This window comes from Saccopteryx bilineata, chromosome 2 (assembly GCF_036850765.1).
Source record: "Saccopteryx bilineata isolate mSacBil1 chromosome 2, mSacBil1_pri_phased_curated, whole genome shotgun sequence".
Classification (NCBI taxonomy): Eukaryota; Metazoa; Chordata; class Mammalia; order Chiroptera; family Emballonuridae; genus Saccopteryx; species Saccopteryx bilineata.
In genome coordinates, this window is record NC_089491.1 from 118,038,108 (window position 1) to 118,165,787 (window position 127,680).

Consider the following 127,680-nt stretch of genomic DNA (forward strand, 5'->3'; position numbering starts at 1 on the left):
TCAGGTTGTCTAACACAAAGGGGTGCTCCTGAGGGCGTGGTGGGAGATGTGGCTGGGAGGCAGCCTGAGCCTGTTGTGCAGGCTGTGAGCACCCCGCCAGAAGCGAGAGCGTGACCTGTCCTGAGCACAGTGGGACCCTCCCAGGAGGGTAAGCAGGGAAGCTGCATGGTCATTTGGCAGCAGCATACAGGTGTTTGAAGTTGAGAGAGCAGCAGGGACCCATATACCCCAAGGGGATGACCTAAGAAAAGGAAGTCTTTGTCCCTGTGCGTCCCCAAGTGCCAGGTGGCCTCAGCTGAGTTGGGGCTGTGTTTCCCCTGCTATGGTGTCAGTTGTTGTGCTCAGAAGGAGCGCCCGCATGGGAAGTGGTGGTGGCGGCAAGGCGAGGGGGAGGGGCAGGAGGCCGTGTGGATGGGCTGGCAGCACGCCCTCGTTGCTGTCAGAGTGACTCAGACCCCCTGCTGGCACCAGCCTGCTCCAGCAGTGCAAGCTGTTCCTTTGGCTCTCGGAGACTGGGCTGGCTCTTCCCTTCTCCCCTAGGACTGAGGCCAGGGCGGAGGGGTGCTGGTGTCTGTGTTCTCACCACTCCCTTTCCCAGCACAGGGGTGGGAGAGGAGGAAGTGGAGGTAGGGTGCTGGGTTCTGGGTACACTGCCTGCAAATACCTGCAGGCTCTCCCACGCTCTGCCCAGCACATCACAGCAGGCCACCAGTCATGCTGGACAGATGACCAGGTGATGTGCTGTTTGCATAGAAGATTTCCTGAAAAGTTACCCTCAGAAACTGGGTCAGGTGAACAAATTCTGATGAAACATCGGCAGTGACTACCTATGAGTAATGACATGACCTAAGGTTGTTCAGCACAGAACGTTTGGATACACTTTATAACTTGCAAAATCTTTTTCACATTCCTATCACTTCTTTTTTAAAAAATATTTTATTTATTCACTTTAGAGAGGAGAGAGAGTGAGGGAGAGAGAGAGAGGGAGAGGGGGGAGCAGGAAGCATCAACTCCCACATGTGCCTTAACCAGACAAGTGCAGGGTTTCAAACCAGCGACCTCAGTGTTCCAGGTCCATGCTTTATCCACTGCGCCACCACAGGTCAGCACATTCCTAACATCAATGTCTTCACAATCATCCTGGAAGCCAGCTGGTAGTTTCTATTTTTTTTCTTATTCTGAAGCGCAGAAAGGTTAAGTCACTTGCTGAAGGTCACATAGTTACATAGTTGTTGGAAGCAGAGCTGAGAAACTTAACCTGGGCGTTGGGTTTTAAGAGTTTTAATAAACCATCCACTTGTGCTAGTTTTCCTGGCCTCTGAGACATATTTTTGTCTACTTTTTGCCATACTTTAACCTTTTCTTGGTATATCACCTGCTCAGAAGGAGAACTTTTGGGACAGACCATTGATGCATCAGGAGCCATAACACTTTTAAAGGGATAACAAGCAAGGAAGTAAACCTTGAGAGTCCATTAGGCTGAGACTGATTAATCACTCATTGATCAAATAGTTCATGTTCATCTTGTTCATCTGCCGTTGCTATTCATACTGAGTCCGGCATATCATATTAGCTTGAACCACATGAGATTGCCATTTTTGTTGGTCAAGGATGGTTAAATATCAGCAATATTTTGAGGTTTAACCTAATATATTAAAGGTACCAAATAAACATGTGTTATTTGATTTGAAAGGATCTAGAACACTTGGGAGCTCATTTTCAAAGCAGACTGAGCTTCCTCAGTCTGTATCAGGGAGGAGTACCACCTCAAGTGCTGTTGGACTATTAATCAAACATCCTCTGCAAAAAAGCTTCTTAGTTCAGTGCCTATGAATTGTTTCTAAGTAAGCTTTACCTGAATGAGCATAAGCCTTTGCCCTCAATAGGCTTGAAGTCTGACAAAAGCAATTCAGACTTACCCATCTAGGAAGATGCCAGGCACCCTGGAATCTAGCAGTTGGGCATGTAATAGTAAGAGCAAGGCCTTGGCATCAATGTAACTTGGCTGGAATCCTGGATCCGCTGTATGCCTGCTCTGTGACCTTGGGCAAATCTCTCGTCTCTCTGCTGCTGTTTTCTTATAAGGAGAACAGGAATAACAACATACCTACTTCATAGAGCTGTGAGGATTAAAATAAAGAGTGCAGAGGATTTAGAGTTGCTCAGGGTGTATAGGAGGTGCTCGGTCTATTTTAGCTGCTCATGCTACTTTTATAGTCAGTCGTAATATTATTACCCTTTGGACCAGAGTGAGCATTCAAGTACTCTTGACACAGATGTAAGATTCTGTTCCTCACAACCTCAAGGTTAGGTTCACAGCTTCTGAGAATGCGGTTATCTGCAATCCCTGAGTTTCCCTTGACTGCGCTCCGTGACTGGGTACCCTTGTCACCCTCCATGGTATGGATCTTGGTAAGGATCTGGGAAGGGGAAAGGAGGAAGCCAGCATAATTATCTTTGGCTACCCACAGCATCTGTTGTTCAGCTTACCTGGATCGAGTGAGGTCTCTCATTTCTCATATCTCTGATTACATGAAAGGCTCTGTAACATCTGAAGGATCCTAGTCCAGATAAGACTACCCTCCCTTCTTTTTTTTTTTTTTTTTTTGTATTTTTCTGAAGCTAGAAACAGGGAGAGACAGTCAGACAGACTCCCGCATGCACCTGACCAGGATCCACCCGGCATGCCCACCAGGGGGCGACGCTCTGCCCACCAGGGGTTGATGCTCTGCCCAGCAGGGGGCAATGCTAGACCACCCTCCCTTCTGACACCAACTGTACGTTCAGGGGTCTCCTAAGACCACCTTCAGGTTTGATAACTTGCTTTAAAAATTTTACAGACTTAACTGAAAGGTGTTATACTTACTATGGTTATAGTTTACGGTAGGGAAAGGATTCAGCTTTCAGGCAGCCATGGAAAGAATTGCGTTGGCCAGAGTCCAAGGCAAGTTCCAAACGGGAAACTTCTAGCTGCCATCTCTCCGTGGAGTCAGGACCGCATTACTTCCCTGACATCAATGTGCAGCCACACACATGGAGCATTGCCAAACGGGAAACCCCTCAAGCCCTGGTGTTCAGGGACTTTACTGGAACTCCAGCACTTCGGCATGGTTGGCTTCCCACGTGGCAGATCTCAGTCTCTAGCCTCTCAGGAGGTTGAGCTGATACCAAAGCCTCCACCCTACATCACAGTGTTGCTGTGGTTCAAAACCCACACCCTAAATCAAATTATTGCTATCTGGCTGGCCCAGAGTCGCCAGGCAAACAAAGACACTCATAAACCGTGATGTTCCAAGGGCTTAGGGATCACCTCCCCAAATAAGAGCAATGACAGACCTCACTTTGGGCAAGGTAAAATTACTTACTACGCATGTTCTATGTAAGCGTGGAGATACAAAGTTATGGGGTAGAGCCCCTCTCCCAGGGAGTTGATAGTCTGCTGGGAGAAACAAGGTAGGTAACCAGTCAAGTCAGCTGGCACGTGGTTGTACAACCACCCATGACCATTGGAGGGCGCTTCAGTGCAGCTTTTCCTCCATGAGCTGGCATGGTCTGGCGTCCTGGGAATGAGGCTGGCCTGATTGCTGAGGTTTGTGTCCCAAGGTTAGACTCATGGAACATTTCTGGATTAGAAGTTATTGACTGATTTTGCATGCTGATCAGTTTCCCTGGTCCAGAGGATCTTCATATCCAATCACTTGCCAACTTCGGGGATGAGAAGGCAGGGGAAGTGTTGGAGCTCCTGGAACAAATGGGAAGCTCAGCACCTCAGTAGGGTTGAGATAGCCGCAAGGCTGAGCAGAAGTAAATGAGCGATGGGCTTGGGACAAAGGTGTGTAGACACGATTATATAAACTTCCAAAGATCTGTCCACAAACAGCCCTCCCTTAGAAACTGCTCTCTCTCCTGATTATAGCAGCAGCTGTAACTGCAGGAGGATGTGTGAGGTCCCTGAGACGGCAGGACCACTCCTTCCCCTCAGTCTTTCTCTCTCTCATGATTATAGCAGCAGCTGTAACTGCGGGAGGATGTGTGAGGTCCCTGAGACGGCAGGACCACTCCTTCCCCTCAGTCTTCTCAGTAGCTGTCTGGGCTCCAGCTGGGTCCGGGGGTAGCACCCTCTGATTCTCTTTGGCACAGTTGCCTGATAGCCAGGGTCATGGTCTCTATCACACTCATTTCTATCTCTCACCCCCCCCCCCAGGAATTTGCTTATCCTGCCACTGACCTCATTGTCAACACCCTGATGGAAACTAAGCTCACTGTACCTTTTCCCTCCATTTCATGTTCTCTTTTTTGGTCTTTACACTCAATCTCTGGGTCCCAGGGGACCAGCAGGGACCAACTACAACAGACCATTCAAAGGGATTGTCGTGTAGTCAGCCTGCAGAGAAGCGGCCTCACCACAGGACTGCCAGGTGTCGGTGCGGACCACGGAGACTGTATCTGGACATGGCCTTCTGCAGTGGGGTCTCATGATCTCATGTCCTAGGAAGTTCCACCACCTGACTGAAGTTAGGCCTCTTTCAGGGCGCTGGGCAGCACACTGCTTGCCACAGTCTGTATTTGTTCAAGAGGAGCAGCAGATTCCTGCTCTCGTCTTAAAGCACCAATGTCAGCAGCCCCCTTTGCATGACTCAGTAATTAATGATGCTTTTCTGGGGGCAGGGATTTCTGAGTAGTGTTACATTTTTATATTTTGTGATTTTATTTTCAAAACCACATGACATCTCTGCATATGACCCCAGGGCAGCAAGAAAAAGGAAAGTTGGTTTATTTGATTCACAAATATTCATTAAAAATTTACCATAGCCTGGCACTGCTGGGGTGCTGGGAATTCAAAGATGACAAAGACAGGGTCATCGTGCTTAAGGAGCACATAACCCAGTGAGAGAGATGGGTGTGTAAATAATGAACCAGGCAGCCACGTGATCGATTCTATCAAGGAAGATAAACAAACCTTCTCCAAGGAGTGATGATCAGGGATGGGTCCCCAGAGGAGCGGATGTTTCAAGCTGGCTCCCACAGATGGAGAAGAGAGAGGTTATTCTGGGAACCTCAAAGACAAAAGCAAAGAGTGTGGAAATGCATAGTGTGTTCTTTGAGGACACAGAGGAGCCAACGCCACCACCCACGGCTGCAGCAGCTGTGCACTGCACAATTCTGGGGAAGTCGGTTATCCAAACTCTGATATGAATGGTGAAGTCTAGAGTCATGCAATATGGCGGCTGGAGAGAGGGTACATGGGAGGAGGGCGAGAGGTGTAGCGAGGACTCCTGGGAGATTTCACTTTCATTTCACTTGTTGCCTTGGCTATTAATACAGAATAGTTTGGCAACATTGGTTGAGCAACTGTTGAGTACTTGGGATTTTACCATATCTTACTATTTATTCTTGTCCACTTAACATGCAGGGGCTATTGAGGAACATCTCTAATAATAGCTAGCAGTCCTGTCTAGCAGAAAGTCAGCACTCTTTGAACTTGAAGCATGTCATTAACCCACATTTCAGTGACATGTGGATGTCAGAGAATGGGACTGAGCCGCTTTGGCCTAGCATCATAAACATCTACAAGCAGCAGGGGATGGTAGTAACCAAGGTTCAACGCCCTATCATACCAGCGAGGAACTGAGGGCCAGAGGAGAAAATGACACCTTCAAAATCACACGGTTTGATCGTTTCAGAGCCTGGACTAGAAACCAGGCCTCCCACCTTGAATCTCAGTAATAGTTCCACCAAATATCTAAAGAATTATAACTGAGTGCCACTTATTTATTTTTCTTAGAACGGACAGTTTTGCCTGCCCCTGTTAGAGGAAGTAACCCAGCTACTATGAAGGTAACCCTTGAACTCTCACTGAGCTAACAACAAAAGTTGATGTCTCACCCTCGTCACAACCCGGTGTGGGCTGGGCAGCTCTCCCGACGGTACAGGGGTGGGGGAGGGTTCCAGCTTGTGGTGGAAGGAATGGAAAAGCACATCCACTCTTACCTGCCGTGGTCCGGGAGTGACACACCTCCCGTTGGTGAGAACACTCCGGCTGCATCTATGCAGGGACTGGAGAGTGCAGCTAAGCGGGGCTCCCGGGTGGATAAGGGATGAGTGAGCCCCCTTCACCATGTGCCACAGTTATCCTGTGGGAAGTCCGTGTCCTAGCTCTTGTCCCTAATGCTCCTGATGCAATGGCAGCCAACCGAGTGCTTATCTGGTCCTTACCCAAGAGCCATCACCTCCTCCTCTGTGACCCTCTCATGTTCCACTCTGCAAGGTGGAAACTGTGGCCCAGAGAATGCGGTGACCTGTACAGGGTCATACTCAACTTCAAAGGTCCAGGGCTTACAGCCAAGGGATCTAGATTGCAGGAAGCACTCCTCCTCTGTTCAGGTACACCTGACACTATCTTCCAGTGACAGACACCTTCTCTCAGGGGACCTGTTCACGGCAGCACACCTCTGCACTGGTGTGTGCTGTGGGGGAAGGTGGCAGGCATTGAGACCTTGGGGAGGAAGGGGGGAAAAGAGAGAGAGAGGAGCAGCTCTCTTCTCTGGAAGCTGTGGTCCCCCTGCCTGCCAGCCACGCTTTCCTCTTACTCTGTCACGGAACAGTTTATGGTTCCTGACAGTGAGCACACAGCTCAGAACACCCGTCTGCAGGAGTGAGCAGCAGGGGCTGGCTCCTAGGCTGAACGTGTGGGTATGTGCGTGCTGCTCACATGCTATCAGCTGTGTGGGGTCAGCGCAGCCTCCTCCGTCACAGAGCAGAAAACAGCGTTCCTCTCCCCCTCTGGACACCGCAGCTGTCAGTACCTGGGGAAGGGCATTTGGGGGGCAGGCATGGAGTTGGAAAGAGATGTGGACATTCAGTTTCTCCCCTGTGCCTCGTCTCCTGAGGCCCTTGAAATAACATCCAAAGCCCCTTCACCTCGGGTGTGTGGTCCCTCCCTGGGCACTCTGTGCACATGCCTTTGGAAGCCTGTGGATGCCACCACTGTTTCCACCACCCCAGCGGCATGCCGGACTTATCACTTAGCTACTGTTTGCATCCTTGCAGGCTGTGCCAGGGCAGGACCAGGGCGTGGTAGAGTCGACTTGAGTCCATTCTGAAATCATACGGCGATATCACCTCAACCAGTGAATCGTTTAGAACTACACAGTTATGGCTTCTGTAGAAACCACTTTTCGGTTGCTGGGGTTGCCGCCCCCAAACTTCAAGCCCTTTTTTGTTAGCAGCCTTAATTCAATACAAAAAAAAAGTTTGTAGGAAAAGGATATGAACATTTCTTGGCCTCCTTAGTGGCAGGTGTTGTGCCAATTGCTTTTATTTTCCTTATTATCTCACTTTATCCCCAAAGTAAGATGGGGCCAGTTACTGTGTGATAGGTAGTCTATTAGACACTGCAAGGGTCAAAGGTGATTTTAAAATGGCTCCATCCTTCCAGGAGCTCAGTCTAGTGGCCATGAGAGCTCAGAGCCATCGTGATCACAATCCTCAGGGCCACAGGGCAGCAGGTCCTGGTTACGGAAGAAGCTGACGTTTCATGCCAGGTGGCACACAAAGATGTTGATGTGTATCGCTTCCATTACACAACACCTCCCTTAACACCACTCCTAGGAGGCCGGTGTTATTATTATACCCCTTTACAGCCAGGTAACCCGAGTCTCAGAGATGAGGTCACCTGCACAAGACACTGAGCTAGTGTGTCATAGGGCCAGTAGTTAGCATGCCTACCTCAGAGTCAAGACAGTGACTCTCACAAGTGATACGAATAGAACCCGGAACCAGGCACCCTGAGACAGGCTGCAGCAGAGCGGCACACAGAGGGAGCGGTTAATTCATTCTCACCAGGAGCCTGGGAAGGTGACCTAGATGAGTCTGAATCTGAGCTGGTCCTTCAAACCTTGGCAGGGCTCCCAAAGGCAGCAGTTACTCATTACTCGGGAGGAAATCCCATGGGACAGAACAGCACAGAGATAGCGGCTCTGCTTGAGGCGGGGCCCAGGGGCAGGGGAAGGGCCAAGTCAGGGTTTCCCCGTTTCTCTCTCAGGAAGGATTGTCGCAGAGATATTCATACGATTATGACAATGATGACATTATTAGAAAGAGCAGGGTTATCTCCCACTTTGCAGATAGGGACCCTCAAAGTCTGCTCACATGGTTCAAGTCCAGAGAACACTCGCTGGCCTGTGTACTGGAGTGCTGAGCCAAATTTTTTTCAGGGAGCTCTGGCCTGTGGTGAGCTGGCAGACCCTGGAGCCAGCCGCCCCTGGTGCCCTCTGACCAACGGGGTGAGCGGCGACCAGGTGGGAGCGAGGCAGCAGCTTTAGGAGGGCGCCTTCTGCTGCCCGCCCACCTGCACCCCCGGGTCCTCCCTGAGCTCACCTTCCCAGCACAACGACCCCACCCTGTGTGTTGCCACCTCGGGCACAGCTGGAGCGATCCTGCCTGCAGATTTCCAGGCCTTACTACTATTTTTTTTACCTGCAAGCGGAGGCTAGAAGACCAAATGTCTGGGGCAGGCTTTGTATTGTACTCTCCCAACTCCGCTAGGCAGACTTGTCCCCTGTGTGCCCCGCACCCGACTGTGTGCCTCGGAGGACCAGGGACACACTGCTGCCCCTACAGGTAAAAGCCTCGGGTTTCTTCTCTAGAAACAAACAGAAATGAGCCAGAAAACAGGCAGCAAATCAAGTGTAGTGAAGAGGTGACACCCTAGGACAGGGCCAGCAAAATTCATCCGCAGTCCTAGCAGGAGGGGGGAGGCCGGCAGGAGAGAGGCCCCGGCGTGGGGAAGGCGCCCCTGCCAGGCAGCAGGGCCGTGGGGCTCTGCTTCGTGGGCTCCGTGAGGGGGTTATGACTCCAAAGGGCCTGGGAAAGGTTACTCTGGCCTTTCAGAGGCGTGGGCTCCTAGACGCACAAGATCAGTGGAAGGGGCTCGCGTTAAGGTAAAGATTAACCTTTTGCTAAGAAAGCTGTAGACCTGGGGTGTGACTACCCACCCTGACCTGCCCAGTTAGGAGTTTAAAACCAGACCATCCTGTGCGGTTACTTTCCATCACTGAGCCTGTCAGCTCTGCTCCACAGCCCCCTTTTCATTCATAAGCCGAGCTGATCTGCAGCCAGCACCAGGGCCACCTTCCTGGGAGTGTTCAAGGCTCACCAGCTCAGTCCTTCCCTGAGGGGCAATGGCTCCTTTGTTGTCCTTTTAACCATTCATGGCTCAGCTAGTGCTCCCTTCTGGGATGAAAAGGTAAACTTTAGCCCTGGGTGGCCTCTTTGTTGCAAATTCCAGTTCACATGGGCCCAAGCTGCAAACCATCCAGAAAATGGAACACATACATGCTGTTTATTTACATCCCATTTCTGCAGCCTCAGGACAGGGGACTGTGGGGCTTAACCCAGAGAGGTCGGGCCGAGAGGGCAGGCGGAGGGCAGCGACAACGGGCCGAGAGGGCAGGCGGTGGGCAGCGACAAACGGCGGCTTGAGTCTGCCTTCCAGGATGGGCTTCCCTTGACCAGATCACTTTGTCTGCTGCAGCCCTCTGATGCCCTCCCCCACCCCCTTACAGCCTCCGCTTATTAGCAACCCTGCATTGCACAGGTGCTCCTGAAGGTCCTAGACCAGAGCTTCTCCACTGGGTTTCATTTTGCCCTCAGGGAACATTTAACAACTTCTAGAGACATTTTTGGTCATCACAGCTAAGGGCAGGTTCTACGCATGAGTAGAGGCCAGGGATGCTACGAAACACACATCAATGCCCAGGGCAGCTCCTCAACACACACAAGAAAGAATCAGCCGGCCCACAGTGTCATCAGTGCTGAGATTGAGAAGCCCTGCCCTAGACAAGTGCGCAGGGGTCCGGGGCTGACTGGGAGAGCCCCATGCACTGGTAGCCCAGCTGGGACTTGGCCAGAACACTTGCCGTAGGATGCAGTGTTAGGGTTTGTTTTCTTTTCTTAAACTGCGGATCCCTGTAACTTGCTCTCTCACTCACCCGTTTTCGTCACCTACATTTGACATTGTTGTCAGGTCTTTGGTGTGCCCCGCACCGAAGGGGTTTTAATAGGTGGCTGTGATCTAGCAGGTGGAAAGGGAGGGAAGCTAAGGTCTTTTCTCATATTACATTCCATTATGACCATCCGTAGCATCACCCCGGGTTAGAGCTGGGCAGGGAAAGGCACAGGCTATAGACTCGGACCCTCCAAGATCTTGGCTGTTTGCCCTTCAGAATTGAGTGACTCTCTCCGTCCTCAGTTTCCCCCCTTGTAAGATGCATATTAACCATGCATCTGACCTTGCAATGGTTAGAACATGGTGGGTATTCAGTAAATTATTGCTAGCACCCGACGTTTTTATGCAATGTTTGTTTGTTTTTCCCACCTAACACTGGGTGACAGGGAAGAAACCAAGTCCCTAAAATCTAGGAGTAAACGCACTCAAGGTGGCAGTAATCATAGGCACCCAGAATCAGGACGCTGAACAAAGCAGTGACATCATGACTGCCTGCAGTGGGGACCTGGTTATCTGTCTGCCTGCTGAGAGTTGGATTGTGCTAAACCTGGCCTGAGGCAGAGTGTGGAGGTGGGGCAGTAGTGCAGATCAGTGCCTATGCCTGTGGGCCTCTGCAGACCCTCCGGTGGGCCATGTGGGTGTGCAAGGCTGTGTGATTCCTTGGCAATGTTCAGGGCTTTGGAGATTAGTCTGGTTTAGTATTTTTGTTTTTCTCAGCCTCTGCCAGAGGTCAGTGTGCTGCATTATATACTATATTTTTCGCTCCATAAGACACACTTTTTCCCCCCAAAAGTGAAGAGAAAAATTCCTGTGTGTCTTATGGAGCAAAAAATACAGTATTTTATTAAATATTTTAACACACCATTTGGTTCAGAATATATATTTTTTTTATTTTCCTCCTCAAAACCCTAGGTGTGTCTTATGTCAGGCGCGTCTTATGGAGCGAAAAATATAAATACTGTGCTGTCATTCTTTTTTCTTTTTCTACTGTGTTTTTCCCAAAAAAAGGAATCTGAGATAGTTCACAATTAAGGATATAGATGATATAGATAAGGGTATACATAAAGATTTAGTCAGTTTACCAAAGCAGGAATATGTTTGTAGATTAGGATTAAAAATTTTGCTATCGGCCTGACCTGTGGTGGTGCAGTGGGTCAAGCGTCGACCTGGAATGCTGAGGTCGCTGGTTTGAAACCCTGGGCTTGCCCGGTCAAGGCACATATGGGAGTTGATGCTTCCTGCTCCTCTCCCTTCTCTCTCTCTCTCTCTCTCTCTCTCTCTCTCTCTCTCTTCTCTAAAAATGAATAAATGAATTTAAAAATTTTTTGCTATCTCTGTAAACCAATCTGGTCATGATGATTGACAGGTTTGTCTTGGACCTCCTGTCCCAGCCAAGGTAAAAGACAAAGAGGATAAAATTATGTAATACAACATTGTTATGTGTGAACTTGAATGACAAAGTGGACATTTCTCCAAACCACAGTTTTACAACAAATGCAGAAATGGATTTCACAACAAATCTTAATGGAAGCTGAGGGAAGGGTATTAAACTGCAGGCTAGGGAGGTCAGCTCCGCACGGTTCTGAGGGGCAGTGCTCTCTCAGTGTTCGGCTGGGATGGAGTAGAACTTCGAATGCCCAGCAGAGTCCATGTGTCACAATCCTCATAATCTCTTCCAGGAATAACATTCCTCTGGCTCAGCTTTTTACCAGGACTTGTTTGCAGATAACCTGAGTCGTTACTTCCTTCTGGCACCTGGTGCTACTCTTCTATGTCATAGCAGATAGGCAACGTATCAAAGTGCCCATCCTGTTATTGGCACCAAATGGGCACTCTGTTCATCTCTTTATTCGTTTGTTTGTTTTTTTTCTAGTTATTCTTCCGTCTATCCATTTATCCATCTATCTGCCCAATCCCTACCCTTACCACCACCAATTTTGGAAAACAGAATGGGAGGGTGTAGTGGGTGACATATTACTTACTTAGATGAGCTTAGATGTCTGTGGGATAGAGGCTGCCATCCTCAGCTGGAGTGGTAAAGGCTTATGGGACAGAATCGAGATGAGCAGGCTTGGGTGTTCAGCAGGGAAGCTGTTGTTGATGGATGGACAGGCCAACCTGTGTATGGCAGAGAAATCTGAAAGGCCATTTGTAAAGTGCCTAAGTGGTTAAATGGGTTCACCAACTGAGAGCCACACTGCAAAAATGTTCCCTCTAGTGAATGAAAAACAACCTATTGCATGTTTTATTCTTAGCTAAATATTTGTAACTGAGGCCGTGCTTATTTGCCCAAACAGTTCTATGGGTACAAGTCGACTTACTTGTGTTTTTAGCTCTATGTTATTCAGTTGCCAAGAAGCACAATCAATTGCTTAGGTTATCTAATTCTCCTGTTGATCCTTTGCGAAATGACCCATTTTTTTTCTTGGTTAAGCCAATCATATGGATAGATTATGCCTAAGATTCTGTTCTTATCATCGCCATTTTCCATTTCCTGGGCTGGTGCCCCAAGTCTATGTGTACACACTCAGTCATATGTGCACACACATGTGTATGTATGCAAAGTTTCAGAATTATAGAAAACAACTTAGAGCAGGTACAGGCATCCATAAAGTCTCTGGAATCTCCCTTGTAACAATCCAAAGAGCTGTCATGTGTTTAAGACCTGAATTTAAATTCTTCAGGGGCGGCCCTGGCCGGTTGGCTCAGCGGTAGAGCGTCGGCCTAGCGTGTGGAGGACCCGGGTTCGATTCCCAGCCAGGGCACACAGGAGAAGCGCCCATTTGCTTCTCCACCCCTCCGCCGGCGCTTTCCTCTCTGTCTCTCTCTTCCCCTCCCGCAGCCAAGGCTCCATTGGAGCAAAGACGGCCCGGGCGCTGGGGATGGCTCTGTGGCCTCTGCCTCAGGCGCTAGAGTGGCTCTGGTCGCAACATGGCGACCCCCAGGATGGGCAGAGCATCGCCCCCTGGTGGGCAGAGCGTCGCCCCTGGTGGGCGTGCCGGGTGGATCCCGGTCGGGCGCATGCGGGAGTCTGTCTGACTGTCTCTCCCTGTTTCCAGCTTCAGAAAAATGAAAAAAAAAACAAAAACAAAAACAAAAAACAAAACAAAAAAAAATTCTTCAGGGGCTATGCTATTTTGTCTAATAAATTTTCCAGATTTTCTGAAAGGTAACCAGAATATCTTTTTTTTTTTTCCATCATGCTACTGGAAATATTTCTATAATGTATTAGCCCCTTTGCTCAATTTGGTGAATATCACAAATAATTGAACCCTCTTTTCAATAATTAAGGCTCATTCTAGTTGAGGACAGAGGCTCACTGAGGCATAAAGGAAATGGACTTTGGAATGAGACAGATCTGGAGCTGGATTTTGGTTTTAAATGTCAATCACAGGCCATATGATTTCATATAACCTGACAACTTTTATTAACTATGGTTTTATTTACTGGTCTGCTGAAATAGAGATGATCACATTTACCTTGTAAGGCTATTGGATGACGTCACAGTGATGGCGCTGTAGGAAGCGATACCGAAAATCTCCCCATAAATACCTTGTAAGGCTATTGTGAGAAAAATCATATAGGTAAATTGCCTGGATAGTCTGCATATGGTAGCAATTGTTGTTTTGGCTTTTATTATTCCAGAAAATACAAAAGGAACATATAGTAATAAAAGGTACAGGGAACTGAAATCGAGTCAAATGTGGACCGTTCTCAGAACAGCCTCTCACAAGCTGAATATCAATGCCCAAACTAATGTCCTCCTTAATAACAAAAGTGGGGTATAGTGGGGAAAGGTCCACATCTGACGTGTCTATTCAGTTTCTCTCTGCAGAGCTGCTATGTGTTACATGCAGGGGTGTGGGGTCTGCATGCTGACGGCCCTGCTGGACCTTGTCACACAGGGAAGCCAGGACAGGTGACCAGATTGAACTTCCTGCCCCAGATCTTGAAGCTGCTGCCTGGTTCCTAAGCCCCATTGGTTCCATTCTTCATTCAGTGTGACAGGATCACTGATGTCTGGCAGAATGCCCTGTTATTTTATTTATTTATTTATTTTTTTCAGAGACAGAGTCAGAGAGAGGGATAGATAGAGACAGACAGACAGGAATGGAGAGATGAGAAGCATCAATCATCAGTTTTTTGTTGTGACACCTTAGTTGTTCATTGATTGCTCTCTCAGATGTGCCTTGACTGTGGGGGCTAGAGCAGACCAAGTAACCTCTTGCTTGAACCAGCGACTTCGGGTCCAAGCTGGTGAGCTTTTGCTCAAACCAGGTGAGTTCGCACTCAAACTGGTGACCTCGGAGTCTTGAACCTGGGTCCTCGGCATCCCAGTCTGATGCTCTATCCACTGCGCTACCGCCTGGTCAGGCAGAATGCTCTGTTATTGAGCAGAGAGAAACTTAGAAAAACAAATAACTACTCCTGAGCATCTTGGGCCTCTAGTAGCTTTTAAGGCAAAGAACATTCTGATGAATTATCAGCAAATCATAAATAAGGATTGCAGTTCCTGGCCTCAAAGACGTCTAGGTGCAAACCTAAGGAGGAAGGGGTTGACAGCATGTGTCATTGGGAAGCTGCCTTCTCAACCCCAGGCAGCTGAACACCCATGAGGGGAAGGTCCAGATGGTGGTGGCAAGAGGGACGGCGGCTCCCAAGAATCACGCCCACAATGTTTCTAAGAACAGAATTTGTATTCAGTCAGCTCTGTGTCTGCCAAGCCACAGTGTGCAGCCAGAACCTCAAAGGGTCCACTTGATTAAAAAAAAACCAACCAACCAACAAACAAACAAAGAAAACAAGGCCACTTAAATGCCTTTCCAACGTGAAAGCAAGCACCGACATGTTGCGCTAAGGCAAATGAGGGACAAAATAGGGAAGGTAGAGAGAACTAAGAAAACCCAGCCTCCTCCCAGTCTCCAGGCCTATTGTTTTCCGAGGCTGAATTTTCAATTATTAATTAATCACAAATTAGTAAATGACAAACAAGACATGAGAGGGAAGTGTTGTGATGTCTTCCAGTGCTTCTAGAGATGCTAAACGGCAATCCGCATAATAGACTCTCAGTAAATATAATTAAATGCCCACTAGTGCCAAGTGCTCTGCTGGGGACATTGGTATCGCAGAGGAGCAGTGTCTCCAGTGCCTCCAGGGAGACGCAGAGGGCTGGGGAACGCAGGGCACATCCTGGAGAGGCCACTGGTTACACCAGGCGGTCAGCGCCCGGTGTCAGGCGCTGGGCAGGCCAGCCCGCTCCAGGAGGCCACTGGACCGCGAAGCAAGTTAGTTGGGAATCTGTTTCCCCTGTGGGTTTCGTGGCATCAGTTTCCAAGGGCGAAACCTCCTTTGGATTATATGCTGTCTCTCCAGACAGCAGCAGTGTTTAAAGCCCAAGGAAGGCGTTTTTACAGGATCAGGAGAGAGATGTGGGAAGAGGGGTTGTTTTCTCCCTGGAATCTTTGATCCTACACACCGGCATTAGTCAGGGGGAAGGACAGTGATGTGTTTGTCCCAAGACTTCGCATGTGCAGCATTAAATAGCTGCCTGACCTGGGAGTGGACACCTCACATTCACTTGTCCAGTCAGAGCTGGACCACTGCCACGCTCTACGTCCTGCAGGACCTTCTATCCTGCCCGGTGCCCTGGCCCGTGGGATCTTTGACACCCGAGTGCCTTCCTGGGCACAACTAATCCTCATTACCATTGGAGTCTTTTCCTGATCGCCTGCCAGAGACACTCAGCCTTGAGGTAGCCTCTGATTGCTCGTGACAGGCATGCTCTGCTCAGCTTCCTCTGCACCGAAGCCCTCGTTCTTACAGGGATATCCCGAGGCTGCCCTGAGGTCTCTTTCTCTTCATCCCTCTGATAGCCTCCCACCACCTTCTGCAAACCAGTATTTAGAAAAAGAAATTATCTCCCTGAACTTCTGCAAGTGTTTGAAGCACTGCTCTATAGATAAGTGTCCATTCAAAGCAGGACTTGGCCACTTGCTAACAACTATGTGGTTTGGGGGTAGATAAATTAACACAAGGTTTGGGAACCTTTCTGGCTGAGAGAGCCATGAACACCACATATTTTAAAATGTTATTCCGTGAGAGCCATGCAACGACCCGTAGACGTTACACATTATTCGATAAAAATTTGGTGTTGTCCCGGAGGACAGCTGTGATTGGCTCCAGCCACCTGCAACCATGAACATGAGCGGTAGGAAATGAATGGAATATAATACATGAGAATGTTTTATATTTTTACGTTATTATTTTTTTATTAAAGATTTGTCTGTGAGCCAGATGCAGCCATCAAAAGAGCCACATTTGACTTGCGAGCCATAGGTTCCTGACTCCTGAATTAACCTCTCTGAGCCTCAGTTTCTTCTTCTGTAAAGTAGAGTTGCTAAGAGATTGAGAGGGTGACATGGGTAAAGCACCTATTATGATGCCTGGCTCATAGTAGGTGGCCATTGCTTTTTTATTGCTTTTAATGCATTCCCCACACCCAACCTTTACTCTTTTTCATATGCATAGCTTGCACTAGCATGAAGTTACGTTAGGACGTGAGTTGCCATTTTATGAGTGTATTTTATGAGCTGGCCCTTCGCCAGACACTTTCATAGGCTGTTTTTGCGGTATAGATACGGTTTCCACCATTTTCCAGATAGGATCGCTAAGGCCAGAGATTGGGAATGTGACACTGGTTTCTCCAGTGTCCTCCATCCCTCTTTCCTCCACCTCACACCAGCTTTCTGATGGTTTGTTGTCTCATCTCATTACAAACGGTTATACATATGTTCTCAGTGCCCGCCAGGGATGGGGAGGGTGGACACGAAGGGAGCCCATGGCCCTTGCCCTCAAGGTGCTTGCAGTCTGGTTGGTAAGAAGGTGAACGATGGAGAGAGAGGTGGGGGGGGGCTGCCCATGCCGAGGGCAGCGGCTGGGCTCGCTGTCCCTACTGGAGCCTCTTCCTGCAGCACACAGCCCAGAGTCCTGTCCTGACAGGCTGCTCAACCGAGTCACCTCACAGAAAGCAGAAGGCGGAAAAGCCTTGCAGGGAAGGGGGCAGGCCACGGACAGAAGAGGGCAGAGCTGGCCTCCGGCTCTCCGGGTGGGCTGTGTAGTCTATGCTGGGGCGCTTCCAGAAGGCTTTCATGGCTAATCTACCTGTCAACAAGGTGCGTTTCTCTAGGTATAAAGCTTTAAACAAAGGTAGGACGGGGGCAGACAGACAAAAAGACACAACCTAGCCTCGGTTAGCCCAGGCCCAGGAAGAGCTCAGACATCAGAGAGAACTGTCCCCAAGCTCCCGAGAAAGAGCCCCCAGCACACGTGGGTTCAACCTGGTGGGGAAGCCTGTAGCAGACGCTGGGCCGTGAAGATGGTGTGGGCCGGGGGCTCCCAGGGGCGAGCTTTATGTGGTCTTTGAAAAGACAGGAGCAGTCGAAACTGGAGCTGAGAAGGCAGCCCAAGAATCGGGGGGAATTTCCATACTGAGAACCAAAAGAGCCTCGTAAGAATCAGGGCCACAGTGGATAGGAGGGGGAGAGAGGACGGCATGAGAGAGACGGAGACCCTGAGTGTCTCGGCAAGCTCCTGGCAGGCCTGCTAAGTGACAGAGGACCCTGGTGACAAATTGAAGTGGTGGTTTGAAGAAGCGAAAACAAGCAACAATAAAACACAGGCTCTGGGCCCGAGTTCAGTGCTAAGTGTCGGTGTTGCCACCACACATGGGCCCCAGCGTCCTCTCCTCAGTGGGGGTGACATGTGGTGAGGAAGAGGGGAGAGGCCGCAGCCCTGTCACTAGGACACCCCACGCCTCTTCCGGCCCCTCCCTTGCCGCCTGCCCTGCCTTTTGCTGCCGTCCCTGCTGTCACTTCTACCCGGGGCCTGGGGGATCTCGTCCCCTGTGTCAGGAGAGGGGTTTGAAGGAGCAAGTCCTCTGACCTCCCAAGAGGAGAATTCTGACCTCTCCCTGGTGGAAGGGTGGTCCTAACTAGCTGGGCCAAACCTGCGCCCTTGGCCGTGGGACACCAGCCCCTCGGAGTTGATTTCCGGAACTCCTTTGCCATTTCTGGAGCTGTGGGACCCAGCCCAGTGCCATTTTCCTGTCCTGCAGGAATAGAAATATTTATATTTCTCGTATAGAAGAAGGAAACAACGAACCAACTTTACATCCCTTTTCTGCGGTTTTTTTAAAAATATGAAAATGGACCATTTTTTTGAATGGTAAACTGAGGCAACAGAGAAGAGAAGCCACAGGCTTTATCCCACAGTGAGTCAGAATCAGGGAACAGGGATGCTGAGCACTGGCCCCTGACTGAGGGTTTGGAATCTTAATACGTATGCGAGTCACAGGGCCCTGTTACACACAGGCTCCTTGGATCCTCCCAAGGAGTCAGGTGTAGGCGGCCTGGGGTGGGAGCCAGGCCTGCCCTGGTCACAGGCTCCCAGGGTCTGCAGCCATGGTGGCCCAGGAGCTGCCCTGGAGAGCTCTTGCCCTAGGTCTGAGAAGGCCCTGCTTCCCCTGTTCCTTCTCCTCCAGGACAGAGCATCTTCCTCAGATGTTCTCTCTCTCTGCCTTGCTCAGGCTCCTGGCCCTGGGCGTGGTTTGGTGGCACCCTCTGGAAACCCTGCTCCCGCTTCTGTCACTGTCCAGTCAGCCCGTGGGTGGGGCCAGGCTGGCGAGCTGCCGTGAGGCCGAGCAGGGACCCCTGGGAGGGCTCCCGGACACGTGAGCCAGGCTGCCAGCGGAGCCGCTGAGCCAGGGCCCGGGGGTGCCCCTCCTCTCCCCTCCCTGCAGCGCCCGCTGCTCGGGCAAGCCTGAGCCAGTGTCCTGGGCCCTGCGGCCTCTCTGCTGGGCACGACCGACCACCCTCTGTCTCTGGGTTCCTGCTCCAGGGACCCAGCCTCTCCTCTCACTGAGTCGCTGTCTCAGCTCCCTGGGCCCTATTGCTACCTCCCAGTCTCCTGTCTGATCTCACCCCACTGGGATCCCAGCAGCCAGCCTGCCAGAGTGGGGCTGGGAGGCTGTGACTAATGTGCTCGAAGGTGAGTCATCTGCTAAATATAAAAACCCACTCACTCCCTGCATGCAAAGCTGCCGAAAGGCTCCGTGTCCTTCCCACCCGATCCGTCCTCACTCGGAGGGCATTTATTCCCCCTGAAGTGGATCCATGAACAGCAAACAGATGAACTCCAGAGAGCGGCATGGGCAGCCCTGGCCCGCGGCCCTGCGGCTCTCTCCTGTGATCTCTGACTTTCCCTGGTCTCTGTGGGCGCCCCAGCAGGAAGGGGTTGAGTTAGGAAGGTGGTAGCCCCGACCCTCCACGGAATTGTGAAGATGGCAAGACTTATCTCCAGAACTTCTCCTCTTCTCATCCCTACTTAGGAGGCCCCCCAGACTGCCCACCCTTTGCAAAGGTAAAGCCGAGCCTGTACGCACACCTGCATCTTGCAGGAATCAGGTGAGGTTTAACCCTACATGACCAAACAGCTGGTGGAGGCGCTCCCCACTGGGCCCTCCTGCTGGACTAGTGCCTCCCTGAGTGCCACTCGTTCCCTTCAAGGCCAAGCTTCCTGCTGGGCCTGATGCTGTAGGTCTCTGTGGCCCTTGGAAGGCGGGCCCTCACAGCGATATTTTATACTCTAATACAGCGATGTTATAGTATATAACATCACATGTGTACTGAATACTTGACACTCTGTGTCAGGTACCATGCCCAACGTTTTACATGGATTATTTCAGTTAATTTCTTCAACCACAAGAGATGGATTTATTGTTATTTTCAATTTAAGATGAGAAAAAACAAAGTTTAGAAGATGAAAACAATTGTTCAGAAGCACAAAACAGAATAGTTAGAACCAGGATGTATTGATAAATCAGTACTTTATACTTTACCTCTAAGCATAACTAATTTCAAACTTCCTTTGATGCCAGCCTGACCCACAGTAAGAAAAAATATTTTATGTCATGATACAGTGAACACATACACACTTATACGTGTACATGTGTGTATCCACAGACCTACACATGAAGCAACTTTTGGGGGACATAATACTCTTACTGCCTTCTAATTCTCTTCTATTCCACCGTTTCTTTTTGTTCTGATCTAATGTTATTTAGAAAGTTATGCAGCCCACCAAATTTTTTCCATGGACTTCTATAGGTCATTAACTTCAGTTTGAAAACAGAGCTAAACATACGTAAACTGTATGAATTGTTCCCCTGAGCCACGTCTGGAGAGCTGAGTGCTAGTCCTGGGACAGGAAGTAACTCGTGTGGGTTTAGACAAGTGTCCTCACTTTCTGGCCTCGTCTGCCTAAAGACTGCTGTGTCCAGAGTTTTCCTAAACGACCCGGTGGGCCCCCCAAGGCCTCTTTCTCACCGTCATGGACCCCGTGCCCACATCTCCCTCTCTGGGGAAGAAGAGTGGGCGACGCCCCCGGCCATGTGCCTCACGTGTGTGCCCCCCGTGCTCGTGTGCAACGGGAGAGACACTGATGGCCAGTGAGTCTTTGCTCTTGTTCTACTGGAGTGCTCCATCCCTGCAGCGTGAACGAGAGAGAAAAATATCTGTCTGGCATTTGTAATCTGAAAAGCCTCATTTTCTCCTGTGCGCTGTAATTTGATTCCTCCCACCTCCATCTTGTATTTTGTCTACTTCTTTACCCTTCCTTACGAGACTGATTAAAAGGAAGAGAAACGGCCACTTTGGTGGAGATCAGCTGTGAGTGGCAGTCAAGAGAAACAAAGACAGAGGGACAACTGGGATACAGCAGAATGGTGCTTCTGGCTCAACAGGACTGGGTCCTGGTCTCCCCGGGGCCATGGAGTGGCTGTGTGACCTTGAGCACGACCTGCCCTCTGCAGCATACTTGGGACACTAGGGACTTAGATAAAGTCTCATCCAGCCCAGACATTCCAGGATTAGGGGTTCACACAATGGGAGAGGGAGAAAGGGGAGATGTAGCCTTGGTGGTGTTTACCATGAGTGGCCAATCCAAGAAACCCCTGAGGATGAGAACCATTCATTTTTCATAATAAAAATAATTGGCCATTCTTCTCTTGGCCTCACTCAAAGGGTGTTTATCTAGTTTCAGAGTTTCAAACTTCCGAACTGGCTGCCTGTGGTAGGTGAACCTCTTGTGGATAGGTCACATGCCCTGGCTTCTGCCACAGAGTTATTAGAGCAGATTAGTGCACAGGCAATTCCCATTCCATAGACAAAGATTCAGAGATGTGATTTGCTGAGACCCCAGGCTAATTGGTGATCCAGTCATGGGGCGTTGGTCATTGCATCTATCCCTGAGGCAGGCCCGTCCCAGCCCTGGGCATTGGCTGCAGGCCTCTCTGCTCTCAGACTTTGGAGTGAGGATTGTGTGGCACTACTAGGCCTCCTCCACCACTGTGCATCCCAGCCAACCCCATGGCAGGTTAAACATGCTCCTCCCTGGAACCTGGCTCTACAGACACAGCCTCCAGCAGCATCCTACCTACAGCACTCCATGCTGCACCACCTGTAGGCCCAATTCCAAAGGCTTGATTCATATGCGTCCTGCCTTGCATGCTTGTGCTCACCCTTCACCTCTCTGGTAAGGACACTCAGCCCATTAGGCCTGTGCCCCTTGGCCCTCCCCACCCTTCTGGGAGACTGAACGTCCCGGCATGGTCTGGAAGCCCAGGGCACACAAGAAGCAGAATTCCTTACACAATATCTGTAGCTGGGCTCTTCCTTCCTCCCTTACTGGCAGCCTCACCAGAAGCCACGTGGAACTTGACTCTCTAAATGACTCTCACAGATTGGAAGAGACTTTGGGAGGTCATCTTGATCCCCTGCCCAGAGAGAAGGTGTAGACCCAATGACCATGGCTTCTGAGGGCAGAGGAGGACAAGCTGCCACCCTTGAGGGTCCTCACCCCCTTCCTCTGCAACCTGCTCCCATAGCATTCTCCTCCTCTCCTCCCCTTGGTGGGGGATGCTACACCTGCCTCCCTCAGAGACTGTGTCCTCCGGCTCCCCTTGAAAGGGCAAGAGGAGGGTCACAGCATCTCCATTCTTCAGAGCAACATGGCCTGCGTTTTTAGTTGTTCCTGACAATTACCTTGTCAAACCCGAGCCAGCATACCTCTAGTTCCTTCATCCAGCCAACACTTACGATCACCTACTATGTGCTAGGCCCTTCCCCCACTCTTAAAACACAGCAGCAAGTGTCTGCTTGTCATCAGCTCAGTAATGAGATGCAGGGGGGGGGGGGGGGCTGTGTGCTCCTGCCTATTGGATCACCGTGCATGGCAGACCACACCGTGCATGCCGACTCTTCTCCTTCCTCCTCTGCCCCAGTTAATCAGGGGGAATAGGGCTAGGGCTGTGCCCTGCTCAGGTGTAAGCAGAACATTTAGGGAATTTCCAGAGCCTTGGGGAAAGAAGCATCTGCCTGTAGAAGTCTCCGGCACTTGCAGAGGAGACACGATTATTTTGGCTTACACCAGGTTCAGAGCGGACTCTGCAAATAAAGCAAAGGGGGTGCTGCCTTCTCAAGGAGAGAGAAGCCTGTCACTCAGCAGGCGAGAGGATAGGGTCTGCTGCGTTCTGGCAGGCCCCAGTGTGAGCCCTTAGTAGGGAGGGTGGGGCGGGATGTGGACCTTGTGTTCTAGGCATGCGAACCTGGCTGCTAGTGCTCGAGGCAGAGACAGCAGTGAGAACTAGGTGCCCTGTCATCCTCTCCTCCAAGGAACCCACGGTTTTATGGGCATGGGGCCTTCACTTTTCAGAGCCTTGCCCTAAGGTAGAGTCATCCCAAAGATGACACGGGGGAAGAACCGTGCCCGACACAAGCCTCTCTATGATGGGCGCCTGCCTTCTGCGCATGCGCAGCTCTTCCCATCAGGTGCCGAGTTGCTCAGCGCCCTTCGGCTGCTCCCTCGCATTCACCAGCCGCTGCAGAACCTGGTTAGCTCCTGTCACCTTGAATCTAAAAGAGTGAGAGGCTGAAGAGGTAAAAAAGAAAAAAAAAAAAAAGGAAAAGGCCTAGTATTTGTCCCATAGAAACCTACGTTAGTCCTTACAGAAGCCTCTGAAAAGTAGAAGTAATTTGCGTAATATTTTTTGGTCTGCAATTGTTTTCTTTCTTTCTCTGGCCTTTCCACCTCGGCCCGCGGGAAGCAGGATAATTCACCTCCCCGCAGGCTGGGTAATGGATAATGGAGGTCACTGCCTTATGCTTTATCAATGAGGAAATGGGGTCACCAGAAATATCTGCACTGTGTGGTCCCCCAGGAATCGGGAGATGCACTGGAGATGCAGCCCCCCCCCCCCCCCCCCCCCCCCCCCCCCCGCTTCTCAGCTTCCGATAGTGATGTCCAGTTACTGCTGGCTCTGCCCAGACTGCCGACGGCCTGTGCGTGATCCGCACTGAGCAGGCGCTCACCTTGCCCAAACCTCCTCCTTGTCTCTGCAGTGGGGATTAAGCCATGCACCTTTGTAGACGTGTTGTGCATATTAAACGAGAGATGTTTGACAGGAAAGTTTTGTACTCATGTTTATCTACCCTGCCAGTCTGCTCCTCCCAAGCCCTGGTCCCCGCATAAATGGCAGTCCCATAAGGAAAATGGCAGAATCTTTAAGTCCAGGTCACCCTGTGTTTGAATCCCAGCAAGGTCACAAACCAGCTGTGTGACATTGGGCAAGCCAACTGCTCTGATCCTAACTCAGTAGTTCTCCAGTTTGGAACACTTGCCTTCTTTTCTTTATTTTGAGAGTGTGGTGCAGGATGCAGACTCTAAGCCTGTCTCCCCAAAGAGCAACATTGCCCGGGATCAGAATGTAGAGGGGCTCAGAGCCCTTAGTGTAGGAATGCCCACTGCAGAAGAAGCAGAGGAAGGGAAGCTGTCTCCATTTTCACCACTTGCACTCAGGGTGAGGCCACAGGACTTAAGTTTTATGCCTTTCTCCACTTGGTCCTTCTGAAGTGCTTTCTGAGATAGACGTGTCTTGGCAGAGCTGTTTAGCATTCTGTTTGGCAGAGAAGCCCAAGGTGCCTTTGGAGCCTGGGCTCAGAGCTGACTGTTGACTGATTTCACAGGCTGCACCTGCCCTCTAGTGGCGAAAGAGGGAGAGGCATTGGCAGCCCCAGGCTAAGCTTGCCTGCTAAGGAGTCAGCCCTGAGTTACCATGGCGATGGTGTGTGTGTGTGTGTGTGTGTGTGTGTGTGTGTGTGTGTGTGAGAGAGAGAGAGAGAGAGAGAGAGAGAGAGAGAGAGAGAGAGAGAGAGCGAGCGCCACCTGAAGATTAAGCAGCACCACGCAGCAAAAACCTAAACTAGGCCAACATGTGGAGGCCATCCCCTGGACACACTCCAAGCCCCAGATTTGAAATTTCACTCACCCATTCATTCACTCAAAAAATATCTACGGAGTGTCTATATCTGTGTAGGAGTGGGGGAGGAGATGGTTCTAGGCAGTAGGGACACAGCAATGATCAAGGCAGGCAATTCCATCCACTCTTAGAGTTTTCATTCTAGTGTTACGTCTGTTGGGAAAAGATGGGGGTCTTCTCAACCCTCTCATTGCCTCAGAGTCAAGAAATCAGTGGACACCCTCAGCTACCTGATTCATGCCCAAATCTCTCGTGCCTGTTTTTTCTTTTTTAAGTGGTCCCCACAATTAAGTGACACAGTAAAATAGAAGGAATACTGAACAGACCGAGTCTGAATTCTGGCTCCTCCACTTACTAACCCTGTGACCTTGGGCTCCTCATTTAATCCCCAGCTTACCCTCCAGCAGCAGGCCAGAGGCTCAGGAACGAGTGATGGGCAGGGGCACGTGGTCCCTGGGACTCTCCAGGGGCAACGTGGACACAGTGACAGCGACCTGCCCTGGGACCACAGATGCCGAAGTGCCTTTCACCTGGCATTGGGAAGGAGCAATCAAAGACTCTGCTTTATCATTTAAAAAAGAAACACACTCATAAAAAAGTAGTTTGAGACAATTTATTCTGCTTCACTGTGTGTCAGTGTCTCAGTGACCTGTTGCTGCATAACAAACCATCCCAGAACCTAGTGACTTAAAACCATAGTGTCATGTATTTTTTGTAATTTCTACGGGTTGACTGGGCTTGACTGGGAAGCTTTCTGTTTTACATGATTTCTGCTGGGGCTGCGTGGCATCCAAAGTGGCTTTTTCATGAACGTGTCTGGCACCTCTGCTGGAATGGCTGAACCAGCCGGGGGAGAGTGTGGGCTGGTGACCAGGCATCTTTCTACCTGGTGTCCCCGGCAGGGCACCTGGACCTCTTCTGTGGTGGCTCAGGGCTCCGAGTCCCAAGAGCTCCGCAAGAAGTTCAGCCCCTATGAGCAAGTCCTTATCAAAACTCTGATTGCATCACAGTCACCCAAGGAAGTCACATGACCAAATCCAGTGTCAGTGTGGGAGGGAGCCACATAAAGGCGTGAATTCCAAGAGGCATGGCCCTTGGGGCCACCAGTGTAACAGCTGCAGCAGCCGTGGCTGTGTCCCGGTAGATTTGGGAATCAGGATGTATCCGCTGCTGCTGTCCTACGTTGACGTGACTTTGAATTGGGAGATCTAAAGCTCTGTCATCTGGTGTGGCAGGGAATAATAAGGTGAGATCTGCAGTCTTTTTTGGTCTTGAGGAGTGACACCCCATCAACCAGCCACTACTTCATGTCTCTGGGTGAAAGCCGTTCCCAGAGAGGCTGTCTGCACACCGAAGGAGCATCATGCAATCTCTTGTTTATTTTTCCTTCCTTATTTGTCATCAGTGAGAGAATTGTGGCATTGTAGCAGCAAGACATAATGGCTTAGGGCAGGGGTCCCCAAACTACAGCCCGCGGGCCGCATGCGGCCCCCTGAGGCCATTTATCCGGCCCCCACTGCACTTCCAGAAGGGGCACCTCTTTCATTGGTGGTCAGTGAGAGGAGCACATTGACCATCTCATTAGCCAAAAGCAGGCCCATAGTTCCCATTGAAATACTGGTCCGTTTGTTGATTTAAATTTACTTGTTCTTTATTTTAAAATTGTATTTGTTCCCGTTTTGTGTTTTTACTTTAAAATAAGATATGTGCAGTGTGCATAGGGATTTGTTCATAGATTTTTTTTATAGTCCAGCCCTCCAACAGTCTGAGGGACAGTGAACTGGCCCCCTGTGTAAAAAGTTTGGGGACCTCTGGGTTTTGTGATGGTGAGCATATCAAATGTTAAGGTTACTGGGCTCTAGGCACTAGCTGTGTCCAAAAATAATCCCCAGCTGTTGAGTCATAGCTTTTCTTCTGTTTTTATCTCTGGTGTGGAGGTTTGGGTTAATCACAACCTTCAGTCATTAAACTGCCTTTGTCTTGTTTTACTTATTGGCATATTTATTTATTTATTATTTATTCCCTTTGGTTCTCATTCCCATGCCCCACCCCAGAGGCAAACATTTTAATGTGTTTAATGTAGATCCTTTTATGAGTGTGCAGACTTTCAAGCTGTGGATTACTCTTTTGGATACATACATATTTAATTTATATAAAGTGTTATGTTATAAATTTTTATTAAAAATTTTTTTTTCATTGATTTGAAAGAGGGAGAGAGAGAGAGAAGCATCAATTCATTGTTCCACTTAGTTGTTCCACTGAGTTGTATAATCATTGATTGCTTCCTGCACGCATCCTGACCAGAGATAGAACTCACGCCAGGCAAATGCTATATCCACTGAGCCACCCTGCCAGGGCTAAATTTTGCCTTTTGCTTTTCCCCTTGGTACTGTGGGGTTTTATTTTGTTTTTTGCTTGTTTGTTTGTTTTTGTTTTTGGAAAGAGAGGTAGTCAGAGAGAGAGAGAGAGAGAGAGACAGGAACATGAAGCTGCCCTGTCTTTGCCCTGACCAGTACTGTGGTTCTGAGTTCCCTCCTCGTCACTCCGTGTGTCCTAGTTTGTTGTTTCATGGTGTGCACTCACACAGAGCCTGGCCGTCCTCCCAGCGGCACACTGGCCAATCGCCTGGGCTCCCACCCACAAATGTTACTGCTAGGAGCATCTTCAGCTGACCTGTGAGCATTTCTCTGAGCTCTGTGTTCAGATCTGTCGGCACAGAGGGTGTGTTATAACAAACGTGACTAGACAGAGCGCTGACCTTTCCCGACTGGGCACCTGGGGCTGTCCTCCCAGCAGCCGTGCCACAGGCAGACCTTTTCCCACCCAGCCCCCGCATCGGTCGAAGCAAGAAGATCCTCACGAGGATCCCGCGGTGTTGTTCCTCCCTGCGTCCCTGACACAGGCCCCGGTAGGCCTGGGTTTGCTGGCTTGGCCTCTGCCAGTTTGGCCAAGCCCCAGGCAGCCCCATGCCTCGTCCATCCACCCCCTTCAGATCTGTGTCAAGACAAATGCAACAAAGCAACTGGGAACTGATTTACTCAAATAGAGGAGTTCAGTGATGAGCGATCTCACTTCTCCAGTCACCTGACCCAGCACAGGGACAGCCAGGGGCAGCCCCAGGGACCCTGCACTGGAGCTCAGTCTTCGGCAACAAGTGCTTTGTTTTACCCTTGACAGTGACTCCTGGTAGCTGACTTCTTGGTTGGTGGGTATGGAGTAAACAGTGTTACTACGATGAAGTGACACGGGTTGGAAGTCGTGAAACTGTGGAGACCTAGACCAGTTCACTTAGCCTAACCCAGAAATACAACTTCTCAAGACCATTAGGTAACTGAGAGGCAAAGATGAAGCCAGAACCCAGGGTCCCGAAATCCTGACCTCCGTCCACACCACTGCCCTACTTCCTTCACCACTGCGGGACCCCCAAATCCACAGACAACCCCCAACTTTATGTCATGAGGTCGAACTCCTTCCTTCCCCAGCTCGGTCTCCAATTCAGTACAGTGAATAATAAAATAACACAAGAATAAGTAAAACAAAGAGTGAGGAGAGGATAACAGTCATAACTATTCCTCAATAGTGAAAAGTCAGTCATGGAATAAGGGAATCGTGTCCCTTAAGAATTCTAGGTCAGCCTGACCAGGTGGTGGCGCAGTGGATAAAGCGTCGGACTGGGATGCGGAAGGACCCAGATTCGAGACCCCAAGGTCGCCAGCTTGAGTGCGGGCTCATCTGGCTTGAGCAAAGAGCTCACCAGCTTAGACCCAAGGTCGCTGGCTCCAGCAGGGGGTTACTCGGTCTGCTGAAGGCCCACGGTCAAGGCACATGTGAGAAAGCAATCAATGAACAACTAAGAAGTCGCAACGCACAACGAGAAACTGATGATTGATGCTTCTCATCTCTCTCCGTTCCTGTCTGTCTGTCCCTGTCTATCTCTGCCTCTTTAAAAAAAAAAAAAAAAAAAAAAAAAAGAATTCTAGGTCAGTGGTTGGGTGTCCCCCCAGCCCCCAGAGGGAGAAACAGAATCAGAGATGTACCCAGAGGGTGGTCGGGAAGGAATATGACCAATTACTCAGCAAATACATCTAAAACTACATACGCAGCACCATGTTACCCTGTTCACAAGAGTTACCAAGTGGTTTTATTCCTTTGTAAATATCTCTTCCTTGTAGCTCAGAGCAACATTTCTTAATATCTTTATAGTGTGTCTTTATTCTTTTATCTGACAAATAGTAGTTACAGTAGTGGTTGCAGAAATACTCAAATAATCATATTATTTGTAAATAAAATGTAAAATTGTTAAAGTTGGGAATAGGAAAATATGCCTAAGAAAAATATGAATTGTGGGCAAGTGCTTCATCACACGGAAGGGCGGTGTTTGAAGATGGGGGAGTGAGCTCCATTAGTAGATGAATGTCTCATTGGACATGTTTGGGGTTCTTCCGGGGAAGGCCTATGCTCTGCATTGCAGCACCCGGAATGCCCTGGAACACACCTTTGCGGGTTAGAACAGGCCAGGGGGAGAAGGGTCCTTCAGCATTTTGAGCTAATTGATCTATCTACCCAATAGGAGAAATGTTGGAAGAACAAGTGTTTTCTTTGTAATCTTAACTCACACCAAGCACAAGTTTTGTGAATGGAGTGCCCAAGGACCCTTTGACGGTGGCATGATATAAACACCCATGGGGTCTGTTTGGCCCCGTCCCTGGGACTGGGCCAGTCAGCCGTGTCCCTGGCTGCAGGTCTGGCACTCAGCAGTCCACACTCTACCCCACACCTTGGCTTCAGGGAAGATTTCCTTCTCTTTGGAGCGGGGAGATTTCTTAATTTTCAAATTTGTATTCTATTAAATTCACCCTTGTTAAATGTACAATTCCATCATTTTTAATATATTCATAGAGTTATGTGACCGTCACCACTATTCATTCCAGAATATTTTCATCCCTCCTCGAGAAACCTCATACCCATTCGCAGTTTCTCCCAAGTTCCTCCCTTCTTCTGCCCCTTAGCCCCTGGCAACCACTGATCTCCTTTCTGTCTCGGCAGAGCGCCTGCTCTGACGTGTTCACGTAAGGGGGACCACACAAGTGTTTGTGGCTGTCTTCTTTCACTTGGTCCAAGGTTGTCAGGGCTTATCCATGTTGTAGCCTGAATCAGTACTTCACTTTTATAGCTGAATGATATTGTATTATGAGGAAACAGCACATTTTATTTATCAATGTATCAGTTGAGGCCCTCAGGGAGGATTTTAGTACTAATCTGAGCTGAACTTGAAACCTTGGAGACAATGAGTAACTTTTGCCGTTTCCCGATCAGATGGCTAACATGACAAAGTTACCCTTTTAGGAAGGTGACTGGAAGGGGGCCGTGAAGACCAGATGGGCAGTGAGGAAGACATGGGGCCTGATGGAATTTGGAGTTTCCTTCTACTAAAGGGGAGAGAAAAAATCATGGGCACGTAGGGAACCTTTGGGCAGAAAAGCCGGCCTGCGCTCTCTGCTCCAGCCCTGACGGGGAGGCCATGAAGCCACGGGCTTATGAGAGCAGTTCCTTCGAGAGGTGAGAGCCCTGTGGTGGTTGCAACCTTGTCTCATTTTTCTCCAGGAGGCTCCATTGAAAATCAGCCTACCATGCTCCTTCCTGGAATGGGCATAACTGCTCATTGCCTCTTGCACATTTATCTGCCAGCACCCATTGTTACTGAAATGAATGATTCCGTTATCCTTGATAGTAGTGGCCCACAATGTGCAGAGACCCGTTACTATATCGGCAAGGCTAACAGGGCTGCCCTGCGGAGGCCCTGTGAGGGATTCTTACAGCGAGCCCTCCCGGCTCAGCTGGGTGGGGAGGGGAAGGCTGCCGAGGGCCCAGGGTGCAGCTTGTCCCCTGCACACCCCCCTCAGGACGCATCAAGAGCTGAGAGTGTCTAGAGTCAAAGCAAGTGGGAAATGAGGCCGGACCTCAGGTCAGTTTTCCAGTTTTGATGTGCAAAGCGAGGGGCTACTTCCCCTCTGGCATGCGGAGGGGACACACTGAAGGACCATGGTGATGGGCGGGCTCACTTAGGTCCAGGGAGATGCCTGGCTAACTGGCAGTGGGACATCTCTGTCCACACCTGAACTACCTCCTCCCCATGACACCACGGGTCTGCTTTTCTTCCCACCTCACTTCAGCTTTGTGCCTGTAATGTCAGATTGCCACTCTGTCCCCTCTGTCTTCCCAATGGTGGCTGCCCAGCACTGTGCCGGTTTCGTCTGGTCCAGTCTATTGTCCATGTATGCTGCTTTTCAAGGAAAGGAGGGAGAAGAGAGAGAAAAAAGTGACAGAAGTTGGCATGGGTGAGGTGAGTAGGGCAATCAAGGGAAATAGGGACAGAAAGATGGAAAGTTAGTTGGAGAACATTGTGCCCAATACACACTGTGGGCATATGCACACACACACATTTGTGCACACAGACACACTTGCATACCCACACACATGCACACACATTTTCTCTTCATCTTGCTTTCAGGAATATACTGTTCAGGAATGAGGTCCTCAGGTTTGGAACTAATTGTCCAGAGTTGTGTTGGGAAATATGTCCTAACTAGAAAGAGACTAGACTCATGTGTAGTTGAGGGTCTCTTATGAAATAGCAGAACGAAGTTTTTACCCCACTGTTGGCCAGACAACCAGACATTGAAGGCTGTGTGGCTGATGGGGGTGCCGTGGGCCTGACTCTGGGCCAGCCGCTTAATCCACAGTGACCCGGAGCAAGTGAAAGAAAGATGCTTGCAATGGAGTTATTTTGACAGCCACTGCACAACACTCTAAAAATGTTGCGGCAACTCACAACACTGATAACAAGACAGAGGATAAATAAATTATGTGAGAGGAACATAATGTGTGGAGAATATAATAAAGTCAAAGATAAGACTGGCACCTATTATGGCTGGTGAGGTTGCAAGTCTGACCCTGAGAGGGACAGCCCTCCCCCTTTTAATAGTGAGAAAGCCATCGCCCTGGGTCCTTCTGTAGAGGGCCTTGGAGGCAGAGGGGGTGCCTTTGATAGCTTCCCTGCAGTGGAGGAAGAAAATGTCCCTATGATGGCCTCTAGGGACATCCCTCCTGGAAGATGGGGTTGGGGGAGGTGCCAGCATGACCATCAGTAAAAGCAAGACTCAAAATATGGCAGCCAAATTATCCAGGTCAGGTCATGGGTAAAATTTCCATCATCTAGACAGTCATTTTCAATGTTTTCAGCAAAGCAGTGGTATTCTTTTATTCCAGTAAAATCTTGTAGGAAGGTGGGAGGTGGGAGGGAGGGAAGAGACAGGAACTTCTTTGGTTCAGATGGTGGTAGGAGCCTGGCCACTTCCCCAGAACCTCCTTTCCCCACACGGAGATGGCTGAGACACCTCTGCTCTCAATCCGAGAGTCCAAACAGAAAATCCCTGGTCTGGCCAAGGTGAACAGCTGCACATGGAATGAAGGAAGGAGGGAAGAAGGCAAGCAGCCTTTTCTTGCTACTTGCGCAAAGTTACTGTGAGAATCCACAGGAAACTATATATAGGGCGTGGCAAAAGCAAGGTTACAGTTGTTAGTATGGAAAACAATACAATAATTAATAAATAATAATGCAAGAATGAGCTCTGTGTTTCACATACCCAGCACTGTAAACCTACGTTTGCCCCACCCTGTACTCCTCCTCTTGTTGGGCAAAGTGACATTTTGATTCTTTTCCACCCCAATAAAACAAACCGGGTGCAGCAAGAAGGGAGTGGACAGGCTCAGCAGCCAGGCTGCCTGGGTCTGAATGCTGACTCTGCTGCTTAGGATCTGATGAGAGTGATACTGGAAAAGTTGCTGAACCTCTCTGTGCCTCGGTTTCCTCATCAGTAAAGGGGGTGTCAATAGTGCGCCCCTCATGGGGTTGTGAGGATCACCTCTATCAGAGGGTAAATGGTGTTTAGAATAGTGTTTGGTAAACAGTAGTGACTTAAGAATGCCAGCAGTTGTTATGTTACAGGCATATAAGTACAGGGTGTCCTCGGGTTACAGCACAGTTTCATTCCTACGACAGTGATGTAACCCGAATTTTGGTGTAAGTTGAAACACACCCCAGCCTAAGTCACTTACCTATCCTAACTGGTATAAACCGCTGATGCTGGTCTTCCAGCCACAAAACTGGCAATCTTTCCGTCTCAATCATTGTGCCTCTTCACTGTTTAGTAATCACAGTTGATTTCATAGGGGCTGATCCCTTTACATGCTCCAGGATACGGTCTTTATCCTTGATGATTGTTGGTACAGTAGAGCGGCCAAGCCTGGCATGTGGCCAATGTTCGTCACTGATTCTCCTTTTCTGATCTCTTTACAATGTCTAATTTCACTTCCATTGTGATGGCTTTCCTCTTCTTCGAAGCACTACCATCTGAAGGCTCTTTCATTTAGGAGCCATGATAAGGGCCAAAAGGTCGCCAAGCAAAGCAACACAAACTGAACACTTGTGCTTTTAACAGTCCAAACTGGCGTAGGTAACTTACTGGGGGACGCCAACTCCCTCACTTATTTGCCGCGTTACTGTGTCTTCTTCTGCCACACGCAACCAAACTAGTTCACCCACGTAGTCCATAAGTACGACGCCAGTGGCATAAACTGAAACACTCATTTCTCAATTTTTTAAAGTTTTTATCGGAGTGAGCGTCATAAACTAGAAACAGCGTATGTGGAGACCGTCATAACCCGAAGACCCCCTATAATGTACTACACTCCATAGATGAGTGATCAGTAGATAACACTAGACATGACTTTAATATTTTTAGAATTATTGAAATCATACGTGCATTGTTAAAAATGCAGACATCACTTCAAGGACAAGATAAGAGATTTGCAAGCCCCGCCCCGGAGGTGACCATCATGAGTGGCTCAGGCATGTCTCAGGCCTCGCCTCTCTCGTTCTGTTGTCTGTCTCTGGCACAGGCAGGCTCATTTTCACATGTGTGTGTCTGCCTGTTGAAGTCGCATGTATGTGGTCTAACCAGTGGGATCCTGGATGCTGACGGTTGGTCCCCGTGTCTCAGGAGAGAGGACCCCGGAGGTCTTCAGTGTTGGCATGTAGGGACCCCCGCTCCCACTTTAGCAGCTGCTCAGCTTCCCTCGTCCGTGTGGACCGGGATCAGTGGATCCCAGCCGCTGTCTATGGACATGAGTGTTTTCTTGTTCCCTCTGTCTCCTCAGTGCTCTGACAGGAAGTCTTGAAAATACATTTTGAACAATTGTGCAAGAATTCCTGGGGGGTCACTCCTAGGATGCACGCTGCCAGGTGAAGGGAAGCACCTGTGGGACTTGGATGAGTCCCGTCTGTTCACTGTTGTCCCAGAGGAGCGGCCTTCTCCCCTTCTCTCCAGGGGACCTGCTGGGGCTCTGCTTCCTCACATTGTCCCCCGGGCTGGGTGCCGCCAGACCAGAAGCCCACCAGCCTGATGGTGACAGTGCTCGCTCCCCAGTGTCCGCAGTGAGTGCGCCCCCATGTGGAGGTCGGGTGTCTGTGACGTGCACTGACTGCACTGCCTCTCATCGGAAGTGCACGTGTTTGCCCTCTGTCCCTTTAGGAAACACCGAGTTCTGAGGGTTTTCTGCACCACGGGGATGTTAAATCTTTGTCTGGCCTTGGGTTTGAGGAGGGCTTTCCAGCTCGTGGTGTCTTCCCAGATGTCTGCATCTTTATTGTTTTTGTTGTGGGCACAGGAAGAGCCGGCCATTGCCTGACTGGCTTCTGGCCCTGGGGTCACCCTTAGCACAGCGGCCTCTACCCGAGATGATGCCCACTCACCAAAAGGGCGTTTTTGTTTTACATCTGATGTCTGATCCATCTGAGATTTCCCTTTAAATAACAAAAGTGTTATTTCAGATGAAAACAAACAAAAAGACATGAGCAGACACATAAAGGCACCTGTTGTAAAATTCCGTTTGGAGGGAATGTCCAGAATAGGTAAGGAGCAGAGACAGAGAGCAGACCAGGGACACGCAGGGGCGGGAGGGGGGAGGACTCTTGGTGCAGGTCTCCTTCTGGGTGATGGAGCATTCTGCAGCGAGACAGAGGTCATGCTGCACAGCACAGTGAACGTACTTCATGCTCAGGAACGGAACAATTTAAAATGTAGGCAACGGCCTTTATTTCTTACTTAGGAAATTACACAATGAGAAAGTGAAGGACAAAAAGAGAAAAAAGAAAAGAATAAAAAGGAAAACACCCCCAAGTCCCCCAAAGAATAAAGTTTAAAAAATAAGAAACTGAATTGCACCAGGGAGAAGAGATAAAAGAGCGATTACAGAAAGTGAAAGACAAAGAGGTCAGAGGAGGAGGGCGGACTCCTTCTGGTGGGAGAAGGAGTGCAGGTTCAGCAGCAGCTCAGCAGCTGGCCTGACGTGTTTCTGGAAGCAGCTCCTCCTCTGTGGCAGGAGCCACAGGACGTGGTGCTCCCCGGGGGGCTGGGAATGCTGGGGAGCTTCCCAGGGAGCCTGGGCAGCTGCGGGGCAGCAGTTCTCAGGTGATCCCCGGGCCCTGGCCAGCCTTCACCTGGGGTGTGAACCTGATGACCCTCCTTAGCCTGTTCCTGCTTAGGGCAGGCCCTCCCCTCCCCACGTGAACCCTCTTTCCCCCCATACCTCCCCGCCCACACACACACACAGGGAGGGGACAGAGGGCTGCTCAGGTGGGATCAGAGTGAAATGAAACCTCCCTGGGCCTCCCTGTGTCACCTCTGGTCCCGCGTGGAAGGACCACAGGCGTCTGTGCTGAGCTGGAACCAGCGGCCTTGGCTGAGCTACTGTCACTGCTGCCTCTACTGAGGCTGTGGCCTCGGGGCGCTGACACACAGCAGGGGAACATCTCATCTCTGCTGATGTCTCTCACTAAGAGAGTGGGGAGGGGAGCTGCTTTAGAATGTGGCTGCCTGGTTACCAGGGTTCCAAGTTCTGTTGGGCTCTGTGGTCAGGAAGTGAGGTCATTGCTTGGGTTCCTTACCCCAAGTGTCTCCTCAGACAAGAGTAGTGACTTCACTTCCTGACAAGAGCAGTGACCTCAATACACTGAGCAGTGACCTCGCTGCACCTAGCGATGACCTCACTTCCTACCACAGGATGTAGTTCCCAAAATAAACACACCAATTACTAGTTTTATGACCTTAGATACTTTTTTTTATTGAGAGGCGGGGAGGCAGAGAGACAGACTCCCGCATGTGCCTTGATTAATATCCATCGGGCAAGCCCCTTACTGGGTGATGCTCTGCCCATCTGGGGCCTTGCTCCATTGCTTGGCAACTGAGGTGAGGCCTTGGTGCCATCCTCAGTGCCCAGGGCCAACTTGTTCAAATGAGCCATGGCTATGGGATGGGGGAAAGTGAGAGAGAGAGAAGAGGGAGGGGTGGAGAAGCAGATGGTCACTTCTCCTGTGTGCCCTGACTAGAATTGAACCCAGGACATCCACATGCCGTGCCAACCAGCCAGGGCCCTTAAATACTTTATTAAACCTCTCTGGGTCTCAGGTAACAAATATGTTCACTGAAGATACTATAAGCATAAATAAAAAAATATACAGGATGTCCTTGGATTATGACACAGTTCCATTCCTAGGAAAATTATGTAACCTGAGTTTTGGTGTAAGTTGAATCACACCCTAGCCTAAGCCACTTACCTGTTCTAACTGGTATATGCCTCTGATGCTGGCCTTTCAGCCACAGAATTAGCGATCTTTCCATCTCAATCAATGTGCCACTTCACTGTTTAGTAATCACAGTTGATTTCACAGGGGCTGATCCCTTTACATGCTCCAGGATACAGTCTTTATCCTTGATGATTGTTGCTGCAGTAGAGCAGCGAAGGCCTGGCACATGGCCGATGTTCATCGCTGATCCTCCTTTTCCTGATCTCTTTACAATGTCTAATTTCACTTCCATCGTGATGGCTTTCCTCTTCTTCGAAGCACTACCATCTGAAGACTCTGACTTTCATTTAGGAGCCGTGATAAGGGCCAAAAGGTCACCAAGCAAAGCAACACAAACTGAACACTTGCACTTTATCAGTCCCAGATGGCGCAGGTAAGCACACTGGGAATGCCAGCTCCCTCACTCTATGCCTCGTTACTGTGTATTCCTCTACCCTGTGCAGCCAGACTGATTCATCCACGTAGTTGTAAGTACAATGTTAATGGTGTAAGCTGAAACACTCACATCTCAATTGTTTCAAGTTTTCATGGGAGTGAGCGTCGTAAACGTGAAACGTATGTTGAGACGGTCGTAACCGGAGGACCCCCTGCATTCAGTTCTGGCGAGGCAGGTTTCACAGGCAGGACTCCCAGCCCTCCGCCCCAGGCAGGCATCCTCGCCCACGTCGCAGCCCCAGAATAGCTCAGCTCTCCCCGGAGCCAGCCAGGGCTCTGTGCCCATGGTGGGTAACTGGGGAAGGGGCAGGTTTTCATGCCTTTTGTTGTTTTGCTTCGGGCAAAAGGAACCTATAGTGACACCTAGTCACCATCTTATTTCACAGTGACAGGATATAGAAAGACAAGTTTTGACCTCATCTCTATGATCTATAAACCCCAGGGGCATCTAAGCAGGGGTGCACAGTCCAGGTGATTAGCAGACGCCTCCCCCACAGCAGATGCGTGCCAAGCTTGGAGAAAGGTCGCTAGATTGTGGGGTGTCTGGCTTAAAATTCCTAGTCCTGTTCTCCTGATCCCACCTACTCACCAGGGTGGCATCCCAAGGTCTCTCAGGTCCTGTATAAGGGATTTGCCAACGTTCTCCCATAACAAGGAACGTCATAACAAGGGTAAGCCTCCCACAGGTAAGGGGTATGTTGTGCAGACAGAGGTGAGAGCTTCCAGCAGGGTGACAAACAGTCTTTATACCCCCTAGCGAGGTCCTCTTGATGTCACCTAGGGTCTCCATCAGGCTGTGAAGTGCAGTGTGGGGTCATTCCCAATGATGTTTGCCATTTACTCTGAACCACCAAGCTCACAAGCTAACCTCCAAGGGACAGACCGTGCTGTCACAGGAGTGAAGGCCAAGTGGGACGCGGAGCAGGGCTTGCGTTAAACAAAGGTGGAGGGTGGGGAAAGGAGGGTGGCCAGAGAAGTGCTGGGTGTGGCTGTGTGGGCAGGGCGAGGACACCAGACGGACAGCAGCAACAGAAGGAGCACACTAGGCTGTGGACGGGAGGGCGTGGCTGGAGTGAGAGCAACCTTCAAGTCCCAGCCGAATACTTTTGAGTTGATTCTATAGGAAATGGCATGTGATGGACGTAGGAGACCACAAGGCTTGTCTTCAAGCTGGAGCTCACCTGAGAAAGTTTCCTATGTGGACAGAAGGGCAGGGGCCCCGTGAGGGTCTGTGGCAGCAGGTGCAAACGTGGGGCGTGTAACCAGATGCGTGTGGCCAGTGTGTCTCTAAGCCACACCCTCCTGGTGGGGATATTCTCACTTCTCCTAGCTCTTCAAGCCTCTTAATTCCATGGTCGTGAGCATGGATAATCCAGGGCTCACATTGGTGCAAATTTTCACAAGCCTTCACAAGGCCACGAGCACTGTCTTGTCAGAGGGGAGACTCGGGCACTCTATTCCAAAGAGCTTGGTCTGGGAAGCTTCCCTAGAATCTCTGTGGGCGGAGACTAGAGTATGGGCCGCCAGGCCCTGCAGTGGGTGACCCGCTTCTGCACCTGGTTCTTCCCGCATCTCGTGAGGAGAGAAAAGCGTGTGCCTGAGAGCTAACTGGGACAAGCAGCCAGTGTAATTGCTTCTTGTCAGGCACAGGTGGACAGCGTGGGCCGGAAGTCTGTTTCCCAGTGCCCTTCAGCCTGGTGGTGAGCAGAGGGCTAGAGGAAGTGTGAGGATCCAGAGGAGTCAAGAGGAGATACACTTAGTCCTAACCATGTGGGAAAGAGGGCCAGAGGGAGGAAGACTTGACCCTGAGATGAGAGGCAGCGGCCGACCTGGGGAGGCACGCGGTGTGGTGTCCCCTTGCACACTGCTTCTCTGAGAATGACGAGTGGGGGGCACAGCTGAAGAGGATGCTAGGAGGGAGTGGGTGTCTGCCTCCCGTGGGTGCTGGCCATCGGACTGTCTCCCCACCCTCTCCGGAGCCACAGACATCGCCCACTGTCCACTGAGTTTCCTCTGCCCGCTGGGGCTGCCTCTTGCTCTCTTTCTCCCTGGGGCTGTGAGGATGGCAGGTGCCCTGCAGGACGTGAATGCCAGCCCCCGTTCTGGGTTCCCAGTAAGTGTGTAAATGTGAGTGTGCGTAAGTATGTGTGAAGGGGCCAGGGCTGGGGCTCACCCACAGATCAGAGCACAGGAGTAGAGAGCTTTTGGAGGCTGGGGCCGCCTGTGGGTCACGCCCGACACCCTGGAGCCCAGAGGACCTGTCGTTGGGACCCACCACCAACCTCAACAGCCTGAGCGCGGCCAGAGCAGCATCACCGACGGGAAGAGCACAGGACAAGCACGGGGGTAAGTGCAGCTCTGGGGGCTCAGTGACGGCAGGGCAGCCCAGGGCACCGAGAGCCAGAGAGAGGGAGACAGAGAGCTCTGTGCCCTCCCCGGGCTGCTGCACGGTATCCATGTCCCTGGGGCCCTGCAATCTGGGCGAAGGCACCGCAAAGGGCGTGAGGACTGAAGCAATTTGGGAACCAGTGGAGTCTTCCCAAAGGTACACAACAGATGGTCACCCAGTGTCTAAAGGCAGGGACGGTGGGGAGGCCCCAGGCTGGTGGTCATGGTGAGGGGGACTCTAGACCCTCAGCTGACCACGTTGGGAGGGAGGGGTAGAGTAAAAGGGTTTGGGTGAGATGCGAGTCCTGCTATTACTTATAGGGGCTCATGAGGGCCAGTGCCCAACGTGGCAAAACTCTGGAATGAACACTCTGGGCCTTAGGAAATGGAGGCAGGAGATGCCGCCACCTGACGGGGAGCTGTAGTCCTGCTGTCAGACAGTGAGGAATGAAGATAGTGATGAGGGGGCTAGAGCTAATGGGGGGGAGGGGTAGGTGGGCGTGCTGGCCAGCTCCCCTGTCTGCCCTTCTCCTTTGCTTCCTAGACCTGAGGACTGATTCCTGGCTCCTGGGACACTTATCACTCCCTGCCACCCTCCTCTTTGTCTCCCGTCTTCTCCTGATGGTCCAGGACCTCACAATGTCCCAGTGGGAGGCTCTGAGATTGGCAGGATCCCTCGCCACCTACAGCCCGGGCCTGCCATAGAGCCCGGGACGTGTTCTATGAGGCAAGACTGGTAGGCGCCCTGCAGGGTTCTAGGGTCTTCTCCTTTCTGGTGTGTCCAAGGGAAGAATAAAACTAAGACCCTCCTATGCAGAAAGCAGAAAACCCTTGATGGGGACACATGCAGGGGCTACACTGTCTTCCCTGTGGAGATACCAGTTCCCGTCACCAATTCCCACCGTCCTTCTCCTTAAATGAGAGTCCGGGCCCATGACAAGCAAGGTCAGAATCCGTTTGCCTCCCTCACACCTAAGAGAAAGCCCCACCACCTGCTGTTTCTACCGGGGCTCTGATGACCTCTGCCTCACGGCCAGTGCCCCCCCCCCCCGCCCCCTCAGACACCTTGCTCTCAGCAAATCACCATTCAACAAGTGAGCACAGGGCATTGCTTTGTGCCCAGCTGTGCCAGGGCCGACAGAGTCATTGCTGGACAGGGCACACCTGCCCTCCAGGAGCGCATCTTTAGGAAGGCAGACGGATGTGGAAACAGGTGGGTACTAGTCAGTGTGAGCAGGGGGATAAGACCTGGGTTCCAGGGACAGGCAGCAGGGGCAGAGACCTGGGCTCTGGGCCCGGGGTGGGGTGTTGGGAGAAGCTTCTCAGAGAAAGCGGTCATCCCCCCGACACGTTGGAGTGCGCACGATGGCGAGGCTCTGCTCTCGGCGTGTATGACGATCTGCTCGTGTGACCCTCGTGACAGCGCTGTCAGGGGCACAGCGGGTGAAGCGGCCTAGCAGGTGGCAGGGTGCCCTGGGCTCACACCCGGCCTCCATCTCCTCCTGCCTCAGCGCCAGCAAGGAGGAGGCGAGCGGTCGGCCCGAGGAAGTCAGTGCTGACCATGCATGTCTTTCCTCTTCTCTCCCTCACGGGTGGACCGCCCTCCTCATCCCATCCTAGTTCACCCTCTGCACGGCTGACAGACCCATCCTCCCAGAAGGGGGCCGGCCTCTGCCCACACGGCCTCTGCTGGCTTCCTGGCCAGCAGGAGCTAAGGTGGCACTCCTCCGTGGGCTTGTGAGGCCTTCCACTGGCCTCCCTGGCCCCAGCAGCGCCACTCCGTAAGCCCTGGGCCTGGGCAAATGACTGTTTTCTGCCACAAATGCTTTCATCCCCTGGAGTCCTGACAAATTCATGCAGATGCGGGCCATTGTCACGTCTCACAGAACTTCCCTGACTCCTCAAGGACAGTTATTTGTTGCCTCCCATGCATTTTCAACTCTACGCTCCGAGGTGGACAGGCAGGCTCCACAGCTAGAGAACTCTAACTGTGCGTTGCCAAACTCCATCTCCCAACTCCTGGAACTGCCCCTCAGGAGCTAGAAATCAGCCGTGAAGGGAGTATTTACACCATAGGAATCGGCAAGTGCTACAAATCAGCCCCCTCTCCCGCCCCAAGAGCCTGTTAAAATCACCAGCATGCCCCCGTCTTGTGATTTACATATTTGTCTGTCTCCCCTCCAAACTGCGTGTGCTTCAAAGGCAGGGCCATTTCTAAGGACAGGCCCAGCATAATGTCTGGTACCATGTGGCCAATACAGATAACTTATGAGACACGAGACGTCCCTTAGAGAAGTGGTTTTCAACCACCAGTGTACATTCTGGTGCTGGTCCACCAGAAATAAGGTGGTTATCTCTTTTGCAGACTTGCACAAAATTTTTTGCAGACCAGCACCAGTCTGTGGACAAGTGGTTGAAAACCACTGCTTTAGAGTACTTTTTACTTAATTCTGGTGACAAGTTACTCTGCTGCCACTATATTCCTTTGAAAATCTGCCATGCCAGGTCAGCTTCCTATTCAGAAGTCCTTAACAGCTCCTTTTGCCTATGTGACCAGAATGTAGAGTCCTTTGGGGTAGGGATCTTTGTGTGTTTTTTTTATTGAGGTCTCTGGGAGCTCAGAACAATGTCTAGCATGAAGCACTTAGTACCTTTTGACACATCATTGTCAGATGAATAAATATGTGATAAAATTCAAGCTCCTTAAAATAGCCTTCAAGACCCCTGTTAATCTGTTCTTGTCTCTCTCTGTCTCTGTGGCTGCTCCTCCCCTAGCAGGAGCCCCATCACAGGCCCACTGCTCCCACTGTTTCCTAGTGAGTTAGGAGAGGTCCGGGCACCACGTACTCTTCTCCTGACATGAGGCTTCCTCTCTCTCCCCTCCGTTTGCTCAAGAACGCCTCTTTCTCCAGTTCAATACCAACTTCTGCAACAACGCCTCCTGCTTCCTACTCTTCATCTGGCCCCAACCTTGAAGGTGAGGTATGTTTCCTGCATCCTCAGTGAGGCTCTGAGCTCCCTGGGGGCAGGGCAGATGTGTGTCCAGCTTTGTGTCCCCTCCAGAACTTCAGCGCCTAATTTAGAGTCTTGCACATCACCGGCACCCAGTGTGGGTTTATGGTCCAGATTCGCCCACATTAAAATATATAGAGAGACCAGCAAGATGTAGGCAAGTCCCAGCTTCTGATCTGGCCACTCCATAGAGTTTACCTGATTAGCCATCACTCACCAAGTGCCGGTGAGGTTGAAGAGGGATGGTGGTGGCCAGAACATGACTGGGGGAGGTACTAGGCAAGTCTCACCACATTGGGAGCAGGCTTTATGACTTGGTCTATTCCTTTTCCTTTCCTCCTCCTTAGAGGCCACCTTGCTCCTGGCTAACTACAGCTACTTCTGCCAACCAGCCTTCTGTGCTTGGCCTGAGGACATGGCTGCGAGCAAGTGTGAACCGCCTGGGTCAGCACAGGCTCAGGGCCCTCAGCTTGAATCTCAGCTCTGCCAGCTACTTGCTGTGTGAGCATGGGTTGCCTACACATATTTTATGGCCTCAATGCTTTTATCTATAAAGTGGGGGTAGTAATACCTGCTTTGTAAAAGGAAATAATGGCAGAAAGATGGAATTAGATCATGTATGAGAGCATTTAGCCCTGCGCCTGACACACGCTGACTGCTGGCTCATGGTAGATATTTCATTATGTTTAACTGTTCTGTTTCAACTGGAAGCATAACAGTCTCCTTGCAGCAAAAAAAATCTAGCTGAGGCTTGACAAGTTACCAGGTCGTGATTTGGATAATGAATCAGGGATGTTGAGTGATGGGCTAAAGTCCGGGTCATGACCAGCAGCATCAGCATTGCCTGCGGCCTCGTGCACATGCAGAATCACATGTCCGGCCCCAGCACACTGATTAACAATGTGCTTTTCAACCAAACAAAATCCCAGGTGATCCCTATGCTCCCCAGAGTGCATGTCTGCAGCCTGCGGCACATTTGGAGAGTCCTTATGTATCACTCCCAGGAGCTTTTACCTCTTTCCTGTGCTAACAGGCATCTTCCTGCAAACAGGTGGGCACTGCGGGAGCAGGGAGCACAGAGGAACAGAGAGGGTTCGGGCTGACGCCAGGACAAAGCTGTGCAGGACTGAGGCCTGGCTGCGCTTCCCCTTTCTAACCAGAAGATGGAGAGCGTGTGCTGGTAGTGTTTATTCTCAAAGGTCTTTGAATGGCTTGACATGGTAAGTGCCCTATCTCTTGAGCGCTTGTGCTGAGCTGTCCCTGTCAGCTAGGTCCGGGGCGGTGTACATGCAGCGTCCTGTGTGCACTCTTTCCTCCAGCTGAGGATATTTTCTCAGGGTTTGCCCAGGTGGCTGCTCCTGAGACTGATGGCCGAGCAAACCTTGGTCCCATTACCTTGCGGAGGAAGAGCATTCACAGATGTGGCTTCTCACTGGCACAGGCTCTCCGGGACACACTATTCATTCATGCACCTGCCAAAATAGGCAATCCTCCCCTCCCCCCCCGCCACACACACTGGCAGCTAGAACCCAGATTAAATTAAAATCAAAAGGTGACAAAATTGAGATGACGTCAGAGTAATGGCGGAGTAGGAAGCGATGCCGATAAATCTCCCCCAAAACTCAACAAGATCTTCAACCAGAAACAGAAAAACCTATACTTGGAACCTCCAGATGCTTCGCAATACACCCAAAGGTATGGTCGAGTGAAAAATTGGCTAAATATATAACCAAACCCTGAAGGAAATAGGGAGTAAGAAATGCTCCGCCTTCCTCACTAACCTAAACAGGGCGGCTTTCTCTGGTAACTGTGAATATAGAAACTGAGGCGGGCAAAGGGGGTGAATAGATCCAGGCCGCGGCACAAACGGCCGAACCAGGCTGTGGCACGGAGATGCAAGCCGAGGAAAACCTGATCCTGTGGCAACCCGGGCAATACAAGCTAACACTCGCGCCAAACCCAAAGAAAGAAAGACAAGCGGGGCAGCCATTTTACCCAATCTCCTCGTCAGTGCACAGTTAGTGGGCGAGAGATTTCTTCCTAAGCCCCGGGAGTGGGTGCCCACAGAGAGGCAGAGTCAGAGGCCTTTCTGTGGGCTGAAAGCAGAATCTCTGGGCAGCCCAAGCGCCCTGGGAAAGCCGCGCACGGGAGGGAGCGAGAACTAATTCCAACGGTGGAAATTTTCCGTGCTGGTGGGGGTTTCACTCAGAGGGAAACGCGGCCGGCCTCATATCCTGGTCTGCGCATGCAGATAGTGAGTGAGAGATTCCTCCGAGTGCCTCGGCAGTGCGCGCCTGTGTTATCGCACAGAGGGGCAGAATCAGGGGCCTTTGTGTGGGCCAAAGCAGAATCTCGGGCCGCCCCAGCGCTTTGCAAAAGCTGTGCACAGGGACTGAGCGAGAGCTAATTCCAACGCTGCAACTTTTCCATGCGGTTGGGGGTTTCACTCAGAGCGTGAGACTGCTGGCCGGATATCCTGGTCTGCGCACGCAGATAGTGAGCGAGAGTTTTCTCCAAGTGCCCCGGAAGTGGGCACCTGCCTGTGTTACCGGACAGAGTGGCAGAGCCAGAGGTCTTTGAGTGGGTGGAAAGCCCACCTGATTATGCTAGCAGCTTTGACTGACTGAGCCTTACCCAGAGCCCTGTGCTGAGTGGAAATAGAGTGGGGAGTTGCCAGCTCTTTGAGCCTCTTACTATCCAGGCAGAGGCAGCAGCAACCCCATAGCTGGATTATCAGGCTACTAATTGAGGAAGGAAAGACTAGGAGAAAGGCTCCAGGAACAAGGACTCTCTCACTGTTGGAGCCTATAAATGCTAATGAGCCTCGACTCCCAACGAGACTAAAGCACAATACATGACATTGCCATAGAGACTTATCAACTGCAAACCTCTACCTGAGCGTGCCAAAGGGGCAGAACTCGGGATACAGAGTCACCGACCAGGAAGAGGGAGAGAAAAGAAAAAGCAAGAAGAGAACCTCTCAAAATCAAGAATAATCTGCAGACTTTATAACCTATCCCATTTTATTATATTTGTTCGTTTGTTTCTCTTATCTTCATTCTTGATACTTTTTTTCCTCCTCCAATTTAGCCGATTAACTCTCTGCTGGTCTTACTCTCTCCTATCCTTGAACTACACTACCCATAAGTGTTACATCTCCCATTATCTTTTCTCTCCTCTTCCTTTCCCTCTATGAGGGTTGCACTCCAAAACCCTTAACTCTCTCTCTCTCTCTTTCTCTCTCTTCTTTCTTTTTTCTTCTTTTAGTGGTTCCCTCTTTTTTTCTCTCTCTCTCTTTCTTTTCTCCCTCTATATTAGTTTCTTCCTTTCTCCTTTACATCTCCTCTCATTCAAACCTCAATAACAAACAAATTATCTTATCTGGGACTCAAACTTATGTTTGTGGCATTTTGGGGGCTTTTTACTTCACCTTTTTAACTCACTAGCAGTGCTCCCATCCCTGGCTCTCCATTTTATCTAGTTCTTGTTCCACTAAATACAATAGTATTTTTTTAATTTGTCCCCCCATTTTTCTGTTTTTCTCTTATTCCTCTCATCATAACTCTTAGACAACCAACACCTAAAAGCAAATCATTTTATTCTTGACCCAAATTTTTTCCTTATTTGCTTTTTGTGGGTCCATACCCCCTTTTTTTTTTCTTTTTTTTTTTTTTTTTTTTTTTTTTTTGCCCCTTTATTACTTTTCCCAAATTCAGGCCCTCCATCACAGGCATTGTTTGTTATAATTCACAGTTCACCACAAGATTTTCTCAAGAAAGAGGGGAGAGGAGAGGAGAGGAAAAAAGGAGGGGGGGAATAATTTCCTTTTTTTAAAATTTTTATTTTATTTTATTTTTCTTTATTTCATTATTAATTTTTTATTTTTTATTTTTTATTTTTTCATTTTTCTGAAGCTGGAAACAGGGAGAGACAGTCAGACTCCCGCATGCGCCCGACCGGGATCCACCCGGCACGCCCACCAGGGGCTACGCTCTGCCCACCAGGAGGCGATACTCTGCCCATCCTGGGCGTCGCCATGTTGTGACCAGAGCCACTCTAACGCCTGGGGCAGAGGCCATAGAGCCATCCCCAGCGCCCGGGCCATCTTTGCTCCAGTGGAGCCTTGGCTGCGGGAGGGGAAGAGAGAGACAGAGAGGAAAGTGCGGCGGAGGGGTGGAGAAGCAAATGGGCGCTTCTCCTGTGTGCCCTGGCCGGGAATCGAACCTGGGTCCTCCGCACGCTAGGCCGACGCTCATTATTAATTTTTTTTAAAAAAACAACTCTTCGATTTTTAATTTTTTTATTTTTTTAACTTTTTATTCTTTATTAAATCTCATTAATACTGTCAACAAAACCACCCTCAGATGCCATTAAGGAAGAGAAAATCGAATATCATGGATACAAAAGAAAGAGAGGTAACACAGCTAGATGAGGAAAAATCTATGGAGAAAAATTTAATATATTGGAAACCTTGGAGCTAAATGACAGAGAATTCAAGATAGAAATCCTAAAAATCCTCCAAGATATACAAGAAAACACAGAAAGGCAATTTAAGGAGCTCAGAAAACAATTCAATGAACACAAAGAATATATGTCCAAGGAAATTGAAACTATAAAAACAAATTAAACAGAGATGAAAAACTCAATTCATGAGCTGAAAAACGAAGTAACAAGCTTAGCTAATAGAACAGGTCAGATCGAAGAGAGGATTAGTGAAATAGAAGACAAGCAACTTGAGGCACAACAGAGAGAAGAAGAAAGAGACTCAAAAATTAAAAAAAATGAGATAGCCCTACAAGAATTATCTGACTCTATCAAAAAGAATAACATAAGAATAATAGGTATATCAGAGGGAGAAGAGAGAGAAAATGGAATGGAGAACATACTCAAAGAAATAATAGATGAGAAATTCCCAAGCCTGTGGAAAGAACTAAAGCCTCAAGTTCAAGAAGCAAACAGAACTCCGAGTTTTCTTAACCCCAACAAACCTACTCCAAGGCATATCATAATGAAATTGACACAAACCAACAGCAAAGAAAAAATTCTCAAGGCAGCCAGGGAAAAGAAGAATACAACATATAAAGGAAGGCCCATTAGATTATCATCAGATTTCTCAGCAGAAACTCTACAAGCTAGAAGAGAGTGGACCCCAATATTTAAAGTCCTGAAAGAGAGGAAATTTCAGCCACGAATACTATACCCATCAAAGCTATCCTTCAAATATGAAGGAGAAATAAAAACATTCACAGATACAGAAAAGATGAGGGAATTTATCATCAGAAAACCCCCACTCCAGGAATTACTAAAGGGGGTTCTCCAATCAGATACAAAGAACAAAAAAAAAAACAGAGCCACAAGTAAAAGCTCCAAGAAGAACACAATAAAACCAAATTTAAACTGTGACAACAACAAAAAGAAAGAGGGGGAGAAGATGGAGATTAACAGTAGCAAAGGACGATGGAGTGCAAAAGTATTCACAAAATAGTTCGCTACAATGAACAGGGTAGGGACCCTTTTCATTACTCAAAGGTAACCACCATTGAAAAAACCACCACAGAAGCACATGAAATAAAAAAGATAGCAACAGAGGAAAGATGTATAGAATACAACCAAATAAAAACAAAAGTTAGAAAAACAAAAGAGAAGGATCAAACAAGACACAAAACTAACAGAAAGCAATCTATAAAATGGCAATAGGGAACTCACAAGTATCAATAATTACACTAAATGTAAACGGATTAAAATCACCAATAAAAAGGCACAGAGTAGCAGAATGGATTAAAAAACAAAATCCAACTGTATGCTACCTACAAGAAACTCATCTAAGTAACAAGGATAAAAACAAATTCAAAGTGAAAGGCTGGAAAACAATATTCCAAGCAAATAACATCCAAAAAAAGCACGTGTAGCAATACTCATATCAGATAATGCTGACTACAAGACAGGAAAAGTACTCAGAGACAAAAATGGCCATTTCATAATGGCTAAGGGGACACTGAATCAAGAAGACATAACAATTCTTAATATATATGCACCAAACCAAGGAGCACCAAAATATATAAGACAGCTACTTATTGATCTTAAAACAAAAACTGACAAAAATACAATCATACTTGGAGACCTCAATACACCGCTGACGGCTCTAGATCGGTCATCCAAACAGAGAATCAACAAAGACATAGTGGCCTAAAACAAAACACTAGAGCACCTGGATATGATAGACATCTACAGGACATTTCATCCCAAAGTGACTGAGTATACATTTTTCTCCAGTGTACATGGATCATTCTCAAGAATTGACCATATGTTGGGCCACAAAAACAACATCAGCAAATTCAGAAAAATTGAAGTTGTACCAAGCATATTTTCTGATCATAAAGCCTTGAAACTAGAATTCAACTGCAAAAAAGAGGAAAAAAAATCCCACAAAAATGTGGAAACTAAACAACATACTTTTAAAAAATGAATGGGTCAAAGAAGAAATAAGTGCAGAGATCAAAAGATATATACAGACTAATGAAAATGACAATACGACATATCAGAATCTATGAGATGCAGCAAAAGCAGTGATAAGAGGGAAGTTCATATCACTTCAGGCATATATGAACAAACAAGAGAGGGCCCAAGTGAACCACTTAACTTCACACCTAAGGAACTAGAAAAAGAAGAACAAAGACAACCCAAAACCAGCCGAAGAAAGGAGATAATAAAAATCAGAGCAGAAATAAATGAATTAGAGAACAGAAAAACTATAGAAAAAATTAATAGAACAAGGAGCTGGTTCTTTGAAAAGATCAACAAAATTGACAAACCCTTGGCAAGACTTACCAAGGAAAAAAGAGAAAGAACTCATATAAACAAAATCCAAAATGAAAGAGGAGAAATCACCATGGACACCGTAGATATACAAAGAATTATTGTAGAATACTATGAAAAACTTTATGCCACTAAATTCAACAACCTAGAAGAAATGGATAAATTCCTAGAACAATACAACCTTCCTAGACTGAGTCAAGAAGAAGCAGAAAGCCTAAACAGACCTATCAGTAGAGAAGAAATAGAAAAAAACATTAAAAACCTCCCCAAAATAAAAGTCCAGGCCCTGATGGCTATACCAGCAAATTTTATCAAACATTCAAAGAAGACTTGGTTCCTATTCTACTCAAAGTCTTCCAAAAAATTGAAGAAGAAGCAATACTTCCAAACACATTTTATGAGGCCAACATAACCATCATACCAAAACCAGGCAAGGATGGCACAAAAAAAGAAAACTAAAGACCAATATCTCTAATGAATACAGATGCTAAAATACTAAACAAAATACTAGCAAATCGAATACAACAACATATTAAAAAAATAACACATCATGATCAAGTGGGATTCATCCCAGAATCTCAAGGATGGTTCAACATACGTAAAACGGTTAACGTAATACACCATATCAACAAAACAAAGAACAAAAACCACATGATCTTATCAATAGACGCAGAAAAGTCTTTGGATAAAATACAACACAATTTTATGTTTAAGACTCTCAACAAAATGGGTATAGAAGGAAAATATCTCAACATGATAAAGGCCATATATGATAAACCATCAGCTAACATCATATTAAATGGCACTAAACTGAAGGCTTTCCCCCTTAAATCAGGAACAAGACACGGTTGTCCACTCTCTCCACGCTTATTTAATGTGGTACTAGAGGTTCTAGCCAGAGCAATCAGACAAGACAAAGAAATAAAAGGCATCCATATCGGAAAAGAAGAAGTAAAGGTATCACTTTTTGCAGATGTTATGATCCTATACATCGAAAACCCCAAAGAATCCACAAAAAGACTACTAGAAACAATAAGCCAATACACTAAGGTCGCAGGATACAAAATTAACATACAGAAGTCAATAGCCTTTCTATATGCCAACAATGAAACAATTGAGAATGAACTCAAAAGAATAATCCCATTCACGATTGCAACAACAACAAAAAAAAATACTTAGGAATAAACATAACAAAGAATGTAAAGGACTTATATAATGAAAACTATAAACCATTGTTAAGGGAAATCAAAAAAGATATAATGAGATGGAAGAATATACCTTGTTCTTGGCTAGGAAGAATAAATATAATCAAGATGGCTATATTACCCAAAGCAATATACAAATTTAATGCAATTCCCATCAAACTTCCAATGATGTTTTTTTAAAAAATAGAGCAAAAAATCATCAGATTTATATGGAACTATAAAAAACCCCGAATAGCCAAAGCAATCCTAAAGAAAAAGAATGAAGCTGGGGGCATTACAATACCTGACTTCAAACTCTATTATAGGGCCACGACAATCAAAACAGCATGGTATTGGCAGAAAAATAGACACTCAGACCAATGGAACAGAATAGAAAGTCCAGAAATAAAACCACATATATATAGTCAAATAATTTTTGATAAAGGGGCCAACAACACACAATGGAGAAAAGAAAGCCCCTTCAATAAATGGTGCTGGGAAAACTGGAAAGCCACATGCAAAAGAATGAAACTGGACTACAGTCTCTCCCCCTGTACAAAAATTAACTCAAAATGGATCAAAGATCTAAACATAAGACCTGAAACAATTAAGTACATAGAAGAAGACATAGGTACTCAACTCATGGACCTGGGTTTTAAAGAGCATTTTATGAATTTGACTCCACAGGCAAGAGAAGTGAAGGCAAAAATTAATGAATGGGACTACATCAGACTAAGAAGTTTTTGCTCAGCAAGAGAAACTGATAACAAAATAAACAGAAAGCCAACTAAATGGGAAATGATATTTTCAAACAACAGCTCTGATAAGGGCCTAATATCCAAAATATACAAAGAACTCATAAAACTCAACAACAAACAAACAACCAATCCAATAAAAAAATGGGAAGAGGATATGAACAGACACTTCTCCCAGGAAGAAATACAAATGGCCAACAGATATATGAAAAGATGCTCATCTTCTTTAGTTATTAGAGAAATGCAAATCAAAACTGCAATGAGATACCACCTCACACCTGTTCGATTAGCTATTATTAGCAAGACAGGTAATAGCAAATGTTGGAGAGGCTGTGGAGAAAAAGGAACCCTCATACACTGTTGGTGGGAATGTAAAGTAGTACAACCATTATGGAAGAAAGTATGGTGGTTCCTCAAAAAACTGAAAATAGAACTACCTTATGACCCAGCAATCCCTCTACTGGGTATATACCCCAAAAACTCAGAAACATTGATACGTAAAGACACATGCAGCCCCATGTTTATTGCAGCATTGTTCACAGTGGCCAGGACATGGAAACAACCAAAAATCCCGTCAATAGATGACTGGATAAAGAAGATGTGGCACATATATACTATGGAATACTACTCAGCCGTAAGAAATGATGACATCGGAACATTTACAGCAAAATGGTGGGATCTTGATAACATGATACAAAGCGAAATAAGTAAATCAGAAAAAACCAGGAACTGCATTATTCCATACGTAGGTGGGACATAAAAGTGAAACTAAGAGACATTGATAAGAGTGTGGTGGTTACGGGGGGGAGGTGGGAATGGGAGAGGGAAAGGGGGAGGGGGAGGGGCAAAAAGAAAACAAGATAGAAGGTGACGGAGGACAATCTGACTTTGGGTGATGGGTATGCAACATAATTGAACGACAAGATAACCTGGACTTGTTATCTTTGAATATATGTATCCTGATTTATTGATGTCACCCCATTAAAAAAATAAAATTATTAAAAAAAAATGACAAAATTTAAAAAACTGGTATTATGTGGCAAGGGACCTTCAATAGCAAAAGCCATCCTTTAGTGTTCATGAGAAGAAGCCCTGCTTGTGAGCCCAGAGGCTCGCAGGTTTGAGTGGCTGGTGAGGAAAGGAAGGGGGCTCTTTCTTACCAATTTCTTACCAAGGTGGAGTCTGAGCAGGGAAGCTTCGGGGATTTGTCTTATGGCTGTCTGGGTGTCAACACCTGAGTTCTCCTCCCCCCCCCCAGTGCCCTGGGAGGTGGGATAGGATATTAGAAAGAGGCCAGTCTCTCAAGTCAGACTGTGTTCAAATCCCAGCATGGACAACTATTCATTGTAAAACCTTGGGCAAGTTAGTTAACCTCTCTGTGACTCAGTTTTCCCATCTATACAATGGAGGCAAGTATATAAGTCCTGTAGTATTATTATGTGTTCCTCTGATTTTTTATGCATGCACAGGACCTTGCGTGGAGTAGGTGCAGTGCATGTGTGTGCCTCGTGTTACTTCCCTTGAGTCTTATTTTCCCCTTTAATTAAATGGGCAGAATCACTCATCCTTGGCAGTTGAGGCCCGGGGAGAAGAGTCCGGAGAATGAAGTCTCCCATAGTGGACACCATCTTTTCTTCCTCCACAGGCCTTCTTTATATTACAGAAGAAGCCAGTGCAGATCGCCATCCTGCCTGTCTGCCACCATGGTGCCACACGATTCAACTGGTGGACTGGAATCAAGCATGTGCCAAGTGGTGAGGTATGTGATGCAGCCAGGGCACCCTGCCCAGGCCCTTGGGAGGCAGGCCTGTCCCTGCTGGGCTGAGTCCCCAGCTCGGCAGGAGTGCATCCTCCAAGCCTCTCCTTTCCTGAGGCCACGAGACCAAACCTCTGCTCTCATTTTCTCCCTGATGCTCCTCCATCTCCCAGGCCACCCCTTGCTGGTGTGGGGAGCAGGTTATGGGCGGTGCTCACAGCCATCAGGCGGGCAGAGGAAGTGATAAGCATCCTGCTAACCCCACCCAGCATCATTACCTGAGACGGCTCATGCCAGACCTCCTCAGGATGGGCCCATCCCAAGGGTTTTTGTTGCAGGATGTGCAGAGAAGCTCTCTGCCGGGTGGATGGTTAAAACATGAAAACCCAAACACAGCTATGCGCAGCTCTACTTACTCCCCTTGATTGCCCCACCCTACCCTGCAGAACCCTTCGTCAGGATGCTGCATTCTTTGGTCCATGTCCACATGTGCTCGGACTATGGGCTCTCCTGTCTGGGGCCCAGCATGCAGCTCGACCTGTGGTGGAAGAGACATCTTACCATCCTACAGCTGGTAAGAAGGTCCCTTTGGCCCCAGGAGCCTTGGCTGAGCCCTGGGTTCCATTCTTGACTATACCATTACTCGGTATCTGACCAGGAACTTGCCCTTCTCATCACTGGGTCTTATTTAGTCTCCCAGTTTTGCAAGTAACCATCTCGTCAGTCAGATCTGAGAACCAACTCTAGCTCCCTGATATGATGTGGAACCTGGAACAAATCACTTCCACACTTCATTCTTTAGTCTCAATATCCATAAAATGATGGGGCGGGGCTGGATATCCTATGAGCCTGTGACCACTGATCCACTGTCCAGGTGCCTGGGTGCCCTGTGGTTTGGAGAGCACAGGTAGTGACAGGTGAGGTGTCCCTCAGGGAGCTTAGGATAGATTGAGACACCCCCTGCTGTTGGGCAGAGGGGTGAAGACTGCCTCTCACCTCTTTCCAATCTCTGTCCTTTAACACTTTCGTCCCCCAGAGTCAGCCTGTGACCATCGCTGCTCACTCACTCCTCGAGCAGTTTTGCCACTGAGTGCTCCTTCCCCGGCGTGTTCAGCACGGCCCCCCTCGTGTGCGCCCGCAGCCTCATCGCCCCTTCCTCGGCATCTACCACCAGACACACCTGAGGGGCAAGTGGGAGGAGCTGACGTGAAGAGCGGGACCCACCGGCTGAAACCAGCAGCACTCGTTCCACACAGCGCAGCTCACAGCCCACCTGCGCTGAGCAGGTTCCGCTGGGCCTGCACTGCATCCTACGAAGGAGGCAGGAGACTTTCCTCCCTTCCAGAGTTCAGGAGGACAGAAAAAGGAGCCAGCTTCCTGTGTTTGCTGGTGTAACGGCACTTCTCCCGTGGATGTGTGACGATACATCTTCTTCCTCTACCAAATGTGAGCCTCTTGCGGGAGAGACTGTTTTATTTCCCGTGTTCCCCACACTCGGCACAGAGCCACCAAAACCGTGCCATTTGGACCCTTGTATTCCATGACTGGCGGTCATGACCTCTGGTGAAGAGCAGGGCTGCGGGCACGGACAAGGTCAAGACTGGTTGGATATCTAATCATGCCGTGGGAAACGTTGCCTGAGAACACGCAGGCATGAGCATGGGTCTGTCTGATTTCCAGCGTGGCTGTGTAAGGGTTCCCCCTGCACATCTTGTCTGGTCACTAATGCCTGCAACGTGTTTATTTATAGAGTTGTATGATCCCGTGTGTGTGAATGGGGTGGTGGAGTGGGCTATGCGCCTGGGTCTCAAGACTTGTTTTCTGATATAAACGCACATTTTCATTTGAGTTTTTCTCTGTGTGTTTGCCTGTCTCTTCTGTGAATCGCTGAAACACCACGTTGGTGAATAAAAGCTGCTGCGATGAATACTTCTCCTGCTCCAAACAGGAGACATGGAAGTCCACTGAGCACTCTCTGGAGACATGTTCCAGTGGGAGCCTCCAGAGGGCGATGTGAGAAAGGAGACGGGGTGAGACAAATTCAGCCAAATACAAGACCTCGGTGGCGAGATGTGGCAGAGGCAGACATCTGCTGAGCCACTGAAAACCGGAACTGGATGTGTCTCTGAAAAGCAGTTGCCTGGCAGCTGTCTCCATGCCTCCAGCGTTCTTATCCATCTTTATAATCTCTCCCCTTAGCTTGTTTCCTCCACTCAGTAAGTTCTTATTTTGCAATGCCTCAGTAGTCAAGAACATTAAAGAACTGTTCAAGTTCAGGAAGTGTTATTTGGGGACTCTTTCTCCATCAGGTACTGTAGTTAATTAACTCAAGGCAGGCAGGGCCACATCCCGCGGACGGAGTGCTCGCGCCACGCAGGATATGAGCACATCCCACACACTTCCATACACAGGCTGAGTGTTTACTGGAGGCAGGGGGCCTATTTTAAGGCAAACTTCTTTCTAAAACACATAGGAGTGAAGTCTGTTCACTTCCTGAGCAGTCGAGAGGAAAGAAAAACGTTGTCATTCCAGAGTTCAGAGCTATTTGTCCAGTTCCTGGTGGCTGCCTCTGCCTCGCTCAGCAGCACCAGGGGAAGTGAGAGGTCCCAGGTCACATCTGAATGAAGTGAGATTTTGGCTACGGAGAGCCTGGTGGGAAGCAGTGTGGCAGAGGGGGTTGAGAGAAATCTATCAATGAGCTGAAGGTGCTCCTCTTTCTTCAGCCTGCACTGTGTTGCGAGACCTCTTCCTGGTCCAGGTGTGCTGTGCAGGTATGGTTTCCATGCATGTAGAAAGAGTGTGTGAATGTTAGAAAATATAGCCATTCGTACTTGTGAAAACAGCCAAATTCCCAGTAATACTGTAGAAGTTCACCTCTCTGAATGTTTAAGATAATGATAAGCAAACATGCTGAGTAGATTTCTAAATATAGAGCAGGGCTGAACGGATGCCCAGAGAGGGTCTGTTTGCCCAGACAGGGAACCCTGAGGACCCAATGGGAAGATTCCCAAAGACAGAATTGAAGGAGTAGCTCCCTCACCTTTCACCTCCCATAAGGGTCCAAGAGCTGATAGTCTGGGTCCCTGGCTATCACCTCTAAAATCAGAGTATATGTAGGTAAAAATATAAGCATCCAAAATGGAGCAGCTTTGTGGTCCTCTTCTAGCTCAGAATTCAGTAAAGGGCCCCCTACCCTGCCCCACACACACTCCATCGTCCACTCAGCTGACCCCACGCATGCCCACAGACTGCGGAGCAGGCGCCCAGAGCCAGGAAGCCGAAGAAAAGACCAGAGGCCCTTTCGTCCCTATCCCGTTCTCCCCTTCCTGCAGTTCTCTGTATAAACAGAGGAACTCCTGTGAGAAAGACAGCCTCTCTGCCTTCTGACTTGGTTCCTGGGTAGCCTCAGGGCAAGATGTCTGTTACAGGGGAGGACTTTAATTCCTGCCTTTGAAATTTGGACCCTCACAGTCAGAATCTAAGATCTCAGGGGCTCCGTGAGGTTCAGGAAGTTGGCAAGATGTCTCTGCAAGGATGTGTGGTGGGAAGAGGCGGGTACCAACTACCAACAAAATACAAGACGGTGACTGCGAGGGTCTGCACTTCAGTGGAGTCACAGAGGATCATGAAAGGTGGAGCCCACGCTGGCCCCCACTCGTGGGGAAGCAGCCCAGGAGGCTCAGCAGCAACAGCTGGGTCTGGAGCCTGCCTTTTGCCCGCTTGCTGCCTGGAGGATGTCAGGCAATTACCAACTTCTAGTGTCTTTTTCATCTATTGGTGCTTTCAGCTCTAAAAAATATACTCTGATGGAGCTGGAATAATAACATACGGTCATTAGAAACTCTTCTTTTTAAACCACTTAATTTAAAAATGCAATATTAAATTAAAATGTCAGAGCATCTCAGTTCTGCAAAGAATTACATATAACATATGAACACCTGGTAGGTGGTGAAATTGTGGATGTTTTTTTATTTCTTTGTATTTTCTCACTTTCTGCAATGCCTATTCTTTTCTTAATCATAAAAATTTATTATTATAATGCGATGAATTCTGGACAGCTAGGCTGTTCTTTTTTTTCCTTGAGAATTATTAAAGCATTTATTTTATCTGCTCATCAGGGCTTCATTACTGACACAGATGGCTCCACCGTTGACCTTCCAGTCACTCAACACACATATATTTGGGCTGGCTGCATTCTAGGCGCTGAGCTGGGTGTTAGGGATCCGACACACCAGCCTTGATTTGCACTCTGATGGCTGTGTAAATGCTTATAAAAGCCAAATCTGCCACTTCCACTGCTTCCGGGGAAGTTAGGAAGAAAGCCAGTCTTGTCCCAGTGTGACAGTGAAGGAGGATGTTGATCAAAGACTCCTCCACAGCTTCAGATGTGAACATGGGGCCGCAGCACGGCCGCCCCCATCTCCTCTTCCTGTGTGACTCCGTTCCTTGCTCTGAAGTGAGCTCCCAAGACATCAGAAGAGCGGCATCTAAGTGTAAGTCTAAAACCCCTTCTCAAAAACCACTAAAATGTTATACAGTTAAGAGACTACCCACACCTGAGAACTAACTTCTGCCCAGACCACGGACTCATTCTGGGCTCCTAGGAAAGATCCCTTGGAGGGAGCATCTAAGGGGGAGATGTGATAACAGTCTTTATGTTGGCAACAGTTGATTGATTGATAGTTATGAATGGTGGCGATTGTTAAACTACATCTCTGTCAATTTTCAAAAAACCTTAGTATCTAAAAACTTTTATTTGAGAAAAGGAGGAAGTGCCTCGTGGAGATAAAAAGAGACTTGCCCTGAATCAGTATCCTGACGAAATTAGCATGGGGACCTCAACTTCTTGCCACCCCCCTCCCTGGGGCTCTGTGTCCTCTAGGGCTGGGTCACAAAAGGAATTTGTTTTCATAAATAGGGCAGTTTCAGTTCCCAGATACTAGCTTGTAGCTCATCCTACTGGAAAACACTGGAATGAGGCTTCCACAGACCGCTGTCTCCCACTATCCTATGTCCTCCTCCTTCTCTCCTTTCATATAGAGTTCTTCCAAGGCCATTACATTTACCATTTAGCTCACTGGTTGCAAAATATCCAGAAGAGATCAGGATGAAAAGAGGGGAAGCAGGAAGAGACACAGAGGAAGATATTAAAGATAGCCTACTTTTTAGAGGAAGAAGGAAAATGGTACCTGTCAGTCTTCAGCTTCTCCCGGAGCTAAAAAGGGAGCACTAGTGTGGCTGTCGAGCGTCCGAGCGCCCTGTCAGGGCTGAAGACGACAGCCTTGCAGAGCCCGTTTAACCAGCTCCACCATAGTGTGAGGTCCAGGCCTTGCACCTAGTCTCTTATCATATATACCTGCCAGGACCTCTGCTTCTCTGACAGCTAGTTTCCACCACTGGCCATAGGCCACAGGTGGTATTCATGACTGACTCCTTCACCACCCATCGCAAATCCCTGTGCCCACGAGGCTGTGCCTCAGTTAGCAATGGTTCTTAGCCCCTGGGAGACACACACTTCCTACAGGTTCACACACACACACACACACACACACACATCACTGTTACACTTTAAACACCTACATGTGTATGTGTAGTACCTCAGTATACACTGGACAGCTGAGCCTTTGGAAAGATCAAATATGACATAAAATAGAAGAAAAAAATTACATTTTTAATATTTGAGTTTGTGAAACTTGTGGCTTCTGAAAATGTGAATTCACAGTAAGGGTCTCATCGAGCATTTCAAACAATCGCGACAGCAGCTTTCTTTTTTTTTTAATTTATTTTATTATTTTTTTAATTTATTCATTTTAGAAAGGAGAGAGAGAGGGAGAGGAGAGAGAGACAGAGAGAGAAGGGGGAGGAGCAGGAAGCATCAACTCCCATATGTGCCTTGACCAGGCAAGCCCAGGGTTTTGAACCGGCGACCTCAGCATTTCCAGGTCGACGCTTTATCCACTGCGCCACCACAGGTCAAGCCAACAGCAGCTTTCTTAACGAGTCAGGTCGGCTAGCTGAGCGGTGCCTCTGGGAACTCCCTCTCCTGCCGCTTTCTGGTTAGAGTGGGGACAGGAGACTTATTTTTTTTGCACAAGATTTAAAGGGCAGATGGGAAGCAGCAGCTGTATTATTTTTTACTCTCAGAAGGTTGGGCATGTGTGTCTGTAGCTCACACATCATTACTCATCTGCCGAGTCCGTGGCACAGGCAGCAGGTGGGCCGGCAGGACGTCCACTTAACCCTCCTCCTTTAGTTTCTCTGACCCCTGGGCCAGGTGTGTGTTTAGCACCAGGACAGAGGGCACCAGCTTCTCCTGAAACACCAAATGAAGCCCTGAGAACGGGACAGGGCTAGTCTAGTCTGTCCATCTTCCCTTCCGCCCTGGGGTCACAAGCTCGTGCATCACGCAGGAAGACAACAGTCTCATGGTTTCACCAGCTCCCATAACTGCATAGGGTCAAGTCCCAGTGATTAATTCCTCATTACACATGCACCCTAGCATTCTGCTTGTCTGACCAGATCCTGGCTGACACGGTCTCCTGCAGTGCACACCAACTCCTCAAAGTCACAGAAAACCCTGAATTAAACATGGAGAACAGTCGTTGGGAGGCGGTTGGATTCCACACCCTGTATGAGAACTGGAGGGAGCAGAGGAGGCAGAGTGAGCGCCCCCTGCTGGAACCAAGTGCAGCCTCCAGCACAGGGGCTGGGGAGCTTCACCGGTGTCCCGCATGTGCAGACCCCACCCTGGACAACTCTGGAGGCCGTTCTGAAGACCAGATCCTGCTTGCATTCCCCCGCTAGTAAGTGACCAGTCGTCCTCCTTTAGAGAGCACAGTCCTTCTTTTTTAAGTTCCGTCCTCCCTCGAAAAGTGTCCTCCTGCATGTCCTCCTTTTTGATATTGGAAGACTAATCTGTAAATGTCCGCATTCAATCGATGCAGAATCGATCCATTGCATGTGATGTGACATATTTGTATTTGACATGACGATTCGTCAAAGATCAGTACAGTGTGGCAAGATGCAATTATAAGACACATGCGCTCCACATGGGAGACCTTGAAAGAGCACGCGATATACCGAGTGCGCAAATGGCTTTGTGTACTTCTCACTGAAACACAACACAGCACATACGACATTGTAGACTCAAGATTATTTCTTTCTCAGTGAATATTCAATCATAGCCAGGTAAGCACAATTCATGTAAAATTCAATATGAAGGATATTTCTTGTTCAGATATTTCCAATATATTGTTCCAAGATAATACATTGACAAAAAATATTTATTCAGTGGAAAATGCTCATTGATAATATTATCTAAATGACTACTTTTTTCTTACAATTATTATTAAAAATTAATAGTTATGTAAGCATAATTATAATATAAAATATTACAAATGTCTTTATTATGCATTTATCATATTATGGTATATTATTGTTGCAATGAATAAAATGTTTCTTTTATTTACAATATTGTTTTCTTCCATTTATTTTTGTCTTCCTTTTCATTGTAAAAGAGTTGGTCACCTTACCATTAGGGCAGCTATGTAAGGGGGCATTTAGTGCTTTAAGATCATCAGTTAGGGCCCTGAATGGTTGGCTCAGTGGTAGAGCATTGGCCCAGCATGTGGAGGTCCCAAGTTCAATTTCAGGCAAGAGCACACAGGAGAAGCACCCATCTGCTTCTCCACCCTTCCCCCTCTCCTTTCTTTCTATATCTTTCTTCCCCTCCCACAGCCAAGACTCCATTGAAACAAAGTTGGCCTGGGCGCTGAGGACCACTCCATGGCCTCCACCTCAGGCACTAGAATGACTCCAATTGCAGCGGAGCAGTGCCCCATATGGGCAGAGCATTGCCCCTAGTGGGCATGCTGGGTGGATCCCAGTCAGGCACATGTAGAAGTCTGTCTCTCTGCCTCCCTGATTCTCACTTCAGAAAAATACAAAAAAAAAAAAAAACATCAGCTAGGAAATATAAGAACAGAGATCTGAAATTCTTGTTATTTTTATAATAAAAGTCTCAATTCATATTTAAGGAAAGACGGGAATGTGTATCTGTGATCAAGCAGGGCCTTCCTCCCTCCCTCCCTTCCTTCTTTTCTTCCTTCTTCCTCTCTTTCTTTCTTGTCTCCTCCTCTCCCTTCCTCTCCCAAGCAAATTAAACAAAGAGAAGAGAGAATAGTTGGAGATTATGCAAAGGAGTTAAACATGAGTGTGCCATGCCCACCCTGGACATCTGAAAAAGAAAGAACTTGTTGAAGTCCAGGGAAATGACAAGTCCTGCAGATAAGGAACTGAATGGACAAATGGACAGTGGCCAGACCACATATAAAACCAGAACTCTGATCCTCAGTCTGCAGAGCCAGCCCAGGAAACCAAGCCATGAGCTGCAGGACCCAGCCCAGGCAGTCAGCCTGCTGCTATCTGTAAGTCAGACTTGTAGGACGCCAGACAGCTATCTCTAGCAGCTGGTTCAGAAAGACAACAATCCTTGTAACAATGTGTCCCAAACCACAGGACTTGATTAACAACTGACAGCTTCCCCAATTTTTGTCCTTGCTTCCAACTTAGGACCAACCAGTGAAAGCTAAATATGCACTCCTGACCCATCATATAGGATGGTCCACAGTAGTTAGCTCACCTGTGGCTTTCATATGCCGAGAGCCTCCTATCAGGCAGCCCTGACGCCTTCCCCTTTTCCACTGTCTTGTTTTCCCACCTCTGCGTGCCTCTGAGTCTCCTAAAATACAAGTGACAGTAGCTGACTCCCTGCTATAGCAAGCTCTGAATAAACAGCTTTTGTTTGTTCCCATTTGATTGGGTGTCACCGTTTTCACAGAGAGGAGTCCCCTGTGCCAGGACAGTGCTCCAGCCTCTGGCACTCCGGCCGTCTACGCTGGGGAGAGCTGGGCAGAGCTCCTTGCACTCCCCTTCCCTTTGCACAAGCCCAGGGAGTAGGGCTCCGGATAAAACGCAGGACGCCCAGGGACACTTGAGTTTCAGAAAAATAATGAATAATTTTAACATAAACATGTCTCATGTAGTATTTGGGGCATATTTATGATAAAGTAGCATAAATAAAATAGTAGGTTCGCTGTTGTGAGTACATAAAACAGAGTTTATTCTTGTATTATTATTTATTTATTATGGTATCATGTTTCACATGAATAATTGTAACTTACTTATGCCCGCCCCCATATAACTGGGTGTCCTATGTTTTTATTTGCTAAATATGGTAATCCTACAAGGAGAGCTACTGAAAGTTCCCAGGCCCCACCCTCCAAGTGGGAACAAAATCTTAAGAAGTGAAAGCCCTGATGGGCAGCAGAGATTTCAGAGCTGGGTGGAGGGCAGGCACATGCGGTGATGTGAGTCACCTTCCTGGCAATGGGATGTGGGCAATGGCTGCTCAGGGCGAGGGGGGAGTGCCCAAGAGCCAGGACAGAAAAGGTTGTTGGGTCGGGACTGTGAGAGTGAGACATAGTTAGGTGTGGAAGTGGATACCTACTTCCCACGAATGCTGCAGCTACGTTTGTGTGAACACCCCACCATCCCTCACTCCAAGCTTAACATCAACCCCAGGAAGAAGGAAAGAGGATGGGAAACACATCCTGAATGTGACTGATATGTACCTAAAATGACCTCTCAAAAAAGACTTCTAAGGGAGTGTGTCAACATTGCTAAATTTGGCTGATTCAACCTTGGAGTGACTAGACTAATTTTCCCCATCAATGAGAATGGAGCAGTTATCAGAAAATTTTAGGAAATTAACATTCTGCACATACGAATTCATTGTCTGTGAAGCTTTCAAAAATTAATACTCACTGCATATATGATCCACTGGTCATTTTAAGCACCAGCTAGACATGCCACTTTTTGAAAAATAAAATCTCCCTGTTCTGTCCCCTGACCCTCATTCTTCAACCTGGCAATCTCCCTGGACAGCCATTTTCTCCAGAGGGACATGCTGGACCTCACTTTATTTGTCTGTATTATGGAAAGGGTAATCTTACTTCTTATTTACCAAATGTCAAGTGGCATTATTTTATTGATTATCGTTTTCATCCTTCGTATATTCACCTCCCATCCCTTCAATTATTATTAACAGCTGCCTAGACACTCCACACTTAAAATTGCTGACTTAAAGGCAATTTTGTTTTTCCTATTCTTTCTGTACTTCAAACTGATGATGAGCATGAAGATGAAGATGATGACAGTAACTGTGATGACATTATATCCGCCCGATTGAGGGACTGTTGGATCTCACTTTCCATGTCTCTTCAGTCCATGTGATGACCCTCACCGTCATTTTATAAATGAGAGAAGTGAGGCTCAGAGAGGTTCAGTGACTTACTCAAGGTAACACAGATAGTGTTGGGGTGGGGCTTAAATCTAGAGTTGTCTTATTCCAAAGCCTTTGATTTTTCCACCGTATCTCACTGCCCAGCCACCACAGTGCCCTAATCAGCAGGAAATGCCTGATCCTTTGTCTGGCTCTCTCTATAGTCTTTTGAAAGAGGAATGTGGTGGGCCTTCTTCTTGGCATCAATCGCACCTTGTTGGAAATGCCAGGCATTTTTAAAATTTCATTTATTAACAAACACTTATATAATGTTTTCTGTGTGCCAGTCACTGGCCTAAGTAGTTTACAAATATTAACTCATTTAATCTTTATAATGATCCTGTGAGGTCAAGCATCATCATTATTATTATCTCACCTAAGAGACAAGGAAACTAAGGCACAGAGAAGTTAAATGACTGACCCAAGATCATACAGCCAGTTAGTTTTGCAGAACCAGGTTTTATATCTATTGCCATGCAGTGTGATCCCCTTTCAAAGGAGCGTTGGGCATCTCATCCTAAACTGTCCCCTGAGTGCTTTCTGTGAATGCTGAGAGGAGATGGGATCAAGGGCTTCAAGTTCCCAAAAGGAAAGATATTCTTAAGCACAAGTCTTTAAAAATACCCTTCATCAAGTAAAAGCTGGCATTACCCAGCCATGGCACTTGGCAATAATTAGTTCATTTTTTAAGATTATTTTTTAAGATTTTATTTATTCATTTTAGCAAGAAGTAAGAGAGAAAGAGAGAGAGAAGGGGGAGGAGCAGGAAGTTTCAACTTCTATACGTGCCTTCGCCAGGCAAGCCCAGGGTTTTGAACCGAGTACCTCAGCGTTCCAGGTCAATGCTTTATCCACTGCACCACCACAGGTCAGGCGGCAATTATCAGTTTTGTTTCAAAAAACAGGCCCTTCTTTATACCTAGTGCTTGCTAACTGCTAATGGCCTCTAAAAAGAGTTCCTTTTTTGAAACTGAAAACCGAATCTCTAGTCTTGATGGCCTTAACTTTCCTCTTCATAGCTTCCTTCTCATCCTCAGTCCTCTCATCTCAGCCAAGCTGCATAGGTCTGCCTGGTGCAGGGGGACGGAGGAGCCGACAGGGGAGCTGTCTCCTCTGAGTCAGCAGTCGGGCTGGGAAGCCACACAACCCCACTCATGAAAATCTCTGGTGGTGTTGTGTTGAGTTGTACACGTGATACCTATATGATTTTGCAAACCTGTGTCATCTCAGTTAATTAATAATTAATTAATATGGTCACTCTATAGATAGATTTTAGGTACTGACAAGATGCCAGACATTCCACATTTTAAAGAGTCTATTTTTTTGTTAATTTTTTTTATTTTATAGAGAGGAAGAGAGAGAGCGAGAGAGAGACAGGAATACCGTTCTGTTCCTGTATGTGCCCCTACCTGGGATCTAACCGGCAACCTCTGCGCTTCAGGACAATGTTCAAACCAACCAAGCTATCCAGCCAGGGCAGTTTTAGAGATTCTTGTGTGCTAACCGGGCATTAACAGTGACTTGCTATTGCCCAGGGTATCATGGAGTCCAGTATAGTAAGTTAGGTAAAGAAACCCAGTGGAAAACTCCCTCTACTCTACACTTGTTTAGAGGAGTTGGGCTAAGAATGGCCTTCCATTCACTTCTCAATGAACAATCACTATTTTCTTAACTGCTTTAACCCTCAGTGTCCATGTCCACAAACGGGGCTTCATAACAGCCGCTGCCTCTATGGTTGTGTTTGAGGACTAAATGCCACAGTGAATGTAAAAGGCATAGTTTGAAGTTCGGCACATAATTAGAGCTCAAGAAATGTTAACTAGTGTGATTACATAATAGATATCTATATATTTAAATGGAGTTTGCTGTTATACATGAACCCCTCATAATCTATGAATTCCATGTTGTATTTCCCATTTTACATATTTTAAAAAATTAGGAAAGCTAATTTGCCCCAAACCACATAGCTAATAGTCAGATATGCAGCACAGGACTCACAGCCTTGATTTTCTGCTTTCCAACGTCATGCTAATTACATTGCTGAAAGCCAGTGTTAGCAGTCATTGTCTTCCTCCACCTCAACCAAAACACACCCACACCCACATATGAACACACACTGTAACTTCACCGGGTGCCCGAACTAGGAAAGTAAAGTCCTCCAGTCTAGCAGAACTCTACCAGGAAGCTCAGAGTAGCAGGCAGTTCACAGAGTCAGCTGTAAGGGTGTTTGCCAGTCAGTCTTTGCAGCTTACCGTAAAAATCCCATGGACAGCGGCTGAAAACCAGCTGAAAGTGCGAGAGTCCTTATTATGATCCTCATCAGCATATTCCTACGAGTGGCATCAACTTGCTAAAATAAGTAAGTTCTTACCCAAGATTAATAAAAAGAAAGGAAGAGGCTGAGAGGGTAAAGGTTTTAGTGTTGGGTTGGGAAAGGGGAAATATAAGACAACAGACATTAAAATAGCAAGCTACAAATGAATACTGTGCAACTTTAAACAGTTGATAATGTCATACTGCAGACTGATAATTCTGCTGAGATAATTGCCCTTTCCCAGATTACTGTCTTTGTCAGAGAAAGCACTGACAGCTATGCGTGAGAAATCACGCTGCCTCTCACTTCATGGGAAACGGCAGTGATTGACAGAGACCAGGCTTCATGCTTGCAAATGTTTCATCCATTTGCAAGGACTTTCCAGAGTGGAGAAGAAAATGCAGTGCACTCCTCTTCCACAGACAGAGAGACTGAGATACTCATGAGATGACTCTGCATTTAGAGTCACTCTTCATCTCCCAGCAAGTCTGGATCTGAAAAAGATTGACTTGGTAGGACCGGCCATTTGTGGGCTTCTTCGCAACTGCAAAGAGATTGTCTGCTGGCAAAACTGCTGAATCAGGACTCTGGAGATTGGGGTTGGAAACCAGGTCTCGGGTTGCTCAGCCTCCGCTCCTTCTCCAAGGCAAACCCCCAAGTGTTTGTTGACTTGAAATGAAAGGATTTGCCTAGCTATCCACTGAAGCTCCTTTCGGCTCTCAAAGTCTCATCTTAGGAGTCTCCCTGTGTGCCTACGAGGGGCTAGAACAGTGGGGCAGAAAGAATCATGGTCTCTCAAAGATGTTGAGGTCCTCATCCCTGGAACCTGAGAACATGGTACCATACATGGCAGAAGGGATCTTGTAGATGCGATTAAATCAAAGAGCATGAAATAGGAACTGTATTTTGGATTACATATATGAGTATAATCACAAGGGTCCTTAAAAGATGGAAGAGGAAAACAGAAGGGTCATCGAAGCAGATATGACAAAGGAAGCAGAGGTCAGGTGAATGAAACTGTGGGTTTTGATGGTGAAAGAAGGGGCCATAACCCAAACAATGCAGGAGGCCTCTAGGAACTGGGGAGGTGAAGAAAGGAATTCTCCCCTAGAACCTCTGGAGGAAACCAGCCATGCTGACACCTTGATTTTACCCCAGAGAGACTCATTTTATACTTCTAACTTCCAGAATTGTAAGGTAATAAATTTGTGTTGTTTGGGCTGATTTTAGCAGGAAGGCTGGGGCCCTGACAATGAGGGTTGCTTTCCCTAACATGCCCAGGGACTCAGTTTCACGATCTGCCAAACTGGGAAACCACGGATATGTCACTGGGTCAACAAAGAGAAAGACCACTAATGTAGTGGCTCACTGGTCACTATAGACAACTAATGCAGATGGCTTAGGGCCTGTGCATGCATTTGTCAACTGTGCATGGTTAATATTACACAGTAACAACACTAATATTTATTGAGTGCTTATGATTTGTCAGACATTTAATACTTAAAGCAGCTGCGCAGGACAGGCATTGTTGTTAGTGTCTTTATTTGTCAGGTGATGAAACGGAGGCTTAGAGAGGCTGAGGGTCATCATGAGTAGGAAGGAGGTGTCACTTGCACTTCACCCGGGCCAACCTCAATTCAGATCCCAAGCTCTTATCTAAGAGAACTGATGGCCCAGCCCCTGAACTCCTTACACACCACGGCATCCAGTGAGGCCCAGACCCCTCCAGGGACAGGCCCTCCAGGACAGTGGTTGTCAAACTTTGACGGCATCAGAATCACCTGGAAAACCTGTTCAAGTTCAAAATTCCTAGGCCCCATTTCCAGATACTCTGATTCAGTAGGTCTGGGGGAGGGGTTGCATAATTATGTTGTTGTTATTGTTGTTTTTTAAATTTTTATTTATTTATTTTAGCAAGAGAGGATGGGAGGAGAGTGAGAGAGACAGGAACAGCGATCTGTTCCTATACGTGCCCTGAGCGGGGATCGAACCGGCCATGTCTGCACTTTGGGACGATGCTCTAAGTCACCAAGCTATCCGGCCAGTGTGAAATTATGTTTCTAATGAGCCTCCAGATGATATTGGCACTGTTGTTCATGGACCACACTTTGAGTAATGAGACTCGGAAAGCCATTCGGTCTCAGCTCTTACCTCCAGGTCCAGTCACACTGAAACTGTTGTGAGACCTCATCCTGTTCCATGACTAAGCAATCTTTTTGTCAAACCAGAATATAGAGGATGTGTTTTGATGGGGACATTGAGGAAAAATGAGGACAAAGGCTAATAGTACTCTCCTGGAATTGGAACTCATTTCAGTGTTAATCAAATCAGAGTGAAAAGAGAGAGGGTCAGCCTTGGGGATGCCCAGCGTTCCCGCGGAGGTCTGACGTGGGCTCATTGATACGTGCAGGTAAGCGTTTCCTCTCTTGCCTCATCCACAGAAGATGTGTGGCTGCTTACGAGAATACCAGAATTTCTAAAGAATAAAATACAAGTACAATTAAAGATTTACAGAGGTAGTGGGCATAATTTTTTGATTAAAAATATATTCTTCTTATTACAAAGGTAATAAATAACCATTGTAGAAAAATTTTAAAATATAAATAAGAAAAAAAAGATTAAAAAAGACTATGCCCCCCACCACCCAGAGAAGAACACTGGACACACCCTTAAAGCATTTCTTCTTAATCGTTCTGCACCAATATGTGATGATTTTCATATTCTATAAAAGTGTGGTTATAACTTCATATTGTTTTCTAACCTTTTTTTTTTACTCTGCAATATATTGCAAAATCATGCAAAGTTAATACATTTTCATCTACAGTGTCAATTTAAATAAATGAATAGGGTTCTATTGTAGGAGTATATCATAATTTATTTAAGCAATCACCTCATTACCAGGCAAGATTTTGAAACCTACTGCTACATTTTAACATAGTTGTTAAAGAATTCCATATCAAATAAATATATTAGGTCCCTCAGTCTCATAGGCCTCTGGGATGAATCAAGCCCAACAGGGAAAAAATATATTTTTATCAAACAATTATCATGCTACCAAATGCATTTTACTGTCCTCTTATAAGCACAAAAGAATGGCTGTTCTCATTTTTCTCTGTCTTTCATATTTTTAACTGGGCTACTCTGACATTATTAATTATATCCCTTTTTTAACTTGGAAAAATCTTCAGTGAATGAGCAGTGATTCATCTTCCTACGGCTTCTGTGAACCAAAGTGACATGCAGAATGTTAGCCCAGTGCTGGGTTTGAGGAAGAAATGATCCTTGTAAATAAATAAAGCAAGAACTTAGCAGAACATTAACTCACTCTCTAGGGTATGTGTCAAGAGTTCTTCCAAGATATTGGGTGAAGTATATGTATCAAGATTCATCTTCAGGGGGTAGTCATTGAGCTATTTTCCCTGTGTCTCATTTCATCTGGTGGAGCAGCTGCTAGCCTGCTGAGCAGAGCCTGCCATGCCATGGGAGCCTTCTCTTCCAGTCACCACGTTTTTTGCTTTTTTTTGTAAAGTGAAAATCACTTCCAGGAGCCTTTCTTGCTTTGCCTTCATCTTTGATTTAGAATGTCTGTTATATTCATTCCACCTTTTCTTGTTCATCTGATTCCAGGAGACCTATGACTGGCTCTCTTCCCCTTCCCTCACAATGACAGTATCCTGTGTACTTGAGGAAGCCATATTCCACCATTCTCAGCCATGCAGTGTTTGTGTGACGGACTCCATGGCCACCTCTAATCAGAATCTAACTTCTGTCCGTCCTCCTAGTCACAGTGATCGGTTCAGAGGTAGTCACAGACTTAAGGTAGTCCAAGCAGAGGTTCCTTGTTAGGGACTTTGAGATACAGCCACCTTTCTCTTCCATTTGAGGAAGCATGCCTCCCTCCCCAGAAGTGAGGGGAACACATCTTGCTACACAGAACAGCCAGGCTTCGGGATAAGAGAACACTGATGGGAAGTAACTGAACCCTTTGTGTTACTGGATCAAATCTTGTCCCAAGTCCACTATTAATTTGTCCCTTTAAAATAAATGAGCTAATAAATTATTTTTCTGGCTAAGCAGTTTAGGGAAGGTTTCTTGAGGCTTACAACTGAAAGATATGTAACCTATTGATGTCATTTGTAAAGAAACTATAGCTGGCTTACAACTTCCTTTCCTTCAATGGCCGCCTTCCTATTTACACGCCCTCTTACTCCGTAACCCATGTGTGTCCTGCATATCAAGCCCATACTCCTTCCTGCTTCTCCTCACTGTCTTCATGTGTCTTTCCTCTCTTCCAAGGTCCCAAGCACCAAACTTATTTTTTTCCCAAAGCTGCTGTCCCTTTCTCCATCCCCGAGAGGCTTTCTGTTCCCAGGACTGGAGAGGAAATAGGACACCGTCTACCCCCTTCCTTCTTTGTCCCTTCCTAGAAGGAAGCACCTGGGCCCTTTCTGACTTCAGGACCTTGTTACTGACCACGATGGAGAAACATTCAGGGGAAAAAAATTACACACATGGGGTGTTTGCCTCAGTTGAAGAAATCACTCATTAATACTGTTGTTGGGCTGTAGGACGTAGCTCCTGGCTGGTTCCAACATGTCTCCTCATATGAAAGTGGGCTTAAAATGCTTAGCCCAGGAAAATGCTAGGTTGGGGGACACTTCAAGTTGCAACCTGCACCCTCATTTTTGCAGCAGATCTGGATTCCTAGACCTCTTTACTTCTAAACTGTTCCACAGAAATTACTTCTTTGGGCTTTAGGCCCCTCTGCACCTACTTTATAGATACCTCATCTACCCTTCGAGGGAAGCTCTCTGACTTTGAAATCCTACCCTACTTACTGTAAATATCACTCATTGTTTATTTCTCTGCATTAAGCCTCTTCCTTCATGGTAAGATATCACAGTACCCCCAGGGGAGCCACCTCTCTCCTACTCTTAGTCATGTGGTTTAGGTAGGAATGCCCTTAGCTCAGAGGTCGGGAAACTTTTTGGCTGAGAGAGCCATTAACACCACATATTTTAAAATGTAATTCCATGAGAGCCATACAACGACCCGTGTACATTATGCATTATCCAATAAAAATTTGGTGTCCTGGAGGACAGCTGTGATTGGCTCCAGCCACCTGCAACCATGAACATGAGCAGTAGGAAATGAATGGATTGTAATACATGAGAATGTTTTATATTTTTAACATTATTATTATTTTTATTAAAGATTTGTCTGCAAGCCAGATACAGCCATCAAAAGAGCCACATCTGGCTCGGGAGCCATAGGTTCCTGACCCCTGCCTTAGCTCCTCCACAGGTGGGAGCTCATTAACTTAAACCAATCACCCACTGCAGTTTTTGGTTTAGGATGGGCACATGACCTTATTAAGGTGAAAGAGTTCTGCATCTACACTTCAGCATGGCTCGTGTCATGTCCTGCAACCTGCTGGCTGCCTCCTTGGCTTCAGCCCCTGGCAGTCCTCCCTTTTTCTCCTGCCCAGATCTCTCTGCTCTACTCAATATGCCCCTAGTGCTTTCTCAAGACAGATATTGATGCAGATTCTATTCTAACCAATGTTTGGTCCCTTTACTTCTTTTTCTAAACTGGGCATAGCAAATAGGTTTTATCTTATAGGTCAACTCTAATCAATAAGTATTAGATCTGGGATCTGTTCTGAGAAAGATTCTGAAGCTGTCTCTGGCTCCAGCAAGAAAGTTTGTGATGATTAGTTAGTAATATCTGTCATGGCCATGGGAGGAAGAGTGACTATGTACCTCATATTCTGATACCACCATTCTAAGTCAAGATCTGAACCTAGCTTCTATAGCAGTCACATGGCCTCTCAGATGTCTCCCTACAGCTCCTGGCAGAATGTATCTTTTCCTGGTTCGTGACTTATAGGTGCACTCAAAAAGCTCTCACTCTTTGTCTGAAGAATACATTGAGTTCACAGTCCTCTTGCACACCTGACATTATTGGCATTCCCTAAGATGAATGACTCACTTAGCACCCTTTCTGTCTTGTGCTATTTTTTTCTTTCCTTCTGATCAAGTTTCTGGTGGCTTATTCAGGTGCCCCAGTAGGATTCCTCCCTCTTTCCCCCAGCTACAAGTCATTTTAAGATTATAGATTTATGTCCTGGCAGGTTGGCTCAGTGGTAGAGAGTCAGCCCAGCAAGTGGATACTCTAGCTTTGATTCGCAGTCAGGGTACACAGGACAACTGCCCATCTAATTCTCCACCCTTCCCCTTCTAGCTTCTCTCTCTCTCTCTCTCTCTTTCACTCTATCTCTTCTCATCCTGCAGCCATGGCTCAATTAGAGGGAGTTGGCCCCAGGCGCTGAGGATGGTTCCATGGCCTCTGCCTCAGGTGCTAAGAAGAGCTCTGCTGTTAAGCAATGGAGCAACGCCCCAGATGGGGAAAGCATTGCTCCCTGGTAGGCTTACCAGGTGGATCCCAGTTGGGGCACATGCAGGAATCTGTCTCTCTGCCTCCCTTCCTCTCACTGAATAATAATAATAAAAAAAGATTATAGATTTACAACATGAAAATAACGTGAGTAAACCTGGTTTCTACCAAGTGGATAAGTGGGCTGTTAATAACATGCCACCCCATCCATGACTAACAGTATTTCATCGTTTTTATAGTCATAGAGCCAAGCTTTATTCATGATTCTTTCCTTGAAACCATAGCAAAGTCTTTGGCACTCTAGAAATTCTGATCCCTGAACAAAATCCATATGTATTGGCGTTTGAACACTTCAAAAGTCTTAGTATATTTATCCTGTTTCTATCAGGAAGTCATTCTGTTCTGTGATTACAGGCCATTTCTCATATGAGCAGCCCACGTATATGCAGCCAGAGCCAGCTTTCACTCACTATCCCAGCTCAGAGGCAGAGCTGTCTGAGGTCTCACTCACCTCTGTCAACAGGCTCTTGCCAGTGATTCAAATGATGATATGGGCTCCCTGTGGTCCTGGCAGAGGGTTATCTCCTGTGAACCCCTCCCCTCTTTATCTGAGCTGTGGGAGTTCAAGGGACCAGGGTCTCCTGCGAGGACTGGAGAATCCCCATCTCAATAGCCTTAATTTAATCACAGCTTCCAAATCCCTTTCACCACATAAGGTCATCGGTTCTGGGGACTGAGGTAAGACATACTTCAGGGGCCATTTAATCAGACTACCCCAAACCTGTGGTCACAGGAGACCTGCTGCTGCAGAAAGAGGTTTGCCCAAAAGGAAAGAGCTTGGCGTTGAGTCACCTGCTTGTACCATATTGTAACAGTTGGAAATACGATGCAACTGGGTAGAGTCAACATGATTTAATGAAAATTTTGGAACACCAGTCATGACTCTTCCTGTGCTGAACCTTTTGTGGTTTCCCCACACCAGATCTATTCCTCCCACTCAACAGAGCCAGACTGTCTGGGTTCATCTTTGGCTTGGCCACTTACTGGCTATGTGACCTTGGGTATAAAGTAAAATGATAATTGTACTTACAGTCCACGGTTGTTGTGAAATTTGAGTTAGTGGGTATGAAGTGTTTTGAACACTACTATGAACTATTATTACTATTACCCTCTTTTCTTCTGGGGACACTGCTCTTCCCTTCCTTCAGTCATTATGTTTCAGAGACAGCTGAGTCTACCTTCCCCTCTGCTTGCAGCCCAAAATCTCACCCAAGCCCTCCCTGGGTCCTGGACTTGCTGGACCAATCTCTCTAGAAAGAGAACTTCTTGACCAGGGATGGAGAGTTGTTCTGGGGTAATAATCAACTTGCTCCTGATTAAGTCCCCATATTTAGTAAATGAAAGCTCTTCGTTCTATAACCTTAAGTGATCCATGTTATTAAAAAAAAAATAACACCATAATACACAAATTCTGAATTACTCTGTGGAAGCTGTCTGCCTACCCAGGCCTGAAAGTGATTATGCTTCAGCTTTCTCTGTCCTGCCAGGTCCTGCTTCTCAGCTTCCCATATGTTGTTGAGTATCTAGTCTGCTGTAATCTTCTTGCTCACCTTTTGTCCTTGTGGATTTAATTCTTTCATTCTATTTTATTCTTTTACAGTCATATTATTGGGACTTCAGAAAGGAAAAGAGATAAAAAACCTGTGTTTAACCCATTTTATTTAACTACCAAATATTTTTTATTTAAATAAATTTTTATTAATGTTAATGGGGTGACATTAATAAATCAGGGTACATATATTCAAAGAAAACATGTCTAGGTTATCTTGTCATTCAATTATGTTGCATACCCATCACCCAAAGTCATATTGTCCTCCGTCACCTTCTATCTAGTTTTCTTTGTACCCCTCCCCCTCCCCCTAACCCTCTCCCCTCCTTCCCTCCCGCATACGCCCTCCCCCCACCTCTGGTAACCACCACACTCTTGTCCATGTCTCTTAATCTAATTTTTATGTTCTTCCAATGTATGGAATCATGTAGTTCTTGTTTTTTTCTGATTTACTTATTTCACTCCATATAATGTTATCAAGATCCCACGGTTTTGTTGTAAATGATCCGAAGTCATCATTTCTTATGGCCGAGTAGTATTCCATAGTGTATATGTGCCACATTTTCTTTATCCAGTCTTCTATTGAAGGGCTTTTTGGTTGTTTCCATGTCTTGGTCACCGTGAACAGTGCTGCAATGAACATGGGGCTACATGTGTCTTTACATATCCATGTTTCTGAGGTTTTGGGGTATATACTCAGTAGAGGGATTGCTGGGTCATAAGGTAGTTCTATTTTCAGTTTTTTGAGGAACCACCATAATTTCCTCCATAATGGTTGTATTACTTTACAGTCCCACCAACAGTGGATGAGAGTTCCCTTTTCTCCGCAGCCTCTCCAACATTTGCTATTACCTGTCTTGTTGATAATAGCTAATCTAACAGCAGTGAGGTGGTATCTCATTGTAGTTTTGATTTGCATTTCTCTAATAACTAATGAAGATGAGCATCTTTTCATATATCTGTTGGCCATTTGTATTTCTTCCTGGGAGAAATGTCTGTTCATGTCCTCTTCCCATTTTTTTATTGGATTGTTTGTTTGTTTGTTGTTGAGTTTTATGAGTTCTTTATAAATTTTGGATATTAGGCCCTTATCTGAGCTGTTGTTTAAAAATAACATTTCCCATTTAGTTGGCTGTCTGTTTATTTTGATGTCAGTTTCTCTTGCTGAGCAAAAACTTTTTATTCTGATGTAGTCCCATTCATTTATCTTTGCCTTCACTTCTCTTGCCTGTGGAGTCAAGTTCATAAAATGTTCTTTAAAACCCAGGTCCATGAGTTTAGTACCTATGTCTTCTTCTATGTACTTTATTGTTTCAGGTCTTATATTTAGGTCTTTGATCCATTTTGAGTTAATTTTAGTACATGGGGATAAGCTGTAGTCGAGTTTCATTCTATTGCATGTGGCTTTCCAGTTTGCCCAACACCATTTGTTGAAGAGGCTTTCTTTTCTCCATTGTGTGTTGTTGGCCCCTTTAACAAAAATTATTTGACCATATATATGTGGTTTTATTTCTGGGCTTTCTATTTTGTTCCATTGGTCTGAGTGTCTATTTTTCTGCCAATACCATGCTGTTTTGATTGTTGTGGCCCTATAATATAGTTTGAAGTCAGGTATTGAATGCCCCCAGCTTCATTCTTTTTCCTTAGGATTGCTTTGGCTATTTGGGGTTTTTTATAGTTCCATATAAATCTGATGATTTTTTGTTCCATTTCTTTAAAAAATGTCATAGGAATTTTGATGGGAATTGCATTAAATTTATAAATTGCTTTGGGTAATATGGCCATTTTAATTATATTTATTCTTTCCAGCCAAGAACAAGGAATATTTTTCCATCTCATTGTGTCTTTTTCTATTTCTCTTAACAATGCTTTGTAGTTTTCGTTATATAGGTCCTTTACATTCTTTGTTTTGTTTATTCCTAGGTATTTTATTTTTTTGTTGCAATCGTGAAGGGGATTATTCTTTTGAGTTCGTTTCCTAATATTTCATTGTTGGCATATAGAAAGGCTATAGACTTTTGTATGTTAATTTTGTATCCTGCGACCTTACTGTATTAATTTATTGTTTCTAGTAATCTTTTTGTGGAGTCCTTTGGGTTTTCGATGTATAGGATCATATTATTTGCAAAAAGTGATACTTTTACTTCTTCTTTTCCGATATGGATGCCTTTTATTTCTTTGTCTTGTCTGATTGCTCTGGCCAGAACTTCTAGCACCACGTTAAATAAGAGGGGAGAGAGTGGACAACCCTGTCTTGTTCCTGATTTAAGGGGGAAAGTCCTCAGTTTTATGCCATTTAATATGATGTTGGCTGATGGTTTATCATATATGGCCTTTATCATGTTGAGATATTTTCCTTCTATACCCATTTTGTTGAGAGTCTTAAACATAAAATTGTGTTGTATTTTATTGAAAGTCTTTTCTGAGTCTATTGATAAGATCATGTGGTTTTTGTTCTTTGTTTTGTTGATATGGTGTATTACGTTAACCGTTTTACGTATGTTGAACCATCCTTGAGATTCTGGGATGAATCCCACTTGATCATGATGTATTATTTTTTTAATATGTTGTTGTATTTGATTTGCCAGTATTTTGTTTAGTATTTTAGCATCTGTATTCATTAGAGATATTGGTCTGTAGTTTTCTTTCTTTGTGCCATCCTTGCCAGGTTTTGGTATGAGGGTTATGTTGGCCTCATAAAATGTGTTTGGAACTATTGCTTCTTCAATTTTTTGGAAGATTTTGAGTAGAATAGGAACCAAGTCTTCTTTGAATGTTTCATAGAATTCACTAGTATAACCGTCTGAGCCTGGACTTTTATTTTGGGGGAGGTTTTAATAGTCTTTTCTATTTCCTCCCTGCTAATTGGTCTGTTTAGGCTTTCTGCTTCTTCATGACTCAGTCTAAGAAGGTTGTATTGTTCTAGGAATTTATCCATTTCTTCTAGATTATTGAATTTGGTGGCATATTGTTTGTCATAGTATTCTACAATGATTCTTTGTATATCTATGATGTCTGTGGTGATTTCGCCTCTTTCATTTTGGATTTTATTTATTTGAGTCCTGTGCCTTTTTTCCTTGGTGAGTCTTGCCAAGGGTTTGTCAATTTTCTTGATCTTTTCAAAGAACCAGCTCCTTGTTTTATTGATTTTTTTTAATAGTTTTTCTGTTCTCTATTTCGTTTATTTCTGCTCTGATTTTTATTATCTCCTTTCTTCGGCTGGTTTTGGGTTGTCTTTGTTCTTCTTTTTCTAGTTCCTTAAGGTGTGAAGTTAAGTGGTTTACTTGGGCTCTCTCTTGTTTGTTCATATAGGCCTGAAGTGATATGAACTTTCCTCTTATTACTGCTTTTGCTGCATCCCAGAGATTCTGATATGTCGTATTGTCATTTTCATTTGTCTGTATATATCTTTTGATCTCTGTACTTATTTCTTCTTTGACCCATTCATTTTTTAAAAGTATGTTGTTTAGTTTCCACATTTTTGTGGGTTTTTTCCCCCTTTTTTGCAGTTGAATTCTAGTTTCAAGGCTTTATGATCAGAAAATATGCTTGGTACAATTTCAATTTTTCTGAATTTGCTGATATTGTCTTTGTGGCCCAACATATGGTCAATTCTTGAGAATGTTCCATGTACACTAGAGAAAAATGTATACTCTGTCGCTTTGGGATGAAGTGTCCTGTAGATGTCTATCATATCCAGGTGTTCTAGTGTTTCTTTTAAGGCCAATATATCTTTACTGATTCTCTGTTTGAATGACCGATCTAGAGCCGTCAGCGATGTATTGAGGTCTCCAAGTATGATTGTATTTTTGTCAGTTTTTGTTTTAAGGTCAATAAGTAGCTGTCTTATATATTTTGGTGCTCCTTGGTTTGGTGCATATATATTAAGGATTGTTATGTCTTCTTGATTCAGCATCCCCTTAATCATTATGAAATGACCATTTTTGTCTCTGAGTACTTTTGCTGATTTGTAGTCAGCATTATTAGATATGAGTATTGCTACACCTGCTTTTTTTGGATGTTATTTGCTTGGAGTATTGTTTTCCAGCCTTTCACTTTGAATTTGTTTTTATCCTTGTTGCTTAGATGTGTTTCTTGTAGGGAGCATACAGTTGGATTTTCTTTTTTAATCCATTCTGCTACTCTGTGTCTTTTTATTGGTAAGTTTAATATATTTACATTTAGTGTAATTATTGACACTTGTGGGTTCCCTATTGCCATTTTATAAATTGCTTTCTGTTAGTTTTGTATCTTGTTTGATTCTTCTCTTCTGTTTTTCTATCATTTGTTTTTGTTTGTTTGTATTCCATACTTCGTTCCTCTGTTGCTACCTTTTTTAAGTCATGTGTTTTTGTGATGGTTTTTTCAAGGGTGGTTACCATTAAGTAATGAAAAGGGTACCTACCATATTCATTGTAATACCCTATCTTATGAATGTTTCTGCGCTTCATCGTCCTTTGCTACTGTTAATTTCCATCCTCTCCCCCCTTTTTTTTCTTTTGTTTTTATTGTGTAAATTTGGTTTTATTGTGTTCTTGGTGGAGCTGTTACTTGTGGTTTTGTTTTGTTTGTTCTTTGAATCTGGTTGGAAAACCCCCTTTAGTATTAATATTTCCTGGAGTGGGGGCTTTCTGATGATAAATTCCCTCATCTTTTCTGTATTTGTGAATGTTTTTATTTCTCCTTCGTACTTGAAGGATAGCTTTGATGGATATAGTATTTTTGGCTGAAAGTTCCTCTCTTTCAGGGCTTTAAATATTGGGGTCCACTCTCTTCTAGCTTATAGAGTTTCTGCTGAGAAATCTGATGATAATCTAATAGGCCTTCCTTTATATGTTGTACTCTTCTTTTCCCTGGCTGCCTTGAGAATTTTTTCTTTGTCATTGGTTTGTGCCATCTTCATTATGATGTGCCTTGGAGTAGGTTTGTTGTGGTTAAGAAAACTCGGTGTTCTGTTTGCTTCTTGAATTTGAGGCTTTAGTTCTTTCCACAGGCTTGGGAAGTTCTCGTCTATTATTTGTTTGAGTATATTCTCCATTCCATTTTCTCTCTCTTTTCCCTCTGATATACCTATTATTCTTATGTTATTCTTTTTGATGGAGTCAGACAATTCCTGTAGGGCTTTCTCGTTTTTTATTATTTTTGAGTCTCTTTCTTCTTCTCTCTGTTGTGCCTCAAGTTGCTTGTCTTCTATTTCACTAATCCTACCTTCTATCTGGGTTGTTCTATTAGCTAAGCTTGTTACCTTGTTTTTCAGCTCGTGAATTGAGTTTTTCATTTCTGTTAGATTTGTTTTTATAGTTTCAATTTCCTTGGTAATATATTCTTTGTGATCATTGAGTTGTTTTCTGAGCTCCCTAAATTGCCTTTCTGTGTTTTCTTGTATATCTGAGTATTTTTAGAATTTCTAATTTAAATTCTCTGTGATTTAGCTCCAAGGTTTCTAATATATTAAAATTTTTTTCCATAGATTTTTCCACATTTATTTGTTTTCCTTCTCTATCTTTTGTATCCATAATATTCTATTTCCTTTTTCTTATTGGCATTTGAGGGTGGTCTTCTTGATAGCACTAATGAGAATTAATAAAGAATAAAAAGTAAAAAAAAAAAAGGAAAAAAGAAAAAGAAAAACACCCCTCAAAAAAAAGTAATAATTTATTATTTCCCCCTCTTTTCTTTCTTCTCTTCCCCTCCTCTCCCCTCCTCCTTAGGGAAATATTGTGATGACCTGTGAATTATATTATGCTAAATGGAACAAAAACTGCCTATAACGGAGGGCCTGAGTAGGGGTGAAGTGTTCAAGGGGCAAAAAAGGGAGTAGGGATCTACAAAATGCAAAAAAAGGAGAAAATCTTGGTCAAGTATAAAATGATTTGCTTGTAAGTGATGGTCAACTAAGAGATGTAATGAGAAGGATAAGAGGGAAACAGAAAAAAGGAGAAAAATAATAATAAAAAATAAAATCAAATAAAAACCTGTTGTATTAAGTGGAGCAAAGACTAAATACAATGGAATCCCTGGGTTGGGTGGAATGCTAATGAGTTAAAAAGCAAAGTAAAAAGCACCCAAAATGCTACAAAAACAAACAAAACAAAAACAAAAAAAACTTGAGTCCCAAATTAAATAATTTGTTCGTGATTGAGGATGGAATGGGAGGAAAAGTAAAAGGAGAAAAGAAGAAACAGATAGAGAGAAATAAGAAAAAGGGGGAAATGAAGGAAGAAAAAAGGAAAAGAAAAAAACAAAAGGGGAGAGAGTGAGAGTTCAGGGTTTTGGAGTGTAACCCTAAAGGAGAGTAAGGACAAAGAAAAGAAATAAAATGTAACACTCATGGGTAGTATAGTTCAAGAAAAGGGAAGAATAAGATGGGCAGAGAATAAAAGGACCGAGGTGGAGGAAATAGAAATAATAATAATAAAAGCAAGAAGATAAAAGAAACAAACAAAAAAAATAGTGGAACAAGTTATAAAGTCTGTGGATTTTTCTTGATTTTGAGAGGTTAACTTCTTCCTTTTTCTTTTCTCTCCCTCTTCCTGGTCGGTGACTCTACCCCAGGCTCTGCCCCTGTGTCACGCGTAGGTAGGGATTTGCAGTTGATGAGATTCTACGGCAATGTCATATAGTTGGCTTTAGTCTCATTGGTAGTCAAGGCTTGTTAGCATTTGCAGGGTCCAAAAATGAGAGAGTTTGCTTTCCTGGAGCCTCTCTCCTAGTCTCCCCTTCCTGAATTAGCAGCCTGGTGATCCCGCTATGAGGCTGCCACTGCCTCTGCCTGGGAAGTAAGAGGCTCAAAGAGCTGGGAAATCACCAATTTATCCCCACTCAGCGCAAGGCTCTGGGTAAGGCTCTGGTGTAATCAGTTGGGGCTGGGAGCCAATTGTTCTCAAGGTGACTTTCAGTAAGCCTCTAGGCCTGTTCAGCGCCTAGCATTCATTGGGACCACTCTCCCCAGGTTTTCTGCACTTTGTAGCCTGTTTTGGCTGGGAAGAAGAGGCACTAGTCACCACTTGCAGTACAGATCTTAACATCTGCCAAGTTTCTCTTGTTAGCGTATATCCCTGAGTATGAAAGCTCTGTCAATCAGAAGTTGCCCCCACCCCTTTAGCAAGAGGCACTAAAAAATATCATGCCTCTTGTCTTGTATCACTGAACTGAGAAAGATCTTATCAATTAGAGCCCCGTGGGTCAGTTGGGAGGTGCGCAGATTGTGGTTTAAGCTAATTTCAGTGATTGAATCTGCAGATGTACTCCCGGAAGGATTGCAAGCTGCCCGAGCACCCCTCCCCCAATGCTTGATTGTTAGCTTGAATGGCTGGGTGAGGTGCCCCGCCCACGGAGAGAAGCTCCGGCATAGGGAATATCGCTTTGGCGCCCTTCCTGCTTGCCGCTGGTGGCTGGGGTACACTGGGCGCGCAGGAGAATGGAGTACTCTGGGTGTGTGGGCGAGTGGGGTGCTCTGGGTGCACGGGTGAGTGGGACACTCTGGGCGCGTGAGTGAATGTGATGCTCTGGGCACGCAGGTGGCTGGGGACGCTCGTGACGCAGGAGAGCTCACTGTGCGCCCGGACCATGGCGCAGGGCGCTCGCGTGCCCGCGCGGGACTGCTCGCAGCATGCAGGCTGTTGCTCCCTAAGTGTGGGCGGGCAGTTGCATGCGTGGGTTGACTCACCACAGGCGTACTCCCTCTTCAGCTTGAATGAACGTCCCTGAGGCAGTTAGCTCCCTCCCGACTCTCAGATTCAAGTGATAGCAGCCCTTTCACCTTCAGTGCATGTGGAACTCCGCCTTCAGTGCGTGTGGAATGACGGAATGCTCCGAGGATAAATTTTTCTGTTTCTAGTTGATAAATTTGTTGAGATTTTGGGGAGCTTTGTTGGATGCGCTGCTCACGGCACCATCTGTGACGTCCAAATAGTTTCATAATGCATTTGAGGAAACAAAGAAGTTCTGTGGCAGAATAGACAGGCAACATTGCCCTGGGAAGCCCATCTTTTACAAGTCCCTGTACTGCACCAATTTAAAGAGAAATTACATCTGCAAATCCCAAGAACTATTTTTAAGGAAATAGGGCAACTCAAAAACCCAATACACTTCACACACAAAAAAATGCCTTCATTCTAAATAATAATAATAACTTACATAGAATGAATCCCTGTGTTTTGTTTGATGAGAAGAGTCGTGGTTCAACAGCCTATAGCCTCATACGTGAAACCAGCTTGCTTTGGCTCAGATAGCCTTTCACCCACATCCCGGCTTTGTCTTCTTCAGGGTTTGTCTGTGGGGCTCCCAAATGGATACCAGCTCTTGTTTTCTGGTTGTTGGTTTTTTGTTTATTGTTTGTTTGTTTTATCATTGTCTTTGCTTTCTGCCATGTGAGAGGCTGTGGAATCACAACTGAACAGTCATCTGCCCCTCACCCAGTTCTTTCTCCTATTATCAGCTGCCACCATGAAAACAGAACAAAAACAAAGAGAAATGAGGTCATAATTCAGTCATCTGAAAATGGTATTCAGGAAGTGACAGCTGCAGACTTGTTTACCTTGGAGTAATATATTTTGACATTTTAGAGGTCAAGATGGGCTACCCATTCAGATCATTTTCTGCACAGCACTTCCCAGACATAGCCTGAAAACCCCTCTCACTTCACCCCTCCTACACACACAGCTCACATAAAAGGTTATAATGCCATGGAAATATTTAGTTTTTATGGAAATTAAGTATATATGGGCAATGACCTTCTTCCTTAAGAGAGAGAATGCAAAATTATTAACATAAAATTAATTATGAAGTTGAACGTTTACTTAAAATGGGAAAAGAAATTATAGCAATTTACAAAAGAAATTATAGCAAATTTCAAAATCTAAAAAGCTGAAAAATACAATAAATATCTATAAAAATATTATCTTTGTTGTTTGACTCTTGACACATCTCTTTAGTATCTTTCTCTATATATTTTTTGGGCAACACACCTCTATGTACTTCTTCATATGATAACTATTTGGTAATATCATTTTCTATAGAATGATAATTCAGTCTTTGTTTAGTATGGTTGAATAAGTTATTTTTATTTTTAAATAAACATAAAATAAATACACATAAGTTTAAAAATAAATTTGTTTATTATTGATAAATTAAAAAATTTTTAGCCTCAGAGCTGGTTATTAGTAAGTTATATACATCTTTTAAATTGTTGATATATGAAATAAATTTCATGCACAATTCAGGTTTTCTTGCACAGGGACTAATCTTAAAACATTTTTTCACTGATGATGTCAGAGTAATGGCATGTGAAAAATACCCTTGATCTCTCTCCTGGAAATTTCAACAAATTTAACAGCTATAACACAACAAAATAACCTCAGCTGGGTTTGCAGGCTGCAGAATCCATGCATCAAATCGACTAAAGGTGGGAAAGGTTGAGAACGGGGGCAGAAGATAAGAGGCACTCATGTTCAGGCTCCAGAGAGGAAAGAAACCTGACTGACTAGGTCTTTGTCTTCCAGAGCTCCAGGGAGGGGAGAAACCAGGAGTTCCAGGGTTTTGTTCTGCTGGCAAGAGCTGAGAGATTGGGGAGCAGTTGGAGAGATATCAAACCAAAGCAGTGGTAAAACTAGGGGACACTGCCAGCATTCCCATAATCCGCCAGTAGCCTGCACTCAGGACAGAGACAGAAAGAAACAAGATTCAATCCCCCTAACTCCCAGATCCCGGCTCCTTCTCCTCTTGGGTAAAGAATGGCAGAGACATACGCCACAGCTAGTTTTACAGGGTCACTTTTTCCCTGAAGAACAAAGGCACTCTGTGTCTGGTCCCTAGGTTTGTTGAAATGTGGGAAGGAGTGCCCAGAGGACTGAGATCGCCACTGCTAAAATTGTAAAACCCTTGCAACATGCTCCACCCAGCATCACAACTGCACCACCACCTCCACCATCAGGCCAGCAGCATCTCAGCAGAAATCAACCCAGGAACTGCACAAAGCTAAAATTTGTAATCCATCACCACCTACAGGATTAAAAAAAACACTCACACAAAATAAAACCTCTTAGAAGGGTAACTGTTTTTTCCTCATTGTTTCTTTTGATTTTTATTTATTTTTTATTTTCTTATATTCTTTTGTGGGTGTTTTTGTTTGTTTGTTTGTTTTTGTATTTTTTTCCTGAAGTTGGAAACGGGGAGAGACAGTCAGACAGACTCCCGCATGCGCCCAATTGGGATCCACCCGGCATGCCCACCAGGGGCGACGCTCTGCCCACCAGGGGGCGTTGCTCTGCCGCAACCAGAGCCACTCTAGCGCCTGGGGCAGATGCCAAGGAGCCTTCCCCAGTGCCCAGGCCATCTTTGCTCCAATGGAGCCTTGGCTGTGGGAGGGGAAGAGAGAGACAGAGAGGAAGGAGGGGGGGTGGAGAAGCAAATGGGCGCTTCTCCTATGTGCCCTGGCCGGGAATCAAACCCGGGTCCCCCGCACGCCAGACCGACACTCTACCGCTGAGCCAACCAGCCAGGGCCCTTTTGTGGGTGTTTTTGTTTGATTTTGATTATTTTGGGGGTTCTGTTTTGGTGGTTTTCTTTTTTAATTTAAAATTTTTTCTATTTCTATTTTTATTTGTTTGTAGTTGTTTCTAATTTGATTTCTTAACACTCTCAAATACCAAAGGCAGAAGAAAACTAATATCATGACTACCCAAAAAAAGAGACTCAGTTCAGAAAGAAAATTAAAAATCTCCAAAAAGCAATCAAATGGAAACCTTGGAGTTAAACAATACAGATTTCAAAATTAAAGTTCTGAAAATACTCATTGAGATGTGAAAAATACTGATAGGCAATTTAATGAGCTCAGAAAACAAATTAATGAACAAAATTAATACTTCAGCAAGGAGATTGAAACTTTAAGAACAAAGATAGAGAACTCAATACATGAACTTAAAAATGAGGTAGCAAGTTTAGCTAATGGAACAGGCCAGATAGAGGAGATAACTTGTGATATCAAAGACAGGCAACTAAAGATGATACAGAGAGAAGAGAAGGACTCACAAATTAAAAAAAAAATAATAGAGCTCTGTGAGAACTGTCTGACTCCATTAGAAGGAGTGGTATAAGAATAATGGGTATATCAGAAGAGAGGGAGAAAAGAATGGAGAATCCATTCAAACAAATAATTGATGAGAATATCCCAAGCCTATAGAAAGAGTTAAATTATCAAATCCAAGAAGCAAACAGAATGCCTGGTTACCTCAACCCAAACAGGCCTTCTACAAGGCACATAATAATAACTGAAAAAATCAGTGACAAAGAAAGAATATTCAAGGTAGCTAGGGAAGAGAAGTACATAACATATAAGAGAAGGCTCATCAGGTTGTCATCAGACTTCTCAGCAGAAACTCTACAACTAGAGGCTTGGAAATTAGACACATCTATCATTGCTGTTTATCAGTGGGATGATCTTAGATAAATGACTTACCTCTCTAAGCTTACATTACCCCTCTGTAAGGCACCTTGAGTGTTTAGTGATGATTGGAGATAATGTACCTAAAACACCTAGGACAGCATCTGGACTACAGTAGCCAATCAATCAATGAATCAATCATAACCTTCTCTAAAAATATCTTAAATAAAATGGATATGAATATTTACAATGTCCTGTTAAATTGATGCTTATTTAGGAATACAATCTTTTACACTTTGGATTACTGCCTATGTTTATTTTTTAATAAGACTTTGCCAGGTATAGGCCATACAAATCATTCTATAACAGAGGGAATTCCAGCAGTCCTTGTATGCCAGAGGTCAGCAAACTATGGCCTGCAGACTAAATATGACCTACATCCTAGAGGATATTTATTGTTCCTTGTTTTTTCTGGGGTTTCTGGGGCATGAATATTCTCTAATCCTCTTTCATCATCTGACAAAGGTGAGTAACATAAGCCCAGGGTTCAGAATTCTCCGTGTACATTTGTCAATGGTATTATTCTCTCTCAAGACTTACCAGTAAATACCACAAAGCATGCTACCTTTAGTCCCTTTTAGTTTCCGTCAAAGCTGAATCGAAGCACTTTCACAGTGGCATGAATTGGTATTAGTCTTCAGAGTATACCCAGCGCCAACTACGGAATAATACTTCCTTTCCTCCATAATGATTATTTTCCAAAGAAATACCACTTGAATCCCAGCATTTTCTTTTCTTTCCCATTCCCAGCTTGGCCTCTAAGGATTTCAGTTGTTCTCTACTTGGTGTCTGAGGAAGCAGAGAGGTCATGACCCCCTTAAAGTGGGAGGGCCAGGTTTCATGCTCAGAATCCCAAGTTCTAAAGTAATTGTTGATCTTTCCTGACTTACCCCAAGGAGCACCCCAGTCTCCGGTGTTGGCATGCGTGTGGACTCAGCCACTGTGTTGGTGTCACCTCCCTGTCTGGCAGAGACCCTTCCCTCAGTCCGTCTGCATGCTGCCTCACTCCATTGGTTTAAAAATGAACTCTGTGTGCACTGTGCTTTGAACGTGAACTCGAATACTCCTGGGCGCCTTGCTAGGGTTCCACACTCTGCTCAAGCAGAACAACTGGAAGATGGTTCAGTGTTGATTTATTTGGTTTTTGATTTATATTGTTTCTCTTTTCTCAAGATCTTAAGGGTTCTGTTCAAAACCCTTCTGCAGCAGCACCAGGAGGCACCTCAGAGGTGGGGTGGGGGCAGGGAGGGCTAAGGATCCAAAGGCTCACAAGAGGAAAGGGGGGGGAAAGAAAGGCCAGTAATTTTGGGGGGTTGGCCACTGATCTGACCCCTTATTTTCTGAGCATTGTAATACTCCTTTCCGTCTAAGCCTCTCCTTCCTGCTGCTCGATCTCCCATTCGTAAGGCTGTACAAAGAGAAGTGTCTGAAGAAAATATCAGATGGGGCTTTCAAGTAGGTGACACCTGGCTTTGAGTTTGCTACTTCCTATCTACTGCTCTGCAGACAGTTATTTTCAGGAGTCCCTGCCATATCCACAGTTTCAGTTACGTGGTCAACCACGGATTGAAACTATTCAATGGAAAAGTTCACAAATAGACAATTTATAAGTGTTTACTCATGCACCATTCTGAGTAGTATGATGGATTTTCATGCGTTCTTGTTCCATTCTGTCCTGGACTTGAATCAACCCTGTGGACAGTATATCCATACAGTACATACAGGATAATATGAGAGAGAGTGAGAGACCACATTCACTTAACTTTTATTATAGTACATTATTATAATTACTCTATTTAATTATTAGTTATTATTTTTAATATTTTCCTGTGCCTCACTTGTCAAATAAACTTTATCACAGGTACATATGTAGAGAGAAAAAAAACAGCCTTTAAGGGTTCTGTACTATCTTCTGTGTTGGGCATTCAGTGGGGATCTTGAAATGTGTCCCTTGTGGATAAGGGGGAACTGCTGTGTATGTTCTTATATTTTGTGAAGTGTAAATATGTCATTTGGTCTTTGTTTTAGGCAGATTCATGTTAGATATACTTTTTGAAAAACAGATTCAGATGAGGAAGTTACCTACAGATACACCTGACCTTAATTACTTGGCCACTCTGGTTTATGCTGTTGGTGGCAAAAAAGGGACATGTGGTTATCTTACCCCAATGACAAGTCACTCACTCTGTCAAAGGCACCTGCCTCAACACTAGTTTCACAGGGCTGTTGTTAGGGTCAAATGGCATAATAGGCAATATAAGTACTACTATTGTTACCAGCAGTTCCATGTTATAGATGCGTAGAGTGAGGCACAGACAAATGAAATAACTTGCCTATGATCATACAGCTAGTAAATGGCATAGCTAGGATAAACACAGGCACAACTCACAACAGATTCAAATTTATAGTAAAGAGTAAAAAGTAAAACAAACTATGGAACAATTTTCTCTTATATTTAAAGTTAAGCTATTAGGTTCTTTTGCAGCTAGGCAACTTTCTTAGGATTTAAAAAATAATGTATTTTGCTGACTTCCCTATTTCTCCAAATATGGTATACTGAAAGGATGTAACCTTTCATACTCAAATTTCCCAACATGACCAAAACAAGAATCAGTTTGAAAACTTAATTGTATTTTGAAGTGCTCATGCAATGGCATGATTATTTTTATTTTGGACTCACACAATTAACAAGAGGACTCTGGAAAAACGAGATGTAAGAGGACATGCAACAGCATGAAGAGGAAAAATACTGTTTGAAAGGGGACTAATATGGGTATTTTCATTTTAAGAGGAACTTTGCAACAAACAATCCAATTAAGAAATGGGCGAAGAACCTGTATAGGCACTTCTCCAAAGAGGACATACAGATGGCCAACTGAGATATAAAAATATGCTCAATGTCACTAATCATCAGAGAAATGCACAATGAGATATCAGGTCACATCTGTCAAAATGGCTATTATCAAGAAATCAACAAACAGGCTCTGGCCAGGTGATTCAGTGGATAAAGCGTCATCCCTGCACACTGAAGTCATAGGTTCAATCCTGAGTCAGGGCACATTCAAGAGGCAATCAATGAGTTCACAACTAAATGGAACAACTAAAGTGAAATGATGAGTTGATGCCTCTCTCTTTCCTGTTCTTTCTTTCCCAATTAATAAAAACAATTTTAAAATAAATAAACAAGTGTTGGCAAGGATGTGGAGAAAAGGGAGCCTTCAAGCACTGTTGGTAGAAATACAGACTGGTGCAGCCACTGTGGAAAGTAGAATAGAGTTACCTCAAAAAATTAAAAATAGAAGCCCTGGCCAGCTGGCTCAATGGATAGAGCATCGGCGTGTGAACATTCTAGGTTTGATCCCCTGTCAGGGCACACATGAGAAGTGATCATCTGTTTCTCTCCCCTTGCCTCTCCTCCTTTTCTTCCTCTTCCGCAGCCAGTGGCTCAATTGATTTGAACATCAACCCTAGGCGCTCAGGATAGCTTGCTTGTTACAAGCGGCGGTGCTGAAGATAACTGTTGATTCAAGCATCGGCCCCAGACAGGGATTGCCGGCTTCTATGACTTCTCTTCTCTCCCCTCTACCTTCACCTCTACCTACCAGCTGTCATTTCTTTCTTCCCCAGGGTTGAAGCTAGGGTAGAGATGAGAAGGAGAAGGGCAAGTGAGTTATTACTTCACCTGGTGGCATTATGATCCATGGGCCCTTGAGATAATTAAAGCTAGGATTGTGGCATGGCTCAAGCCAGTTCTCTCGGGGCTCTTGCATAGGGATTTTGGAGGTTCCCTACAGCTATCTCTTCTGCAGATTCTTTGACTTAAGTGAATGTCTCTCTATTCTGGTCTCTTTCAACTTCTTCCTCAGCCTCCGGATAGCCAGCTGGTTATGCTCAGCTCCTTTCAGCTGAGGTCCTTTGAAAAGGACCTATTGGATAGGACCGAAGGCTTTCTCTGAGGTAACTCAATGTGGTCATGGATTGCCTACTCACCCCTTTCCCCTGCACACTTGGAGTCCCCTATGAGTCTAACACAGTAGTAGTCCTCCTGGTTCCTCTGCCTCCAAAGCACTTAGCCAGCCCATCTTAACATTCTGTATTTTGCTGGTGGAGTTGGTCTTTAGTCAACAGCCTGATTGAGGTTTCTTGGTCATTAATTGGGCCTAGTCTTCTGTGTTTCCCAACTGTAGTGGACACATTTAAAAGTTTCCCAGCAGTCCACTGGAAACCTTCTCACTGGGCTTGGGGTTGGGAGATAATGCTTATTGTCCAAAGGGGAGAAAATTTAAAGCAGAGAAAATCTTCACTTAAAAAATCTTCTCAACCACCTTCTCCAAATCCTCCCTGACCCCCTTTTATATCCTTGAGGTCACTGCAAACCCCAGGGGACATGGGCCATGTTTTCTTTCATTCCCATTATAAAACCTGCCTGGCAGGGGGGAGGCTAGGGAGTGGTAGTGGGGGTTGGTGTTACTCTTATTTTTACATCAATAGATGTAAAAATCTATTGATATACCTATCTAAATGGGGGCAGGAATAGTATCATCACCGTACCTTCTAGTACTGTAATTTAAGTGTCATTTTTGCCATTGGATGCCAATGTCCTTACTGCTTTTAAACCCACGCAGATCACCTTGTCAATCCCAGATTCCCAATATCTTGAGGCCTCTTTTAGAGAAAGTATCCACTGCAGCGAGTGTCAGTAGACACTTATTACATGTTATAATGTATATTAATTCAAATGTCTCAGAATGCCAAGGAACAAAGCCTGGATGTCACAGAGTCAGAAGCAAAGCATTCAGAAAGAATGTCAACCACAGCACAAATGTCTAAACATTTTTAAAAGCTGTGCCAGTAGAGATCACGCTGTTGTTGCCAGATGATGCTCAACATCTGTGAAGCCAGTAATGGCCCCCAGGACCCCCATTATAGTTCCTGTAGCAAATCCTGTACCCTCACGTCCGTACTTCCTAGGAGAAGAGTGCAGTCTGGGCTTTGTTTGAAGACAGTCAGATGTTTATACCCCAGCAGTACAGACTCTTGGGAAATGTGTTATCATTGCTTCTATCTATGGAAAAGGGAATTCATAATATATAAGAACTAAAAAGAAAAGATTTGGGGCAGACACAAATGACAAATGCCCCTTACAAAACTCTTGTGAACAAAGTTTATGGTCCTAATCAGTAAACTATTTTTGACTATAGAGAACAAACAAAGAAGCCTTTGTACGTACCTTTCCAATTTTTTTACCATTACATAAAATAGTACTCAAAATATTAAGAAAATAGTATTCAAAATATTAAGAAAAATGTAAGTACACTTTTCACTGCTCTTGCTTTGAACCATCTTTCTTGTCTCCGCTCCTCTTAGACTGTTGGGGGTCTCCTAATGTCCTTTGCTGTCATTGTTCTTTAACACTGACAATTCTTTTGATTGACTTCCGGTAGTTTTTGATCTCATAGAGTCCTTGTGTTGTTATAAAGAGAAATGAGGTCATGTATTTAAAACACTTGGCACACAGAAGGTAATCAATAGTGGTAATCTTCCCACTTCTCTTCTCCCTAATATTATTGCCTATGGTTATTATTCAAGTCTTGATTGCAAAGAGAATGCCTTTGAGGGCCTTTTCAAACATGTCCCCACAACTTTAAATATGGACAGTAATCCAAGCTAAGGCACTTACACTTTCTTTCTGGAGAAGGGTTAGGTGCTTGAAAGATAAGAGCACATGTAGATGGGATCAGAATTGGTACCTAAACAGCTCAAAGATGCATACCCTCTCTAAAGAAAGGAGGTAATTGAAACAGAGAAGCTGGGTAATTGTCCTGGTTATCACATGCAGGTTCCCTCGTCAGGCTGCCTTAAATTCCTGCCCTGCCACTTACTAGTTGGGGAATCAGGCAAGTCACTTAAGCTCTTCAAGCTTCCATTTCTATATCTATGAAATTCTGTAACATAAACAGCTATCTCATTAGGTTTCGCTGATTGCTTTGCGTGATTTCCATCATATAAGAAGTTTACTTTCTGGATTTAGTTTGCTAGAACGTTTCGGTTTGAAAAACACTTTCATTCCCCAAGTCTTCACCTTCCAGTGAACTAATGATTCTGCATTTCACATTTTTTGGATGTCATAAGAATATCTGTAAACCTAGTTAAGATGTTTTGAAAGAAGATTTTTCTAACTAATCAGCTGCAACATAAAACTTGGTACTTCCTCACTTTTAAGAATGAAAAAGAGCTTGAAGATCACAAAAGAAACATAAGTTTTAGGTTGAATGCAGTTCAAAGTTTTCTTTAGAAAGTGTTTCTTGAAGGCTCGGTTTGTTGTCCACTCTGTGGGTGAACTGATTTGTTCCATGTTCAGTTAGGTTATTCCCAACCAGACTGTGGAAACTGTGTCACTGCACAATTGGGTCAAACACTACATGAGAAATGAGGGACTAAAAGTAAACTAGTGAAAATATCAGTTCACTACTTTCCCAAATGAGTGCAAGATCTCTGTGGCTAAGTATCCAGAGACCCTGGTTTTTTTAAAGGTGAATTTCAAAACTGTAACTCTGGAACATAAGCTTTCTGGTTGTGTCTCAGTCTACTTTGCTGAATTAATAGAAAAATATCAGCATGCTAAATTATTAACTATTTCTTTCAGTAGATGTCATTTCATAAATATCTTATGAGTTGTAGAGAAGGTTTTGAAGGGAAGTCCCACAAGTAATTCCATTTTAGTTTTCTTAAGTGGTTTTATTCCTTCATCTTTTAATTTTTTTAAGTAAATCTAATGCTTCAAACCTGAGTTTTCTCAGCTTTCCCTGGCCTCTGGGTTGAAATAAGGGCATATTAATGGTGATATCCCACATTTTCCTGAATTGATTGCTCATCTTCAAGTTTAGCGTCTTGCACCTCCCCACTCAAGCCTCACGCAGTTATTCTGGAGAGTCTCCAGGGGTGTATTGCAAACAAGTCCGTCCACTATAGTTCCCAAGGAGCAGTCAGGAAGTCTTCTTCCCGTCCTCTGACCACCTCCTCCCAATGGTGATATCTGTTGTCCACTGAGCCGTTTGAGGATGGGGCATTTTCACCACCCATGCTGCTGGTGTCCATGGCAATAACACAGAGGACAGCGCTAGGAATGCCTCTTTCAGTGATCCCCAGCCGTCAATGCATCAGGTGCTGGAGCAGTCTGTTCCCTGGGCCGCTGAATGTGCCCAAACTGGGCTGCATCCCTCACAGAACAGGGAGAAGGCCCTGCCCTGTGGGTACCTTATCACTTGGGCGCAAAAGCTGTGCTTCTCCAGAGGGAGACTTTGTAAACTAGAGGCCTTATTGTCTGTTCGCAGCTTCTCTTGCTGCCAGCTCAGACATGAGTCCCTACGGTTGGGTCACCCTCCCCGGAGCTCTTCCTGTGAGGGGGCTCTTTCCTAACTCTCATGCAAATCATCTCATGTAAATAGATGTCTTTTTTTATTTTTATTTTTTTCAGTTCATCAGTGCACTTGTTAGAACTCCTTTGGTTTCAAATAAGGGACATCAACCTGAGCCAGCAGAAGTGAATGAAGGGACTGAATTACAAAGCTCTGGAAGTGTCTGGCAGTGAGATGGTAGGACTGCAGCTGAGCCTCAAGGAGAAGACAGGGGACTGGAAACACTGCAACAATGATGTTTCCTCTCCTCCTGAGTGGACTGGCTTGTCCTGATCCCCACTCCACAGGAAAAAAAACACTCTGTACGGGCTTTGCTGGGGAAATGCCACAAAATGGCCATTTCTGAAACATAAAGTGATGATGAAGGTGGAGAGTAGGGAAGGGGCTTGATGTGGATTTCAAAGATATGGGTAAGGGCCAGATAAAGGTTGACTCTAACAAGAGGAAACTTTCTCCAAAGGCAATGAATGGCAGAGTAGATCAATAAACATCTACCATGGTTAGATCATGCTGGTGGAATGCAGAGAAAGGGCTGAAGGGAGCAAGACAGCAGGTGGACATGTAGTTAGGACACTGTTCCAATATGCAGTCCTGGAAGGAGATTCAGAAGTCCTGCTGATAGCAGGCGTAGAGAGGAAGGGATGGACTGGAGAACTATTTAAGAGGTGGAATCACAGGACTTGGTCATAGACTGGCTATGGGAAAAGGGAGGACAATTCTAAAATGACTGCCAGGGTACTGGTGTTGAAAACTGGATAAATAAGAGTTACACGTATATGGACTGAGATGGAAGAAATGGGAAGAGGAACAGATTCTGGGTTTTTTGGAGGGGAGGAATAAAATGGTACACTTTCTATACCTGGCTGGGACAAACCTGACTTAAAAAATATATAGCAAATTAAGTCAAGTTTGTGCTTCTTGAGTTTGGAATGAGTAAAGGATGTTCAAGTGGTGATGTCCCAGAAGCTATGACCATTTAATTGTGTCACTCTGGAATAGTTATCACTGGCTACTTATGATCAACCTGGGACTCATCAGAATAAAATATGGTCATTCTGTCATGATACTGAATGATGTGATGCATGGAGAACAAGTAGTAAGAGGAGCAGTGGACAGAGGATGGAAGCCCGGAGAACTCCGGCATTCAAAGGGAGGGAGAGAAGGAACTGAAGAGGAAAAGCACATGAAGGAGATAGACAAATAAATATTTAATGGTGTTAAATACAATAGAAAGGGTTATTGAAATGACTAAAAGATATTCACTTATTCACCTGGGTATATAATATTTATTGAGCACCTACTATTTTCACCATGCTACCAACAGTTAAGAGATCAGGCTCTGGAGCCAGACTGCCTAGGTTTGAATCACAGTCCTGAAATTTACTAGCTGTAAGACTTTGGGCAAATCATTATCCTCTCTTGGGCTCCTATTTTCTCACGAGCAAAATGACAATAGTAACAGCAATATTTCAAGAGGATTAAGCAATTTATGACTATGGTAATAATATAATAAATACTATTATCCTCATGTATCAGCCACTCTCCTGAACAACAGAGATATAGCTGTGAACAGGATAGAATAAGTCCTTGCTCTTATAAAATTTCCGTTCTATTTAGAGGGAAGAAGAGTACAGGCCATAAACAAATAAACAATAACATTAAAATAAACAATAAAATAACAGATAAGTGCTAAAAATGAAAGGATGATATGATCAGGGGCTTGGTAAGCTGAGATAATGTAGAGGGGGTGGTCAGGAGAAGACTTTGTGAGGAGATGATATTTATGCTGGAACTTAAATGACAAGTTGGGAGAAAGCATGAGAGGATATAGGGGCAGAGAGTTACTGGTAGTCAGAGAACAAATGACCCTAAGATAGGAACAAATATGGTGCATCCACAGAAAAGAAAGAACCCACATTTATCTGGCATCATTGCTCATAGTCTTTTCACTATATCTCAGTCTTTCTGATGCAAGTCATATTAATAAAGCTACAGCAAATAGAAAGCCCTAAAATTTGTGTAGCAGATACTGCAAGTTGGTTCACTTAACACTTCTAACTCCTTCTATCAAGGTAGCTAAAAACTACATTCTTAGACTCCTTTGTAGTTGAGACTTAAGACATAGTTTCTGTGAACTTGTGAGTCATAGATGCAAGATGGCAGCTGAGCCCAGACAGAGCAAATTTTCTGCTAAGCTTGGTGGTAAAAGCATTTGGTTCTTCCAAGGCAGATGTTAAAACAGCTCTAGGTTGAGGTAGGGCATCTTCTTTTCTTCCTGTGTTGTTTCTGGCTGAGTAACATTCAAGCCTGCTTCTCTGACCTTCCCAAGATTCTATAAGCTTTTTAGTTTTTTCATGTATTTATTTCTGCTTAAGCCAGCCAGAATGAATTATATTTTCCGCAACAAAGAACCTTGGCATGTGAAATGTTCTACTAACTCTGAGCTCTCACCAGCTTCCCACCCTCTTTCCTCACACCCATTCTGTATTACTCTTTGGCGAATCTAGCTGTTTCCAAGAACAGAAATATCAACCCTACCCCAGACTTGGAGTAAAAGCTATTTTTCAGCTAGTGTGAAAGCTAAAATGCTACATAAATATTATCTTTGTCAGAGGAATATGATATCCTCAAGACTTAAGATGAAACAAATTATTATGAGATAATATAAAATAATTAAAGACTAATAATGATTAAATAATAAAAACAATAACACAGTAGTTACTTGTTCAATGTATGCTTACTAGGTACTAGGTAATAAAATAAGAGCATTGCGTGCATTCCCTAATTTTATCCTCAAAGTTCTACAAAGCATGTATTATTATCATGCTCTTTGAAAGATGAGAGATCTGAGGCTCAGCGAGATCCAATGACTTTCCCAAAAGCACACAGCCAGTAAGTTGTAGAGGCAGGATTTCAACTTGCAATCTAACACTAAAGTCATACACTTAAAACCATAAATTTGCTGGGTGCTGGACAATGAAATAAATGTTATTACATCTCCTCAATGATTATGAGATGGATACTATTTTCCTGCCATAGTAGATAGGTAATTGAGTTCCTTGAACCCTAGGTGATTTGCTCAAGGTTCCAGTGCTCTTAGTGGAAAAGCCACAATTAGAACCAACATCTTCTGCCCCAGGTCTAGAGTACATTCTACTAAACCACACTCCTCTTCCAATCTAGGAATGAATTTAGCTGCATATTACAGACAGCCAAAAATAAGAGTGGCCTAAAGCAAGAAAGCCTTGTGAAAGAGGATCAGAAAAAGACTGGGATGGTGGCTCCAAAAGGCAGGGACCAAGCTCCTTCAGGCTCTCCATCCCGCCATCCATAAGGTGTGGCCTCCTCATGGTCTGAGGCAGCTGCCAGAGCTCCAGCCATCACAATCATGTCCCGAGCAGTACAGCACAGGAAGGAATGCAGAGGAGAAAGCCAAATGAAGGGATTCAGAAGCTGCTACATTTACTTCTGTTTACATTTTACTGGACAAAATTAAGTCACATGGCCATAGCTAATTTTAAAAGAGGCTGAGGGAAAATAGATCTTTATTAAAGATACCTCAGTTAAAAATAAAGTACTCAGTTAAAAATAAAGTTTTTCCTTTCTTACAAGGGAAGGAAAATGGGTATGGGTGTAGGCAGATAGCAAGCTCTGCCCACTTCCTTTTGGTGTGCATCCCCAAAGGCTGATATAGCTGTCAGGTCCTAGCAGAATCAGATGGCCCACTCAGAAGAATGGAACTAGAAAGAAAGTGATGGAGAAATTATTTTCAAAGGCCTGGCACAGATTTAGGGAACTAGAAAGGGGTGCTGACACATCTGAAGCTAGCAACAGAAGGAAGGTATTCCCACCCCAGACCCAAAAGAAGAGAGAGGGGCCAGAGATGAAAGATCCTGATTTCTTCATCCTCCTGCCTGCAAGCAAATCCCTGAGTCCTACCTGAGGGCAAGGGAACCTGGGTGACACAGCCCTAGAGTCCAGCCCTCCAGGGACCCAGGACAGGTAGAGGAGGGCAGAGGATGGTGTGGGACAAAGGGGGAATATCCAGCACAGTCACCTCTGTAGGTGCACCAAGCCCAGTGTCTCTACATACCAGGACAGGGTGGCTGGCCCTCACAGTGGAAGACTTGCAGCAGTGGGAGTTTAAGGAAAGTCGCACTTCCAGTCAGGGCCAATGAGGGAGACCTTCCCATTGCGGTGTGGAGGTGATCGAGGAATGCTCTGTCCGCTCAAGACTTCTGGTGTAGAAACAAAACCAGAACCTGCCTCCTCTCTGGTCAAAGGTGGAAGAACCATTACCTGCTTTCTCTCTTTCTCATGGTACAGCTGCTGAGTGAGCTGCAGAGGGTGCAGGAGCGAGTGGGGGCCGGCGCTGGGAACACAACAAGCGCCCCCGTATGCACAACAAAGCAGCCGCAGGAGGGGCGCACAGGAGCAGGAGGACTGGGAAGATCGTCCTTCCACACTTTTGTCTCCTCGGACTCTGAATGTGAATGGTGTATTGTCTTACATTGCTGCTGTTTGAATGTGTTTTCTCCTTTACACTTCAGAAGGAATTAATGTCTAGAGTGGTGTTTCCCAACCTGGGGCCCACGCCCCACAGGGGGGCAATTCGATAGTTAAGGGGGGCAATTTGAAAATGGACTCGACAGGACTTTAACTCTTTTGCCCCAGGCCATTTAAATGCAATGCTAGATATCGGTGCCAAATTTAACAAAAAATGCAATTCTTAAATAATTGCGGTAAATAATTATTAAGTATAATTTCATTTGACGAGACCAAAATATCAACTGGGTGATTGGCGTCCTCAAGTAAACTTCATCCTGAGTTCACCGCAGAGCGTGCCGTCTGCCGCGGGGAACCCTGGACGTTTTAAAAACTCGCTAAACAACACAGTTATTCTCACCTAATTGGCCCATCGCAACTTCTGTAGTGTTTCACATCATTCAGTTGGTGTTAATTTGACATAAGTGTCAGTCAAAACTGTTGTAAAAGCTCGTTGATTTAATAAATATACATATATATATTGTATAGATATAATTGGTAAGTATTTGATTTTATTTTTATCAATATTAAACTCTTTATTAAGTACTTCTTGCATCGGGGCTAGAAAGCACTAATATTTTATAAATATTATTGGGGCTATAATAGTGCATGCACGACAATTTTAATTTTAGAAGCATAACTTCCCAGAAAATTTTGTCAAGTGGAAAAAATATAGATACCTTTTGATTTGCGGTGGTAGTGTAGTATATGTGTTATATACATTTAAATAAATATGAATTTTTAGTATACGTTTACTCTATGTCACATTGAATATATATATATTTTTTATTTATTTATTTATTTTTTTCTTCTGAAGCTGGAAACGGGGAGAGACAGTCAGACAGACTCCCGCATGTGCCCGACCGGGATCCACCCGGCACACCCACCGGGGGTGAAGCTCTGCCCACCAGGGGGCGATGCTCTGCCCCTCCAGGGTGTCGCTCTGCCGCAACCAGAGCCACTCTAGCGCCTGGGGCAGAGGCCGAGGAGCCATCCCCAGCGCCCGGGCCATCTTTGCTCCAATGGAGCCTTGGCTGCAGGAGGGGAAGAGAGAGACAGAGAGGAAGGAGAGGGGGATGGAGAAGCAAATGGGCGCTTCTCCTATGTGCCCTGGCAGGGAATCGAACCCAGGTCCCCCGCACTCCAGGCCGACGCTCTACCGCTGAGCCAACCGGCCAGGGCCTCACATTGAATATATTTTAACACATATTTTAATATTAGTTTTTAATTAATCTTATTTTTATTATAGCCCATAGTAAAATGAGTGGTGCAAGCAAGAAAAAAACTCGTCAACATTCGGAGGAATATTTAAAATTTGGGTTCATACCTGCTGTTCACGATGAACGGATTCCTTTTTGTCTTTTATGCCAGCAATGCTTGACCAACAAATCAATGAAACGAGGTCGTCTTGAGGCACATTTGAAGGCAAACATAGTGCTCATATTAATTCAGATTTGAGTTACTTTAAAATTTTAAAGAAAATTTTTGAAAAAAGAACAACATTAAAGTCTCTATTTACTGCTCATACTTCAACTAATAATCGTGTTCTTGAGGCTAGTTATCAAATTTCTTTATTCATCGCTAAAACTGGAGAAAATCACACTATAGGAGAGAATTTAATAAAACCATCAATATCAGCATTTCTTAAAATGGTTCTTGAAAAAGATGACAAAGATGTAAAAGCTATGCCACTCAGTAACAATTCTGTTAGCAGAAGAATAGACAAAATGAGTGAGGATATTGAAAAACAACTTATTGAAAAGCTGAAAACAAGAAAATTCTCCTTGCAAATGGATGAATCAACTTTGAGAGACAGTGAGGCAGTATTGATAACTTATGTAAGATATATTGATAAAGGACATTTTGCTGAAGAAATGTTGTTCTGTAAAAGATTAGAAAGCACCACTACCTCCAAAGATATATATAATAAGCTAAAAAACTACTTAGATGTCAATGATATACCAATGAAAAATAGAACATCTTGTGCTGCAGATGGTGCTCCCAATATGATGGGCAAGAAAAATGGCTGCTTAAAATTGATGAAAGATGCAAATCCAGAAATGATTCTTGTGCATTGTGTTATTCATAGGGAAAACTTGGTAGCTAAAAACATTTCGCCTGTTCTGAATGAAGTATTACATACAGTAATAAAGTGTGTTAATGCTATTAAAGCTAGTGCCAAATGTGAGCGTCTTTTCAAGCTATTTTGTGAAGAACAAAATGAAGACCATGGGAGACTTTTACTTCATACTGAAGTAAGATGGCTATCTAAAGGAAACTGTTTGAAAAGATTTATGGAACTGTTTGATACTCTTAGTGATTTTTTAAGCGACAAACCTGAAATGAAGTATCTGTTAACAATAAATGGTAAAGCATTTGTGAGTTATTTAGCCGATATCTTTGAAACTAAATATATTAAATAAGCAACTTCAAGGAACAAATAAAACTCTTGTCGATGCAAAAGCAAAGATATTTGGTTTCATTACCAATATTGAGTTATGTCAGAAACATATTAACAACAAAAACTTGAAAGAGTTTCATTGGCTCCAAAAATGTGAAGTAACTGATACCGCTTTACTTGTTATTTTCAATCATTTGAATATTCTATCGGCTGATTTAAAAGAAAGATTTTCTGATTTAAAACAAATTGATTTCCCAACATGGATGATGCAGCCAATGTTAGTGGATTTGTCTGATATATCAAATATGCAGTATCAAGAAGAACTCGCAGAATTGCAAAATGATGAGTCAGTTAAAGCTTTATTTAATATCAAAGGAGCGATGGCATGGCTTTGTGAGGAAACAGAAATCAAATACCCAAATTCAACCAAATGTGCAAGAAAACTATTGCTACCATTTCCATCTTCATTTTTAGCTGAATGTGGATTTAGTGCTGTAAATGATTTACCGGTAAAAAAAAGAAATCAGCTGGATATAACACAACGTGGAGACTTGAGACTAAAGCTAACCAAATTGGAACCTAATATAAAATCTCTGTGCAGCAAGCATCAAGCGCAAGGATCACACTAAATTAAAATAATAAATTAATATAGAAAAATCTGTATTAAAATTATTTGGAATTTAAATTTCTGTTTTTCAATATATGTTTTGAAATTTTACTTACTGTGTTTTGTTAACAATTTCATAGTGATTTCTTCCTAGAACCTATCATTTATGTTTATTAAGTGAACAAATCAATTTTTTAATGTTAAAAATTATGTATGTTACATAGGGGGGGACATAAAAATTTTAGAAAGGTTAAGGTGGGGCATGGCACAAAAAAGGTTGGGAATCACTGGAGTAAGGTGACTTAGCTAAGATTTCAGAGAGAGGATTCCAGAACCAATAAGAGCAGAATTCTCCAAGAGTCCTTCCTCCTATTGAATCTATCATAGTCTGAGACTTGGATACTCCCTAGGATGGTTGACTTAGGTCAACAAGAAGCATCCAGTGGAGGGGGACCTAAGAGGATGGTATTTAATTCACTTCTATATATATACATATATATATATATATATATTCATTTAACCCTGAAAATAGCTGAATAAATAGATGCCATGAATGTCATTTTTCTCATTTCACAGATGCAAAACTGAGTCATATAGTGACTACATAATATATCTAGTCATTTAACTAGTAAGTATTAGAGCCAGGATTTATATTTAGGACATCTGACTCCAAAGCATGTGCTTCTTAAGCATTTCCATATAAAAATCTCTTATTAAGAGGGAATGTGTCATTTGAAAAGGCTTCTTATATTTATTTCCCCCTGCCTCCACACCAAGATTTTTGATACATCCTCTTTCTGTCGCAAACCATTGTATTACTAGAAGTTAATGGCAGCAGCTGCCAACATAATATTCTCATTTTGTCAGGTGGTAATTTGTAGGGTCTGATTCTTCTACTTCAGAAGCAGACTGGGAGGCAGGAGGTTCCCAAATGCATCATAAGCTCTACACACTAATCAAGCTGCTACACTGCGTTCATTCTCTCGGAAGTCCCATCTGAAGTATAAACAATAATGTCCTACTCACAATATGTCTGACTCCTGTTTAAATATTACTTCCTCCGCAGGAACCACTGGATTTCTATACCCCTCTCCTACAGAGGCAAGGCTGTGCTTTACTCCTATGATTCCTGCATATTAATTTCCCTGAAGGGTAAGGTGCAATTCAATAATAATAGAAACCACATTTGATGCATAGTTGGTGCTTAATACATATTTGTATTTATTAACATGTAACCAACTTAAATTTATTGACTTTATAGGAATGAAGATGGTAAGAGAATTTATTTTCCTTTATGGTGCTTTTTCAGCTCTTAAAGTGAGCAGCTAGTAATTTTTTTTTTTTTGCCTCCAAGATACTTGTACCTCCAGTAACCAAGCAGATCAAAATTAGAGCAGCTCCTCAATTGCTTTTCATTCCAGAGCATAAAAATAATTCTCAAGAAAATACTGTGTGGTTATTATTTAGACAAACACTCTGTTTCCAGCCTGCTTTTCTCACAGATCTCTTTTTCTTCCATAGTCAAAGAAAGCACTGCAGTCCAGTTAGGGCAGAGACATCAATAGTTAAATAAGTGATTCACTCTGGAGAAAAGGACCCGGGCATTCCTGTCTAAGGAGCCAGCTTGATTCACTGTGTACAAGGATAGAGCGTTCCTTGCCTGGACTATTCACCACGTTTTTAAATTAACTGCCCAGCCTCTCAAGGCAGTGACTGTTCCAAAAGTAGAGCGATTTGAGCCTGTTGAAGTGATTGCTTAAGTAAGAGCTTTCTCCTCTCATTTCTGCTCAGGGATTGAGCTTTATAATCCAATATGGCAAAATTGGCATCCTCTCCATGGATAAGTGGCCCCAGAGACAAGGAGTACATCGTGGGCTCCTCCATCGGTGGCAAGAACTTGGCCTTATTGTCTCTACCCTCTCAGTTCTGCAGTGCCTAGCGCCCAGGAAGTGCTTAAGAAATCTTGGCTGAACTATTCAACCGAGGTGCATTGAGAGGACACACACTTATCATCTTCTCCTTTACCTCCCCCCTCCCCATTTTATCACCAGTCTCTATATCTTGTAGTCTATAATGTTCAAAACATTTAACCAACAATAGAGCATGGGCACTGACCAATCAGCCATTGGTTTAGAACAGGATCCTGAAGACCCCTCCTGTTATAGACATTTCTCTTATTTCCTGTTTTACTCAGGGGGATGTCGGGAAGGGACAGTGGCTACTTACTAACTGAATAGGAAATATTTAAAGATTTGAACAGCAGCACAGCTGTACTAGCACATGCCAGTTGATGGTATCTGTTCAATCCCCTCAAAGTCATCCAATATAATGCAGCCAGACTTTTTTTTTCCAAAATAGAAATATTATTTCCTCCCCCACATAAACATAGTTGTAAATATATAATAAAATAAAATGAGCTGGGGAGATGGTAGCTGTAACATAGTTTTTGAAATTTTTCTGAATCTCCAAATGAAGATAGAGAGAATGACTAGACAGTGAAACCCCAAACTCATGAACATGTGAGAGAAAAAAATCAGGTTACAAGTAGCTTCCCTCCCCCAAGTCCCCAAATGCACAAAGACCTGCATGGTGTTAATGTCTGGACAGAAGAAAGTAGAGGGGAGCAGTGGGGCATCTGACCAAACTGAGAACAGGAGAATCTCAAAACAGTCAACAGGCATCCACTGGCAAGCATGGCAGGCTGATGGGAGGACAGCAGCTGTACCTAAGGAGAGGTCTGCCAAGTCCACAGCAGAGAGAGGAGTAGGCTTGCTGTAGACACTGAAGGCGCTGGAGCCGTTTACCCCTATGAACTGCCTTGGCACAGAATTTTTATTTTTTATTTTTTTCATTAGTTTATTTTGTTCATTAGATTCCATATATGAGTGATCAGCCAGAATAATCATCAGCCAAACTGTTAACATTCAAGAATTCGGGGAAGATTATTCACAGGATTTTACATAAGAACAAGCTTCTGACAAGAGAGACTGGTAGAGAAGGAAAAATAAGGTTGTTTTTTTAAATTATGATAAAATGGTTGTTAAAAGGAAGAGTCTAGTATGTAATGGGTATATGACCATATAATGTAGATATAGCACAACTATTAAAAAATGGAGGAGCAGAATAGGGAGAGGAAATGCAAAACTGTTCTTATATGTTTTCAGCAATAATATTTAGTAGTATTGTTATTCTGAGATATTTTGGGGATAAATTAATTGAGAAAATATAGAGTATTCTAATTCTGTCATCTCCTGTGTTCTTAAGAACCAGGATTCTCATTTGGTATAAAGAAGATATATTATCTATATCTATATCTTCTTTATTCCAAATAAACACAAATTTATATTTGATGTATTAGTGTGTCTATATATCTGTCATACAGAACTCTCTCTCTACGTATAATATACATATATATTCTGTAGTCTACAGAATGTGTGTGTGTGTGTGATCTTATAGTCTTAGTTCTGTCCTCTGAGAAGTCTAAAAATTTTGTGACCTAAAAGACAAAAACATTATCCTTGGTGACAGCATGAATAGACAGACCTGGATAGCATTAGGCTAAGTGAAATAAGCCAGTCAGAGAAAGTCAAGTACCATATGATTTCACTCATATATGGAATCTAATGAAAAAAATAAACTAATGAAAAAAATAAAAAATAAAAATTCTCTGACCAAGGCAGAAAAATAAAGCATCCTTAGTACCAAAATTGTGGTCTTGAAATATCATTTACCCATAAATAAAGTTAAGGCTTTTTGAAGAAATGGATGATTCTCAGAGAAGTAGTTGATTCTTTTTGAAGAAATAGATGATTCTCAGAGAAGTAGTTGATTCTTACCTGGGACACAAAATATATAACATGAGCCTAGAACATTTGTCATACCTGATAGCAAGGAGAGTACCAAACACTTCTAGGGTCATGGCAGAAAAACCTCAAGAACTGAACTAAAGAGGCTCTCTCTGACCAAAGATGAGACAATGTGATCTACAGAAAGGACAATCATCGCAATTAATTCAAATCCATCAAATATGTTTAAATTCATGCAAATATCAAAAACAATAACTGATTACTTTCAGAGGTTAAGATGAAACTGATTCATTATTATGTAAACTGGTAAATAAAGAAATACAATCAAACATTTATCTTGACTTTTCTGCATAAACTGTAATACCTGGTAACCAATACCTCTTACGAAAGCATTTCAATTAATAAATAAAAAAGAAATGTAGAATTGGAACTCTTTTTTAGATTGTAATTATGTTTGTTTGTTTTTTACCGAGGTATGTAAAAAGCTTTCCTTAAAAAGGCAAGCTATTGAGGTATTGATCAACAGTTGCTAACATTACCAAAAGAGACAACCAGACATGATATGCCTCTTGGTAAAGACACAATACCACCTGTGACGTTGCCAAAAAGAATCTGAATCCAGCTGCCATTTTATAGGAAAGACAAGACAGAGGAAAAAATTGAAGTGGACCACAATTGTGCAAACAGTGAGGTCTAGACCATGGGAATCTCAACAAAACTAATGCCCCGGGGTTCTTCACCACTTACAGGAAAAGAAAGAAATGGAGGGGGACCCTGTAGATGAAAAAAGACTTAGACAACATGTTAAAGTATTAAAAATGGATATGACATCCAGAAATGCATGCATATGTGCTAATAAACTATAAAAAATATATAAGGAAATTGGTACTTTAAAAGTCAAGACAATATTTACTTTTGTGGGAAAGAGTAAGGGTTTTGGGTTATCTGGCAAGGTTTTAATTGTTGACTTGGGTGGTGGTTGCAAGGATGTTCACCCTAGTATCCTGAAAAGCTCTACATTTGTTGTTTGTATCTGTATTTTATTTTCAAATAACAAGGTTAAAAAAATGATACTGAGAAATTATAAACCTTTCCTTTAATTCTCTACTCCAACTTCAGAGACAAATAGTGTCAAAATTTTTGGTGTTTGTCTTTGTAGACTTAAAAAAAATGTTTTCCCATTGTTTTAAGGAAGGGGGAAGGGAGAGGAAAGGAGGGAGGGAGGGAGGGAGGGAGAGAGAGAGAGAGAGAGGGAGAGAAAGCATCAAGTCATTGTTCCATCTAGTTGTGCACTCATTGGTTGTTTCTCATTCATGCCTTTCCCAGATATCAAACCCAACCTCCACACACTAGGAGGACTCTATCCTGATCCATCAGGCCAGGGCTGTAGACTTTTTAATGCGTACATAAACATGTACAATAGCTAAGTTTTCCTAGATGAGAATAGGCTGCAGATGCAGTTTTGAAACCAACCTTTTCACTCAGCAACATATCATGGACATCTTTCCATATCAAATCATAGAGAGCAGCCATATTCATTTATGATTAGAAAGGGATTGTTATAAACTACACCATCTATTTCTTACCAAAAGTTTCAGGCAATAAAGGACAAAGAAGAGAAACAGAACAATCCACCAAATCTCACCACCCCAAAAAGTAGGGAATCCTACCGTTGTAACTATGTGTAGTGATGAATGTTAACTAACTTATTGTGATAATCATTTTGCAATATGTACAGATATTAAGTTAGTGTGTTGTGCACCTTAAGTGAATATAATATGTCAATTCTATCTCAACAGAACTGGAGGGAAAATTTTCACCACCCAAACATAATGTTTTAATATAACTCAAAAAGTCTATTTATATATAAAAGTAGGAGATAAGAAAAAGGATTTTACAATTATTTATCAAAATTGTTTTAATTGAAGTATTGAATTTATTTATTTTTAAAGAATTAAAATTTATTATTTTTTATTAAATCATTTAAAAAAATTTTCAATTACAGTTGACATACAGAAGAAAGAACTAAAAGTAAACTAAATTCAGTTTCAGATAACTTTATTTTTCCACTATGGGAGATATGTTTTTCAAGACATTCCTGAAGTAAAAAATAAATTAGAACATAAAAGGTTGAAGTTATGATATTTTTCTTGATTTGTATTTCAATTTTAAATCACTGCAACTGGTTACCTGCAGGTGAAAAGTGAGGTAATTTTACTTCTTCCATTTTTTCTTCTCCTGGCTCCTGATTTTTAAAAATCTATTATTTTTACTTTATCAGGATTTGTACAATTTACATTTTGTTCCATAGCTAGAAGTCAGTCAGTTGCTTGGTCTTAGTTCTGTATTAAAAGCATACCTGCCCAGCGTCAGTACTTTTACCTGTTACCTTGGCGTTTTTTGTTCCTGAATCCCCTTTACTAAACTCATCTCCTTGTCCTGATCAGTTGTATTTCTTTTTCCAAGAAAGGCTCATGAATGTTTTACTCTCTGAGTTCTTTCACGCTTGAGACATCAACCTATGGCTAGGTATAATATTCGTAGGTCATACTTTTTTCTTTCGAAACTCTGCTGACATTGCTTCTTTGTCTCCTGGCATTGAATGGTTTGGAAATATTTGTATCTATCCTACCCACCTTCATAAATGATTTGCCTTTTCTGCCCAGATGTCTGAATAAATCATGTTTCCCTTGAAAATGAGTAACTTAATCTGGGCATGTTTGTTCAATGTAGCTTTGTTCAATGTAGCTTTCTTCCTGGTATACTGTAGGAATTTTCTTCCGATTCAGTTCTTTCTTCATTTTAGGAAAAACATTCTTTTTTTTTTTTTTTAATATTAATATTTTTTTATTAAATTTAATGCAGTGACATTGATAAATCAGGGTACATATGTTGAGAGAAAATATCTCTAGATTATTTTGACATTTGATTGTGCTGTATACCCCTCCCGCAAAGTTAAATTGTCTTCTGTCACCTTCTATCTGGTTTTCTTTGTGCCCCTCCCCTCCCCTAACCCCTCTTTCCTTCTTCACCCCCTCCCCCCTCCCCCAACCCCCCCCGCCCCTGTTGCCATCACATTCTTGTTCATGTCTCTGAGTCTCATTTTTATGTCTCTTCTATGTATGGATTCATCTCAGTTTTTTTTCTGATTTACTTATTTCACTCCGTATAATGTTATCAAGGTCCATCCATGTTATTGTAAATGATCCGATGTCATCATTTCTTATGGCTGAGTAGTATTCCATAGTATATATGTACCAAAGTTTTTTAATCCACTCGTCCTCTGACGAACACTTGGGCTGTTTCCAGATCTTCGCTATTGTGAACAATGCTGCCACAAACATGTGGGTGCATTTCTCCTTTTCGAGCCGTTCTATGGTGTCCTTGGGGTATATTCCTAAAAGTGGGATAGCTGGGTCAAAAGGCGGTTCAATTTTCAGTTTTTTGAGGAATCTCCATACTGTTTTCCACAGTGGCTGCACCAGTCTGCATTCCCACCAGCAGTGCAGGAGGGTCCCCTTTTCTCCACATCCTCGCCAGCACTTATTCTGTGTTGTTTTGTTGATAAGCGCCATTCTGACTGGTGTAAGGTGATATCTCATTGTGGTTTTAATTTGCATTTCTCTAATGATTAGTGATGTTGAGCATTTTTTCATATGCCTATTGGCCATCTGTATGTCCTCTTTGGAGAAGTGTCTATTCATCTCTTTTGCCCATTTTTGGATTGGGTTGTTTGTCTTCCTGGTGTTGAGTTTTACAAGTTCTTTATAAATTTTGGTTATTAACCCCTTATCAGACGTATTGTCAAATATGTTCTCCCATTGTGTAGTTTGTCTTTTTATTCTGTTCTTGTTGTCTTTAGCTGTGCAAAAGCTTTTTAGTTTGATATAGTCCCATTTGTTTATCCTGTCTTTTATTTCACTTCCCCGTGGAGATAAATCAGCAAATATATTGCTCCAAGAGATGTTGGAGAGCTTACTGCCTATGTTTTCTTCTAAGATGCTTATGGTTTCACGGCCTACATTCAAGTCTTTTATCCATTTTGAGTTTATTTTTGTGAGTGGTGTAAGCTGGTGATCTAGTTTCATTTTTTTGCAGGTAGCTGTCCAATTTTCCCAACACCATTTGTTAAAGAGGCTGTCTTTACTCCATTGTATTTCCTTACCTCCTTTGTCAAATATCAGTTGTCCATAGAACTGTGGGTTTGTTTCTGGGTTCTCTGTTCTATTCCATTGATCTATATGCCTGTTCTTATGCCAGTACCAGGCTGTTTTGAGTACAATGGCCTTGTAGTATAACTTGATATCAGGAAGTGTGATACCTCCCACTTTATTCTTCTTTTTTATGATTGCTGAGGCTATTCGTGTCCTTTTTTGGTTCCATATAAATTTTTGGAATATGTGTTCTATATCTTTGAAGTATGTCATTGGTATTTTAATTGGTATTGCATTGAATTTATAAATTGCTTTGGGTAATATAGACATTTTAATGATGTTTCTTCTTCCTAACCATGAGCACGGTATATGCTTCCACTTGTTAGTATCTTCCTTGATTTCTTTTATCAATGTTTTGTAATTTTCCGAGTACAAGTCTTTAGTCTCCTTGGTTAAGTTTACTCCTAGGTACTTTATTTTTTTGGTTGTAATTGTGAAGGGGATTGTTTCCTTAATTTCTCTTTCTGACTGTTCATTGTTGGTGTATAAAAATGCTTCTGATTTCTGAGTATTGATTTTATATCCTGCCACTTTGCTGAATTTATTTATCAGGTCCAGTAGTTTTTTGACTGAGACTTTAGGGTTTTCTATATACAATATCATATCATCTGCAAATAATGATAGTTTTACTTTTTCTTTTCCAACTTGAATGCCTTTTATTTCTTCTTCTTGTCTGATTGCTGTAGCTAGGACTTCCAGGACTATGTTAAATAAGAGTGGTGAAAGGGGGCACCCCTGCCTTGTTCCTGATCTTAAGGGTATTGCTTTTAATTTTTGCCCATTGAGTATGATGTTGGCTGTGGGTTTCTCATAGATGGCTTTTATCATGTTGAGGTATGTTCCCTGTATTCCCACTTTGCTGAGAGTTTTGATCATGAATGGCTGCTGGATGTTATCAAATGCTTTTTCTGCATCTATTGAAATTATCATATGGTTTTTCTCCTTCTTTTTGTTTATGTGATGAATCACATTGATTGATTTACGAATATTGTACCAGCCTTGCCTCCCCAGAATAAATCCCACTTGATCATGGTGTATGATTTTTTCCATATATTGTTGGATCCGGTTTGCTAATATTTTGTTGAGGATTTTAGCATCTATATTCATCAGAGATATTGGCCTATAATTTTCTTTCTTTGTGTGGTCTTTGCCTGGTTTTGGAATCAGAATTATGCTCGCCTCATAAAAGGAGTTTGGAAGTCTTCCTTCCTCTTGAATTTTTTGAAATAGTTTGAGAAGGATAGGAGTTAGTTCTTCTTTGAATATTTGGTAGAATTCCGTTGTGAAGCCATCGGGCCCCGGGCTTTTCTTTGTTGGGAGTTTTTTGATAACTGTTTCGATCTCCTTTGGTGTAATTGGTCTGTTTAAGTTTTCTGATTCTTCCAGATTGATTTTTGGAAGATTGTACGTTTCAAGAAATTTGTCCATTTCATCTAGGTTGTCTAGTTTTTTGGCATACAGTTCTTCATAGTATTTTCTTACAATATTTTGTATTTCTGTTGTGTCAGTTGTTATTTCTCCTCTCTCATTTCTAATTTTATTTATTTGAGTCCTCTCTCTCTTTTTTTTGGTGAGTCTACTTAAAGGTTCATCAATCTTGTTTACCTTTTCAAAGAACCAGCTCCTAGTTTCATTGATCCTCTGTATTGTTTCTTTAGCCTCTATGTCATTTATTTCTGCTCTGATCTTTATTATTTCCTTCCTTCTACTACATTTGGGCTTTACTTGCTGTTCTTTTTCTAATTCTTTTAGATGCAGGGTTAAGTTGTTTATTTGAGCTTTTTCTAGCTTCTGAAAGTGTGCCTGTAGTGCTATGAACTTCCCTCTCAGCACTGCTTTCGCTGTGTCCCATAAATTTTGAGTTGTTGTATGCTCATTGTCATTCGTTTCTAGGAATTTCTTTATTTCTTCTTTGATCTCATTCTTAATCCATTCATTATTTAACACCCTGCTATTTAGTTTCCATGTGTTTGAGAATTTTTGAGCTTTTCTGCTGTGATTCATTTCTAGTTTCATGCCGTTGTGATCGGAGAAAGTGCTTGATATGATTTCAGTCTTCTTAAATTTGTTGAGAGCACTTTTGTGCCCTAACATGTGGTCTATCCTAGAGAATGTACCATGAGCACTTGAAAAGAATGTATATTCTGCTGCTTTAGGGTGAAAGGTTCTGAAGATATCTATTAAATCGAGTTGATCTAGTGTTTCCAATAAGTCTGCTGTTTCTTTGTTAATTTTCTTTCTTGAGGATCTATCTAGTGATGTTAGTGGGGTATTGAAATCCCCTACTATTATAGTATTGCTGTTGATCTCTCCCTTTAAATCCATCAAAATCTGTTTTATATATTTGGGTGCTCCTATATTAGGTGCATAGATATTTATAATAGTTATATCTTCCTGTTGGATTACTCCCTTTATCATTATGTAGTGGCCTTCTTTATCTCTTACTATATCCTTTGTTTTAAAGTCCAATTTGTCTGATATAAGTATTGCTACCCCAGCTTTTTTTTCATTTCCGTTTGCATGAAACATTTTTTTATATCCTTTTACCTTCAATCTGTGTGTGTCTTTTGTTCTAAGGTGTGTCTCTTGTAGACAACATATGTATGGGTCCTGTTTTCTTATCCACGCAGCTACCCTATGTCTTTTGATTGGATCATTTAATCCATTTACATTTAAGGTTATTATTGATTTGTAGTTGTTTATTGCCATTTTCTTCTTTAAAGGTGTATTCCTTTTTCTTTTTCTTTTTTTCTGTATTCTTTTCCCACTTTATCTGTTCACACCAGGCCCCTTAATATTTCCTGCAGCATTGGTTTGGTTGTAATGAATTCCTTGAGTTGTTTTTTGTCTGGGAAGCTTTTTATTTCTCCTTCAATTTTAAACGATAGCCTTGCTGGATAAAGTAGTCTTGGTTGTAGGTTCTTGTTCTGCATTACATTGAATATTTCTTGCCATTCCCTTCTGGCCTCAAGTGTTTCTGTTGAGAAGTCAGATGTCATCCTTATGGGGGTTCCTTTGTAGGTGATAACTTTTTTTTCTTTTTTTTTTTATAAATTTTTTTTTAGATTTATTTATTCATTATAGAGAGGAGAGAGAGAGAGAGAGAGAGAAGGGGGGAGGAGCAGGAAGCATCAACTCCCATATGCGCCTTGACCAGGCTAGCCCAGGGTTTCGAACCGGCAACCTCAGTGTTTCCAGGTTGACACTTTATCCACTGCGCCACCACAGGTCAGGCATAACTTTTTTTTCTCTTGCAGCTTTTAATATTTTCTCTTTATCGCTTAGCTTTGGTATTTTAATTATGGTGTGTCTTGGTGTAGGTTTCTTTGGGTTTCTCTTTAATGGAGTCCTCTGTGCTTCTTGGATTTGTGAGAGTTTCTCTTGCATTAATTTAGGGAAGTTTTCAGCTATGATATGATTGAACAATGTCTCTATCCCTTGTTCTTTTTCTTCTTCTTCAGGAACCCCTATGATGTGGATGTTATTTCTTTTCATGTTGTCACAGAGCTCTCTAAGAGTTTCCTCTGACTTTTTGAGTCTTTTTTCTCTTTTCTTCTCTGCTTTCATGCCTTCATTCCAGTTGTCTTCTAACTCGCTGATTCGATCCTCTGCTCTATCTATCCTGTTTTTAATTCCTTCCATTGTGGTCTTTATTTCTGATATTGTATTTGTCATCTCCAACTGATTCTTTTTTATACTTGCTATTTCTTTATTTAGGTTTTCAAACTCCCCCTCCATTGTTGTTCTAAGATCCCTAAGCATCCTTACAATCATTATTTTGAACTCCGCATCTGGAAGTTTGATTATTTCCATATCACTCAGTTCATCTCTCAAAAGTGTCTCTTGTGGTTTCATTTGGATTGCACTCCTTTGTTTTCTCATCTTCTTTTTTTTTATTTGTAGAGTTGATTGAGTCTAGGCTTGGTGTTGTCTGCCTCCAGTTTTCAGTTGTGTTATTTTTAGGTCTTCGTGGGTTGGTATCAGCTATTATTTGTAATCCACTTTCGGATTTGGGCAGCTTTGATGTCTTGATTTGTTTGTTTTCTTAACAGGTGATAGTCTTGTTAACTGATCTCAGCAGGGGGCTTCCTTGAAACTGTATCCAGGAATGCTGTGGGTGTAACCTGAGATGCTGAAGGTCTCTTCCTCCAACTAATCTCACTGGGGGCAGGGTTTTTTCTCTCAGCTTCAGTAGGGGGAGGTGTATCTCAGATCTCCATGGAGACCTGAGTTACTGCCCCTCCTCCCCACTTCTTGTTTTCAGCTGTGTCTTGTTGTGCTGATTGGAGCTGGATAGATGTCCGGAGATCTCTGATCCGGAAGCACTTCAGCTCTGTTTTGTGAAAGGTTCAGTCCCTCCCCCAGCTATGGCCGCCTCCAGCACGAAAGAGTCAGCTTTTTTATTTTGTTTCTTGCATACCTTAGCCCCTCACAGTCTGTCCCTCTCCCTGTCTTTTCCACTTGGGAGATAAGCTGGTCTTTTCAACCCACCTTGCTCCCTGGCCGCCAGGTAAGTGGCTGTGAGCAGTAGTTTCTGCTCTTTTTCCTCTGTGAAATCCTCTCTGGGCTCTCAGCCTCACCCCCCTCCTTCCCTTCCTGTAAGCAGAGGAGATTCAGGCACTCCTTACCAGGATTATTGTGGCTTCCTCTTTGCTCCTTGGTTTTTGAGAGCTGTTCTTGCAGTTCAGTGTTGGTTTTTCATGCTGATTTTTTCTAAATTGATTTGTATTCCAGTTTGGTGTTGAGAGCTTGGTGTCTGTGCATCCACCTACTCCGCTGCCATCTTCTCTCTCCAGGAAAAACATTCTTATATTGTATTTCTGCATGCATATTTGGATTTTCTACACCAGTTAGGGACACCGATTATCCTTATGTTTGATTTTCTCCTGGTTCCCTTATTATTTTCTCACTAATTGCTTTACTCCCTCCGCGTTTTCCCTTTATATTTGTCATAATCTTCTCAGGCCTTTTATCCATGCCATTAATTCAATTTTCAATCATGTCTTTCCTGTTACTTGGTGTTGGGCAGATAAAATGTATTATGCTCACTTTGTTAAAGAGGCCGTTGCCCAGGTGATATTAATGTGTGTTGAGAATTGTTGTAGCCTGAGGCTTGGTTTTGGGATTAAGCCTGTCCCACCCTTTTTGGTGTGAGGTGGTACAATCCTATCATGCCTCATAAAAGTGATTTTGTATTAGAGACTTCCCCATTATGTATATTGGATTAAGGGTTTGGATTTCTACACTATAAAATGGGAACGGAGCGGGAGTTTGCTCTTGGTTCCTGAGGTTAGCATGAGAGAGCAGAGAGAATAGAGCCAACAGCGGGAGGAGGCCACGTGGAGAAGGCCAGGAGAAGCAGCCAAGATGGCGGAGTGCTGAGTGAGATGCCAGTTTGTGTAGAATTTGTATTTGGGATAAGGAAGGAGAGATGGGGAACTGAGGAGAATAAGTCTGGTGAGCTAGAAACCTTTGATTCTAGGAAACTCGGATAAGTCAGTGGCTTTGTGAGCACTGAGTGTGACTGGGTTTTGGAGCCCAGTGTGTATTTTTACTTGCCCGCTGGGTGCAAGGTAGGATTAAAGGCTATGGCCCACCAGTTTTTGGCTCCATGGTTTCTTTACCGACTGTCCGAATCCAATGCGAACCTGCACTGGCCAGACGGCTGCTGTGATAGTGGCCCTGGCCCTGCCTGCTGGCTTTACACTTGGCATTTCTAATTTATGTGTTAGATATGTAATGGTGTTTCAGTTCTTGATTCATTTCCTTAGCTTTGGAATATCTTTTCTTACTCTTCCTCTGTCATTTTGTCATCTCGATTTTGAGGTCTTCTCTCAGGTTCATATTCTTATTAAAGGGCTTTTAGTGCAAGGCACTCCCTGGGTATCTCTTGTATTGTGGAGTTATGTTTCCTTCCAGACTACTTTTTCCATAGTACACCCATTATCCTCCTTCCTCTCCATCCCTCTGCTCCCCTTTTTGACTGTTGCCATGGTAAATTCTTTTCATCTCACTCTGATTCAGGAGAGGCAGCTCCAACCAGGTCTTCTTGTAATTGTTATATAGTATGAAGTCTCCTTGCCCCATGCCTCACCTTATCTAGGGTGAGTCTGTTGACCTGTCTCTGAGCTTGTTTTTGTTCATTACATTAAGTATTAGGAAAAGAAGAGTCTGTGTTCTTCTATTCTACTATTTTTACCCTGAAATTTTAGCAAGCTTTTTCTAAAATGCAAGTTTTATCCTGCCACATCTTGTTTAAAGTTCTCTGGTGGTTTATCATAGCTTTCTTTTAGGGAAAATGTCTAACACTCTTAACTTATATCCAAGGTCCTTCATTATCTGGCCCCCCTACCTCCCTAGTCTAAGGTCTCTCATCATTCTCTACCTCATATGTTCATTGCTCATGGGAGGCTGTTTGCTGAGCCTGGATCTGCCTTAGAACACTTCTCAACACTGGTAGCCTTTTGGTGATCTGTTCTAATTAAGCCCATTCATCCTTGAAAACTTACTTCCAGTGTTTCTTTTTTTTTCTGGGAAGTTTCTTCTCTGAGAATACTCCTTCTTTTGTCCTCTCTTGTGCACTTCAGATGCCCCTCTTTTGTACTTTTCTGAATAGAATTTGTCATACTTTATTGTAGTTGTCTTTTACAGTATAGTATAATGGATTTTGGAGTCAGACTGCCTGGGTTCAGAACTTAGCTCTGCCACTTGCTATTTGTATGACTTAGAGGGACATCATGTAACCTTTCTATGCCTGTTTCCTTATGAGAATTAAATATGTTGATGCATGCAAAGCTTTCATTGAACACATGCCCAATACATGTTATTTGTTTTTACTTTTTAAAAAATTATTATTAAAGGGAACCATCATTGATTGACAGCCATAATGTTCTCATACCACCCAGAGCCTGTACCTGACAATTCAGGAGCTGTCCAAGGTGCTAACACAATGCTCTTCAGCACAGGACCATACCCCCAATGTCAGTCATACATTTAGCTCCATTCAAGGTAAATCTATGGTTATAGCATTCCAGCTTTAGTGGAGAAACTGTTTCTTTCTTTGCATTTCCACAGCACCATTCTAGTCCTGGCCTTGTTCACCTCATCAGCTCTATTTTATGTGACTGAGGTCAGCATCCTATCTGGTGTTCTTAACTCTGGGACATTTGTTTGACCAAAATTCACAGTAGCCTTCTCCAAATCTATCTTTATATCAAGTCATGCCTCTACTTACTAACTCACAAGAAATGTCAATACCAACAACTCAAATGGCAACATGAGGGGATGATTAAATGATAATATATCTATGAGAAATGTACATTAAGCAGCCAACAAAAATAATTATTAAGACCATGTAAAAATATACAAAACCATTTGGTGATGGGAAAATAGCAGGCTACATTTTTTTTAAACAAGCTTAATTCACTTTAATTTTTTTCAATGAAATTATGTGGTAGCCACAGTTGGACCCTGGGTCCTCAGCATGGAAAGAAACTAGCACAGGTCTTTACAAGATGGCTGTTGAACTTGTGCTCTAGAAACTTAGTGAATACAGCTCTTTCCAGAGATGGAGGGTGAGACAGCAGTAGGTCTTGGAGATGGCATCAAAAGTGGCCTTGGGGCTCTGGCCGGTTGGCTCAGCGGTAGAGTGTCGGCCTAGCGTGCGGAGGACCTGGGTTCGATTCCTGGCCAGGGCACACAGGAGAAGCGCCTATTTGCTTCTCCACCCCTCCGCCGCGCTTTCCTCTCTGTCTCTCTCTTCCCCTCCCGCAGCCAAGGCTCCATTGGAGCAAAGATGGCCCGGGCGCTGGGGATGGCTCTGTGGCCTCTGCCTCAGGCGCTAAAGTGGCTCTGGTCGCAACATGGCGACGCCCAGGATGGGCAGAGCGTCGCCCCTGGTGGGCGTGCTGGGTGGATCCCGGTTGGGCGCATGCGGGAGTCTGTCTGACTGTCTCTCCCTGTTTCCAGCTTCAGAAAAATGAAAAAAAAGAAAAAAAAAAACTAAAAAAGTGGCCTTGGCAAAGCTGCCTGGGGTGGCAGTGCAGCCCTTGCCCGAGATGTGATAGTTCTCAATGCTGTCCAAAAACGGTAGCCAAGGTAGCCCAACCTTGGGCCTAAAGGTTGAGACAATGCCAGTGCCCCTGGCAGTGGGGATGAGGCCACCAGCACAGAACATTGCCCAGTCACTCTGCAAGAAACAGTGAGGGGCTTGCTGATCTTGCTCATTAGCCTGGAGCACAGGGACAATAGAGAGCTTGGCCAGGACAATGGCCCCGCAGATGGCAGGGGTTATTTCCTTGGAGCACTTACCCAAACAACATGTCCATGGTCGCCCCCATGGGCAACAAATGCCTTGACCCAGGTGCTCTGGCCAGCTCAGGTCTACTTTTGCACCAGCTTAATCTTCAAACCCTTGTCTTTGAGGGATGCCCCCAGGAAAAGGCCAATGATCTCACATTCCTTGACTGGTGGGGAGAAGAGATAGCTCTCCTCCAGGGATTTGATTGTCATGTCCTAGCACAGGAGGCCCAGCGTGGTGAGAGGGATCCACTCCTTGTTCCCGGCTTTGCCTCCACAAGTTCTGCAGCCTTAGCCCCAGCCCAGGCCAGAGCTGTGACCTTGGGCCCAAAGTCACTGCCAAATACCCCCCAGGCACCACTGCGGCCTCCTGTTCCAGGGCTCTCCCACAGCAACGGTGTCTTCTGCCGTTTAGTGTTTCCTGAGAAAAGAAGCTACAATATGTTCTTTTGTTGTTGTTGTTGTTGTTGTTGTTTATTTGCTTGTTTGTTTTAAGTGAGAGGAGGGGAGATAGAGAGACAGACTCCTGCATGAGCACCAACAGGGATCCACCTGGCAGCCCCGTCTGGGGCTGATGCTCTAATCAACTGGCTATCCTCAGTGCCCAGTCCAATGCTCAAACCAATCGAGCCACCGGCTGTAGGAGGGGAAGAGAGAGCTAAGGGGGAAAGGGAGGGGAAGAGAACCAGATGGTCACTTCTCATATATACTCTAACGAGAGATCGAACAGGGACATTTGCATGCCAGCTGAACCTCTATCCACTGAGCCAACTGGCCAAAGCCACAATATGGTTTTAACAGCATTCATTAAATTATTAAACATGTATTGAGCACCAATTTTTTATATGCTTTATAGATGTGAGAATTATTAAGGCAGTCCCTTCTTTAAAGAAGGTCAGAGTCCAGCAGGATGGCTAGCCATGTAAACAGATTACAAACAGAAGTGCATTTGGACAAAGTGTAGGAAGGAATATGTAAATATGTAAATAACTTTAGGGTAGAAGTGTGAGTGAATTTTGTCTTTTTAAATATCTGTGAGAAAGTGACCCCTGGCCCAGATCTTCAGAGGACAGAGAAGAATCAACTTCCTCTGACAAAGGCTACAAGCAAACTCTTTCTCACGGCACCCCTGCCTCTTCAGTAGCATGCACAATCCCCAGATGTGACTCAGAGAAGCCATATCACCCTTGTCGAGGGCAAGAGAAAAAGAAATGGCATCACTATCTCGCCGATCTTCTATAGCAAAATAAATGAATATTTTTGATTGGTTGTGATGATGCAATAAAAATATTGGAGGGGCCCTGGCTGGTTGGCTCAGTGGTAGAGCGTCAGCCTGGTGTGCAGAGGTCCCAGGTTCGATTCCTGCTAGGGCACACAGGAGAAGCACCCATCTGCTTATCCACCCCTCCCCCTCTCTTTCCTCTCTGTCTCTCTCTTCCCCTCCCGCAGCCAAGGCTCCATTGGAGCAAAGATGGCCCGGGCGCTGGGGATGGCTTTGTGGCCTCTACCTCAGGCACTAGACTGGCTCTGGTCGCAATAGAGCGACCCCCCGGATGGGCAGAGCATCGCCTCCTGGTGGGCATGCCGGGTGGATCCCAGTCGGGCGCATGTGGGAGTCTGTCTGACTGCCTCCCCGTTTCCAGCTTCAGAAAAATGCAAAAAAATATATATTGGAGGGAATATGTATAATGGTACCCTGATGAGTATCCCTGCCCCTCATTAACTGTCCACCAGCTTTACCTCCCCAGCCATGTACTCCAGGATTCCCTAGGAGATCTGGTCTTTTTGTTACAAAATAAGGGTTTGTGTTTGCACCCATAAAAACCAATACTATGACATAGGCTTTTGAGAAAAGAAAGAGTAATTTATTTAATCCTGAGTCAGCTTGCAGGGGACAGGAGGCACCTCTCAAATCTGTTTCCTCAATCCAGGGTTTGTGGTGGGTTGTAGGTGCTTAGGGGAAACAGTTATGTGGAAACACTAGTGAGGCAAGGTTTTGTTTTTTTGTTTTTTAATTTTTTATACAGAGAATCAGAGAGAGGGATAGATAGGAACAGACAGACAGGACAGAGAGAGATGAGAAGCATCAATCATCAGCCCTTCGTTTTGACATCTCAGTTGTTCACCGACCGCTTTCCCACACGTGCCCTGACCACAGGCCTTCAGCAGACCAAGCAACCCCCTGCTCAAGCCAGTGACCCTGGGTCCAAGCTGGTGAGCTGTTTCTGCTCAAGCCAGATGAGCCCACGCACAAGCTGGCGACCCCGGGGTCTGGTACCTGGGTCCTCTGCATCCCAGTTCGACACTCCATCCACTGTGCCACCGCCTGGTCAGGCGAAGTGAGGCAAGTTTTAATTGGGGAAACTTGGAGCTTGGCCATTTGTGGTACCAGATCTTCCCAGACAGTGGACCCTCTGCTTCTGAAAAGGATTCTGGTGTTCAAGTTCTGGTTATATACAGGTCTTCAGGTTCTGTGGGTGGGCAGAGTGGGGGAGACTTTGGTTCTGGGTGAAGCTGGAGGTCAAAGTTTTCTCCTAGGTGTATGCTTTGAATACATGGCTTGCAGTTTTGGTCTGCTGTCTCTAAAAAGCAACTCAGTATCTTTTGCGGATTTGAGCTTATTCTGTGGTTACATTTTTACTGTCATCACATCCATGTTGTTGGTCATTATGATGTCACTTATAGAATATTTTTCATTCTTTTAATTCAAATCTTCTATTCTTTTTTCGAGCTAAGGAGCCATCTTCTTTGAGAATCCTTCCTTAGTTAGCTCCATTCTATTCTAGTATAAATATTTGAAATTAAGTTTTACTGGATACAAAATTTTTGGCTCACGCTGTCACTGCTTTGAAGAAGTTCCAGAGAGAGCAGCATCTGTGATATATTAGCACTCACCTATCATTGGTTAATCTCACAGGCTCTGGAGTCAGACAAGTTTAGGTTAGATCTGCTCCACTTATTAGTCATGCAACCTTTGGAAAATGTTTAATCTAGATCAGGGGTCCCCAAACTACGGCCCATGGGCCGCATGTGGCCCCCTGAGGCCATTTATCCGGCCCCCATTGCACTTCCAGAAGGGGCACCTGCCACGTACCGCGGACCAGCGTGGCTCCTAATAACGGTGCGGAATTAAGGAAACATACTCATCAAGAAAATAATGGGACCGGGAGGACTCTTCAAATGCTGATGGCAATATTCGAGTGCCCCATAGCCCCAGTTTGCTTTATTATATAGCCATATGCAAATCAAGAAAGTCCTTGATACAAAGTTACACATCTAAGGCTAAAATAGGAACTCTCCCAAGGCATAAACAGGATGCATTAGTGAAATCTACCAACACCTGAAAACAAAGAGTCAGAGGAAGGGCATGTAAATTGCTTCCAGCAACCCAAGGAAGCAAGTGAAATGGGTACAAATACTCAGCATAATAGCCAATATGGAGGTGAAGGGGGGAAAACTTAGCCTTTTGCTAAGCCTCGAATCTACAATGGCTTTCTGCCATTTACAGTCCACAACAGGCACCTCTTTCATTGGTGGTCAGTGAGAGGAGCACATTGACCATCCCATTAGCCAAAAGCAGGCCCATAGTTCCCATTGAAATACTGGTCCGTTTGTTGATTTAAATTTACTTGTTCTTTATTTTAATATTGTATTTGTTCCCATTTTGTTTTTTTACTTTAAAATAAGATATGTGCAGTATGCATAGAGATTTGTTCATAGTTTTTTTTATAGTCCGGCTCTCCAAGGGTCTGAGGGACAGTGAACTGGCCCCTTGTGTAAAAAGTTTGGGGACCCCTGATCTGGATAAATCTTAGTTTCCCAATCTAGTAAAAATGTAGCAGTTTTATGAGGATGAAACACATTAATACATGTAAAATAGCTTGTCATTGGGCCTGGGACATATAAAGCACTCAATACATGTAGTTGAGACCATTTTGTTTCCTTGATATTTTTCTTGATTGGTTTCAGGGAAATATAAATTGATTCGGCCAATAAGGTATGTCCTCATAGTAGGTCTTTAACAAATGCCTTGTGAATGGTTCTATTTTAAGAACACAACAAAGAAAAACAATATTTCATTATTCATGCATTTCCAAATGGAAGCTGACAGACTGGTAAGAAGTTATGCTAACTAGTAAGGTTTCTAGACTAAATTACTCTTTTTTTTTTTTTACTATGTATGTGAAATTATAAACTGGTCCATTTTTGTATCAAATGTCTATCTATGTTAATAGTTAATGAAAGAGGTTAGGTTGACTTCCCAATCCTAGTATATTTCCTGCTGTATTTAAGATGGAAACCTACAAATCTAGCCTGAAAATCAAGAGAGTTGAATATTACTGTTGTTTTTACTGGTGAAGATGTTGTTACACAATTAAGAAAAAAATAAGAAAAAATTATACTATGTTCTCAAATATTAGGGTTTTCAGGCCCTGGCCGGTTGGTTCAGTGGTAGGGCATTGGCCTGGTGTGCAGGAGTCCCGGGTTCGATTCCCCGCCAGGGCACACAGGAGAAGCGCCCATCTGCTTCTCCACCCCTCCCCCTCTCCTTCCTCTCTGTCTCTCTCTTCCCCTCCCGCAGCCAAGGCTCCATTGGAGCAAAGTTGGCCCGGGCGCTGAGGATGGCTCCATGGCCTCTGCCTCAAGTGCTAGAATGGCTCTGGTTGCAACAGAGCAACGCCCCAGATGGGCAGAGCATCACCCCCTGGTGGGCATGCTGGGTGGATCCCAGTCAGGCGCATGCAGGAGTCTGACTGCCTCCCCGTTTCCAACTTCAGAAAAATACAAAAAAAAAAAAAAAAAAGAAAAATAATATGTCTTAGTCAGAAGGCTAATAGAGGTATGATAATATGAAATAATGATATAACTCATCATGAAAACACTCTCAAAACACTCTCAACACCCTTTAACATATGAAAGAAAATAAAGACCATCCTCTTCACCACCTCCAAAAAAAGAGGAACTCTGATTCACTCTAATTTCACTTTTAAAATGCTTTTCTTCAATTTAGGTAATGGTAGCATTGCAAACATGGGAGTTTCCACAGATGAGCAATATGACTGTGTTCCATCAGCATCTGACGTATTGTCATTTATTTGGTACAGTTGAAAAATTGTCTTGGTTTCTGAAGGGAGTTCAAAAATTATGTCAGCTAACTAATATTAATATTTGAAGATCACTCTAACAATTACTTAACTGAAACTTTCCTCTTCACACCAGGGGTCTTATTAAAGTTTAGTAAAAAATTAATCGTGTAAAACAAGGGGCTGTGGTAAGATATCACACAAACCAATGAACTTAACTAAGATTTCCAACAATGCTGAGCACAAAATACCCACAAGGCAACACTATAAAGCAAGAACTTCATTTCTGGACAGGTGCTTATACATGTTTAGTCCAAGTTCTCATTTTACAGATGAAGATTCTGAGGCCCAGAGATGGGAAGCTACTAAGTTTGATCTATGACAAAAATGCATGTTTTTACTTTGAGTAACACCTTCCCACTGTGGCTGTGGTACCTTTCCTGTGAAGCAGAGCACAGGAGGGCAGCAAAGCATAGGGGGGAAGTGGGGTGGATCCTGGAATCAGACTGCCTGAGCTCAGATCCTGGCTGTGCCATTAACAAGCTGTGTGACCTTGGGCAAATTACCTACCTTCTCAGTGCCTTAGTAGCTCCTTCTGAAAAGGCATAGAATCATAGTATTCATTTCATAGGATCTATGGATTTAAAGTGGTAACAGTTTTAAAGCCCATGTGCATAAATAAGAACACAATAAAATTATTTCCCCAAAGGCAAAATTTCAAAGACCAATCTGAAGAGCTTCATATCAAAGAAGGTAAAAACCCACTGTATGCAGATCATAAGTTAAAATAAAAAGGAGTTAGCAGGCTTCATGAATTTTTTTTCTTTTTTTTTTTTTTTTCATTTTTCTGAAGCTGGAAACAGGGAGAGACAGTCAGACAGACTCCCGCATGCGCCCGACCGGGATCCACCCGGCACGCCCACCATGGGGCTACGCTCTGCCCACCAGGGGGCGATGCTCTGCCCATCCTGGGCGTCGCCATGTTGCGACCAGAGCCACTCTAGTACCTGAAGCAGAGGCCACAGAGCCATCCCCAGCGCGGGCCATCTTTGCTCCAATGGAGCCTTGGCTGCGGGAGGGGAAGAGAGAGACAGAGAGGAAAGCGCGGCGGAGGGGTGGAGAAGCAAATGGGCGCTTCTCCTGTGTGCCCTGGCCAGGAATCGAACCCAGGTCCTCCGCACGCTAGGCTGACGCTCTACCGCTGAGCCAACCGGCCAGGGCAATTTTTTTTTCTTTTTATTTAAAGAGGTTGACAGGAAGGGAGAAGCAGAGAGAGAGAGATGACAGGCATCAACTTGTAGTTGTGTCACTTTAGTTGTTCATTGATTGCTTCTCATATGTGCCTTGGGGAGGGGGGGTTCAAGCCAAGCCATTGACCCCTTGCTCAAGCCAGGGACCTTGGGCTTCAAGCCAGTGACCTTGGGCTTCAAACCAGCTACGTTTGGGCTCAAGCCAATGACCATAGGGTCATGTTGTTGATGCAGCGCTCAAACGGTGAGCCAGCACTCAAGCCAGGGACCTCAGAGGCCTCAGCATTCTGGGCTGATGCTCTATCCACTGGGACACCACCGGTCAGGCAATTATTTCTTTCCTTTCCTTTTTCTCCTAATATATGAGCCACACACACACACACACACACACACACCTCCTTTTATCTGGCTGGTAGGATCCAAAGAGAAATTCAGACAAAATGTTTTTATTTATTGGATCATAACCATACTTAGTCTGCTTAATATTTGGTCTCCATGGTGCTACAGACACTTATCAATGTCAGAAAATTGTAACAATATTTCTTTCAGGGTGGTGATGAGTGGGGATCTGCCTGAGTTTCTGGCATGGAGGCAAAGCCAAAGTAGTCTTCAGGAGTGTTTACCAAGCACAGACAGGCTTTTGCATCTCACTGCTGCCTGCCTACCTGTTACAGCCCGGTTTGAAAACGCAAGTGTCCTTGAATGTTTTTCAAAAGATCCTTTGGTAAATAAGGAATATATTTTTTTCTACATCAAATTCAGGTTGCCTTGGCTTCTGTGCTATTTGCCTTACTTTGTTCAGCCCTAGAATAGAGACAGGCCAGACTTCTTTCTGAAAGACCCTCACGACTCATTCCATCCTACTCTTGTTCTTGAGAATTTGGATCCTGCATTCCCTTGGCTAAAGGGTGTTCAGTGTTTTCATGGCTAAGAGGAATGTGTCCCCACCTCCTCTTATTTTTTCCCAGAACCATTAGCTTTTGAGATGGGCTTTCCCTGTTTGGAGAAGTCGGGGTGGGGATGGGAGGCCTTTGTGAAGAGGAAGCTCTGCCCGCAGGGGTTCTGCAGTATGGGGGTGGGGGTGCAGCCCCCTCCCCTGCTCAGCTGCTTCATCTGGAGAAAACTAGACCATCTCTGCTCCATGAACTTGTCTTTCTCCCAACCCTGGGCTGATCTGATGTTTCCCACTCGTAATTATCACCCCAACCCGCCCCATCCTCAAAAGATTTATGAATGCTCAGGGACTGCAGAGGACGATCGCAGACTCGAGAGTAGGATGGGACATCAGTGGGTCATCCTCCCGTCCAACGGGGAGAACGAAGGTGCTTTAAGGTGGTGAGAACTTCCGTCTCAGTCCCCCACCAATTCTCTCTTGCTCTTCAAACTTGGTTACCCAAAAGACTGGCTGTAAGATTGGACTCCAGTCTTCTCCCGCTCAGAGCTGGGACGACCGCGGAGCAGGCACCGGGACCAGCTCCTCTGCGGGTCGGGAGAAGAGACGTGAAGCGTTCTGCGGAGGTGGGGACGCCTCAACGCGGGAAGACGGTCCACCGAGCAGGGAGGTCCCCGCTGCCCGCCCCACGGAGGCCACCGCCAGCTCGCCGCAGCGCACGCGTGTGCGGGCGGGGACAGCGCGGCGCTCCCCTGCGGCCCTGCGCCACCGGCCCGCCCGCCCGTCTACCTCGCGCCCAAGCCCGGCCCGGCGGAATCCGGCCCGGACGGTCCCGGCACCATGCGGAAGGTGAGTGCGCAGTGACCTCAGAGGCGCGACAAGCAGGTGGCAAATTTGCCGACAGGCGGGAGAGCCTCGCGGGGGAGGGGGGCAGGGTCTCGCGGGGCGGCCGCAGTGGTCTGCACGGGGGAGGGTCGCCCCTCCGACGACCTCATTATTCGAGGGATGCCACGTGGTCTCTCTCCGCTTGGGGGCCCTCGGCCCTGCGCTCCCCAGGGCTGCACGGCCTGTCGGGGCTCCATGCCCATACTTCCCCGGGGTGCTGCTTCCAGTCTTCCCTGCTTCGGGCTTTTAGGGGAGCCCCTTCCCGGGTGCCCCGCCCGCCCGCTGGCTCCTCTCGCTGCTGCGTTCTGCGGCTCGGCCTTCGCTCCTTCCCTGGGAGCCCCGGCAGCTTGGCAGCCGGGCGTCCGCGGGGCGCCCTGGGCGCTCACCCCAGGGAAGGCGGGCCCCAGTCTGAGGCCGGTGGGTGACAGGCGGAGGGTGTGTTTGTGTGTTTCCGCGAGAGCGCCTTCACCCCTGGCATCCAGAAATGCCGTCGCTTCTGGCGTTTGGAAGGCGCGAGAGTGTGAACTTAAGTTGTTCCCTTCCCAGAGCGAGCTAGGCGCTGCCCGCCGACGGGACCCCGCGGAGTCCTGGAGGTGGCGCCCTGGAAGGCAGTAACTGCTTTCGAAAGCGGGCATGATGGTCCCCGCGGTCTGCCCCTCCCGCAGCGATCTTAGCGGGAAAACTCCGGTCTGCAGGCTGACTGCAGGGTTTATCCACCTCAAGGAAGGGACTGGAGAGAGGAGCTGCTTACTGTCAGCTCGGGGAGCACGCAGGCAGGCAGCTGTCTTTCCTGGCGAGGGGAGCTCGTCCACTGCAAACTGTTGGTTATTTCATAAGTTACCAGCCCCGCGTGCTGTTTGCATCTGAACCTTAGGGGTGGAGGCAGCTTTAATCAAACGCAGGATCTTGGCTCTTACCGGATAAAAGGGAAGTAGGGGAAACTTAAGGAAATCAAGCAGACATTTTCCCAGACCTCCAAAGGCCAATCCTGATGACAGTTTAGGCGTCAAGGAAAGGGTGTTGGGTGCTATCTGAAGAGACAAGGGTGAGAAGAAATTGGAAAAACAGTGAGAGTTCTCACTAGAGACTTTGAATTTCTCTAGGTTGGCCTTTGGGGTTGCTCTGTTACTAAATTATCTATGTGCCTTTTACTTTGGTCACCTGAGTAGCCCTGAAGAGATTTCTTCCTCCCAGCTGCTAGGTTGCTTCAAAGGGAACTCTGGCTTGTGGTTTTGCAGGCAGTGCCAGAATAGTCTGTGCGTGCGTGCGTGTGCGTGTGTGTGTGTGTGTGTGTGTGGTGCAAGGAGTGGTATTTGGAGGGGATGTGGAACAGGTATGAATTGGGCCCAGCTGTCTCTGGAAAAATCTGTTAGTGAGCTGACATGGAAATTTACTGGGTTTTCCTTTTGGATTTCGTCCAAACCTGCTCAGGTGTTTCTGGGGAGGACAGGATTCCAGCCAGGCTAACTGGCTAGTTTAGATGCCTGCCAGTGGTTGAAACAGCAGAAATGGAAACTGGTGGTGGTGTTTGAACTCCACATTCAGAGGTCAGCAACCTCATTTTACCCTCAGCGTCAGTGGGGTAATTAAGAAAAGCAGCTGGGATGGGATCTGTAGATGGGACCTGGGAAAGGTGGGTTAGAGGGAGTATCAAGGTTTGGAGATGGAGGGCGTTGATTAGAGTACAGGGTCCCTCGGAGATATTGCAAGTTTGGTTCCAGACCACCGTATCAGAGTGAGTATCACAATTAAGCAAGTCATGATCTTTTTGCTGGTGAAGGGTCCTGTGGTCAGTTTCAGTAAAGTGCAATACAAGGAAGTCTGCCTGTATCTTTAAATGTGATTTGCATACTACCTGCTTTAAGATGAAAAAGATGGATTATGAGAATTCTTGAGCTCTTCTTTGGACCCATTAAATCAGAATTTCTGGGACTGGAGCCCAGCAGTTTGATTTTAAACACTCACCACCATAAGGTGTGTGTGTGTGTGTGTGTGTGTGTGTGTGTGTGTGTGTGTGTGTATTAAGCACTTAATAACTGTAGGCATTGTTTTAAGCTCTGGAAACACAGTGGGTAGGTGACAGCCAAGAACATGTTAGTTTGGAGGCTACGTGCTAGTTGAGAAATTAGATATAAAGAAGTAAACAAATATATAAATAATTTTAGATGGTGATGAATACTATGAAGAAAGTGAAGCAGGATAATGAAATGGGGAGTAAGTCAGGGGCATGAACCCATGTTAGTTTGCATGGTCAGGGAAGATATTTTTAAGGAGTCGACGCTTGAACACATGATGGAACGAAGTCAGCTATGTTTGGGGAAGAGTGTTCCAGACTGAGAAACATCAAATGCAAAGGCTCTGAGTTAGGAACAGGCTTAGCCTATGTGAGAAACAGAAGACATAAGGGCTGATACAGCATGGAGTGTTCAAGGTGGAATGAAGTGAGGTTGGAGAGATAGGCAGGGACTAAGTTCTGTAGGGTCTTGTTGGCCATGGTAAGAAGTTTGGATTTTAACCTAAATACAGAGGGATATTATTTAGAGAATTTTAAGCTGAGGAATAGAATGAGGTGATCTGGTTTATTCTTTCTCTTTCTTTCTTTCTTTCTTTCTTTCTTTCTTTCGAGAGACAGGAAGGGAAAGAGATGAGAAACATCAATTCTTTGTTGCGGCACCTTAGTTGATCATTGATTATATTCTCATATGTGCCTTCATGGGGGAGGAGGGGGAGTTCCAGTCAAGCCAGTGACCCCTTGTTCAAGCCAGCAACCTTGGGCTCAAGCCAGTGACCTCGGTGTTTCAAACCTGGGTCCTCTGCATCCCAAGCCAATGCTCTATCCACTGCCCCACCACCTGGTCAGGCTGGTTTACTTTATGGAAGATCAACTTGACTCTTGTTTTTAGAATGGATTATGGAATGTGATGATAGCAGTAAGGGAGAACACCTTTCTGTGTAGGGATGATGGAGACAGGTGGAGAGACAGGATGTATTTTGGAGATAGAGTCAGTTGAACTTGCTGATATGGGAGGAAAGGAGAGGTGAGAATCCTCTTATGTACACCTAAGGTTTCTGTGTGTGTGTGTGTGTGTGTGTGTGAGAGAGAGAGAGAGAGAGAGAGAGAGAGAGAGAGAGAGAGAGTGTGTTAGTTGTTAGGCCTCGGTTGGGATGCCTCCAATGATAACTGATAACAGCTGGCATTTAGTAAACATTTTCTGTGTAGCTGGTACTGTGATACATGCATTAAGAGTCCTGTGAAAGGTTATGATGCTCAAGGCCACTCAGCTAAGTGTGGCGCTGGGATCTGTACCTTGGTTTGCCTGACTCCAAGCCCTGGCTTTTGCCGTTATGCTCTGCTGCCTACAGACTGCCTGAGGAGGTCAAATGGTGCGTTACCACTCTGTCCAGTGATGTGAACTTCATGTCATGACCACCAAAGAGGCTATGTGCTGGGTTCTTCTTTACATAGCTAGTTAATGTTTTGTTCTTTATTTTTGCATTTAAAATAAGCTCTTTTCTATGCAGAGCCAAATGTTTTGGAGGATTGGTTACTTTTAAGAGTAGTTGTATTGAAAAGAGGAAGTAACATCGAAAAACTGAATAGCCACAGCAATCTTGAAAAGGAAGAATAAGGTTGGAGGAATCATGCTACCTGACATTACACTATACTACAAGGCCGTAGTAGTCAAAACAGCATGGTACTGCCATAAAAACAGATACCTAGATCAATGGAGCTATGAAGTACA

At 44.7% G+C, this 127,680-nt stretch overlaps 1 pseudogene; it reads right to left on the bottom strand.

Moving 5' to 3' along the window:
* Window positions 1-53,496: 53,496 nt before the first annotated feature.
* Window positions 53,497-118,728, bottom strand: LOC136322299 (small ribosomal subunit protein uS5-like; annotated as a pseudogene).
* Between the last annotated feature and the right edge of the window lie 8,952 nt (window positions 118,729-127,680).